The following is a 144179-nucleotide window of genomic DNA, read 5'->3' on the forward strand; positions in this document are numbered from 1 at the left end:
TGGCCTCAACTATATTACTTCCATTGTCTGTGGCAACAAATACAATTTTGAGACCTCTGGGTCAAAGCCATTGCTATTAAAGTCTTCTAAGATGTTTGCAGCAGAATTGGATTTCTCCATGGCAAACATCGCTTCCTTTGCATGAGACTGAATGCCTTTAAATCTTTCTTCAGTGCTGAGACCTGCAGATAGCTGGTGCTAAACCCCACAAAAGAGATCCAGTGTGAGGTGATATACATGTAATCAGTTGCTTGACAAGTAGTTCACATGTCTGTCGACAGATGACAGTGTGAACAGCACTTTGCTGCATAGCTTGGCCATCCAATTGTAGCACATTATGAAGGAGCACTGGAACAGCAACTCTGGCAAAATAGGTCCAGCTGGGAACCTTCCATTTTGGGCAGATGGCCATCACAAATTCTGAAATTCCCACTCCTTCCACAAAAGAAAAAGAGAGGAGGTCCAACACTAACATTTTAGCCAGCTCTCCATTGGACAAACATGCTGTTGGGTGGTTGCTTTCATGGGGCTTCTCCTGCCAAAACATGCCCGTAATAGTAGCCTACATGTTTTTCTTTTGTGGTGCCACTGACACAGGGGACTTCCAAAGAGAGCCAAGAAGTGGAAGACTCAAAGTGCGTCTTAGGGGAATCATTATATCTGGTGGTGTTTTCCCCTGAGTCTTGTGCAATTTGCAGGTTGCTACTGTGGGTGATGCTGGCACACTGCAGTGGAAAGGACCTCAATGTGTAAAGCTGTCATCCTCTTCTTCCTCATTACCTCCTTCTATCACCGTGATCAGAGCTGCTTCTCCTCTCTCATCACTGCCACCACCATCACCACCAGCTACCTTTTTAAGGTGCTTCTCCCACTAGATTGCATGATGTTTTTTCATATGAGATGTTTGTCCTCCAGTACCATAGTGTGAACCTGGCTTACCTCAATGAACACTCATGTGGGAATGGAGCATATTGAAATGTTATTCTCCTGATTACTAATCATAAAGAAGTCCCTAACTGGGGAGGAAAACTTTTTTTGAATACCACTGCTAACGCCTGAAGAACTGGAGGTAGGTGGGTGTGTTGTTTGCCTCTCTGCGGTGCGTACTTTTACTGAGGTAGTAGTGGTTGCATGTCTCAGCAGGGGCCTTACAAATATGCAAGCTGGCAGTTGTGGTGGAACCATTGCCTTATCCCTCTGAGCAGGTTGAATAAGAGAGGTAATTTTGGTAACCCCTGAGCCGCTATCCATACTGACAATCACTGGCTCATCCTCATCACCATAACTTTCCATAATTCTAATGCTTTCAGGAACTTTCCTTTTTCCCGTTTCTCTAGTAGTGGGTCTCTGACTTGGCTGGGGTCCAATATATGTCCAGATCATCAGAAAGGGGGCTTGGAGAAGATGGTGAAGTAACTTTTCTTTTTCTTGTTGGAGGTTGTGAAGTCAATTGTTCAAGAGCTACATCTTACCCAGCAGGAAGTTCAGCCTCCAGTTCTGCTTCTACTTCGGGAAGAACTGTTGCTGACTGCAGCTCCTGTTGTCCATTTTGCTCAATTCTCTGTGATGATTGGGTACCTTGCGGCTGACACAAAGGCAATTCAGACTCATTGCTTGCATGACTGCAGTGGCTGCCTAACTGAGAGACATAGACTGGGACTTATTTTGGGGTGGTACTGTTGATGCAGGACTGTGTAATATGTGGTAATGTTTTTTTAGTTGTGTTTCTTTAAGGAACCTTTGTATGGAATGTTCTGTGGAGTAGTATTCCCTTCCTTAGAATGTTAGTGTGGGCATTATTTGAGAACCTGCTGTGGAGCTGTTAGCAGGTGGTCGTGGGTCTTGTTTATCCAATAAACAAATACTAATCTTTTGGATATTTTGTATTGGATTATTTCATGAAGAACATTCTACATTCTATGGCTACGATTTGGGATTGATTTTGGACCCACCGACAGTGGATTTTGTCGAGACTCTTAACATTTTCCGTGAGGAAACAAGAGAAAATCGGTTGTTTATTCCTGAACGTGAAGATTTGGACTTGCTGGGTAATGTACTTTCCTTAATGTGAAGTTCCACGCATAGCCTAATTTTACCAAGCGCATATTTTGATGTTGCGCTGAAGAGAAAAGGCTTGAGAGCTAGTTCGAGCAGCTGCCCAGCGTGTACGTAAACAATTGTATTTCCGTGTGTCTTCGTTGTCAAACTTGTACTGGCACTCGCATGTGGATATTTCTACTGCTAAGGTATGTACGTACCTTAACTTCACCGTTGTTTCGGCCGCATTGTTCGAGCGGCGTTCTTTCGCCGGCATTGTTTGAAAGTTGCTGCGTGCTCCTGGATATCTCCGTTCTCAAAGGAAGCTTAATCGACGTATGAAGTCACACGCAAGGTCACGCAACGCGACCCACGTGCCTCCATTTTATTGGAATATTTATGTTGGTAACCTAGCAACCGGAATACATTGAAATAACGCGTTTTCACGCATTTAATAGCCTATAAACACATGTTTTTGGGGTTTTTTTTTTCCTTGATAATGCTTTATACAATGGCTACATGAACAATACTGATATATTTGAAGAACTTGTCATTGAAGTATTCATACAAGGTATTACAATTGAAGTGTACATTTGTAAGTCTTACCTTTAAAAGTGTCATGGCTTCTAGTAGCAGTAACAATGTGATGCAACCACCTCCATTTTTAGAATTACCAGGCAAGCCTATTAAACCTTGGCATAAATGGTTTAGAATTTTTGAAAACTATCTTGAAGCAATAGATGCTACCAAATACTCTGCATCACGTAAAAAAGCTTTGTTATTTAACCATTTGGGCAACGCTGGTCAAGAAGTTTTTGATAATTTGCCTATAATTCCTGCACCTTCACAAGAGGAATCTTGGGATGGATTTAAAGAAGCCTTGGCACGAATTGGTAAACAATATGTTGATGAACCGTCGGTTATGGTTGAGAGACATAAATTCTTCAAACGTAAACAATATTCTGAGGAATCCATTGAAGACTATCTGGCAATATTGCATGTTTTAGCCTCTAAATGCGTTTTTGGAGATTATTTAGATACTGCTCTTCGTGATCAGTTGGTTTTCAATTCTTTCTACAAGAAAATTCGGTAACGCATTTTGACTTGCAAAAATCCTTCTCTAGATGAAGTCATGGACATAGCCAGAAGTATTGAACGTTCTGTTGTCTCTTCAAACATTTTATCTGAATCTGCTGCCTACAGACTTGTCTAATGTGGCTGTTGTAGAAATGACATCTGGTGGCAATGAAACAAATGTACACTTTGTCTCACATAAGAATGTTGTTAAAAAAAGCAGTGATAAGAGAGTTGGTGGAACTTGCTATAGATGTGGTTCTAAGTTTCATTTGGGTAACTTTCCTAAATGTCCTGCTCAAGGTAGGCGATGCAACAACTGTAAAAGAATTGGACATTTTTATAATGTTTGTCATGCTAGCAAAACAAAGGTGAAAGTCAGTCAACTTAATGTTGAAAATGATATATTAGCTGAAGGTATTAGTTATTTATTTATTTATTTAAAACATTTATAGAGCGCGGCTGTCACCTGGCAGGTATCTTGGCGCTGGTAGCTTACTCCTGGGTTAGAAGCAACGTATCTCTATCGTCAGTCGAAGTCTATGCATTAGGGAACTCTGAGAAACGTTGCAAAGGTCCCTTGTGTGATGTTAAAATTGGGGTAATTAATTTAGATGTCATGGGTGACTCAGGGTCGCCGATAACAATTCTAGCAGAAAAAACATTTTAAAAATTTTGGTCTGGGAAGTTATTGAAGCCTACTACCATTAACCCTAAGGCCTTTGGGGAATACGATATAATAATGAAGGGTTATTTTGATGATAGTATTTTGTTCAAAGGAAGAAACATTTATACTAAAATTTATGTTGCAGTCAACGGACGCGACATCTTGGGATGGCAAGATCAAGCTTAATTAGGAATTATATTAAGACCAGGACATGATGAACCTGTTACTATCGGGGAAATGCCTATTCTTGCAGTTCAGGACACTATTTTGGATGATAATTTTGCCCATAAGCTACTAGTTAAATTTCCTGAAGTATTTTCAAACAAAGTTGGTTTAATTAAGAATTTTGAACACACTATTAAGTTAAAATGTAATGCTATTCCTGTGATACAGAAGGTTAGACCCGTTCCCCTTTCAGCCAGGGAGGATCTTAAAAAATTACTTAATGATATGTGTTCTCAGGCAATAATTAAGCGAGTAGAATCCTCTGAATGGATTTCTGCAGCCGTTGTCGCACGCAAAAGCTCTGGGGACATCTGCTTATGTGCGGATTTGAGAGTCCTCAATCGAAACATTCTCGTAGATTGCCATCCCCTCCCAAGAATACATGAAATGTTGGCTAGAATAGGCGGAAGTAAGTTCTTTTCTACTATAGATTTACGTTCTGCGTATCATCAGATACCTTTAGCTGAAAGTTCTCAGCATCTCACCACTTTTGTAACACCTTTTGGTGCATACATGTACAAGCGGATGCCTTTTGGATTGGCATCCGCAGCCAGTGTATTCCAACGTTTAATAGATTAATAGATTAATAGATGAAATTTTTGGAGATCTTGGGGGTATACAAACTTTTCAGGATTACATTTTAGTGCACACAGAGAGTTTGGAACATGTTACATTTTTAGAGGATGTTTTAAGGAAACTAAGTTGGCATGGGATGACGGTAAACATTAACAAATGCAAATTTTTAGCACAGGAAGATCATTATTTGGGACATAATATTTCGGCAGAAGGTATAAAACCAAAGGTCTCCTTGTTGAAAGGTATTAATGATGCTTGTGTTCCCAATGACAAAGATTCACTTAGGGCTTTTTTAGGCTTAAGTGAATATTATGCAAGGTTTGTTCAGGGATATGCTGTCATTGTCCAACCTTTGAGAGATCTTTTTTAAAAAAATGCCAAATATGTGTGGTCGGATGAGTGTCAACAAGTTTTTGAATCTGTTAAAAGATTAATTACTTCAGCTCCAGCTATTAAACCATTTACACAAGGAGCTAAGTGCATAATTACAGTGCTAAAGGTTTGGGTGCTGTTCTTAGCCAGATGGTTGGAGGTCAGGAGTGCGCTTTTGCTTCACGCACATTAAATGTGGCAGAAAAGAACTATAGCACAATTGAGCGTGAAGCACTAGCATGTTCTTGGGCATCAGAGAAATTCAAGATGTCCATTTGGGAACAAAATTTGAGCTGCACACCGATCACAAACCTTTAATATATATGTTGTGTGATAGTTGTTCGAATAAGGCCTCTTCAAGACTTATAAGGATTACTGGAGTTCAATTTTGAGATAAAGTACATCTCAGGTGGGAAAAATGTAAGGGCGGATTGTTTATCAAGGTTACCCGTTACTGGTGATGGTGTTGATGATGGTAAAAAAGCGGAATGGGAAGATGTGGAGTATGTATTCACTGTTAACGACATTAATGAACAGTTCAAGATATCAGAAAGAGATTGGTTGGAGTGTTGTGACAAAGATGATTGTATGGTTCAAGTAAAGAAGTTTCTCATAGAGGGTTGGCCAAGTGATAGGTGCATGTCCACAGATTTAATATGTTTTGCTAAGGTGGCATCAGAATTATCTCTAGTTAATGATATCTTGGTAAGACAAGATTTATTTGTTCCTCCTGTTGGCCTCAGAACTAGGATTATCTCATTAGCACATGAGGGACATTTGGGAATTTCTGCCACAGTGAAGAAAATCAAACAGATTTATTGGTGGCCAGGAATTGACGGACAGGTTAAGAGATATGTGGAAACGTGTGCGGAATGTTTATGCTCTGACAAGCATTGGAGAACTTCAACAGTCCCCTTATGTCCTGTTACTTGGCCAAACAATGCATGGGTAAAAATTGGTCATGATTTTTCAGGTCCGTTTAATGTTTTTGGAGGTGACAAAAGGTTTCTAGTTGTTGCCATTGACTACTACTCAAAGTGGTTATATTTTTCTTGTGTACGTTGTGTGGATTCTTCTTCTGTTGTTTTATTTTTGAAACATCTGTTCAACATTGAAGGTAGAGTTAAGGAAGTAGTTACTGATAATGGGTCCCATTTTATTTCTGAGGAATTTACTAATTTTCTTAGTAAACATGATGTTAAACACATTAGGGTACCATTATATAGTCCAGCTTCTAACGGACTTGTGGAAAGGGTCAATAGATTAATTAAAGAGGGGGTTCAAACAGCAGTTGGAAAAAAACTAGATGTTGTGGATTATTTACATTTCAAAGTTTGGAATTACAATATCACGCCACAAAGTACCACCGATGTTGCTCCTTTTGTTTTGTTGAGAGGACGAAAACCTATTTCTGCCATTAGTCCAAATTGGTTATTGGACAAAACTGATCGCTATCATAATATTGATTTACATATTATGAGGGAACATGTCAAAGAGAAACAGAATAGTTATAAATGGAATTATGATACGAGAATGCATGTAAAATAAGGAACATTAAACATTGGAGATTGGATTTTGATTAAAAAACCTAAGAAAGTTTGTAAAGGACAGTCCAAGTTCTCTAAACCTGTAAAGGTTTTGAAGATTAATAAAACAGTTGTTTTGCTACAGGACAGAGGGTGGTGGAATAGTAACGCTTTAGTAAAGGTAACTGAGGAACAAGCTAAAATTATTTTACAAAAAGTTGATTTCTATAAAGGGTGTGAAAGACATGATTGGTTTGACCTAGATACATTAACACATTCTTGTCACAATGTTCTTAGGCAAATTCATGAAAATTGTGATAACTTTGACAGAGGTGATTTTAGCAACGATGCGCAAGTGGTTGTACCACCATCTAGTACTATTCGTGGTAGTGGTGGTGACAATTCAATCACAAGTAGTTCAAGAGTAAGGTCTGCTCCTATTCATTCCAGAGATTACGTGTACTATTGATTGAACATTCTTGATGTAAATATGTTTTTTTAATTGTATTTTTAATTTTATTTTATTTTATTTTTATTAAGGAATGGGGGTGTGTAATATGTGGTAATGTTTTCTTAGTTGTGTTTCTTTAAGGAATCTTTGTATGGAATGTTCTGTGGAGTAGTATTCCCTTTCTTAGAATGTTAGTGTGGGCATTATTTGAGAACCTGCTGTGGAGCTGTTAGCAGGTGGTCGTGGGTCCTGTTTATCCAATAAACAAATACTAATCTTTTGGATACTTTGTATTGGATTATTTCATGAAGAACATGCTACAGACTGGTGCTCCCAGCTTGCTGTCGGGAGGACAGTGCGGCAGGCACATCACGTTTCCAGAAATGGGAGGAGGGTAGCATGCCAGTGATGGTAATCTGCTTCTTCTTCTCCTCTACACTGGCCATTTTTGTGGCAGGAACACCTTTCTGTGGGGCCATCTTCAAGCTCTGTCAGTTGCCACTTACGTAAATGATGCAGATGGAGAGGAAAGAACTAACAAACATTATGGGCCTGCCAACTCGCAAAAAGGAACCATTAAACTCGACTCTGGGGTGTGGGCTACACCATTCTCCCGAAGCTGCCCAGGGAAGGACGTCCTGCACCATTTCTAGTGTGCAGATATTCACTATTCCATCCACCGGATAGAGTGCACCAATGTCAAGAATTAAGTGGCAGTATGCAGCAGTTAAAATTGGAGTTAAAACTGCATCTGCAGCAGTGGAAGACCGGTTTGTTAATGAGTTGGTGTATTGAGGACACCAGAAGGCATATTTTTAGCATTTGAATTTCATTTGATTTTGATAATCACCGCATGTGCTTTGCAAATAACTGATGGAGAGTATTTTTTTGATTACATGTGACCATGCATTCATGTATTGCAGGTAATTGAGATTCATTTCACGGTTTACATTCACATTGGATGCATTTCACCTGATGAGTTTCAATGTATAGTACTGTTTATTTGTACATTTATTATTGCGAAGTTTTGTCACTATGTGCATGGTTTGTTGAAGCATTTAAGCTGTACTGGGAAGGTTTTCAATGTTCACAGGATGCCGTGCATGGCATGCTTCCTGTCTTTTGTTTGCTTTTTCTTATGGGAATGGGCTGGCTGGGGCACCGGATGTTATCTAATTGCACAGGGGATTTAACAACACTGGTGTGCACCTGTTTCCATTTGGAAATATCTACAAGTGGGGCCACTGGTTTGCAGTCAATTTATGGATGGTATAATGCAGGGTGACTTCAACAGTCGGTCTTGGTCCATATAAATGTACGGGCTTGTTTATGAACCACAGGTGAATTTTGTTTAGAATATTTGGCATGTATATTGGGTTATAGTGTTATATGTTTGGTGAGGGGTGTTTTATTTGAAAGCTTGTAATTTTGTTTCTAGTTATCACAGGTTTGACGCATGTTACATATTTATTTTGCAGACATATATGGTGGTATTTCAATTCCTTGAATTTCGCTTTTATCTGTCACTTTTATTTGGGGGAATAATACATGCTATTCTGGGTATTTTAAATGGGGTTTATCACTAAAACAATGCCAGTGTGGGTCACAAATGAGTGATTATGTATAGTGGTTTGGGTTAAAAAAGCTATCTCGCACAATTGTGGGATTAAGCACTCACATTGTCATGCAGATTTCTATTCACTTTAGTTCTCAATGGATGTGCTGATGGGTTTCTTTTCTACTATCTTATATTGTAGTTATCCCTGAAGAAGGGAATTATCCCAAAATGCATTGAATGCAATGTACAGATGATGTTTCCTGAGGATTATTGAACCACCTTGTGCTGCAAAGAAAGTCCCGGATTGTTTTCTTTGAAAACATAGTGATGAAACATTGGTGAAGTATAAAACCTTTGGAATAAAAATAGAGAACTTTTGGGAAAAAAAATAATAACATGAAAAATTGTTTGAAGAAGTTAAATCTCTTGCCATGCCCAAACCTACCATTTTAAAAGATATAATTCACCATAAGGGGGCGTGGTCAAGTAAGATGGCGGAGTAGTCGCACTATTCGCGAGCTCCCGCTGTCTTCGAATCCTGCAAAATTCTGACGGTGCAACCAGACCGTATTGACCAGTATTTATCGAGTCCCCCCTGTCTCTGCCCGGGGCTACATCGTTGGGGCACCAACCTGATGTACCTGAGGCTGCACCGAGACTACGTCTGTGATGCTGGGAGTCGGCCGGCCATCTTGCGGGCCTCCAAGTCCTGAGAGCTGCTCCGGCGTGGAGGCCGCTCTCCCTGACCCGGAGCCCAGGCCGCCAATGGGAGCCCAGAAACGGACTACTGGGTGCTGGTGAAGGGCTCCTGGTGCTAATACCCGGCGGCAGACGGCGCAGGTGATTTGCTTGATGCACCCGGCTCGGCGCGACTGCTCCTGCATCGGGAGGTGTTCCTCCCCTGGCCGCGGTACTGTGTCCTGCAAGGGGCTTTGCCGGGGCCTCTGGGTGACATGAGCTGCATGCGCCTGGTGTTTTTAATTATTTTTATTTATTTAATGCGTTTTTATATAGCGCGGACTTTACCCGAAGGTGTCAGAGCGCTTCACAATGGGAGAAGTAATGATACATAAGGAGAAAAATTACAAGTGAAAATGTTACAAAATCAAACGGTACGTTACATGAGGCAATAGTGACAATTGTGCAAATATCAAGAGCAAACAAAATACAAGAGGTAGCAAACGATACATTACAAAAGGAAAAAGTGACGTGTGCAGGTTAAAAGAGCAGACAAAGTACACGTAGAGGTCAGAAAAGAAAAATTGCAATAAATGGCAGACACTCAACACACTAAAACAAAGGTTACGTTACATGAGGCAGTGGTGGCCGTTGTACATGTATCAAAAGCACACAAAATACAAGAGGTAGCAAACGATACGTTACAAAAGGAAAAAGTGACAAGTGTGCATGTTACAAAAGCGTTCAAAATACAAGTACAAGTATGATACTGCAATAAATGGCAGACACTCAAAACACAAAACCACACTGGGAAGGCACTTCTATAGGCATGGAGAACAGAATTTCCTATAATGGAAGGACTTCCTTCAGAAAATAGAGGGCGTGAATTAAATTTGGAAGTGTCTTTGGAGGAGGAGAGCTTTGAGGTCAGTTTTGAAGGCCTGAGAAGGGCTGGTGGTCCGGAGCTGAGGCGGAAGTGAGTTCCAGATTCTGTTACATCTGCTGTGGCACACCTTCGGAGCTCCGGCAGATGACGGTAACAGATTAAGTGGCGACGTGCTGGCTGGCAAGATGGGGCCTTCTGGGGCTGTCCATGCCGTGTTGTAACGCCCAAGACCTGCGGCCTCCCCCTGTGACTTGCGACGCGGGCCTGTTGACGGAGGGACACTGAGCACTGCACTGCAACGGCAGCTTCCCCGTTGGGGAGGAGTGGTGTGCTATTTGTTTGCTGCAGCAGCCTGGTGCAGGGTGGGGCCTGATGCTCCTGACTACTGCTAAGGCCTTGTCCATCTACCTCCTTGACTACTACTGGGGCCTCAATGTGGACAGGGGATGACAGGATGTTGACCATCTGTGCTGTGCTCTTCTTGTCAACTCCCTGAGTGTACACAGAGCATACATTTGGATACCCCTCCCCGCTGGTGGTGCCTTATAGAGGTGGTCTTTGCTTATCCTGCTTTTTGCAGCCTGCGCCGAGTCATAGTGGTGCTTCTAACAGCCCGATTCACCGGAGGGGTCGGGCCCATCACCGACAACTTCTTCTGCTGCGCCTTTCTGCTGCCTAGGGCTGTCCTAGCCGGCTGGCCACGTGACTACAATGGTCAAAGATTAAGGGAATAAATCGGCCCAAGCAAATAAGATCTACAATTATGTCCAGCCGCTGCCGATAGAGCAGGGGTCCGCTGTGTCGCTGCTGCCTGTGGACCTGGAGGCGCCAGTGCAGAATGCTGATCAACCTCCATACATAGCAGAGGTCCTCACAGCTATCCATGCCACGAGGGATGAATTAAGCACAAAAATCGACTCCGTGGCTATAGATCTGAACCTGTTTAGATGTGATCTGTGATACAAACGGAGGTGCACAAACTCAGGGACATGGTGATCAACATGCAGCAGAAAGTGGTGCGGCTGGATGCACGGGCTGAGTACGCAGAGGGGCTCTCCCGGCGCACAATCTTTGTTTTATTGGCTTTCCTGAGAAGGTGAAAGGCCCATCGCCGGAGCTGTTCCTGGAGGACTGGCTGGTCGTCATTCTGGCGCCAAAGAAACCTTCTCACTTCTTTACGGTGGAAAGAGCGCACCGAGCGCTGGTCCCCCCCCCCCCACGAAATTTGGTGCACCTCCCAGAGCTATGATAGCCCGCTCTCATAATTTTAGGGATCGGGACCTACTGCTACAGTTGTGGTGTGACAAAGGCCAACTGCAATATGAAGGGCACCAAATATCCATCTACCCGGGCTACACGCAGAGAGTGCATGACACCGCCAAAGAAATCTGGACCTCGTACCCAGTATCGGGGATGCCATCACCAAGAACAATCGCTGGACGCGGCTAGGACCCGCAGCCCTGCCAGGATCCGGGTTTGCTCAAATAGCACCCTGCAGGCCTCTGACATTGTGCCAGACTCATGTGCGTCATCACCGGGACACCCGTCCAGCACCAACGTGAGCGATGATATGGATGTCTGAGATGGGACAGTACTGGGGTACCTGAACTGCCGGAAAGCCTATGGCATAAATGTACTACCTACTTGGTACAACTGAACTAATGTGGACAGGGATGGGTACATTCACATATTGTGGAGTTTGTCACTGTTTTGAACATGATGGCGGGGGCCCCCCCTTTTTGTCCTTAGAGGCTGGTGCCTGTTGCTGGAGTTGGAGGCATGTCCACACACCTCGACAGCCGACCATCCACTTATCTCATTGGGGAAGGGTGGGAAGGGATGACATTGACATTTTCTTGGTTCGTATATACGTAAAGTTGTATGGTGGGAAGTTACAAAGGGGAATGAGGTGACTCCTGCATACCTACACCAGGCTACACGTGGCACAGGGGGGGAATGTGGTATTGCCCAGCGGGTGGGGGGACGTTGGGGTTGTAATGTTTGATTATTATCAGTCCGTCCTATGTAGAGCTTCAATATGCATCATTATTGTAGTGAACCAGTGGTGGGTGGGGACCACAGCTCTATGTGACCCCTTACATTGGTCACGATGGGGAGTCAACAGAAAAGTGCTGGAGTAGCCACCATGAGTTAGTGGCTTACATAGAACATGCAGGGTATTGCCACTCTTGAAAAACATAGGCGAATATTTGCTTACTTGAAAAGATATAAAGTGGCGGTGGCATGTCTCCAGGAGACGTTTGTTTGGGGGGATTCTGTGAAATATTTAAAGAAGGGATGGAGCGGCCAAGTTTGCACAACTTCCTACTTTGGCTTTGCTCGGGGGGCCTTATATGGATAGCACCGGGGGTCCTGTTTCAACACTTACACCATGTTATAGACACAGACGGACGGTATGTCATCTTTCATGGGAGGATGGATGTGACCGAGATATGTATAATCAATGTGAATGCTCAAAATGAGGATAATGCTTCTTTTTTGGGGGATCTCCTTGCGATGACCTCCCCCTACTTGGGAGCTCCAATACTTTTGGCTGGAGACATGAACTGTGCATTTGATGGCACCCTAGATAGGGAACTTCCAGTCACACACTAAACCAAAAATGACCACAGCACTTCATGGGATGATACAGGTGTTGCGATTGTGATATGTGTGGAGGGAGCGTCACCCCACTGTTAGTCATTTTTCCTATTATACACCGGCTACGCAAACTTCCCGTCGCCTGGACAACTGGTTCCTGTCTCCAGACTTGGGTTGGACTGTGGGAGGGATAACATATCAGACGAGATACCTATCCGATCATGCCCCAGTTCTGTTAGAGTTAGGGACTAGAAAAGTAAGGCCGGATATACCCCTTTGGCGACTTAGCACTGATGCACTCACGGACCCACCCTTTGTAGACACGATTTCCACACACCTAGGTCACTACTTACAGGAAAATTGGGGTTCAGCCTCAAGCCATGCTATGGAATGGGAGGCCATGAAAGTGGTGATCCGAGGTATCTGCATAAAGACCACATTCGGCATCTGTGCGCAGTTGGAAAGAGATGTTGCTCAGGCAAGTTTAAGCTGGAGAAGCTGGAGGCAGAGATTAGTACAGCCCTACACTAAACGACAGAGTGGATGGAGGCCAAGGAAGCACTTCTGACAGACGTCCGCATGTTACAAAAATACACGTACACAACCTATAGGCAATGGATTGATAGGGAGGGGGATAGAACTGGAACGCTCTTGGGGCGGTTGGTTAAAAAAGAAATGTCAGCTTCACCAATATTACAGCTCAGGGAGGAGGCTGGGGGCTTGGTATACACGAAACAGGCGATTACAGAGGCGTTGGCTACCCATTTGGAATGAGTATATACTAACTGTCCGGACGCAGACTCTGGGGCAATGGAAAGGTACTTGGCTGCGCTAGGGTTCCCCCACCTTACTAGGGATGAGCAAGAGCCTCTGGATGCCCAGGTGACTAAAGAAGAGATACAAATCGCCATTAGTCAGCTTAAGTTGGCCAAAAGCCCGGGCTCCGAAGGCTTACCCGTGGAGATCTACATGTGCTTTTGGCCACTATTGGTGGACAAATTGTTAGAGGTCTACAATGAGGCATTAGGCAGAGCTGTACTGCCGCCTACCTTGAGTGAGGCACTTGTCATCATGATCCTGAAACAGGATAAAGACCATGACCTCCCTAGCTCCTGTAGACTGATATCGGTACTCAACATCAATGTTAAAATATTGAGTGGCATCCTAGTTGAGCACCTTCTCCCACTGATGAAACGCCTGATTCACCATGACCAGTCGGGGTTTATACCGGGACGGAAAACGACTTATAACTTTCGACGGCTTCCACACATATGTCATGCTCCTGTCCTCCTGGAGGTTGACATTGCCTTTGTGTTATTAGATATAGCGCAAGCATTCGACTCGGTGGAGTGGCCGTATATATGACATATTCTGAGAAAGATGGGAGTTGGTGCACAATACCTGCGGTGGAGACAATTACTCTATTCGGCTCCTACGGCCCCAGTGCCGGTAGGCAAAACGGTGTTGAGATCTGTTCTATCAAGGCGAGGAACCCGCCAGGGGTGCCCCTTGTCGCCGCTCCTGTTTGCCGTTTGTATGGAGCCCGTGGCTATACAGTTGCGGACGGTTATGGATCACTGGAGCATACGGTTGGGGACAACTAACCATGTCATATCGCTCTATGGTGATGATACCTTGGTGTATCTGAGGCACCCAGAGCATTCGGTCTCACTCCTTGAGGCAGAAATGACGGCATTCGGCAATGTCTTGGGATTACCGGTCAACCCCGCAAAATCTAAACTGATACCGATGGATAGGTTGGCGATCGCTACCCCGGATTCGAGACCTTCCCTGAATATCCCATGGACAGAAAAAGGGGCGAGATACTTAGGGATTTATCTAGCAGGCTCCGCCAACTCCTTCCACAGACTGAATATCAGCCGGGTGGTGGAGGGTCTGAGAGGCTCCATTCGCTTTTGGGTGGATTTACCGTTCTCATTAATGGGGCGCATAGCGATCACTAAAATGATTGTATTACTGTGCTGCCTCTATACGCTTCATCACTCCTTTTTCATGATTCTGCGATCCTTTTTCAACACTTTGGAAGTTCTTCTGGGCAATTTATTGTGGGGCAAAAAACATAGGCGAGTGAGCTTACGGATATTGCAGAGGAGAAATCCCTCTTAGAGGGGACATATCACAGGCATACACTCGCAGGTCTGTTAATGTTGGGAGGTGCGGTTCCTGAAGGCTACCCATATGTAATACGCCATGTAGCTAATCTCTCGGAGAGAGCTGTTTGCCGAGTAGTCCGCCACGCCCCATACGCGTCAGACATGCCCCTGTGGAAATACGACCCTTCGCCGCAATTGCCGATTCTATGTCGATCAGGTGCTGGAGAGAGGGGGGATGTCTACTTCTGGGAGACCTCTATAGGGACGGCCAATTTATAACACAAGCAGATGCACGGGCCGAGTTTGACCTGCGAACGGGACAGTTCCTGCAATATGCTAACATTTCAACAGTGGCCAGGGAGCTATGGCAGCACTTTCTCTCCGAGCTCCCTCCCACTAACATACTAATGACATTGTTATATATGGCACAGGGGCGACTCCTTATATCTCACCACTACTGAGCGTTACGTGAAGATGTCCAGCTGGAGCCATTGGGACTACAGCAAAAGTGGGACTTAACGTTGCCCTCCCCCCTGATGGCATGGGGAAAGCTCCATGCAGGGATTCATAAGGTAAATGCTAATGCAAGATTTAAATTACTCCATTACAATGTCATACATCAGGTGTATTTGACCCTGTGCACGCTTCATGCGATATACCCACACCGTGCGGACACTTGCCCCAGATGTACCTCTGGGGGAGCGGACTTTTTACACATGATCTGGCAGTGCCCTAGACTCCAACCATACTCGAACAATGTTTTGACAAGTCTGGGGGAGCCGGCGGGGTGGAGTATACCATGAGAGATAAAACAGGGACTTTTAGGCCTACTACTCAAACCAAAGAAAAAGGCACTAAGCAGGAAATGTATAAGTCTGGGATTGATGTTGACCAAGTGATGAGTGCTTATACGGTGGATGCACCCCCGGCCACCATCTCACACTGACTAGATACGAGATATGAAGGAGTGGGCTATGGCTCATCAGAATGAAATTTGTGAGACAAGATGATAGGGCAGAAGAGGATAGGACGGTGTGGAATGCCATGATAATAGACCTCCAGGGGGACCCTAATCAACCCTCCCAACCAGCTGAACGGCGAGATACACCTCAAGAGGCAGTGCACATCGCTAGCCCTGAACTAGGGATACTGTACATTCATAGATAATGTAGGCCACATGGAAGGGCTACCTAACACCAGAAATCATGTTGCTCAAAGGGACTGAATGGACTTACGTGGGGAGGGATATTGTTTAAGTTTAAAGAAGTGTTTACACTTTATGGCATTGCAGCTGATATCTACCACAAATATTTGAAATGCTTTTACTGTTGTTCTGTTTCAATGACTGAATCGTGCTTGGAATATTAGAGACTTTTGTGATATCATACTGTGTGTTCTAACTGAGACTAACATTCCAATAAAGAACACATTTTTAAAAAAAGTCACCATAAGGGTATGCCTTGGACAGCCCAGAAGGCAGAGTGCCATGTATTTAAAAAGTAGGGCATTTACTTATACGTTTTATATGTCCTGGTAGTGGAAAGACCCTTCCATTCATTTTTCACTACAGCAAAGCCAATATCTATAATAGGATAACATTGGGATTATCCTTTTACATTTCATAAGCCTAATTCCCAAATGGAAACATATACCTGGCTCATGTTTGGTGTCTTTGGAATCCTAATTTAAAATCCTAAATCATGGTGAAGTTAGATTTTACATTACAATTCTGAAAAAAGGCCACTTTTAGAAAATTTTAATTTTCTTGCCTTAGCATTTGGTGTCTGCAGTGTCTCTGATCACATGACTTGGTGTATTTGGCAGTTGGGCTTGTGTATTCCACACAATGGGAGCTTGGGTGTGACTGAGTGGGCATTTTTGGACAGGATGGGAGAGAGGAACTGGACCCAGCCTCAGTTACACCTGAATTGGCTGTGTCCTGTCCCCACACAAAGGGCTATCTACCCTCTGTAGTTAGCCTGGAGCCAAGGATGACAGGGCAGGGCATTGGTGCACTTCAAAGGCTTGTCTTTGAAGTCTCCATTATTTTAAAGGCACTATTGGTTAGAAGTACTAAACCTCAGACCTCGTCACTGCAGTACAGTTCTGAACCTGTGGATACTCTCCCAGGAAGAAGGACTGTTGTGCAGCTGACAGGGCTGCTACTCTGCTGGACTGCTACTCTGCTGGACTCCTGCTTTGCTGTGCTGACCTTCTGCCAGTTGCCCTCCTTGCCTGGGTGTGAAGGACGAGACCTGAACCCCTTTAACTCAGAGTGACTCTAAGGGTTAGTTGACTGGCCTCCTGAACTGAAGCCTCCGGGACATAACAGACTTCGAACAACCTTACATCTGGACTTGAACCCTGCCATCTGTGAGTCTACCCTGCCACGTGGTGCCACCCCAGCCCTAGACCCTTAGAAGTGGACCTATGGTGCTTACCAGCAGAATTGCTGCATCTTCTCTACCGAATGGCACATCATCTAGCCGAATTGATGCATTTCCTTGACTGAGAGGTGCATTCTTGAGCAGAATGGACACATTTTTGCAGTGCGTGAATGGTGCCCGCCACAGATGGTCCGCAAGACCCTTGCATTTTCAGAATTAACGCATTGCAGATGGTGCAGCGCATCTCCTACCCAGGACCTCGCATAATTTGTTGATGGCAGCTTGAAGATGACAACGGCTTTCGCATCGCAGCTCCTCAGAACCGATGCATCGCCAGTGCGCACAGCATCCTCAACGCTCAGACTTCTCATCACAAGGCGATTTGCCTCAGATCTAATCCACTCTCTGCAGCCAGGATTTAAGGAACGTCATTAAGCAGACCTAACCTAGACCCTGTAGCTGGCCCTCGTTCCATTGTGATCAGCCTGAACTTCTGACTTTGTCCTGTTACAGCGTGCCCAGGTATCCCTTGTTTCTACTTTGTACTTTATGGCGCTATTACAACCTAAAACTTTGAAATTAAATATCTCTGGTTTCAATTATTGGATTCTTGTCATTTTGCTCTTGTTTTATTTAATACTATCCAGTACATGTTTCTAAAACTGGTTTGGGATCTTTTTTGTGTAGTGTTTTTACTGTTTGAGGTTTTGCACACATATTTTTTGCACATTGCCTTCAATTGAAGCATAACCAAAGGGTGAGCACAGGTTAATTTCGGGTTTGCTTTTGTCTTACCCTGACTAGGATTGTGGTTGCTGCTTGACCAGGGCTCATACTCAAGTCATCCAACAACTCAATTTCTAACCAAAACACATTTTTTATTCTACTTTTTTTTATAGGAAGGAAGTGTCTCAGAAACTCCAACTTCCTCTTCCTGTACAGAAGGCTCCCCCCACTGCTTTATTCATCCCTTGGTCACTATCATTTGGATTTTGAGGGAAAGGACCACTGCAATCCCTGCTGCTTTTATATACCATTGAAGTTTAAGCTTTTTTAGTGATAAATCAAGTTAGTTAAAGAAAGGACATTTGGATAAGTTTGTTGTTTGATGGAAGACATGCACCAGTGTTTTGTTTACCTTCAGCAATTGTTTTCCTAAATGTTTAAATTTGATTGTGGAGTTGTAGTAGGGGCATATTTTGCATCAATTGTTTAGTTTTGTTCTAAGAGAAAAAGTTTGTAAATTTTTGGAAAGGTTGGCGGCCTATTTTAATGTACTTTTTCTCCATTTTCTTGTATGTTGTTTGTGAATTTTGAACTATTTTGCAAATTTTACAGTGGATACCATCAATCTTTTTTTTCTCAATTATTAAATTTTTCCCTGCACTGCCGGCCAGCCTAAGGTGTGTCAGAGGGCATAGGCGGACACCAGTAATAATCTTTTAAAGAATTATTACAATTTCATCTGCAGACCCTGCTTGCCATAGGTGTCTCATAGGCCGCAAGGGCATCACACACCAGAAGTTCCGGATTATTACATTTTCTCCAGTACCCCCTGCCTGCCATAGGTGTCTCATAGGCATCAGAGACACATAAATTAACCTTTCAAATCTGAATTTTATTGAAATCTTATTGTTATGCATGGTTTGTAATGGATACACTGTTAATTATTTGTTACGACCTCAGTAAATGATATTGTCTGTAGACAGAAATTACAAATGCCACATTTCACAGAATGTTTCTCTTCTTTGTTTGCTTTTAGGTGCACAAGAAACATCACACACAGAACTGCAAGACAGAAGGCTGGCAGTAACGCCAACTGAGTCATCCTCTGATTCCGCTTGTGCAGCTAAGTGGCAACTGCCAGAGCTAAGAACTTGAAGATGGCCTCAAAGAAGAGAGTTCAGTGAGGAAGAGAAGAATGAGATTGCCACCACTGTTGTCCACCTTTTTCATAAATGTGGTGTGCGCCCTACAGAGAGGCAAACAAAATACCCACTTACCCCCAGTACTTTAGGCATTGCCAGTGGAGCGCTCAAAAAGTTATCCCCCTCAGTTTGCTGCCATGCAAATGTTCCTCAAGGTAAGCTAAGTTTGCTTTACCTAACTGGTGGCCAAACGTCCCATCTGAAAAAACATCACACATTCCAATGAGAAAAGCAACTTAAAAAGATAGCTGGTGGTGATGAGAGAGGAGAAGCAGCTCAATTCACAGTGATAGAAGAAGAAGGTGGTCATGAGGAAAAAGAGGATGACGGCATTGCACAAAAGAGCGTTTCCCTCTGCCGCATCACCAACCTCCAATTGTCACAAGACTGAGATGCAGACAGCACGGCATACAATGATTCCCACTTCAAGATGCACATTGATTCTAACACCTCCATGCTTTACTTCAGAATTCACCTGTGTCAGTGGCACCACAAAAGATAAAAATCCAAGCTACTACTATGGGCATGTTTAGTCCGGGGAGCCTTACAAGCGCAATCACCCAATGACAGGTTTGTGCAATGGGAAGCTGGCTAAAATGTTAGCACTGGACCTCCTTCCTTTTTTTTCTGGAAGAAGTGAGATTTTTGGAATTTGTGGCAGCCGTATGCCCGAAATGGAATTTTCCCAGCCAGACCTATTTTACCAGAGTTACTTTTTCAGCACTCCATCATGACATGCTTCAATTGGTAGGCCAAGCTACGCAGCAGAGTGCTGTTCAACAATCCACCTGATGACAAACATGTTGACCAGTTAGTATCACTGCAAAGTGGGTATTTTTTGTGGAGGTTAGGCAACAGCTGTCTGCAGGTCTCAAGACAGAAGAAGGTTTTAAGCAGCATGCAACAGTAGTGGTGTTTGCCATGGAGAAATCTCATACAGCTGTAAACATATTCGTAGAGTTTAACAGTACAGTGTTTCAATGGCTTTGATCCAGAGGTCTTAGAATTGGATTTGTTGTGATGGCCAACGGCGGATGGTAGATATTTCAGAGTCCTGTGTTTGCATCAACCTGATTGTGCTGGACTTTCTAAAAAAAGAAGACATAGTCAGCAAGATACTTAACACCTGCAGAAGAATCTGCACTAATTTCTGTAGTTCTTTTAAAGCTCGGAAGCAGTTGAGGATCATTCTGCCTGCTAATAGAGTATCTATTAAAGCCCTCATCCAGGGGGTTGTAACATGTTTGAACTCGACCTACTACATGCTGCAATTTCTGTTTGAGCAGTTCAGACTGATCTCTGACTATCTCCTTCAAAGAGAAGAGGTTGCAGTTGGGAAACGATGACAATAAAGGTGGGCAAATGGGGGCTAGTCAAGTGCCTCACACAAAAACTAATTCATTTTGGAGTTTTTCTCATGGGAAGTCTGCAAGGAGGACAGTACAATGAGCCAAGCAATCATGTTGTTGCATGTACTATAGGTTCAGTTAAAAAAGGTGGTGCAAAGATTCGCCGCTGTGAAAGAAAAAGCATATGTGTTGGTTCAGAGTTTAATCCTTCACTTGGCTATTAATTCAAGGTTGAAAAAGAGATTTTGTCCTCCAAAGAGTACATATGTGCCACAATACTTGATTCAGTGTACAAACAAATGCTGGCCACTTTCCTTCATTTTTCGAAGGTGTTGTTTCACTTTACAACACTTGGATTGTTGATCAAGCAAGAGACCTAGAAGAAAAAAGGCTGGAAGTTAGAGACCCGGCAGAAGTTCTGGCATGCAGCCTTCAGCCTTCATAGAGGGCTGTTCTGCTGTCTCATAGCCAACACAGCATCACCAGCAACATAAGAAAACAACCCAAGAGCTGCAATCACTTGGTTTTAAGTAGTAGGGCTATTGTCAAGTGCAGAGGCGAAGGCAAGAGAGGTCGAGCAAGTGACAGCACCAATGACCATTCAGAAGATGGTCCAAGAGTATTTGGATGGGGGTCATGGCCAGCAAAATGGCCGGATAGCTGCTTCTGTCAGGAGCCCTGGCAGCCCAAACTAAAACCTGCCTTGACTCCTGCCTATTGATTGGCATCCGGCGCTGACAAGTGGTGCCACTTACTCTTAGAACCATGCTGGCTGTGAAAGGATCAATAAGAAATAACCCTGGGCTCAGGGGAGCCCCAAAACTGAACAGGGTGGAGACGAAGCAGCCCCTGCCCCCTGGTTCTGCAGTGCAGGACAAGAAGACCGGTGTTCACCATGGGAGAACCCCCTATTGATCCAGCCAGCTGTTGCCACCGCGGATTGCACTGCGGTGCACCGGAGCAAATGCGCAGGTGAGAGGGGTTGTGCTTTGGCTGGTGTCTCTGGCAATGGTAGCCTTCTTACACTCCTGGGTGGACGTCATAGCCCGGGAGAGAAGGAATGGAGAGAGATCATTTGGCACCAGAGAAAACCCAAAGGGAGACCAGGAGGACAATGAAGTGCATCCAGCTGCAAGAAAATAACAGGGGACGCTGAGACTCTCCTGTAGCCCCCGTCTCTCACACCCTGTCACATTGACCACTGATGCCTCGACTGAGCCCGGTGCACGATGTGGATAGGGAGGGGCACTGCCCCAGGGAGTGCTGTGGAGTTACCGAACTGACGCACAGGTGAGAGGGGCTGTGTGATCGCAGGCGATCCGGGTGGCGGTGGCCTTGCAGTGTTCCCAGAAAACAGCTGCAGCCCAGAAGAGGCCAGCATTGCGAGAGACAAAGAAAGACCCCTGTGGCCTCACTCTGGATGACAAGCTTTGGGGTGAATGAGAAACAAGAAAGCCAGGGGAATCACCAAGTAGGACTGTCGAAGAGTCCCCCTGATGGTGGCCTACTGGTGAGGGGGTGCCATGACAATCCAGAAGTAGAGAGCCAAAAAGGGAAGCATCTAGAGTCACCGGAGGTCCCCGGCAGCCGCCCGCACTCCGCACCTGACTGATTCGGTTGGAGACAATTTGCCTGAAGACTTCTCCAGTCACAGAGAGGGTATTGCATGTGGCTGTGGCAGTGGAGCATTCAACCACCCTCCATCTCACTGCCTTCACCAGGAGTACTGTGGAAGGCAGCCAGAGTGCCTAAAGGGTGTCCCGAGAGCGGACATACAATACAGCCCACTAACTGGCAAAGTCTACCCAAAGGAGGATATCAAGGAGTGAAGGTCCCTTCTTCCTAGTGGTGTGTGAGTTGAATCCTGTTCCGGAGGCCCTGAGGCAAACACTGCCAGCCCCCTTTGTGCTCTTTCACCTACATTAAAAGTGAACTATCAATCAATCAATCAATCAAAGGCATTTATAAAGCGCACTACTCACCCGGAGGGTCTCAAGGCGCTGGGGGGGGGGGGGTCCGCTACTGCTCGAACAGCCAGGTCTTGAGCTTCTTCCTGAAGGAGAGGTGGTCTTGGGTCAGGCGTAGTTCGGTGGGGAGGGCGTTCCAAGTCTTGGCGGCCAGGTGGGAGAAGGATCTACCTCCTGTAGTCGCTCTGTGGATGCGGGGGACGGCTGCGAGGGCGAGACTGGTCGAGCGGAGGTGGCGTTTGGGAGCGTAGAAGTTGAGGCGGCTGTTGAGGTAGGTCGGGCCTTGGTTGTGTAGGGCTTTGTGTGCGTGGGTGAGGAGCCGGAAGGTGATTCTTTTGTTGATCGGGAGCCAGTGCAGGTCTCTCAGGTGTCTGGAGATGTGAGTTCGTCTGGGGACGTCGAGGATGAGTCTCGCCGAGGCGTTCTGGATCCGCTGGAGTCTCTTCTGGAGCTTGGCGGTGGTACCGGCGTAGAGGGCGTTGCCGTAGTCCAGTCGACTGGTGACGAGGGCCTGGGTGACTGTTTTCCTGGTCTCGGTGGGGATCCACCGGAAGATCTTACGTAGCATGCGCAGGATGTTGAAACAGGACGAGGAGACGGCGTTGACTTGTCTGGTCATGGAGAGGGAGGAGTCCAGGATGAAGCCCAGGTTGCGTGCGTGGTCTGTCGGTTTGGGTGCGTTGCCCAGGGCAGGGGGCCACCAGGAGTCGTCCCAGGCGGAGGGTGAGGAGCCCAGGATGAGGACTTCCGTCTTGTCTGTGTTCAGTTTCAGGCGGCTGGTCGTCATCCACTCGGCCACGTTTTTCATCCCTTCGTGTAGGTTGGCTCTGGCGGTGGCGGGGTCGTTGGTCAGGGAGAGGATCAGCTGGGTGTCATCGGCGTAGGAGATGATGTTCAGGTTGTGTTGGCGTGCGATGGCCGCAAGGGGGCTCATGTAGACATTGAAGAGGGTGGGGCTGAGCGAGGAGCCCTGAGGGACGCCGCAGGTGACTTCCGTGGCTTCTGATCTGAACGGGGGCAGGCGGACTCTCTGTGTCCTTCCGGTGAGGAAGGAGATGATCCATTCCAGTGCCTTCTCCTTGATCCCGACGTTGCTGAGGCGCTGCACTAGGGTGCGGTGGCAGACAGTGTCGAATGCCGTGGAGAGGTCCAGGAGGATGAGGGCCGCTGTTTCTCCGTTGTCCAACAGGGTTCGGATGTCGTCTGTGGCAGCGATGAGGGCGGTCTCGGTGCTGTGGTTGGCCCGGAAGCCTGACTGGGAAGGGTCGAGGGAACCAGTCGTCTCGAGGAAGGCTGCCAGTTGCTTGTTGATGGTCTTCTCGATGACTTTGGCTGGAAACGGGAGGAGCGAGATGGGGCGGTAGTTCTTGAGTTCGGTGGGGTCCGCCGTTGGTTTCTTTAGTAGAGCGCTGAGTTCGGCGTGCTTCCAGCTCTCAGGGAAGGTGGCGGTGTTGAGGGAGGTGTTGATGATGTCCCGCAGGTGGGGTGCGATGACAGCGTCGGCCTTGTTGAAGATGTGGTGAGGGCAGGGGTCGGTTGGGGAACCGGAGTGGATGGAGTTCATCGTGCTGATGGTGTCTTCGAGGTTGATCGGTGTCCAGGCGTTGAGGGTGGTGGTGGGGGGGCGTTGGTTTGGTCGTGGGGAGCGTTGGTTGTGTTCTGAAGCTGTTGTGTATGTCAGCGATCTTGTTGTGGAAGTAGGAGGCGAGGGAGTTGCAGAGGTCTTGCGATGGGGTGATGTCGTTGGTTCCGGCGTTGGGGTTGGAGAGCTCTCTGACGATGTTGAAGAGTTCCTTGCTGTTGTGTGCGTTGTTGTCCAACCGGTCCTTGAATGCTGTTTTCTTGGTGGCGTGGATCAGTTGATGGTGCCTTCGGGTGGCGAGCTTGAGGGTAGTCATGTTGTCCGGCGTTGGGTCTCTTCTCCATGCTTTCTCGAGGGCTCGGCAGTTCTTCTTGGAGCTCTTGAGTTCGTCGGTGAACCAAGGGGCCTTCTTGCTTCCGGGTCTGCTGGGTGGGGTCCTCAGAGGGGCGAGCTCGTCCGCGCAGGTGGAGATCCATTTCGTGAGGTTGTCGGCGGCTTGGCTGGGGTTCGGTGAGCTGGCGGGAGGGTGCTGGCTCAGGGATGTGGTGAGTTGTTCGGCTGTGATCTTGTTCCAGCTTCTTCGTGCGGCCGGTTGCTGGTGGTGGTGGACCGTGGTTCTTTTGAAGGTGAAGTGGATGCAGCTGTGGTCCGTCCAGTGGAGTCCAGTGGCGTGGCTGAAGGAGATGTCTTTGCTGGACGAGAAGATGGCGTCGAGTGTGTGTCCGGCGAGGTGGGTGGGGGTGGTCACCAGCTGCTTGAGTCCGAGGGTGGCGAGGTTGTCAAGCAGGGTGGTGGTGTTGCGGTCGTTGTTGTTCTCCAGGTGGAAGTTGATGTCCCCGAGGAGGATGTAGTCGGCCGAGGGGAGGGCGTGCGGGCTGATGAAGTCGGCGATGTCTTCGCTGAATTGAGTGCGTGGTCCCGGGGGTCGGTAGATCAGGGTGCCTCTGAGGGTGGTCTTGGGGTCGGTGTGGATCTGGAAGTGCAGGTGTTCGGCGGATGTCAGGGTGTTGTCGGCGTTGGTCGAGATACGGATGGTGTCTCTGTGGATGATGGCGATGCCTCCTCCAGTCTGGTTGTCGCGGTCTCTCCGGATGATCTTGTAGCCCTCTGGGACGGCGATGGCGATTAGAGTAAATACGAGAGAGGGGGTGAACTCGGTGTGCAGCAATACCCAGCGATACTGACCACACTGAAGCTGCCAAGACCCACCATAACTACTGCCACACCTTGTATCACACCAGTACTCTGAGAGGAGAGGCAACCACAGAGGAGTAGACTTCCTATCGGCCTCACCCTCACAGATACACGATGGCCAGAGACAAAGACCTCAAACCATCAAAGCAGGGGAAGATGGACAGGTACACCAAAGTGTTGCCCCCAGAATCCGAGACCGAGGGGAAATCCACTGCCTTGCCTGATAACGCAACCCTTCTCCAGGCAATACAAGCCTCTAGGTAAGCACTGGAGGGAAAAATGGTGGAAGTGCATTGTGAGGAGACCCTGTTGTGCCAAGACATCCGCAATAATTCAGAGAGAATGACTCAGGTGGAAAACTGCATCTCTGAGGTAGAAGGCATATCCCACAACCTGCGTTAAGAAGTCTCTGGTCTAACCGCCACCCTGACGGAAGTGACTTGGAGGGTGGACCACGCCAAATATGGGGCCCACAGAAATAACCTACACTTCATAGGTTCTCAGAGGGGACGGAGGGAGCGGACCCTGGATTCTTCCTGACCACATGGCTTAGAGACTCTCCCGGCTGCACAGTTCTCACCCTGCTTCATATGAATCATAATTGACACACATCCTATTGGGAATAGAAGGTAGAGGGGGAAAGTAAAAAAGGGATTGAAATGTGGATCAGGTCAGGCAGACCGGCAAGGGGGAAAGAACTTCAGAGGAACCAAAAAGTAAAAGAGGGTCAAACAAACCAGCTGGGGACCAGCTATCACCACAACCAGTATCGTGGTGACTGTACAAGATGAGAGTGGTAGGAGAAACAAAAGGGGGGCCGACTAGAGGTAAGGAAAGTCGGCTGACACAGGGAGTAGTCCAGCAGCAAGAGACTCGGTCAAAGCTGCTGAGATGGTAGATCCCGGTCATCATCTTGCTCCACCATCGGCAGATCATCGGAGAATTTGTTGGAAAGGTGGGGGAGGAAGGAGACACAGCAGAGAGAAGAGGAAACTATGCCCAATCTCCACCTGGGTAGGTGACAGTGGAGGAGGTGATCCACAGCCAATCTCCTCTATAGCTGACCAGGCAGCTCCACTGGGTATTGGCAATGTTACTAGGGCTCCGTGGTCAGTAAAAAATAATCACGGCTCTTCAGAGGTTTCGTGATCAAACGTGGTAGTAGGAGAATCGAAGCACCGCCAACATACGGCCGCCGACCGAGCCCATGAACTCTGATCACTTGATTTCTTAACTTCCAAGACCATGACCTAAAACTCCGGGAGTTGAGGTGAACTGGGGAAACTAAACATGCTAACACCAAGATAATGGTATTTCCTGACTACTCCCATGAGGCGTAAAAGCTACGATGAACATTTGACTTGGTCAAAGCTAAATTAAGAGCCCTCCCAATCCAATATATGCTGCTCTTTCCGGCGAAACTTAAGGTCATGTTTCAAGGTAACTCTCACTTCTTTCAGACGCAGGAGGAGGCATGTACCTGGATTGAAGAGCACCCTCCTCCGAGACGTAGGTTGGATTCAACTGGGAACAAGCACATTGGTACCCCTAAGGAATCGGGCCCCAAGTGACAGATGGAGAAGAAGAGGCACTTACCTACCGAGGCACGCAGGACATGCGTGAGGACACCCCCCACTCTGAGCCCTGCACGGATAAAAGGGTCCAACTTTCAGACTCCAAAGAAGACTTATGATGTGTAAAAGCCAGAAAGAAACAACCCAGAGACTGAGAACGAATCACCTCTGACCTATCAGATAAGGACTACTCAGCAGATGCAGATAGCGATCACCAGCTTCTCTGAAACATTGACCTATGGAAGTATCAAGTCCTGAGGCCACTATCCAGGAGATTCCACAACAACAGCTACTCAAGAGTGGTGAAGAAGGTTGGGATGATGGGGCACGCCAGATGCTGAGCGACAGTAAGACGGCAATAAGGGCCCCTAGTCATTAACATGCTAATCCCAGGTGGGTGACTAGATTGTTATTGAGTTAACATCTTTTTTCTTCACAAAATATTGATTTAGGGGGAGGGAGGGATACAGACCTCCTAGGCTTCACCTATGCCACTGTTGTCAATTTGACCATTTGGGAGATGGGTGTGGGCAATGGGAGAGAGTAGGGAAGGGGAATTTGTTGGAAGATAAGGGACACAATGAAACACATAGGGGATTTTTCTTCTTATATGCAGCTAATTGAAGGGATACTAAGATCATAGACAGGGAGGTGAGCAGCCAGAGTCGACACGAGACTCACCCAAGCCATCACATCGACCGAATATAGAACAAAGCCAAGAGTGGGCTGGTAACCAGGTACTTCAAAAGACTCAAGCCTGACATTATCCTTCTGCAAGAAACACACTTGATAGGCACACGTTGGGAAGGGGGTGCACACCACACTTACTCATGCTGGATTCTCCTCCAGATCTAGAGGTGTCGCCATATGATTAAAAAAAACATCACCCTTTCACGCTAATAAAACCTGGACAGACCCTAATGGAACATTTGTTGCGGTGCAAAGGACTTGGTGTCGGAGAGAACTTACTTTGATCAGCGTCTATGCTCCTCCAAGAATACAAAACTGGATGCTAGATAGAGTAGCTGAGATACTCATGGGGTTCGGCGTCCGGACCTTCAACACACATAGTGGGGAGCGACTTTAAAGACGTGATAGGTCCATGCATAGCTCACACACATACAAGCTCAGAGACAGTCAAACCTACACTCTTGGCTGAGTTTCTGAGCTCACTTGGTCTGACTGATCTCTGGGGCCGGCATCACCCAGTTGACTGCACTTATTCTTTTTTTCGGGCGCCCATAGATTCTTTTCTAGACTGGACTACCTCTTCGCACCAGCAGGGGAGGTGGAGACAGAGGATAATGCAGAATAGCTAGTGAGGAGTATATCTGACCACTGACCCCTTTGGTTGACTGTGGGAGGGGGACCGAAAGGCGTGGAGGCTGAGTACCTGGGACCTAAAAGTAAGGGTGGGCGGAATTTGCGAAATTGACTTTTGCAAATTATCGTGAAATTGCGCAAAATCTCCACGAGCATGAGGAACTTTTGCAAAGATGCGGAGATTGCTTTTCCCGCCCGTCCGCGATGTGTTTTTGCGTGCTCGCTGGGAAATATGTCTCCAAATTGCCCATGCGGATGCTAATGGGCGCGGCCAACTTGCTCGCGATGCTTATTTCCTGTTCGTAATTGCAATGACGTGTTCGCGATCGCAAACTCTCCCGGGATAGCGCGACCGGCTACCAACAATGCAACATACTGTGGCATGCGCGAACAGATAGGAAAACTCGTCGGCGAACGCAGGGACCCGGTAAGTCGCGACCGGGCACGCGAGAACGCATTTTTAAAGCGCGAACAAGTGAAATACTTCCGTTTCGCGGCAGATTGCGAAAGTTTTGACTTTTCTCATTCTCTGCGGAACGTGAAAATGTCAAAATATTGCTAATTCCGTGAGCGGAACGAAATTTACCGCCCAGGCCTACCCAAAAGAGAGGGTGATTGACTTTGAGAGCTGGACAGACTCAGAGCTGTATTTCCATGAAAACAAGGGTTCAGTACTTTCGGCAGTTACTTAATGGGAGGCCTACAGGACAGTGCTACGTGATAGGGAACAAAATATAATAGCCCTGAAGAGGAGGGAAGAGACCCATGAGATAGAGGCCTTGGAAAGTGGGCTTTTGGAACTGGAGGGACACATACATTCCAGTATTGTCACTCATATACTTTGCCAGATCACTATACCATGCAGGGAATATCGGGCACTGGTGGAACAAGAGGTTAAAGCCCAGCTCCGGGCCTCACAGCACCAACTAAATAAAACGGAAGACAGAGCTGGGAAGCTATTGGCTTGGTTGAGTAAGAAGGAGAGGGAAATGAGGTGGGTAGCCTCGATATATGAAAAAGAGGAGATGCACACAACAGCACCAACCATAGCCGGCACCTTCGCCCGCTACAACACAGAGCTCTACAAAGCCAGGTCACTAGCAGATGACTCCCAAATTAATAGCTACCTAAGTGAAATTGATACCTCCACCCTCACCCAAGAAGACCGAACGTCTCTTGAAAAGGACCTCACCCTATCGGAAGTTATGAATGCAATTAGTAGGCAGAAATCAGGAAAAACCCTGGGTCCTAATGATCTCCTGATGGAAAATTTTAAATACAATGCTAGGTTAATAGGCTCACACCTCCTGAATATGTATCTAGCAGCCCAAGGTGAAGGGACACTCCCACAGGCCTCTGTAAAGCCACAGTGGTAGTGATTCATAAGCCAGTGAAACCGGCCACGGATTATGGGTCATATCAACCTATCTCGCTACTTAATGTTGAAACAAAGATCTGGCCTCTATCCTGGCCACATGCCTGCTGCTGGTGATCACATCCCTTATTCACAGTCACCAATCCAGCTTCACGCCTAAATGAGCTACGCGCTTCAATCTCCGTCATCTGGCCAACTGGTTGGATACGGTGAAAAACAGGTCCAGCCCGCATTTATTCCTCACACTAGATGCCGAAAAGGCATTCATGCGACCAGTCCTGTTAAAGTTCAGATTTTATGGCCTGAATAGAGTTATTGTACACAAATTCGAGAGCCAGCGTGCGAGTCAATGGTGTGCTGTTGGCAGACTTTCCAGTGCGTAGAGGTACCTCTATCCCCTTTACTGTTCGCTTTCATATTAGAGCCACTGGAGTGCTCGATTAGGGCACACCCTAAAATGAGCTGGTTTAGAGATGACATGGGGCTCCTCAGGGATGAGCGCCTTTCACTCTATGGTGATGAAATTCTTCTGTATGTCACCAACCCTGACAAGACACATCCCTTCATACTACAACAATTTGAAGAATGCGGCAAGACAGGCGGGGTATAACATAAATTGGGACAAGTCAAGCCTCTACTTGGTGGGGGGACTCGGGACACTCAGGAACTTTCGGGACACCTTCAAATGGGCCAGGAAGGGTTCCGTTACTTTGGTTTACATATCACCATCAATGAAGCGGCGAGCCTTAACCATAACATTTAGCGGGTCCTAGCAGAATTCCGTGAAGATGTGGGAAAGTGGAGACGACTTTCCTTTATGCTACTGGGCAGAGCTGCTATGCATAAAATGATTATAGTCCAGAAACTGCTCCATGTATTACAAAACACGTACTACAGGTTACCAAGGAGGATTGTTTTCAACAGTCAACAAGGAACTACGCACACTTCTGTTGAAAGGGGGGCCACCCGAGAGTGGCAATACAGACACTACAGTGCAGTCAATATAATGGGGGAATTGCCCTGCCTGACATACGAACCTGTAACAGGGCTGCACACCTAGTTGTAATTAATGAATGGGGACACATACTGGGAGATCACCCCACCTATACTCTGGAAAGGCTCCAGTTCTGGAACCACACATATCTTCATTACATTTTCAGGGGCAGGGGAGGCCGTTGACTACTGCCCACCACCCAGAGGATGGTAGAGGCCTGGAAGGGGGCAGAATGACAAATGCAATGGGAAAAAAGATTTACGAGGGATACTCCACTCTGGGAGGGCACGAGACTGCCGGAAATAGGTAAGCTCCAAGGTTTTAGTCACTGGGACACAGTTGGGATTTCCAGGCTGGGTGACATCTTAAAAGTTGGTGCCCTGATCTCCTTTGCCGTGCTCCAAACTAAATACCAACTAAATGACACCCATATATAAATATCTTTCACTGAAATATACTTGGATGGCAGCGAAGATAGATACTACCGACATCTCAGAGTTTGCGCCCTTGGAGGAGAGGCTACTGCAGGGAGAAATATCTAGTAACGCTGTCTTATGGACATACAAAACTTTAATCAATAACATTCCTTATAAGCTGAAATCTCTTAGGTCCAAATGGGAAAACACCACAGGACCATTAGAGGATATTTACTGGGAAGCAGTCTTAATACACCTGAGGGAGGTGGCTATCAAGCTACGACTATGCTTGATACAATTCAAAATCCTGCACAGGGTATATTTTGAGAGGGCACACCTACACACTATGGGGAGAGCGGAGACACCTAACTGCCTACACTGTAAGAGAGAATGTGGCACATATATACATACACTTTGGGAATGGCAACATATTAAAACTTACGGGGCCCTGATACTAAGGGAGCTGAATGAGATACCAGGGGAACAGCTCTGCATGGATGCCAATCACCTTTTGCTGGGTGTTCCCTTTTTTAAATTTTTATTTTTGAATTTTTAGAGAATCAGCATTGGTGATATAACAGTTTCATAATATTAACATTTGTTACATGATCCATAGAAAAGAGACTTTAACCCAAAGAAAGACAGTCGGTCATAGCTGCAAACAGTGGAGATTCAGCATAAAGGATAACACATTTAATCATATCCAGTTCTTAATTGGAACCCATAGTGAGAGTCCAAATTTCTTTTTTTCCCTGCCTTTAAGTTTGTACAAAGCAGTTTCCAGCTTATACAGAGAAAGTAATTTAGTCATCCACATACTAAAAGACGGTGGATCGGGGTTTATCCATTGGGAAGTGATACATAATCAAAGAATTACCATACATAGAAACAGAAATCCTTTCTCAGGAGCAGAGCGGGTTCTAACATTTGCATCAAACTCGACACCAAACAAGACTAGTTGAGGTGACAGATTAACTGAAATGCCAAGACCTATATTCAAGAAATTTTGTATCTCCTTCAGCCAAGGGGAAATAACGGGGCAGTCATATATCATGTGGACCAAATCTGCAGCCCTTAAAGTGCATCTGGGACAGAAGACCCCTCGGTTTGTCCTCCATTTAGCTATCTTAGCTGGAGAATAGTATAGGTCAAAGATAGCCATGAAATGTTGACTCTTATGCCTACCTGAAAATAATAGCCGATCGGCTAAATTAAATACGGTTTGCAGGTCAACCCCTGTTATCCCCAACCTCATCTCCCAGCGGTGCTCATATAAAGCAAGGTCATCCTGTTGACATGCAGTCATAATTTTGACAAGTTGAGAGATCTTACATCTCCCTTTTATACATTCAAGTATCGAGTTCTTTTCCAGGCTAATCTGTCCTTTTAAATCTAACTTGACTAAAAAGCTGCGAATTTGAAGGTATTTAAAGAAGTCTGTATGTGGCAGCCCAAATCTTTCTTGAAGTTCTGCAAATGAGATTAATTGTTTTCCTATATAAAAGTCACCAATGGATCTAACACCCTGAGCACTCCACCTCCTCATTATAGAATCAGAAAAAATTGTAGGAAGTTTGCCTGGTATTCCCACAGGCATATATCGATTATATTCCTTAAAAGTAAAATGTTTACAAATTTTTGACCAGATTGCTACAGCTGCAACTAGGATCTTAAAACGTGTCTTTTTGTAATAACTGGGCTCAAAAAACTTAAAGAACATATAGTTGGCTTCTGGGCCAAAAACAAGTTCATAAATAGATGGGGAATTAGCTGGATCCTTGTAAGACTGTACACCAAAAAACAAAGTTCCCATATGTTGTAACATAGCCATCCAATAATAGTGTTGGAATTGAGGGATATTTAATCCCCCCCTATCCATGGCTGAACTTAGTTTTTTATAGGTTCTCCTTGTTCTTTTATACCCCCATAAAAAGCGGGAGCATATTCTTTCGATTTTCATAAAGATTAAATTAGGGACCAGAAGTGGGATTGTGCGGAATAAATAGAGAAATTTCGGGAAGACTACCATCTTAATAACATTACACCTGCCATATAATGATAGATGCAAGTAATCCAGATTCTCTAGCATTTTATTTGTTGAGATTAGGGTGGGATCAAAATTTAAATTGAATATAGACTGTACATTGGCCGCAATTTTCACCCCAAGGTAAGTCGTCTCTGTAACTATATTAACGCCAGATAAAACATCAGAACCAGTATAAAGAATTTGGGTTTTGTGTAGGTTCAGCTTATAGCCCGACACAGCACCAAATTCTGATGTCAAAAATTCGATACGTCTCATTGCATTGGGGACATCTAGTGTGACAACAGCCACGTCATCCGCATAGGCTAAAACTTTTACCGACTCGGTCACAGGCTGTACTGGAATAATCTGCAGATCATGCTCAATCTTAATCAAAAGGGCTCGATATAAAGAGCAAACAGGAGAGGGGAGCAGGGACACCCCTGCCGAGTACCCCTGTAGATCTTAAACTCCCCAGAGCAATTACCTGAAATACGGATTGTGGCAGCTGGACAGGTGTACATAGCTTGTATAGCCTTAATAAAGGAAGATGGAAACCCTTTCCAATAGAGAGTTGCCCATAAAAATTCCCAGGAGACCCTGTCGAATGCTTTCTCAGCATCCAACAGGGCCACCCCTATTGGAACTTTGGAGACCTGAGACCAGTCCAGAAGAGAGATTATACGCCGGACATGATCCGTAGTGCCTCTACCTGCCACAAACCCATGCTGACGTAATGAGACATGTGATGCAATGATCTTTCCAAGTCTTCCAGCAAGAATCTTGGAAAAGATCTTGCTATCTGAGTTTATTAGTGTGATGGGGCGGTATGAGCCTGGCTCAACCGCATCCTTGCCTTTCTTTTTGAAAACGATTATGGTTGTTTTGGACCATGAGTCGGGTACGAGACCCAAAAAAGCTTGCTGGAAGAGAGATAGTAACACTTCCTGAAGCTCAACCTGGAAAGAGATATAGAACTCCAGAGGGATCGAATCCGGCCCCATTGCTTTCCCCCTTGGCAAGGATTCCATTGCCTGAGTGATTTTCTCCCATGATATAGAAGTAGACAGACTTTCCCTCTCAGCCAGGCTCAGACCCACCGTAGTGATTTCACCTAAATAGCCCCGCGGGTCAAGAGTTTTCCCCATTTTCGTAGAGTTTTTGGTAAAAGTGTTTAAATACCTCCAAGATACCAGGCTCCGAATTTTGCAGGGACCCATCTATGTCCTTTATTTTATCAATTTTGCTTTGAGACTACTTTTGCCTTATTCGATTGGCCAGTGTTTTCCCCATCCGTATTCAAAGCATTTGCTGGGTGTTCCCACTGAAGTGGATCTCGCCCACAGTAAATTCCCATTAAGTAACTTAGGGCGGGTAGTCACGAAAAGGGACGTAGCCCGGCACTGGGGAGCCCTAAATCTCCCCACACTTGCAGAGTCGACACCTAGCATGGACCTATAATTGGTTGCAGAAAGGGGGACATATAGAGCTAGAGGGTTCCCTAAAAAGCTCATTAAGATCTGGACTCCTGGTTGAGCTATTACAGACTCGGAGTGGAGGAGGAAGTACGTGAATCCTGCCCACACGTCTGAGTCTAGAGAGTGAAAGGAGACATGGGTTACTCTTTCTCCCCACGAGCTCACACCATATGGAAGGGCTTCATATTGAATACTGCTTTGTGATTGCTAAATTGGTTGTAACCTACCACCTGTACCACCACTGCCCAGATCTGCTGTTATTTGATCTTACAATGTCATATATTTTATGTGCAATGTGTGTATCACATGCATTACCTGAATCTGTGTTAAGCAAAACAGTTATAAAACATAGACTATCTGGATGACCTAAAAGATGTCTACCTGGAACAAAACCCATTGGTCTATTGTTATGGGAAGATGCAACAATGGCCAGAGCTCAGCAAGCTAGCAATAAAGTATCTGGCTTGCTGGTAGAAAGTGTGTGTTATAAGTGTGTGCTCTTTGAAGATGGTGCAGTTGTCACAATCAGAAGGACCAGTCTCTTGCCTCAAAATGTGGAGAGATTGACCATAACTAAAATAAACAGGCACTTCATTACAAAAGATTACACTCTTCCTGGGGAAAGCGTTGGCCCCTCTCCTAATCTGATTTGCCAACTTCTCTATTCTTGGAGATTTCAATTACCATCTGGAGATTAGCCACAACCCAGCCATCTCATACCGTACTGACACTCCGAATATTCTTGGCCTTAATCAGCTAGTAACTTCTCCCATGCCTTTCACAGGACACACCATAGTTGGGGTCCTCTCTAACAACCCCAACCTGTCAGTAGAAACTTTGTTTCAACAGTCCTCATCAGATCATTACCTGATCCCCTTCCAAATTCTAATTAACCCAGACAATCCCTATGTCCACTACTTCCACAGGGCCTATCCTTCGGTCTTTCCACCTCTGGTCCGATCCCCACAGGAAGTTTAATGGCAGATCTCACTGGTTTTAACATTGGATTTCCAACATAGCCAACAAATTAACTCCCATAGCCTCATGAAACATAAACCCAACTCCTCAGGCCCATGGTTCTCTTCAAAGGATACAGAGCAAAGCTTGCTTTGCAAACAATCAGAACACAAATGTAAGCAAGCATATACCCAAGAGGATCTATTTAAATTTAAGATGGTGCAGAGAACTTATCATGCCCGGATTAAGGTGGAAAAAAAGCATATTTCACGACCCAGATTTAAGAGGAACATTCCGTCACCAAAACCATTTTTAATATCTCCAAATCCTTTTACAACCAAAGTCACTGGCCAGGGACATCCCTTCCTCCCAAATACTATGTGCTCAAATCTATTCCTTCTTTGAAGAAAATTTACAAGCCAATCAACATCGTTTCTCCACTAGTACCCCTCCCCTCAATGGGGATGTCTTGGACACAACCCCAAAAAGCAGAGTCCGCAACCTTGGGATCCTTTCAGAAGAGGGCACTGTCACAGTCATGACAGGTCAACCTAGTCTGTAAATTAGGCTTGTCCAATGATCCATGCCCTCCGGCCATTCTCCATAAGGTGGTCAACACTGTCAACCCTTACATAAATTAAATTCTCAACTCCTCACAAATTACAGCTGAGGTCCCCCAGAATGGAAATTAGCAGTCATGAAACCCCTGCAAACAAAAAATACTTGCAGATTCTTCCACACTGTCCAACCTCCCACCCCTCCAAATGCATGCTTCCTGCTTTCAGCAAAATGCTTAAAAACTGTGATAACTTTTCAAACAAAAAGGGGACCCAAGTAAAGTCAGCCAGGGATCTCGGGAATCCATTATTTTGTGCTACAATGGTCCCTAGGGAGGTAGGGATAGGAAGTAACAAATGAATACAGACCCAATCAGTGCTGTATTGGTTAACTTGTCCAGCCGGACAGAGGTTCAATATTTAATTTATCAGCAAGTTTTTTGGATATAAACAAACACAAATACTGAAAAGTGGGACACAAGCCTGCATCCTACTACACAAACATAAAATAGGGAGAACATTTAAGCGAGGCTCAGGCAATGCTTACGGTTTGTTTTGACAAGTAGTATGAATTTTAAAAAACAAATCGCAAGTAACGTCTCTACACAGTTAATAATGACATCACATTTAGTGCATGAGGCGTTTTAAGGTGTTGACGGCATTTCGATCCAAGTGAGCAATGCGTGGATCATCTTCAGGACATTATATTAGCATGGCTGTATATAAGTGCCTAAGATAATTGGGGAAGTCCGAAGGGCCTGCCATGAGACTGTGGGTGTGACAACACCAGATGCGGGAACGTCCGGGCTCGGTAGGGGCTCCGGCCTTCGCAGATATGCAGTATTGGCAGATCGAGGATTAAGGGGCACTTCAGGGAACACTTCAGGAGGGGCTGCGTGTAATCTGCCTTCGTGATGGCAGCGCGATCAGGCCTATTGCTCATAAAATCTGTACATCATCGAGTAACGTTCTTCTGAGTCCTGATTTGATGTTATTGTAAGCTTAGTTTCTGATATTTTTAATACAGAAAGTCTAGCTCCCCAGATTGCCTGCTATTTGGTTTTTGCTTAACATTTTTGTCATGGTGGTCTGTCTTGTATTATCCTGAATTTTCTTTCGGTCTAGTTACCTGTGATTAATGTACTTTCAGAGAAATCGTACAGTTAGATTTCCCTTCACAAGCATCATTTCTGAACAGGAGGGACCTCATCGCTTTGTGATGTCTTTCCTGTTATTGCTAGTCCACTGCCACCAGCATTAAGAAGGTCATTAAGGAAACCTGCAATAACGTTTGGGAAAATTGAGAGAAGTAGCAGACCTTACTTAATCTATTAAAGTCAGAATTTAAGAACTTAGTGCTGAAGTTGTTCTTTGCGGAAGGAGGATCTGAAGCACTATAAAGTGCATTTTATAATCCTGCAACACGGGAGACTGCTGGACTTTGTTTCTGGTCAGTGTTGGGAGAGAACTCCAAACCTGCATACAGGGTCACTGCTCCTCTGCTATGCATGGGCTATGGCCTGTTCGGTAAAGCAGCAATTTTCACAATGGCCTCATCTAACATATAGGATTGGTGACTTGATAAATGCACGTGGGCAATCACCTGATCAGTGCCGAAATGGTCATGCTTACTTTAAAGTGGCCCTCCTCTGGCATACAGGAGTCACTGTCTTTTCCATGCACACATGCAATGACTCAATAGCAGCTGTCTCCTCACACCTTGCTACAGGGATCTAAATGGCAGATCCCCCACTGGACACTGTTCCTGGAGACACTCTTGTCTCCCCCCAGGCCACACTGGTCTTGGCAAGCAGGCAGGCACTAGTGCTCCAGGCTACAAGGACGTGTGGTCTTAGATTCCGTGGGTGATGTCCCAGCACCCAGCTGGGAGACAAGCAGGCCTTCACCTCCAGTCCTGGCTAGAGGCATAAGTCTTGCAGAGCTTCTCCTCCTCACACAAGCTGATTGGCTGCTTGACAGGTGACGATTTGGGGGGGCCCAACCTCCCCTTTTTATAATCCATTTCCAGTCATCTATTGTGATTTAGAGTCTGAGTATTTGAAGTTTACGTTGGGGGTCTGCTTCCTTGTGAAGGGCCCTTTCCTCTGCCTAGTCCTTCCTCCAGAAAGCAGTCTGTCACAAAATGAGTGACTCTAAATCTGGCCTGGCTGATGACGGCTGATTAGCCAGAAACCGGTCCCAGGGTGCTTGTTTCCGGTCCAGGGAAGACATGCCTTGGCAGTTCGGGCTGGACTGTTCCCATGAGGCACAGGGTCAGACTGATTTGCATATGGCCATGTCTGAACTGGGGTGGCGGAGTGAGCTAAAGAATGATGATGGATTAAACCCAGATCAGTTGACTGGGGGTGAGTGTTTGCAATGTTCAACACTGCGTCCATCATCCCCTTTGTTTTTGCTTTGTTCGCCCTAAATTGGCAGGTTATGCCCAGACGTGGTTCCCTTGCTCATTTTGCCACTGGATTCAAGCTAGCCTGGCTGATGACAGCTGATTAGCCAGAAACCAGTCCCAGGATGCTTGTTTCCGGTCCAGGGAAGACATGGCTTGGCAGTTCGGGCTGGACTGTTCCCATGAGGCACAGTGTCAGACTGATTTGCATATGGCCATGTCTGAACTGGGGTGGCGGAGTGAGCTAAAGAATAATGATGGATTAAACCCAAATTAGTTGACTGGGGGTGAGTGTTTGCAATGTTGAGCACTCCGTCCATCTTCCCCTTTGGTTTTGCTTTGTTCGCCCTAAGTTGGTAGGGTATGCCCAGATGTGGGTCCCTTGCTCACTTTGCCACTGGATTCAAGCTTGCCTGGCTGATGACGGCTGATTAGCCAGAAGCCGATCCCAGGATGCTAGTTTCCAGTCCAGGGAAGACATGGATTGGCAGTTCAGGCTGGACTGTTCTCATGAGGCACCGGGTCAGACTGATTTGCATATGGCCATGTCTGAACTGGGGTGGCGGAGTGGGCTAAAGAATGATGATGGATTAAAACCAGATCAGTTGACTGGGGTGAGTGTTTGCAATGTTCAACACTCCGTCCATCATCCACTTTGGTTTTGCTCTAAATCTGATAGCCCCACAACACAGACTAGATGTTCACATCTTGATATCAGCAACAGTGACATGGTTATCAAAAGGCTTCCTCAGGGCCTCGGCTCTACTCATTACGATTCTCTCTTCAGCCCCTTCCTGAGATGTGCTCAGGCCCCTTTCCAGTGACCTGTCTCTGAATCGGAGAGCACCCTTTGAAGTGTTTTTTCAGTGAATTTCTAAGGTTCTTTAAATTCTATTTCATAACTATAAAGTCCCTGTAACCTTTGTCTTTTCAGTGAATTTCTAAGGTTTAAAAAAAATTCTATTTCCTAACTATAAAGTCCCTATAACTTCTGTTTTTTTAGTGAACTTTTAATGATTTATTAATAATCTTGCCTTAATAAAATGTGCTTTTAACCTTTCTGTTTGTTAAAGATTATGTAAGGTTATTTGATATGATGCTGAAAGTATAAATTACTTGTAAAAATGTTTTTTTTGCAGTAATCTTTTAAGGTTTTTATTGTTTAATACTTTTTGTTAGTGTTAGTATGTATTTTAGTTAGTTTAATAAACTGAAATTCTGTCTAGTCCTTTAACAAGAAATTGCAGATTTTACTTTTGGGGAGTGCTTTATGCAAGATAGGATTTATCTTGGTAACTGATTGGTTAAAGGGAGGTGTATACAAATAATATGTTGACTAAACTATTACTATTTTTTGTTTGGTAAACAATTCAAAGTCAGATAGTGGTTATGTTCAATCTCGTTGGGTATGCAAACCTAATATACTTTAGTAGTACAAAATACATATATAGACAATTTAATGCACAGATTAAGAGAAAAGGTTTACTGAAAAAGTCCTAAAAGTAATATTACTATAGATGTAAAATATTTTTAAAATGATTTTACTAGTTTATGCACTGTCCTGTGAATTGTATTCGGATCCATGAGGGGGTCACTCACCGGCGTAGTTTTAATAGTGTAGAATACCTATATAAATTATTTTAATGGTATATTTAAGGGAATTGGTTCAATAAGAAGATACTAAAACAAATTTAAATGTGCAGTATAATAACTTTAAAGGTGTTTTTACTAATTTTGTTGAAGACGCAACACTTTCACGCATCCTGCCAGCACTTATTTCTGGGTCTGCGTTAGGGACGCGACTGCGGCGTGATTTTTACCAGTATTAAATATGTAGGTTTACAATTTATATGTCTTTTATACAATAAGAGGTTTGCTTAATGTTTTTAATTATTTATTTATTAAGGAATCATAGTTTCACAGATGATTTAATACATTTTGTGGATGCACGATGTGAACGCAACAGGAGTGCAATACCGTCAAGATATCAAGTGACATAAAAATAAAGCATTTGATTTCTTGAAGGGTTTTCGTCTTCAAAGAAGGAGAATCAAACCCTTTTTTCTTCTTTTAGGTGTGTCTCTCGAGCTTGATACCTTTTGTATTGTGTCTATCAATTTGTTTTTCTTTTTGGTGTTTTCATTTCCTTTTTTGGAATTGAAGATGGCGTCTGGAGCACAAGAGAGTGAAGACGAGATGAAAAACATTCAAGAACAGGAAGAGCCAGTAAAGAAAAGTAAAAAGAGTATCGTCTGGACCTTCTTTAGTATCCCTCAAGGTGAAAATAAGCTAAATGCGAGGAGGGTTACTTGTTCTCTTTGCGGAAAAGTACTTTCTAGAGGATCGGAGAGCAAGTATTCATGTGGGACAATTCACGCAACCCATTTTGCAACAGAGCAGTGTGAAAGGGAGAAAAGAGAGAAAACAAGTACTTCATATGGACCAGTACTTACTTCAGAGCAGTCCGTGACATTTCCTGAGTTGGCTGATGCTGGTCAGCATTATCGCAAATGTCAGAGTATTTTGTACGTGGGAGAATCATCAATCTCTGCTATCATTAAGCTGATCAACACTCACAAGTTACTTTTTTTTAGTTTCTGCTTCAATTTTCCTGTTTTACTGCAAGACAACATGTTCAGAAGCTTTTTTCAGAAGGTTTTTAAAAACAAAACCCAAAAAACCCATAAAATTGTAGGAAGATACAAAGAAATCCCAAAACAGTTTAAAAAAAAATAGTACTTCTAGAAACACCTTTTCTGTTTTTTTTGTTATATGTATGTTCGTAATAGTGTGAATATGTTTTGTTCTATGTTTTGATGTGTAAGCAAATGTATATATAATTGAATGTGTATGTTAGAAACTGCATTTCTGATTGAGTGTGTGAGTGGTTGCATGGATGTGTGACAGAATATAAAAAAAATTGTATAGGTGAGTTACTGACTATGCTAGTAAGTTTATAAGTGATTGAGAGGGTGTTTGAGTATATGTATGGGAAGTGAACATATGTTGAATTCCTGTATGAGTGAATGAGTGGGTGTTTCCGTGGATATGTGACTGAGTGACAAGTAAGTAAGTGAGGGTGTGGATAAGTGAATAGTGGATCAATTGTTGCATTTTTGAATACCAGAGTGTGAGTAGGTGCATAAGTGAGTGAGTGAGTGTAAGAGTAATTTAATGAATGAATGAGTGCCTGTGTATGTGATTGTATGAGTCAGTGAGTTGGCACATGTTTGGCTATTTGGATGACTTAGAGAGTGTGTAATTGGTACATGGGAAAAAAGTGAGTGCATGAGTGAGGAAAAGGGTGTATGGATTACTGTATGGGTGGTTAAAAAGATGTGTGAGTGGCTGTAGAGATGAGTAATTGAATGTATGAGTGGTTATATGGATGAATGAGAGGGTACATCTGTGCTTCTATAGATAAGTGAGTGAGTAACTGAACAACTGTGTGAAGGGGTAGATAAATACTTGTATTGGTAAGTACGATAGTTGAATCACTTGGTGTTTGCATGAGCAAGTGGGTGTGTGAGAAACTAAATGTGTGAGTAAGTGGTTGTATGAGTTAACAGGTGTGTTAGTGAATATATGTGTCTGAGTGCTCTCAGAGTAACTGTATGTGAGTGGTGGTTTGAATGATTAATCGGTTATATAATTAGGTGCATGGATGATTGACTGTGTGTATGGTTGGGTGTATGGGTAACTGAGTGGGTGTATTAGTGTCTGTATGGTTGGTTGACTGTGTACGCAAGTGATTGCATGTGAGAGTGAGTATGTGCATTAGGAACTGTATATGTAAGGGGGTACATAGACTGCTTTCAGTGTTTGGCAGTGAGATTGTGTGCATGCAACTGTGTGTACAGAACTGTCTCCAGTAGGCCTCGATACATATGATGTATTAGTATATGCGGATGAATGCTTACGAGCTATTGTAAGTGAATGACTGGGTGTCTTAGTGGGGCATAGAGGTCTATAAGTTTAGTTAGAGGAGAGGAGTGCCACAGCAGCCAGAGCAGCAGACTCCAGCGCATGGGGCTGACAGCTTCATCCCTGGCACTGGTGGCAGCTCAGCATCATATGACTCTGGGCAATAGCTCACTTAATCTCCCTGGTGGCCTCCAGCACCTTGAAGCCCTTAAGGGGGTGATATGTTTGTGCTTCACAAATAGGAATTATTAAGGTGCCGATTCCGATCCGTTAAAAAATTTCCCCGTACGACTCGTATCCGGTATTTTTACCGTACGAATCGTACAAGTAGCGTACAAACTGCCAAGTACGATTTGTATAGGAAAAAGTCCATACGAATCGCATTGGGAATTATTCCCCACACGTCCTCAGGTCGGAAAATGTGTCCGACACGTCCCCGGACGATTTACCGTACAAATGTGAAAAGTTAGGTCCGACCGCGCAAGTATGATCCATCCCGTGCATCCGATGTTACAACCGTATGGAAAAAACACCGTCCGCACCGAACTCCCATAGCAACCATGGAGACATGTGCCCGCATACGCGCCAAACCCCCCAGCCCCCGTATGTACGTGCCGAACCCTCACCCGTGTATGTACACCAGTGTCTGTACGCACCGTACCCCCACCCGTGTATGTACACCAGTGTACGTACGCACCGTACCCCCACCCGTGTATGTACACCCATGTACATACGCCTGTGTATGTACACCAGTGTACGTATGCACCGTACCCCCACCTGTGTATGTACACCAGTGTACGTACGCACCGTACCCCCACCTGTGTATGTACACCAGTGTACGTACGCACCGTACACGGGTATGTACGCACCGTACCCCCACCTGTGTATGTACACCAGTGTACGTACGCACCGTACCCCCACCCGTGTATGTACGGCGCGAACCCCCAGCACGTAGCGGGTGGGGATACGGTGCGTACGTACACTGGTATACATACACAGGTGGGGGTACGGTGCGTACGTACACTGGTGTACATACACAGGTGGGGGTACGGTCCGTACGTACACTGGTGTACATACACAGGTGGGGGTACGGCGCGTACGTACACTGGTGTACATACACGTGTGGGGGTACGTTGCGTACATACACTGGTGTACATACACAGGTGGGGGTACAGTGCGTACGTACACTGGTGTACATACACAGGTGGGGGTACGGTGCGTACATACACGGGCGGGGCTACGGTGCGTACATGCACGGGTGTACATACACGGGTGGGGGTTCGGCACATACATACAGGGGCTGGGGGGGGTTCGGCGCATACCGGGCCCCCTAATCTTGTCGTTTCGTGGCGTACTTCGCTTTCCCGGCACTTTTTGGGTGCCATAAAAATATTGCCGTCCGGACTGCTGTGGGTACGATTCGTACTTCCTGGTTCGTGAAACGCAGGCTGCATGTGTCCCGACGTCACGTCGGCGCTTTCCCGGATCACATTTGTATGTTTAATTTCGTCGGTCGGTGTTTTGTACGATTCGTACGGAAATAGTATTCCCGTACGATTCGTACTTGCATATTTGTAAAGTGTTACAACCGGGTACGAGTCGGACGGAGAAAATGCTCCGTCCGACGGTTCGTACCCGGTTTCTCCAGGATCGGAATCGACACCTAAATGTATTAATAGTATTATCAGTCAGTGAAATTTGAAACCATATCTCTCATTGTTTAAGGAGATAGGTTACTCCCTATGCCCTAGGTACTGTGTACCTTGTAGGTGACATATATCTATTAGAACAGGAGTTTCAGGATCGACAAGCAGTTTTTAGAGTTCATTTGACCTATTATTAAAGTGCAGACACTGGTGTTGGAGAAGCAGTTTCCGGACATGGTTGGAGAAGTAGTTTTCTATTTGGGTGACTACTTAGTGTTAGTGCCTCATTAGTTATCTAATTATTGGGTTGATTCCTATTTGGGTGTTTCTTTGCTTATTTAAGGAGGCATGTTACTAAATGGCTATCACTCTTCTGAACTCTATATCAGTCTAAATGTGTATCTAAGGTGGTGCCAAGACTGCTTTCAGGGTTTTGTAGTGAATATGTGGGTATGCAACTGTGTGTTCAGAACTGCCCCAGTAGGCCTCAATACATATGATGTATCTGTATATGTGAATGAATGCTTAGACGCTAGTGTGAGTGAGTGGCTGGGTGTATTAGTGGTTCTCTCCTTTTGTAGTTAGGTACGTCAGTTGAAATGTGACTGTTGCATTGGGCATATAGCTAGGTACAGAGATCTATAAGAATAGTTGTCGGTCAGTGAAAGTTCAAACCATATCTGGTTTTTTTCAGGAGATAGGTTTCTGCCTATTTCCCAGGTACTGTGTACCTTGGGGGTTACTTATATGTTATAGATGAGGAGTTTCAGGCTAGCCAACCAATTTCTAAAGTGAATTTGGCCTACTATTAAAGTGCAGACACTGGTGTTGCAGAAGCAGGTCTGAAACATGCTTGTAGCTGCAGTTGTCTATATGGTTGCTCCCAGTAAGACTAGATACATATGCTGTATTATTATGCCTCAGTGGATTCTTAGATGCTAATGTAATTGAGTGAGGGTGTGTATTCGTATCTCTCTGTAGGGCTACATGGTTATGAGTCAGCTCTATTTCTCAGCACTGAATCAGTAACACAATCTGTATGTGACTATAGTATAAGTGAGCAAATGGGTGTATTAATGACAATTTTAGTAAATAAGTGATGCTGTGATATATTGTATGAATGAAGTAGAGGGTATCTTAGTGTAAGAATAACTGTATGAATGGGATGTTGTGTGAGTGACTGTAATTGTGCAGTTTAACAGTAAAATGTTTACGCACAAAATATTTGAAAGCAACTCATGAGAAGCTATCACAAGATCACTTTATGTATAAAGCACTCGTAATGGATATCTCCAATTATTTTATCTTTGGTAGAAAACATATTTGAAACATCTTAGAACGTTGTCCTGTGGCCACTATTAAAACAGAAAAGGACAGAAAAAATATATTATTAAGTGATGTTGAAAATTACTGCATTATAACAATACATATTTCTTTTACTATAACACTTGATTACAATGTGAAAAACATATTACTTTCCCTTTTTTACTGTTCTCATATTTTATGCTCCTTCACCATACATAGTAGTCTATATGTAGCATCATCTTTGAAAAGTGGGGATAAAACAATTGCAGAGTATATCATTGTAAATACGTGTTACTATGCTTTGCACTCATTACAAATTGATAATCAGTTATTTTATCTACACTTATTCTACTAATATTAACAAATGTATCTGATAACATTTTCTAATAATATTATACCTGGTACAATATTTGAAATAAATGTATAACATACTTGAATTCTGAAAATCCCTTTGAATATATCACACTAGGTTGCCGAATGTTGTGTAAAACACTGATGATCCCTGCTGATGAAATCCAATACATTTCTTTTTTTGTAGAAATAGCATGTAGAACATAAGTTGATGGAAGAAAACACAGCAATTTCTTATCTCCGAAGGCATATTTGGTTTCAATTGAAGGATGATATAATTCCCTTCTGTATTTCCAGTTTTAAAGTTTAATAAGTGTTATATATTCATGTTATATGAACTTCTTTGCAGAAGAAAACAACAATTGCTGTATTGTAGAATTTTGGTGAAAGAAACAAGAGGTAAGGACTTTGTAGTTAGAAATGCAGTTTAGCTTTGAATTTAAGGTTGCTCTCATTGAAAACCATCCACCCACTATCACTATTTAAGTAGACAGTGTAGTATCCAGATGTTATATTATTAACCTTCATGGAAAATGAAAGCCACTGTTGTATAGGTTCTACCATATATGGATATTTGAACTGCTTTGAAGTTTCCCGTTTAGATCCATCATTGCACCATTAATATGATGTATTTTCCACTTTTTTGTATTTACAACATAGACATAACCTCTGATCTACAATTTGGCTAGGTCATACTTTGGTTTGCTATTTTAATCAATCTGTCAAAAGACACTGTTTTGCAATCTGGTAATGTTAAGTACAGGAATCGGCCAGCATTTATTTCAGTGGTAGATGTAAATGAGCAATCTTCACAGTCATGGTCCCATTTGAAACTTAGACAAAATAAGTCATCAATACTTACTATTTCTTCTACTAAACCTACAAGCATGACCATTATAAATTACTGTGCATCTTGCTGAATGTTGAGACTAAATATTAGTGAAATACTACATGTATCCAGGAGATCTTGAATGCCTAAAGTAAAATGTATTAAACTTCTGTCACTGACTAAACATTGGAGTAAATGATGCAGTGAAGAACTGAACCTTTTTTCACATTTTTGTTCAATTTGATTAACAAGATGTGGTAAATGAAACACTACATTGAGAATCACGTTTGTATAGCAGTTGATAACTGAACAATTTTCAAACTGGTGTCCTACAATTTGTCCATGAGTTTCTGCTTTTTTTCTTTTTAACAACTTCCACATTGTTCTGGTTTCCTTTCTTTCCTTGAACATCACTTGAGACTTTTGCATGTTTCTCTTATGGACATATTATCTGTTTCTCATAAATAGGTTATTGACCTAAATGAGGAGCGCATAGACATCTCAACCGATAGTACTCTGTTACGCAATTTCCATCAGCACACAGAGCCTGATTATGAATTTAGTGGTGTGGGAGCAGGGCGGCACACAACTGCCCTGGTCCCACACCACCAAACTCCACTGCCGACCACTTGCTTGATTACAAGTTGGAGAGCCTTAGAAAGGCAGTGCCGTGGGACAGCCACAGCACGTTACAGCATGGCATGGTTTGTAAAGCCCATGCCATGCTGGAACTGGGGGTCTAGAAAGACAAGGGGGCACACCATGTGTTCCCTGCATGCACCCCTGTGCACTGAAGCACCATGGGGCCCTGTAGTACCCCCTTAGTTTCCTCACTGCCAACCTTTTCATGGTTGGCTCACTGCCACTAAAATGAGATTAGTGAGCAAACTCATAGTATTCTGGGTGGTGCTGAAGCTGCAACACCAATAAATTGTGGCCACAGACTACTGTGTCACTGCCAGGGATCGCAGATCTCTGGTGGTTTCGGTAGTTCTTTGGATGTTCTTCCGCCGTACATATAATACAGCGCTCAGAATGCTGATGTGGCAGTCCCCGACTGCCACCGCACCTCCACCATGAGTTTGGCGGTCCCATGGACCGGCAAGCTCGTAATCAGGCCCTAACTATTTTGTCATCAAATACAAAATGGATAATGTTCTTACTTGAGACAATGCAACATATGGCATTCCTTCTTTGAACACACTAGTACGATGTCCGCAAAAACCTTATCTACGCCTAAACCTTGAGATTTGCGGATAGTTACAGCATATGCTCGGGACAATAGAAACTGTTGTTGTTAGACATACAAGTCCTTTACTAGCAAAAAATAGACAACTCATCGCCCAATCTGCTTTAAGGTATCAATCTGATCAAATTGTATAGCCAAGAATTCTATCTGATCCTTGTTTGAATAATTAGTTAAATTAATAACTTTACCCATAGCACCATTCACTATTCCTTCCTCTATATTTATATCACACCCTAAAATGACTTGACAGTTTTTACACCAACAATAACACTGTTCTAAACCTGCAGTCTTTGATACAGACTTCTCCAAATAATCATTTTTTGCTTGTAGGTTTCCAGTTATTAGTATTGTTACTCCCGGGTGTTCCATTTTATTAATAGCAAGAATTTCCAAAATATGTTGTTTATCTAATTATAGTAGTTCTTCATTAAAGTTAGAGCACTCTTGTAGTGTAGGCATTAAACAAACTATGGATTGTCTTCTGCAATGAAATTATACATTACTTCTAAAGGTTATTTTGAGAGGAAAACTGTTTTTTGAATAGCCGACTTTCCAAAGCACATTTACAGTCCTTAGTCAAAACTCCTTTTCTAATGTCTTTTAGAATATCTCCATGTTCCACATCAGTAGCTTGACACATATTCTTCACTAGTTCCCTGTATTCAAGTTTAACCAAATATTTACATTGCCAATGCTTCCCAAAGAATTCCTTGTTTCATTATGAAGAAGTGTCTTGAAAGCAGGTTGCCCTTTCATAGGGATACATTGCAATAGGTCACGAAGACCGTTAAATGCTTTCCTCCAAACAGCATGTGGTATTCTGTTTTTAAAATCTGTTGCATTCTCAATGTACAAAGGCAAACATTAAATGTGAGACCATACTCAATTAATTGATGATTAAAGGCTTCATTGTCTTCAGTACCCTTGAGACTTCATAATACGCGTCACCAGCTAACTTCTGGTATTCCAGTTTATTATTATGTTCAACACATAGCATGAGTAGCTGATGTGCAGTAATTCCTTTAATGTTGTGTATTGCTAATCCATTTGGTGCTGTTACTACCCAGGGACAATTTTATTGTGTAGTCCTGTGTAGATAACTGGTGAGAACAGATTTTCCTGATCCAGCTTGACCACTGATGTATGACTGAATAGGTTTAAATGATGAGCATTTTCATTGTTTCTGGAGGAATCCATGTTGTATTTTCTCTTTCACTGCTATAAAGATTTATTCCTGTTCAGTGTTTAGTTGTCATTCTAAGAGTTCAAAATCAATAGCGTGTTGTCTCGCTTGTTTCATTGCAGTTTCCACCCCAACCATGGCTACTGCTGCTTATTTTCTGAATAATTGGTTGTCCAAGAGGATATTCACCTAATGGTTCTGAACTTTGGCTACTTTGTGAACTTTTTTTAGCTTTTTCAGCTGCAATGATTTCTTCTAGTTCAATCTTATCATTTAACACATTCAAATAGATAGAAAAGACTGAATACTGAATACTGTCTTTAATAGCATTAAAATTATCTTCATAGCAGTCATAATCTACGAGTAATTCTGTTTCAGCATGCCAAGGTTTGAAGAGTTGCAGAAGTACTAAGTAGAAAACTTTTCTCTTGTCTGGAGTAACACAACTGAATTTTCTATGGTTAAATTGATTTCATTTTTCATGTTTGACCAAATATCTGTCACATCCAACTACTGCATAATTTTCTTATTTCATGTTTTCTGTTACATCCTTTTATACCTGTAGTGTTGAAGTACTTCATAGAGAAACTGGCCACACAAAATTAATAATTCTGCATCTATTTAGATGTGTGTGAAAAACCAATGGGTTTGTAAAAAGAACCCTCACCCACCAACATAGTTGGTTGCATGCTTCATCATAGGGTTTCCACCCAGGATGCCGAGTGCATCCTAGGTGTGCTTTGATGCCTGATTACAACGGAGCTGTTTTTTTTAGACAAGTTGTGACAGTGATAGGTTAAAACTGCCTATGGGGCCCCTTCCTGAGCAGGAATGCTTTGATATTGGGGACCTGTGGTAAGATTAAAAAAAACAGAAAATGCGGATATCTCAGACATTTTAACTGGTCTCTAATATCCTATTAATGGTCTACATGTTTCATCGAAAAGAGGGTTTTGATACATAGGACCAAAAAGGGGTGAAGAGACTGAACAAATTGTTCAGTCTACGAAATGTGAGCACACACACACTAAGGTGTGCTAAGTGTAGGAGATATTCTCTCCTGGTGGAAAGGTAACTTGCAATTTTCACCTAACTTGATGTATCTGAAAGGTAAAAGTAGGAAAAATTATCCATAGATGTGACAGAAACAATTTTGATGCAGTGAGTTACATAGTGCAATGTCATATGTATCATCTGTCTTAGCATTCACCGGTCAGGTTTCTCCGCGCCTACCACATATATCCCACACGTTAGTCTGTGCCTGTTATATTTTTATTACTGCATCAAAATCTGATACTTATTGGATTTCTGGGAAAGACTTCAACACTCTGTTCCATGTACTGGCTAGGCCTAGGCTTACCCAAGCAATTCCTCTTGACAAACTGGCCAAGCTCAACTGATCCGAGAGCTCATAGGATCCTTTCTCTCTATGGAAAAGCATCTTCAAACTGAATTCTTGCTCAGACTCTTTTACGCAGAAACCTCCTCCAGCATCTCTTTCATCTCTTATTTCTCTAATTTTGTAATGTATTATGTGATGTAACAGGCAACATCAATACAATTGTCTGTAATGAAATGTATATCCATGTTCGCATTCCACATTTTCAGAATGACTGGATTATAGTCATTAATATTTTTTGAGGCTTCCGTTCTTTTTTAGGTTGTACATGTTTGTTGGTGATTTCAGAGTAAGTGTATGTCTTACTGCTGACAGAAAGCTGTAATGACAGGTCATGGGAATCCAAAACAACATCTTGTATAAAATGTACCTTTGCATTTGTGTTTTCGACTGCAGTAATTTTCACATCTGTGGCTTTGAAACCATAAAACTTATCTGAAGGTATTTTCACCACCATCTTTTGGGATGGCACATAATAATATACTGCTGAATGAAAGACTGGACTGTCTCATCACTATCTGTCTCAAATGATGGAGCATCCCTTATCCACAATATCATGTGTATTTGAAGAGCACCTCTGGCTTGGTACTCTTTTCGGCAAAAGAAATCAGTTGCTTCTCCAAAATCAGAGTTTCTTTTGTTGCAGATGAAAGACATCATAGCTTCAAACCTGTGGTTAAAATACCTTCAAAAATTCGATAATCTTTATGTTTGACTTCACTTCTCACAGGAACTCAAGCAGGTCATCCCATGCACACTCAGCACAACTGAGTGTTAGAAACCAAGTAGGTGCTCCTAGGTTTCTCAACATGCATTTGGGTTCACTGTGACAACGATACCTGTACTCGGTGCCACGATTGCATGCCATCAAATAAATGTAAGCTATATTCTAAGTTTTCAATTCTTCCATCCACGTTGTCCATGAATTTCCTTGCAGAGAGATTTTGTAGATGAAGTCTGTTCTTTAATATATGGTTAGCAGTATGTGACAGACCAGATAAATCACTTTCAAACAGAAAATAAAATATGTAGGGGATACATTGATAAAATCTTGGATCTTCTGAGTATAATCTTGTTGACCGGTATTCAGATGCAGGTATCTCTACAGGGCGGTCATCAAAGCAGCCACCTTCTCCAGTGGGGAACAGCTTTAGAAAACGTATTTCCCATATACTTGCTTGCTTCATTTGAAATAATCCAATGGCCTCATCGATCACTTCTTTTGAAAGTAGAGAATTGATGCTGTAGTCTTCATAAGTCTCTTCTGATCTGGATCGGTTGACTTTTTCAAACTGTCCGCTTGACGGAAATGTTTAATTCTGTACATATGTATCATCTTCAACTACATTATCATTCTTATGAAAACATTATTTTGTACTATGTATAATGTTAGTTTTTTACATTACTAATCTACTAACTCTTGCCAAATGTTTGTATTCTTTGTAGGCCGACTGTTACTAAAATGACAAGTGGTTCATTCTGTCTACACCAACAGTTGTAATATTCTGTTTGAATTCTAATGGTAAAAACACAACTCTTCCTTTAAGCCCTTTTTGTGGGTCATTTGGTGGCACCTTTCAGTCTTTTGCTCCATTAGAACTATGGCCTGTAATGGGTATACACATTGGTTTGGAATAGACCCATAAACATTTAAATCTGCTAATTGTTTAGGAATAGGTGCCAACTATAAGTTGTTAGGGAAACAACCATTACAATGCAGTCATTACAATGCACTACCTTTACAACGTAGTCATTAGAACGCAACATCCTTTACATCGTATGCCATTACAACGCAGCCATTACAATGCATGTCACTACAACACATGCCATTACAATGCATGCCACTACAACGCATGCCGTTACAATGCATTATAAGGTAAGTAATGGGAAACAGTCATTTTTAACCCCTACACTATCTAACACTTACCCTACTGTTACACTCACTGGAGTGGGAATAGCAATGTTTACCCCTATACTATCCAATACTTACACTCCTGTTGCCCTAAAAGTATTATGCGTTGTAATGGTATGCAATGTAATGGAATGCATAGTTTCTAACAATGCGTTGCGATGGCATGCGTTGTAAAATCATGTGTTGTAATGGATGTTGAGATGTAAAATCCACGTTGTAAAGGCATGCTTTGTTAAAGTTTGTGTTGTAACATGTCTTATTCAAGTTGTTATGTACTACTCTAGCTGGTAGTTTGTTTTCTTCTAACTTGTTGTAACAATACTTACATATAGCAGATTGTTGCCACTTATCAGTGTTTGCTTTTTCACTTTTTAAATGGAAATCAACATTCTGAGTTTGACTTTGTAGTACGTACATGGACAACAAATACAAACGCAGGGGTTGGCGATGGTTGATGGCTGATCTCACCACAGACCACTCCCTCCCACCATGTCAGGACAATGCACGTTCGCTGTAATGGAGGCGGTCAGCTCAGAGAATAGCCGCGGATAACGTTGTGCTCTGCATCAGGCTTTTCCAGAGACCTGAGAGGACCTGAGAGGATTCTTGGCTGTGCATTTTTGAGGCGCTTTAAGGTGTGCTCCCAAAGGGAAGATGAGGGACAGAGGAAGAGAAGAAAAGTGGCGGAAAGCTTTGCGAGAATCAGTTATTCTGCAGTACTGTGTGACCCGTGTTCAGGAGGGGACGCTGAAGGAGTGGAGGCAGAATATTTGTATCAGAGCCCCCTCGTTTTTTGCTCTTTCCCATGGCATCATTCCTTGTTTTGGCCATATGGTGATCTCTCTGGATTTGCAAGGTGTTTTTTTTATCCACTGGTTATTGACTGTGAATGTTAAAAACTTAACAAGACACTTTCCTGCATGTTGGGCTGTCCCCCACCCCCTCCTCCTGACAGTGATTCAGTGGTTTAACGGCAAATAAGAAGGAAGTGGAGCCCTGTTATCATTATAGATCACCAGTTTTCACACCGGGTGTAAGTGCATGCATTCTGTTGTTGGTTCTGGCAACGTGTTTTAGGCGCTACCCAGTAGAGGTTTGCTGGGGAGTCTTAAGGGCAGCTAGTATATGTTACTTGGCTCTTTTGTATTTCTATACTCTGACAACTGCGGCATACAGCATATAATTGTGCATCAGATCTGAGACTGTGACCATCCCTCAATAGGAGGGGAGGGAAGGGAAGATAGAAGGCAAAGTGTAAAAATTATTGGAATCAGTCCCAAAAATGCGAAACTGCTCAAAAGCTGCTGGAGCGGCAACTCACTTAGACTCCCCTGTCTTGGCTCAGAGGGTTAAAAAGCGAGTATGACAGGCTGCAGCCCAGGCTAACCATGCCACCTCCTTGCAGAAAGACCAGGAAATGCCCATAGAATATCCGGAACATGGCATCCCCAGAACTCTCCCAGAACAACTGTCAGGAGGAGGAATCAGCAGATTTGGAAACAAGTCTTAGCCCTGCCACCAGTGAATCAACAAAGGGGGAAACCTCTCCTAATCAGATACCTGTGACAGATTAGATTGGGTCAATTCTGAGCACGAAGCTCAGGTTGTAAAATCTAAGGAATTTAAAGAATACCCTCTATTTTCTAAGGTGAAATACTGTACAAGCTTTGGCATATATAGGTTGGAGAACATTCAGCCTGAGGTATCACAGTCTCTATCTTCTTCAGAAGGTAACTTCTTCTAACGGTGACTGTAATATTCCGCCACAGCCTCCAGCGCGCCCCATGTATATATCGCAGGAACTGTCTGTGCCAGGAATTATAGAGCAGGCAGCTTCAAGAATGGCAAAAGAGCCAGCTGGACAAAAGGAGTCCAGGCTTGATCCATCTCAGGAGGGTTTCTCCCATGCGGCTACCTCATTCACTTTGCAGTGGGATGCTAAGAGTCTGCTGGCATTTGTGAGCTCAAAGCCTCGCAAACTATAAATATAGCAGCTATACATGCCCGGCTCACAAAAATTGAAGATACTATGGCTCAAATACCAGAGAGATTAAGTGAAGCTGAAGCAAGAATATCACAGTTTGAGGACCAGGTTTTTATGATGAAGGAAAAGGTTGCAGATTTCCAGAGCCAAAAGACCTCCATGGAATAAAAGTTGGAGGAGTTGTAGAACCATTCCAGGCATTCAAATCTTCGCATCCTTTGCGTTCCAGAGGGGCTAGAGGGAAATCGCTGGTCCCCTGGCGAAGCTGTGTTTAGTGCTCACCAGGTGAGACCTCTTTTAGATATCAGGCTTATTTTAACTGTGCTTTTTTGTTTTACCTTGGCTACATTTCGATTTTATTTATTGCACCTCTTTTAAAACTGTGATAAAGGAGGGGGGGCTCGAACCGACTGAACACTTGTAAAGCAGGTCAGCGGTCTAGTGTTTAGAAGCGGGGCTATTTAGCCCGCTTGCTGACGCGCAGCGCTGGTCCCCTGGCGAAGCTGTGTTTAGTGCTCGCCAGGTGAGACCTCTTTTAGATATCAGGCTTATTTTAAATGTGCTTTTTTGTTTTACCTTGACTACATTTGGATTTTATTTATTGCACCTCTTTTAAAACTGTGTTAGAGGAGGGGGGGCTCGAACCGGCTGAACACTTGTAAAGCAGGTCAGCGGTCTAGTGTTTAGAAGCAGGGCTATTTAGCCCGCTTGCTGACACGGACGCGCAGCGGTGGTCCCCTGGTGAAGCTGTGTTTAGTGCTCGTCAGGTGAGGCCTCTTTTAGATATCAGGCTTATTTTAACTGTGCTTTTTCATTTTACCTTGGCTACATTTCGATTTTATTTATTGCACCTCTTTTAAAACTGTGATAGAGGAGGGGAGGCTCGAACCGGCTTAACACTTGTAAAGCAGGTCAGCAGTCTAGTGTTTAGAAGCAGGGCTATTTAGCCCGCTTGCTGACGCGGACGCGCAGCGCTGGTCCCCTGGAGAAGCTGTGTTTAGTGCTCGCCAGGTGAGACCTCTTTTAGATATCAGGCTTATTTTAACTGTGCTTTTTCGTTTTACCTTGGCTACATTTTGATTTTATTTATTGCACCTCTTTTAAAACTGTGATAGAGGAGGGGGGGCTCGAGCTGGCTGAACACTTGTAAAGCAGGTCAGCGGTCTAGTGTTTAGAAGGGGGGCTATTTAGCCCACATGCTGACGCGGACGTGTAGCAAGCCCGTCTGCGCCCGTCCGCGCGCCGGCCAGGCATAGGGCCAGCTTCCCTGGCCATTCCGCCCCAAAACGTATTAGGTTTAACAGTTAGGCGCTACATGGCTTAAACCCAGCCAAAGGCAGGTCATGTTGTCCCTCCATTCCTCCAATTGACATTGACAAAGGCATGGAGAGCTTCTCCTGCCTTAGATGCCAACAACAACTACCTTGCATTCTTAACCTACCAGCACATGGTCCTAGTGCTCTGATAGGCAACAAGATGGACCTAATTAGTGGAGGTGCCATAAAATGCATTTTACTTAATGCTAGATCCCTAGTTAAGCACAGCACGGAATGTGCATTATTGTTAGAGGACCTTGAGGTAAAGTTGGCCTTCATCACGGAATCATGGACAGACAGTGCCTCCGGACCAGAATTAGTGAAGGTAACCCCTCCTGGGTTTCACTGCCATACTCTAGATAGGTTTCAATGTAATGGGAAACCCAATCTACCCTTGAAGGCTTGGGCAAAGTTAAATAAACGGGTAAAGGTGCCGTCAAGGGATTTGTTCAAGGTACACAGTAATATACTTTCAAATTATTAATAGGGTATAAGCTTTTGTTAATTACTTATGGATAACTCAATTCTTGGATTTCGTTTAGACAGTATCAATCACAGAAAAAGGAAATTTAAATCAAAAGAGATATACAGACACGAGTGTATATAGAAAAAAATATAGATTGTGTTTTTCAAAGAATTTATATGGGTACTGTGAATATACACATACAATGTAACAAGAGGAAATAGAATAAAATTCAATGGTCCAACAATGTCTCTTTGGATTTAAATTTCCTTTTTCTGTGATTGATACTGTCTAAACGAAATCCAAGAATTGAGTTATCCACAAGCAATTGGCAAAAGCTTATACCCTATTAATAATTTGAAAGTATATTACTGTGTACCTTGAACAAATCCCTTGACAGCACCTTTACACGTTTATTATACTCTAGAGAGGCACATAAAAAAGGGGGAGGGCTTGCCGTCATCTACCACGATTCCCTGGAGCCTAACTTCCTCCCAATTTCCAACACTACATGTGAAGCTTTAGCTTTCAACATTCATTCGGTAAATATTAGAACTTTTAAAGGCCTACTGTTGTATCGCCCACCGGGTCCTAAGACTGGATTTGGAGACAGTGGGCACCTTGCTTGAAGAGGGACTTTGTTTGGAATCCTACACAGTAATGTGTAACTTTAATTATCATTTAGAAAACCACCTGGATACTGATACCAATCGGTTGTAGCAAACGCTTTGGAATACTACCCCCGCCAGTTCTGGCGGTGGGGGTAGCATTCCACCCTTTTAGAGGGAGAGACATGTTCACACTGTTCTAACCCGGTAGAACTTTCTACAGCCCTGGCATCACAAAATGGATGCCTCTGCCACAGACACGGGTCGGGCCTCCTGCTGCTGACCAAAACTCCAGCAGGGAAGGCCTGGACAATAGGTTTCCTGTCCCAGGGAGGTGTAACCACCTCCCCAGACAGGCAGATGTGTATTGGGGCTGGGCAGGAGCACTCTTTGGTGCTTTGAAGTTCTGCACTGGAGGCACACTTGGTGTCCCTGTGCATAGTCCAGTTCAACCCGGTTGCAGGGGCTACCTGCCCCTGCTCTGGTGCTAAACTGGACAAAGGAAATGGGTGTAACCACCCCTCTTTCCAAACCCTCCCATAGGTGGGTCCCTAGAGTATGTCCAACCCCCAAACTTTGTATAAGTAAGGGAACCCAGTCCTTGCGACTTTAGATTACCCTGGACGAAACTCTGCAACATAGATCCTGGACCTTCAACGTTCTACTTTGCTTAGAAGACTGAAGAAATCTTCTTTGGGGTCAAGGAGTGACTCCCCTGCTTGGCAGGCACACAAGAAGCAACTGACCAATCTGCATCACTGAAGCTCCCGCTGGACGCCAAAGTCTTTGCATCACCAGAGATGGATTTCCAGACTTCCCCGTGGCTACCCTGAGTCCACAGGAAAGCTCAGGCATGTGGTTATCGTGGGAGATGTGGAACCCTGACCCCTGGACACCGTGAACTTTTGCAGCAACATCATCTTCCTGGTCTTCCTCGAAGTTGTGCTTTGGTCTCCGAGTAGCCCCAGCCTTGAGCATCTCCTGCACAGAAGATTTGTGGCCTCCACTCCACGAGTGACCCGTGGGCCAGTTTCCAGTGAGACCATTCGAGGCTCCTTTGCGATCGCTAGCCCGTTGGCTAGTAGGTCCCCACGAAGGCAACTCCTCTTCTGATTGGACTTTCCTGATTGCTCCAGATGTGGCCCAACTTACCCTTGCTGGGTAAGTCTCCCAGACCTTGCTGGTCTGAACCGCAGTCCTTTCTCTGATTCCAAGTGACTTGCAAGGCTTGTTGGGTCGAATCTGGTCGCCGACACTGCAGCAATCGACAGAGTTTGAGGGACAGCTCGAATCCAGCTCCTTGTTGTCATCGGCACCTCCTGGACCTCGTGGCTGAAGAGTCAAGACACCCGTCAACTCACCTGAAGCACCCAACATCTGTGGGCATTGGTCCATCCTGCCCTTGGTCACTGGTAAGTGACCCAGACTCTGTCCCCTCTGCTTTCAGGTTCCTTCCATCCTAGATCCATGCTTGGATCACTTCGGACACTTCTCCTCTTCACGGCAGCAGCACTTCTTTGTCAGCTCCCATTGAAATCGACGACCCGACCCGACACCAAAAGACACCTATGCACCCGGCTTCCCTGGGTGAGGTAACACGAGTACTCCGGGGCTCCCTTCTTAAATCCAAAAGGTTTTGGTCCTGACTCACTTCTAAGTGTGCCTAATCTTTAAATTTCCAACCTCGACATTGCCCATAGAAGCTAACGGGAACCCGCGGCTGTGTTCACACACTGCACTCGGCCCCCGTGGGTCCCCTGTGTCACTACTTTGGGTGGTTCCTTGGGGTCCCAGCGATTCTACAGGCTCTAGGACTTGTGTCTAGTTCAGTCGTGGTTCTTATACCACTTTATTGGTATATGGTTTGGTACACCCCTAGGGCCCAAACGTGTATTTGTGCTATTACTGGTGATTGCTAACTTGTAAATGAAGTACTTCGAACTTCAGCCTCATAAAGAGACTAGAGGGGTGTGTTTTATCTTAAATACATATATTTTAAATATATACCTGGTGTGTTTGTACTTTAATTTGATCATTAAAGAGATTATAGACTGGTAAAACAAGCTGCTTTACATTCCTTCAAGACTTAGCCTGAAGGCTGCTCTCCATTGCTACCACTAGGATAGCTTTCAATAAAGGTTGCCTTTGACCTATTCACCATAAGGGGTTGTTTGGACTGATACAGGGTGCCCACTATAACTAGTGGACAGCATATATCAGGCCAACTTCTCACATTGGTGTGCAGCGTGTGGGATTCCAGCTTGCTATTGTTTTACCATATAATCTCAATTGAATTGATCAACTGAAAACCACTAAAGGTACCTTATGTACCTATAATATCAAGTTTAGTATACAGTAAGTTCTACTGAACTTAGAGTTGTGTGTTAAGGGATAGCACACCCTTCCTACAACTCCAGAGAGTTTAGTAGGCCACACTAGTGTAGGTAGTGCAATACACCACACCACATTAGTAATGTCTAATCAGCCAGGAACCAGTGGGTCCCTGCAAGAAGCCAGTGAGCGTCTTCCCTATAATTATAAGAAACTCTCCTTTGCACAACTTAGGGCCTTATGTTCCATTATGAAGCTGAAGACAGACAAAAGCCCAACCACCCAGCATCTCATAAAGATACTTAACCTGGATGATATCTCAGGGCCTAGTGGGCCTGAAGGGGTAGGCAGAGGGGGTAGGGCAGCAGCTGAGGGTGGGTCTAGGTGTAGAAACTCCCCTGACCCCACCTCTACTGTTGACCAGACTGATGACAATGATCAGGATCTGGTGAACCCAGCTCCCCTGGATGATGATGAGGAGGATGACAATAATGCTCCCCTTTTTGTTCCTCCAGGAAGAGTTGAAAGTAGGGCTAGAAGGGATAGGTCTCGCTCAAGGGAACTGTCCAGTCTACCTCATCTGTAGGGACCTCTGTTTCTTCTCACAGAGGAAGGGAAACCTCCCAGGAGAGGAGAGAGAGACTGCTGAAGTATGAGCAAGATAAGTTCAACCTCAGAAAGCAGCAGATGGCCCTAGATAGGGAAGCCCTAGAGCTCTACATAGCTAGTAAAAAGGAGGGACTAGAGTCCCTTGGTGGCAGCAATTTCCTTAGAGATAGGGAGAGGTCTTATGACCATAGAAACCTAAGTAAGATTGTCCCTCCCGACCAGAGTGGGGATGACATCCACAAATGGATAACTGCCTTGGAGAGGGCCTGTAAAGTACAGAAGGTCCCTCAAGGTCAGTGGGCAGCAATCTTATGGCTCTCCTTTGCAGACAAGGGTAGAGATTAGCTCCTCACTGTAAGAGAAGAGGATGCTGATGATTACAAAGTCTTGAAAAGTGCACTGATAGATGGGTTTGGCCTAACCACTGAGCAATACAGGTTAAAGTTCAGAGATACCCAAAAAAGCACAAAATCAAGACTGGGTTGACTTTGTTGATTGCGCTGCCAAGGCTAGTTATTGGTCAGTAAAGTATGTGACTTCATAGGATTGTACAATCTGATAATGAGGGAGCAGATTCTTAATAACTGTCAAAATCAGCTGTTGCACCAGTACCTGGTAGACTCTGATCTGACATCTCCCCAAGAATTGGGAAAGAAGGCAGACAAATGGGTCAGAACCAGAGTGAGGTAGAAGGTACAGAACCAAGGTGGTGACCCAAAGAAGCAGGATTCTAAGAACTCCGACAAGGGTGGGGACAAGGGTAAAGACCAGAAGTCTTCTCAAGGGCCCCAAAAATCTTCTTCTAATAGGGAGTCACAGTCAAACAAGGGGAAAGGCCAAAAGAAACCTTGGTGCAAAATCTGTAAACAGAAAAGTCACTGGACCAGTGACTGCACCAAGTCCAAAGAATCTACTCCAGCCACCACTGCCCCTAAGGCAACTGTTGCCCCTAGTACAGCTACAATAGGTGGTGGCAATGTTCAGAGTAAGGGTGTAATAGGGTTGACCCTGGGTTCTGAGATGGACTCTGGCCTAGTCAGAGTTCCAACTCAGGCTGTGCTTGACTGTGATGGGGGCATGGATATGTCCCACTTTGTAAGTCCCAATAATCTGGGCAAATATAGACAACAGGTTTTGATAAATGGAGTAGAAGCTTGGGCATTCAGGGACAGAGGAGCAAGTATCACAATGGTGACAAAAGATCTTGTGGATCCTGGGCAGATTATACTTGGTGAAATGTACCAAGTGACCAATGCTAGCAATTTCAGAACAGACTATTCTCTGGCAGTTGTTAACTTCTCCTGGGGAGGGGTAACTGGCCTTAAGAAGGGTGTTGTAAGTGCAGACCTACCAGTACAGTGCTTGCTTGGCAATGATCTAGAGACTTCAGATTGGGCTGAAGTGGAACTCAGGACACATGCAGAAATGTTAGGGATCCCTGCTCATGTCTTTGCTGTGACTAGGTCACAGGCCAACATGTCTAAATCTGGACAGGCCCTTGATTCTGGAAAAATGGACCAGGTGCCTCACAAGAGGAGGAGCAGTAGGGTTAAGGCAGAGCCTTCCACCTGACTCAGACTGCTGATCAGTCTCCTCAGGGAAATGATCTTGGGCCTGAAGAAGGAACTGTCCCCGAGGAGTTTGAACCGGACCAGGTTGAGTCCTTGGGGACAGGGGGCCCTTCCAGGTCTGTTCTGAGCCAGGAGCAGAAAACCTGCCCATCTCTTGAACCCCTCAGAAAGCAAGCTGCTGATGAGGCTGCTGAGAATGCTAGTGGCACCCATAAAGTTTATTGGGATGATGGACTCCTTTACTCAGAGAGTAGAGACCACAAGCCAGGTACATCCAGGAGGTTGGTTATACCTCTGAAGTTTAGTGGTTTCCTATTGACACTAGCCCATTAAATTCCCCTAGCAGGACACCTTGGCCAGAACAATACTTGGGACAGAATTGTCCCTCACTTTCACTGGCCCCACATGTCTGAAGACACTAAGGAGTTTTGTCGCTCCTGTGTAACCTGCCAAGCCAGTGGCAAAGCAGGTGGCACTACAAAGGACCCCCTGATACCACTACCTGTGGTGGGGGTTCCCTTTGAGAGGGTTGGGATTGCCATTGTTGGTCCCATGGATCATCAAACAGCATCTGGGCACAGAGTTATACTGGTGGTGGTGGATCATGCCACCAGGTACCCAGAGGCAATTCCCCTAAAGACCACTACAACACCTGTGGTGGCAAGAGCTCTCTTGAGTGTATTCTCAAGAGTAGGCTTTCCTAATGAGGTAGTATCTGACAGGGGTGCAAACTTCATGTCTAGTTTCTTGACTGCTTTGTGGAAGGAGTGTGGAGTGAATTACAAGTTCACCACACCCTACCACCCACAATGCAATGATTTAGTTGAAAGGTTCAACAAAACCTTAAAGGGCATGATTAAAGGACTCCCAGAAAAGCTTAGGCGAAGATGGGACATACTCTTGCCCTGCCTTTTACTTGCATACAGGGAGGTGCCTCAAAAGGGGGTTGGTTACAGCCCTTTTGAACTTTTGTTTGGTCACTCTGTCAGGGGTCCATTGTGTCTGGTTAAGGAAGGATGGGAGTTACCTTTCAAGCCCCCCAAACAGGACATAGTGGAGAATGTTCTTGGTCTCCGTTCCAGGATGGCTGAGTATGTGAAAAATGCAACCAAAAACCTTAAGGCTAGCCAGGAACTAGAAAAACCTGGCATGACCAAAAGGCTGTACTGACTGTTTACCAGCCAGGTCAGAAAGTGTGGGTGTTGGAGCCTGTGGCCCCAGCATTCCTCCAGGACAAATGGAGTGGCCCCCATACAATTGTTGAACAGAAAGGGGAGGTTACCTACTTGGTAGACCTTGGAACCCCTAGGAGTCTCCATAGGGTACTTCATGTCAACAGACTTAAACCATATGTTGACAGGGCAGACATGGGCTTACTCATGGCTACTGATGAAGGACAGGAGGAAGAGAGTGACCCACTCCCTGACCTGCTTTCTCAGAACCCTGATGATGGGTCAGTTGATGGTGTAGCCTTGGTAGGTAGCCTCACTGCCCAGCAGCAAACTGACTGCAGACAACTTCTCAGCCAGTTCAGACATATGTTTTCTCTGACTCCAAGTCAGACCACCTGGTGCACTCATGAAGTGGAAACTGGGGACAGTCTACCTGTGAAGAATAAGATCTACAGGCAACCTGACAATGTCAGGGACTGTATAAGGACAGAAGTCCAAAATATGTTGGATTTTGATGTGATTGAACCCTCAGTTAGCCCTTGGGCTAGTCCAGTAGACCTGGTACCTAAACCTCATACCACAGGTGGCAAGAGAGAAATGAGGTTTTGTGTAGACTACAGGGGTCTCAATGCAGCCACTAGGACTGATGCCCATCCCATCCCCAGGGCAGATGAGCTAATAGATACTTTGGCCTCAGTCTAGTTTCTAAGTACATTTGACCTGACAGCTGGCTACTGGCAGATCAGACTAGCTGATGATGCAAAACCAACAACAGCATTTTCTACCCCTAGTGGGCACTATCAGTTTGTGGTAATGCCCTTTGGTTTGAAGAATGCACCTGCCACTTTCCAAAGGTTGGTGAATCAAGTCCTTACAGGCCTGGAAGACTATAGTGCAGCATATCTAGATGATATTGCTGTCTTTAGTTCCATCTGGGAGGATCACCTGGTCCACCTGAGGAATGTTTTGGAGGCCCTGCAAAAGGCAGGCCTAACTATCAAGGCTACTAAGTGCCAGATAGGGCAGAGCCAGGTTGTGCACCTGGACCACCTTGTAGGTGGAGGCCAGGTTCAACATCTACAGAGCTAAATCCGGACCATAATGGACTGGGTTGCTCCAACTACCCAGACTCAGGTGAGAGCCTTCTTAGGCCTGACTGGGTACTATAGGAAATTTGTCAAGGGGTATGGATCAATAGTGACACCCCTGAATGACTTAACTTCTCAAAAGATGCCCAAAAAGGTTCAGTGGACAGCTAGCTGTCAAAAGCCATTTGATGACCTGAAGCAGGCCATGTGCACTGCTCCCATTCTGCAGAGTCCTGACTACTCCAAGAAGTTTATTGTCCAAACAGATGCATCTGAATTGGGGGTAGGGGCTGTACTGTCACAATTTAATGATGAAGTTCAGGATCAGCCAGTAGCTTACATAAGCAGAAGGCCAACCCCTAGAGAGAAACGTTAGTCAGCCATTGAGAGGGAGGCCTTTGCTGTGGTTTGGGCTCTGAAGAAGTTAAGGCCATACTTGTTTGGTACTCACTTCATTGTTCAGACAGACCATAAGCCCCTCTTATGGCTAAAACAAATGAAGGGTGAAAACACCAAACTGCTTAGGTGGTTCATTTCCCTACAGGGGATGGACTTTACAGTGGAACATAGACCTGGGAGTAACCATGCCAATGCAAATGGACTCTCTAGGTATTTCCACTTAGAACATGAAGACTCAACTGGTCAAGGTTAGTTTAATGTCCCTGCGTTTGGGGGGGGGGGGGTGTGTAGGAGAGTAGGATCTGCTTCACATGGGTACCTTCAATTTTGCTGGTGTTTGACTGTTTTTTGACCTTAGTCTGGCTGTGGCCCTGCTAATCAGGACCCCAGCCTAGCTGCTTCCTCTCTAAAATGGTTTCCATGTACATTAGGCACACATATAATTAGATTCTGGAGTGCCTTATAAGTCCCTAGTATATGGTATACTATGTACCTAGAGCATAGGTACCTCAGAGGCCTACCAGGGGCTGACGCATGTATTATGCCACCCCTGGGAAGCACTCCAAAATGACACCACAGGTTTGCTACTGCAGCCTAGGTAAGGTGGTGCTTGCACCCCTTACTGTGGTATAGGCTACCAATATCACTACCATTGCACACACATATAAAACCTATAAGTCACTCCTATGGCAGGCCTTAACAATCCTGAAGGCAAAGTGCTTGGTTTTTATGTGAGAGGGTGCCCCTGCATGAGCAGAGCCCCTCTGCAGCATTCGGAGTACCTCCTCTGATGCTGTTTGTGGAGCAGCCTGACCATATACTCTTAAGTGCATTATAACCTCGCGGTAAATGCTAACTTTGGGATGGCTGTATGGAAACATGTCGTGTTTGGTGTCAAACACTTTGGAATACTATCCCCCACCAGTTCTGGTGGCAGGGGTAGCATTCCACCCTTCTAGAGAGGGAGAGACATGCTCACACTGGTCTAACCCGGTAGGACTTTCAACAGCCTTGGCATCACAAAATGAATGCCTCTGCCACAGACACGGGTCTGGGTTCCTGCTGCTGCCTGAAACTTTGGTAGGGGAGGCCTGGACAATAGGTTTCCTGTCCCAGGGAGGTGTAACCATCTCCCCAGACAGGCAGATGTGTATTGGGGCTGGGCGGGAGTACTCTCTAGTGCTTTGAAGTTCTGCACTGGGGGCACACTTGGTTTCCCTGTGCATAGTCAAGCTCAAACCAGTTGCAGGGGCTACCTGCCCCTGCTCTGGCACGAAACTGGATGAAGGAAATGGGTGTAACCACCGCTCTTTCCAAACCCTCCCATAGGTGGGTCCCTAGAGTATGTCCAACCCCCAAACTTTGTATAAGTATGGGAACCCAGTCCTTGCGACTTTAGATTACCCTGGATGAAACTCTGCAGCATATATCCTGGACCATCGATGTTCTACTTTGCTTAGAAGACTGAAGAAATCTCCCTTGGGGTCAAGGAGTGACTCCCCTGCTTGGCAGGCACCAAAGAAGCAACTGACTTGTCTGCATCACTGAAGCTCCCGCTGGACGCCAAAGTCTTTGCATCACCAGAGGTGGATTTCCAGACTTCCCCGAGGCTACCCTGATTCCACAGCAAAGCTGAGATACGTGGCTATCGTGGGAGATGTGAAACCGTGACCCCTGGACTCTGTGAACTTTTCCTGCAACATCATCTTCCTGGTCTTCCTCGAAGCTGTGCTTTGGGCTCTGAGTAGCCCCAGCCTTGAACATCTCCTCCACTGAAGATTTCTGGCCTCCATTCCACAAGTGACCCGTGGGCCAGTTTCCAGTGCAACCGCTTAAGGCTCCTTTGCGATTGCTAGCCCGTTGGCTAGTAGGTCCCCACAAAGCCAACTCCTCTTCTGACTGGGCTTTCCTAGTTGCTCCAGATGTGCCCCAACTTACCCTCATGGGGTGAGTCCCCCAGACCTTGCTGGTCGGAACCACAGTCCTTTCTCTGATTCCAAGTGACTTGCCGTTGCCAAGGCTTGTTGGGTCTAATCTGGTTGCCGACATTGCAGCACTCGACAGACTTTATGGGACAGCTCGAATCCAGCTGTTTGTTGTCATCGATGCCTTCTGGATCTCGTGGCTGAAGAGTCAAGACACCCATCAACTCACCTGAAGCACCTGACATCAGTGGGCATTGGTCTATCCTGCCCTTGGTCACTGGTAAGTGACCCAGACTCTGTTCCCTCTGCTTTCAGGTTCCCTCCATCCTAGATCCATGCTTGGTTCGATTCTGACACTTCTCCTCTTCACGGCAGCAGCACTTCTTCGCCAGCTCCCATTGAAATCGACGACGCGACCCGACACCAAAAGACACCTATGTACCTGGCTTGAGGTAACACGAGTACTCCGGGGGTCCCGTGGGTGCTAGCCCTAGAACTTCCTAAGTCCAAAAGGGTTTGGTCCTGACTCATTTCTAAGTGTCCCTAATCTTTAAATTTCCAACCACGACATTGCCCATAGAAGCTAACGGGAACCCGCGGCTGTGTTCACACACTACACACGGCCCCCATGGGTCCCCTGTGTCACTACCTTGGGTGGTTCCTTGGGATCCCAGCGATTCTACAGGCTCTAGGCCTTGTGTCTAGTTCAGTCGTGGTTCTTATACCACTTTATTGGTATATGGTTTGGTATGACCCTAGGGCCCAAACGTGTATTTGTGCTATTACTGTTGATTGCTAACTTGTAAATAGGCTTTCCTGTTTTCAGTTTCTATTATTGGTAAATTCTGGTGGGGTTTTTTCAGTGTTTTCAATACCTTAAAAAAACAGTGGCTATCAGTGGTTACATATTTTCGCGCCATCAAAAACAAGAGAAGCAGTGTTTTTCCAGTGTTTATTGGATGTTTTGCTTTTAATTATTGCTTGTTTTCTGCACTGATAATGCATTTGTATAGACAGCGTGTGTACAGGATATATGAGGTCAAAATACATTTTTACAAATCAAACTGATCGTAGCCCACCATACAATTCTTCTTTAGTGACTCTTTGGTCATGCACGCTTGCTCTTTCCTTCCTATTTAAAATTTTATCTATGAAAAGGCCGAAACAGCCAATACACAATTTGCTAACTCTGGCCAATGACATAGCTTTCTATGCCAATACTGGTGCACCTGAAGATTGTGATTCTCTAGGACATGTTCTGAAACATATGCATTGAATTGGGCACATATGCCCTCAGTTATTGAAGCGGTCAAAAATGAAGCACTACTTTTCAAAGTCTGCAGAAAAATTAAAAGAAGGGATCTAAAACTTGTGCAGAGTACCTCAGTGAGGCTTCATTAACTTCAAATGCCATGGTTGGTGAAGGGACATTTCTATGCATCATTGCAAGCCATTTGCCATAGACTGTAAAATAACATTTCCTGAATTGATCCTCAATATTTCTTTGCTTAACAAGTGGCAAGAATTCCAACATGGAGCAAGTTGCAGTGCTAAAGTCACTAAAAGTGTCGCCCAGCCTACTCTCAAGAAGATGTTTCACGTCTACACAATCACGCTGAACACTTGGAAGACAAGGGTGTTGTCAGACTCTAGTATTTTGATTATGTCCACTACAGCAGTTATGTTTTCCTGTAAAACCTAAGCATGCAGTTGAATGTACTTTGTTCCCATCACTATCGATATGTGACCAAAGATCATCACATTTCTTGCCTTTGGCATCATCACTTAGCAAAAATTCTATAAATGGTCGCCACATGGATGATATAGCATTCAGAGCCTCTAGGACTGAGAACCAATGGCTAAGTGACACAGTTAGGATGACTCTTTCTTTGATGCCACACAAAGCACAAAATAAGAAATATTAGCATTTTAGTTCCTGGGCATACCAAAACAGTGCACCAGAAATGACTACAAACTCAATAGCATTCTTCATTAACTCTGAAGATTGTAAAGATGCTTTCAGCATACCATCTAGCAAGTGACAAGGTTGTCTTACAGGGAAGCACTTAAGCTAAGGTATCGATTTTGACAGGTCATCATACAACTTTTTCATATACGTAGCTGAATTACTGTAAATACAAACAATATCATTCCAGTCTTTATTAAACTTGGTGGGAACTTTTTGCAGCAGCATTCCAAGTGATACTGCATTCCATGTTTAGAAAACGTCTGGAGTCATGTTTTCACCACTATATCAGATGCTTGGTGACAACACTCTTTTCATATATAACTTGCATTGAATGTTTAAAGCCTGGGGTGTTTGGCAATTCACCTACAATCAATAATGACTCGTTAGAAAAGGGAGCTGATGTATCAAAGGATTTCACCCATTCTCTGTCTGTGGTTAAATATGATAGTGCATATTAAGAAAGATTCTTATGAAACCAGCCATTTTACCTATCAGTGAAATCAAATGTAGCCAAGATATAAAATTTGATTTTAATATCTCCTGATTCTTTACAGTTTATAAAATAACTAAATAAGACCTAAAACATGCTTCTAAGCAATGTATCTTTAGACCAAAGACCACAAAACTGAAAAAAGCAGAAGGAAGAAGAAACAATATTTTAGGGACATCCCTAAACAACAAAACTCAAGCAGAATAATGTTAGCCCAGTCTTTCCTGCTGCTGCCTTGTATAACAAAATTACATGTTATTTGCCCCTTCAGGAAGAAATAAAAATGACTCTTTCACTCATCTTTTCCTTTCTTTCAATGGCACTTAGTTTGTGGTAGTGAAGGTGTTTTTTCAGTGTTTATATGTTTACACTGGTGATGGCTATTTTCCTTTCGGTGGGGTTTTATCAGTTATTATAGGTTTAAACCTAAAACCAGAAAGCCTACTTGTAAATTAAGTACTTCGAACTCCATCCTCATAAAGAGACTAGAGGGGTGTGTTTTATCTTAAATACATATGTTTTAAATATATACCTGGTGTGGCTGTCCTTTCATTTGATCATTCAAGAGATTATAGACTTGTAAAACAAGTAGGGGTGGGCGGAATTTGTGAAATTCACTTTCGCAAATTATCGCGAAAATGTTAAAAATCTCCGCAAACACGCGAAAATATCGCGAAGATGCAGAAGTTTTTTTCCCGCCCGTTCGCGGTATTTTCTGCATGGTCGCGGCTCACCAACTTACCCATGTGGTTGCCCGCGGGCGCGGCCATCTTGTTTTCACTTGTCTCGCAGTGCATGATCGCGAGAAGAAAGACGTGATCGCGCGACGCATGACGTTGCTGCGGGCGCGAACTGTCGCGAGACAGCGCAAATGGCTACCAACAATCCAACATCTCGTGGAGAACGTGACCGGATCGGGAAAACTTGTCGGCGAACGCGGGGATTCAGGTAAGGCGATCGCGCGCACACGAGAATGTATTATTTTACAGCGCGAGCAAGAAACAAATTATCGCTAAGCTGCGGAATGCGGAAATTTTGACATTTTCGTGCTATCCGCGGAACGCGAAAATGCCAAATTATCGCAATTTCCACGAACGGAACGGAATTTTGGCCCATGCCTAAAAACAAGCTGGTTTACATTCCTTCAAGACTTAGCCTGAAGGCTCCTCTCCATAGCTACCACTAGGATAGCTTTCAATAAAGGTTGTCTTTGACCTATTCACCATAAGGGGTTGTTTGGACTGATACAGGGTGCCCACTATAACTAGGCCAACTTCTCACAATAGTGGGCACCCTGTATCAGTCCAAACAACCCCTTATTGGTTATAGATTAAAGACAACCTTTATTGAAAGCTATCCTAGTGGTAGCTATGGAGAGCAGCCTTCAGGCTAAGTCTTGAAGGAATGTAAAGCAGCTTGTTTTACCAGTCTATATTCTCTTGAGTTCCTAAATGAAAGATATCCACACCAGGTATATATATAAAATATATGTATTTATTACTAAACACACCCTTCTAGTCTCTTTATGAGACTAGAGGTCAAAACACATAAGTTACACTTCAATAATTACAGTAAAATAGCACAAATACACGTCAGGCCCTAGGGGCGAGCCAAACCATATACTAAAATAGTGGTATAAGAACCACGACTTAACTAGACACAAGGCCTAGAGCCTGTAGAATCGCTGGGACCCCAAGGAACAACCCAAGGTAGTGACACAGGGGACCCACAGGGGCCATGTGCAGTGTGTGAACACAGCCGCGAGCTCCCGTTAGCTTCTATGGGGAAAGTCGCGGTTAGATTTTTAAAGATTAGGGACACTTAGAAATGAGTCAGAACCAAACCCTTTTGGACTTAGGAAGATCTAGGGCTAGCTAGCACCCACGGGAGCACTGGAGTACTCGTGTTACCTCACCCAGGGAAGCCGAGTGCATAGGTGTCTTTTGGTGTCTGGTCGCGTCGTCGATTTCAATGGGAGCTGGCAAAGAAGTGCTGCTACTGTGAAGATGGGAAGTGTCCAAAGAGATCCAAGCCTGGATCGAGGATGAGAAGAGCCTGAAAGCAGAGGGGACAGAGTCTGGGTCACTAGCCAGTGACCAGGAAGGCGATGAGCAGATGCCCACCAATGTCGGGTGATTTCAGGTGAAAGAGATGAAGCTTGACTCTTCAGCCATGAGACCAGGAGGTGTTGAGGATGACCAGGATCTCCATTCGAGCTGTCCCATGAAGGATGTTAAGTGCTGCAGTGTTGGTGCCCAGATTGGACACAACAAGCCTTGGCAACAGCAGCCCACACAGAAACGAGAAAGATGCTTCAGTGCAGACCAGCAAGGTCTGTGGGACTCACCACTTGGATGGGAGTCAAGGTACATCTGGAGCAACCAGGAAAGTCCAAGGAAATACAAATTTACCCCTCAGGGACCCACCAGTCAACAGACCAGGGATCGTGAAGGGACCTCAAGATGAAACACAAAATGGTGGCCCATGGGTCACTCGGAATGACCAAGCTGACAATTTTCAGTGGATTCAGTGCTCGAGGTGGAGGCTACAAGTTATCCAAAGCATGACTTCAAGAGACGTCGAGAAGTCAATGCACTTGCAGAAATACACGGTGCCCAGGAGTTCTGGTGCCACGCTACTCATGAGGGCTGCAAGACTCAGCTGTGCTGGGGACTCGGATCGGCCTCTGAGATGTCTGGAAATCCTCTTCCTGGGCTATGAATACTTCGGAGTCCAGCGGGAGCTTCAGAAATGCAGACCGGCAAATTGCTTTGTTGGTGCCTGCCAAGCAGCGGAGTCACTCCTTGACCCCAAGGGAGATTTCTTCAATCCTCTGGTCTTGAGCAAAGCATCGAAGGTCCAGGATTTGGCTTCAGAGTTTCATCCAGGGTAATCTAAAGTCCTAAGGACTGGGGTCCCATACTTATACTAAGGTAGGGGGTTGGACATGCTCTGGGGACCAACCTATGGGAGGGTTTGGAAAGAGGGGTGGCTACACCTATTTCCTTTGTCCAGTTTCACACCAGAGCAGGGGCTGGAAGACCCTGAACCAGTTTGAGCTGGACTATGCACAGGGACACCAAATGTGCCCCCAGTGCAGGACTTCAAAGCACTCAGAGAGTGCTCCCACCCAGCCCCAATACACATCTGCCTATCTGGGAGGTGGTTACACCCCCCTGTGACAGGAAACCTATTGTCCTGGACTCCCCTGCCAGAGTTTCGGTCAGCAGCAGGAGGCCAGACCCATGTCTATGGCTGCAGCATCCATTTTGTGATGCCAGGGCTCTATTAAGTTTCTACCGGGTATACCAGTGCTGTCATGTCTCTCCCTCTAGAAGGGTGGGATCATACTCCCACACCAGTTACTGGAGTGGGGGTATGATTCCAAGGTATTTGACACCAAACACAACATGTTTCCGTGCAGCCAGTCCAAAGTTAGCATTTACCGTTTGGTTATATTGCACTTAAGAGTATATGGTCAGGCTGCACTACTGACAACCCCGGACAAGAGATTCCGAAGGCTGCACCACCTTACTCAGGCTGCAGTAGCTGACCTGTGGTGTCATTTTGGGTGGCTTTCCAGGGGTGGCATAATACATGCTTCAGCCCCTGGTAGGCCTCTGGGGTACCTATGCCCTGGGTACATTGTATACCATATACTAGGGACTTATAAGGGCACCTCAGATCCAATCTGAACTGTACCTAAGGTTCATGGAATCATATTAGAGAGGAAGCAGCTAGGCGGGGGCCCTGAATAGGAGGGTCCCAGCCAAACTAAAGTCGAATAACAGTGAAACACCAGCAAAAAATGGGAGTAAACATGTGAAGCAGATCCTACTCTCCTACAATCTCTAGCGTCTGTCTGTACCCCTCATGCCTCTTTCTGCAGTCCTCTTCCCCTTGTTGCACCCCTCTTGCCTCTTTTTGCACCTCTGTTGCTTCTTTCTGCACTCCTCTTGCTTCTTTCTGCACTTCTCTTGCTTCTTTCTGCACCACATGTGATTCTTTCTGCACTCTTCTTACGTCTTGTTGCACCCCTCTTGCTTCTTTCTGCACCTCTGTTCCTTCTTTCTACACTTCTATTGTTTCCCTCTGCACCTATCTTGCTACTTTTTGCACCTCTCTTGCCACTTTCTCCACCCCGTTCCCTCTTTCTGCACCTCTGTTGCTTCTTTCTGCAGCCCTCTTTCTGCTCCTCTTTTGCCTCTTTCTGCACTTCTCTTGTCTCTTTCTGCACCACAATTGTTTTTCTGCACTTCTCTTGCCTCTTTCTGCCCATCTGTTGCTCCTTTCTGCACCCCTCTTGCCTCTTTCTGCACCTCTCTTCCCTTTTTCTGCACCTCTCTTGCCTCCTTCTGTACCTCTGTACCCTATGTCTGCACCTCTCTTGCCTGTTTCTGTACCTCTCTTGCCTCTTTCTGCACCTCTCTTGCCTCTTTCTGCACCTCTGCTGGTTCTTTCTGCACTTCTCCTGCCTCTTTCTGCACCCCTCTTGCTTCTTTCTGCAATTCCAGTGGTTCTTTCTGCACTTCTCTTGCTTTTTTCTAAACCTCACTTGCTTATTACTGCACCCCTCTTGCCTCTTTCTGTATCCCTCTTCCCTCTTTCTGCACCTCTCTTGCCTCTTTCTGCACCCTGTTCCCTCTATCTGCAGTTCTCTTGACTCGTTCTGCACCTCTTGTCCTTCTTTCTGCACTTCTCTTGCCTCTTTCTATACTCCTCCTGCCTCATTCTACACCTCTGTTTGTTCTTTCTGTTCTCCTTTTGCTTCTTTTGGCACCATTCGCAAATTTCTGCACCCCTCTTGCATCTTTCTGCACCTCTCTTCCCTATTTCTGCACCTCTCTTTCCTCTGTCTGCACCCCTGTTCCATCATTCTGCATCTTGTTTGCCTGTTTGTGCAACTTTCTTGCCTCTTTCTGCACCCCTCTTGCCTCTTTCTGCATGCCATTTTACTTCTTTTTTCACTTCTCTTGCTTTTTTCTGTATCTCTCATGCATCTTTCTGTACCTATCTTGTATCTTTCTGAACCCACTTGCCTCTTTCTGAACCCATATTCTCTCTTTCTGCACCCCTCTTCCCTCTTTCTGCACCTCTGTTTCTTCTTTCTGCACTACTCTTGCTTGCTTCTGCACCGCCCTTGCTTCTTTCTGCTCCCCTCGTGTGTCTTTCTGCACCCCTCTTCTCTCTTTCTGCACCTCTCTTGCCTCCTTCTGCACCTCTCTTCACTTTTTCTAAAGTTCTCTTGCCTCTTTCTGTACTTCTGTTGCTTCTTTCTGCACTTCTCTTGCCTCTTTCAGCACCCCTCTTGCCTCTGTCTGCACCTCTGTTGGTTCTTTCTGCAGTTCTCTTGCCTATTTCAGCACCTGTCTTGCCCTTTTCTGTGTATCTCATTCCTCTTTCTATACTTCTCATACCTCTTTCTGTACTTCTCTTGCCTCTTTCTGCACTTCTCTTACTTCATTCTGCACTTCTCTTGCCATTTTCAGCACTTCTCTTGCCTCTTACAACATTTCTTTTGCTTGTTTTTGGACTTCTCTTGCCTCTTTCTGCAACCATCTTACCTCTTTCTGCACCTCTGTTGCTTCTTTCTGCCCCTTCCTTGCCTCTTCCTGCACCCGTCGTCCCTCTTTCTGCACCTCTCTTGTCTCTTTGTGCACCTCTGTTGTTTCTTACCAGTACCTCTTTGCCTCTTTCTGTACTTCTCTTACCTCTTTTGCACCTCTGTTGCCTCTTTCTGCACTTCTCTTGCTTCTTTCTGGTCCTCCCTTGCTTCTTTCTGCACTCCTGTTGCCTCTTTCGGCACCCTTCTTCCCTCTTTCTGCAATTCTCTTGTCTATTTGTGCACCTCTGTTGTCTCTTTCTGCACCCATTTTGCTTCTTTCTGCACTTGTCTTGCTTTTTTCTGTACCTCTCCTGCATCTTTCTTTACCTATCTTGCATCTTTATGAACCCCCTTTCCTCTTTCTGAACCCATCTTCTCTCTTTCTGCACCCCTCGTCCCTCTTTCTGCACCTCTCTTGTCTCTTTCTGCACTTTGCTTACCTCTTTCTGCACCTCTGTTTTTTTTTGTCCTCATTTGCCTCTAAAAACACCATTCCATTGCACCTTTGAATGGAGTACTGTGAGAAGTTGGCCTGATATATGCTGTCCACTAGTTATAGTGGGCACCCTGTATCAGTCCAAACAACCCATTATGGTGAATAGGTCAAAGACTACCTTTATTGAAAGCTATCCTAGTGGTAGCTATGTAGAGCAGCCTTCAGGCTAAGTCCTGAAGGGATGTAAAACAGCTTGTTTTACCAGTCTATAATCTCTTGAATGATAAAATGAAAGGACAACCACACCAGGTATATATTTAAAATATATGTATTTAAGATAAAACACACCCCTCTAGTCTCTTTTTGAGGCTGCAGTTCGAAGTACTTAATTTACAAGTTAGCAATCACCAGTAATAGCACAAATACATGTTTGGGCCCTAGGGGCGCACCAAACCATATACCAATAAAGTGGTATAAGAACTACGACTGAACTAGACACAAGGCCTTTAGCCTGTAGAATCGCTGGGAACCCAAGGAACCACCCAAGGTAGTGACACAGGGGACCCACGGGGGCCGTGTGCAGTGTGTGAACACAGCCGCGGGTTCAAGCTAGGTTCTATGGACAATGTTGCAGTTGGAAATTTAAAGATTAGGGACACTTAGAAATGAGTCAGGACCAAACCCTTTTGTACTTAGGAAGTTCTAGGGCTAGCACCCATGGGAGCACCGGAGTACTCGTGTTACCTCACCCATGGAAGTCGGGTGCATAGTTGTCTTTTGGTGTCAGGTCGCGTTATCGATTTCAATGGAAGCTGGCGAAGAAGTGCTGCTGCCGTGAAGAGGAGAAGTGTCCGAAGCGATCCAAGCCTGGATCTAGGATGGAAGGAACCTGAAAGCAGAGGGGACAGAGTCTGGGTCACTTACCAGTGACCAGGGGCAGGATGGACCAATGCCCACAGATGTCGGGTGCTTCAGGTGAGTTGATGTGTGTCTTAACTCTTCAGCCACGAGGTCCAGGAGGTGCCGATGATGACAAGGAGCTGGATTCAAGCTGCACCACAAAGTCTGTTGAGCATGGGTTCCCATACTTATACAAAGTTTGGGGGTTGGACATACTCTAGGGACCCACCTATGGGAGGGTTTGGAAAGAGGGGTGATTACACCCATTTCCTTTGTCCAGTTTCACACCATTGCAGGGGCATGTAGCCCCTGCAACCGGTTTGAAATGGACTGTGAACAGGGACACCAAGTTTGCCCCCAGTGCAGGACTTCAAAGCACCAGAGAGTGCTCCTGCCCAGCCCCAATACACATCTGCCTGTCTGGGGTGGTGGTTACACCTCCCTGGGACAGGAAACCTATTGTCCAGGCTTCCCCTGCTGGAGTTTCGGTCAGCAGCCAGAGGCCAGACCCGTGTCTGTGGCAGAGGCATCCATTTTGTGATGCCAGGGCTGAAGAAAGTCCTACCGGGTTAGACCAGTGTGAACATGTCTCTCCCTCTAGAAGGGTGGAATGCTACCCCTGCCTCCAGAACTGGTGGGGGGGTAGTATTCCAAAGCATTTGACACCAAACACGACATGTTTCCATGCAGCCATCCCAAAGTTAGCATCTATCACGAAGTTATAATGCACTTAAGAGTATATGGTCAGGCTGCACCACAAACAGCATCAGAGGAGGTACTCCGAATGCTAAAGAGGGGCTCTGCACATGCAGGGGCACCCTCTCACATAAAAAGCAAGCACTCTGCCTTCAGGATTGTTAAGGCCTGCCATAGGTTTTATACGTGTATGATCCTACTCTCCTTAGCAATTTAGGTAGAACTTTTAAGTAAGTTTTAAGGGATGGAGTATTTTTTACCTTAAGCTCTGGAGTGCGTTTCTTTAATTATGTCTTTTTATGTTTAGTCTTAGGTTCGGAAGGTGTCAATTTCTTTACCGTAGTATGAAAGGTTCCAGTATCAAGACCCTCATTGCCCTCTCACCCATCTTTCTCCTCCTTCTCCCCCTTTTCTCCTTTTGCCACACATTCCCAGGGGATTAAAGGATCCAATGCCAACCAATTTTTCCCTTTTCCCAGACTCAGGAGCACATACCTTGAAACCCCCTCTACAGGTGCAGTCTCACCCACCACCTTTCTCCTACCTTTGTCAATATCAAAACCGGTGTAATCTGCCTGAAGAAGCACTCCTTTCTTTCCCCTCCAACAGAAGACACAACTCTGGCTGCCTTCTGTTGAAAACCAACTCCTGTCTGACTGCTTCTCTGCTCGAGAAATCCTTCCGGTGGCCGCTTCAGTACTACAGCCTCCATGTCCTCATTTCCCCGGAAGGGAATTCTTGCTGCCGCGACCCTTCTCCTGCGGAGCTCCAGGGCCTCTCTATCCCACGCTCGCTCCGTCGCCATCTTGCTGATTGACCGCACCAGACCCCTCCAAACTGATTCTCACCGCGCCATGAAAAAACGGCCAAAAGAAGGTACGTGAAAAGAAAACTACCAAGCTCACATGCTTCTTGGCAGTAAAAAACACTAAAATCAAAAGAATGTAGGCTCCTTCACTCCTCATTGCTCATGACCGAACACAGACGCTCTGGGGACTCTCCCGCGACCCACTACTCGCCGGCCGCCTAGTTTTCCCATCCCTCCATCAATTATTGTGCGACCAATACCACTTTCTGCACCTCTGTTGCTTCTTTTTGCACCCCTCGTGCCTCTTTCTGTACCTTTTCCCTCTTTCTGCACATTTCTTCCCTCTTTCTGTACTTTTCTTCTTTCTTTCTGCACTTCTCTTCCCTCTTTCTGCACCCCTCTTGCCTCTTTCTGCACCTCACTTGCCTCTTTCTGCACCTCTCCTGCCTCTTTCTGCACCTGTCTTTTCTCTTTCTGCACTTCTCTTCCTTTTTTCTGCACCTTTCTTGTTTCTTTCTGCAACTCTCTTGCTTCTTTCTGTATTCTGTTGCTTCTTCTCACACCCCTCTTACCTCTTTCTCCACCCCTCTTTGCTCTTTCTGTATCTCTCTTGCCTCTTTCTGCACCCATGTTTTCCTCTTTCTGCACCTCTCTTGTCTGTTTATGTACCTCTATTGCCTCTTTCTGCACCTCTCTTGCCTCTTTCTGCACCTGTTGGTTCTTTCTCCACTTCTCTTGCATCTTTCTGTACCCCGCTTGCCTGTTTCTGTATCTTTATTGCCTCTTTCTGCACCTCTCTTGCCTCTTTCTGTACTTTTGGTTGTTTTTCTGCACTTCTCTTGCTTCTTTCTACACCTCACTTGCTTTTTTCTGCTCCCCTCTTGCTTCTTTCTGCACCCCTCTTTTGCCTTTCTGCACCTTTCTTGCCTCTTTCTACATCCCTGTTCCCTCTTTCTACAGTTCTCTTGCCTCTTTCTGCACCTCTGTTGCTTCTTTTTGCATTTTTTGCACTCCTCTTGCCTCTTTCTGCACTCCTCTTGCCTCTTTCTACACATCTGTTGGTTTTTTTTGCACTCCTCCTGGCACATCTTTTGCAAGTTTCTGCATCCTTCTTGCCTCTTTCTGCACCCCTCTTTCCTATTTCTGCAAATCCCTTGCCTCTGTATACACTCCAGTTCCATCTTTCTGCACCTTGTTTGCCTGTTTGTGCAACTTTCTTTTCTCTTTCTACAGTTCTCTTGCCTCATTCTGCACCCATAATGCTTCTTTCTGCACTTCTCTTGCTTCTTTCTGTACCTCTCTTGCTTCTTTCTGTACCACTATTCTCTGTTTCTGCATCCCTCTTTCTGCACCTCTCTTGTCTCTTTCTGTACATCTCTTGCTTCTTTCTGCACCGCTGTTGCTTCTTTCTGCACACCTCTGCATCTTTCTGTACCCCATTCCCTCTTTCTGCATGTCTCTTCCCTCTTTCAGCACCCCTCTTGCATCTTTCTGCACCTATCCTTCCTCTTTCTGCACCTGTCATGCTTCTTTCTGCACTTCTCTTTCTTTTTTCTGCACATTTCTTGTATCTTTCTGCAACTTTCTTGTCTGTTTCATCACTTCTCTTGCTACCTTCTGCACCTATGTTGCTTCTTTCAGCACTTCTCATGCCTCTTTCTGCACTTCTTTTGGATGTTTCTGCAGCTCATTTGTCTCTTTCATCACTTCTCTTACTTCTTTCTACACCCCTCTTCACTCTTTCTGCACCTCTCTTGCCTCTTGCTGCACCCCTTTTCCTTCTTTCTGCACCTCTCTTGCCTCTTTCTCCACCTCTGTTGGTTCTTTCTGCACTTCTGCACTTCTCATGCCTCTTTCTGCACCCCTCTTATCTCTTTTTGTACCTCTCTTGCTTCTTTCTGCTTCCTTCTACATCTCTTGTGATTCTTCCTGTACCCTCGTGCCTCTTTCAGCACCCCTGTTCCTTCTTTCTGCAGTTATCTTGCCTCTTTCTGTACCTCTGTTTCTTTTTTCTGCACTTCTCGTGCCTTTTCTGCACTCCTCTTGCCTCTTTCTGCACCTCTGTTGGTTCTTCGATCACACCTCTTGCCTTTTTGTGCACCCCTGTTGCCAATTTTGGCACCTCTCTTGCCTCTGTCTACACCCGCGTTCCATCTTGCTCAACCTTGTTTGCCTGTTTGTGCAACTTCTTGCCTCTTTCTGCAGTTCTCTTGCCTCCTTCTGTACCTTTGTTGCTTCTTTGTGCACTTTATGGTCTCTTTCTGCATCCCTCTTGTCTCTTTCTGCATCCATTTTGCTTCTCTCTGTACTTCCCTTGCTTCTTTCTGTACCTCTCTTGCTTCATCCTGCACCCCTGTTGCCTCTTCATGTACTACTCTTCCTTCTTTCTGCACCCCTCCTTCTACTTTCTGCACCTCTCTTGCCTCTTTCTGCACTTCGCTTTCCTCTTTCTACATTTCTGTTGCTTGTTTCTGGACTTTTCTTGCCTCTTTCGGTACCTCTCTTGCTTTTTTCTGCATCCCTCTTGTATCTTTCTGCAACCCTCTTCCCTCTTTCTGCATCTCTCTTGCCTCCTTATGCACCTCTCTTACCTCCTTTTATAGTTCTATTGCCTCTTTCTGCACCACTGTTGTTCTTTCTGCACTTCTCTAGTGCCTCTTTGAGCACCCCTCTCGCCTCTCCCTACACCAATGTTGGTACTTTCTGCAGTTCTCTTGCCTCTTGCTGCACCTTTCTTGCCTTTTTCTGCGCATCATTTGTCTCCTCCTGCTCTTCTTTTGCCACTTACTGCACTTCTCTTGCTTCTTTCTGCACTTCTCTGGCCTCTTTCTTCACTTCTATTGCCTCTTTCTGCACCTCTGTTGCTTTTTTCTGCACCCCTCCTTCTTCTTTCTGCACCTCTCTTGCCTCTTTCTGCACTTCTTTTGCCTCTTTTACATTTCTGTTGTTTGTTTCTGGACTTCTCTTGCCTCTTCCTGCACCTCTCTTGCTTTTTTCTGTATCACTCTTGCATCTTTCTGCACCCTCTTTCCTCTTTTTGCACCACTCTTGCCTCCTTATGCACCTCTCTTGCCTCCTTCTATAGTTCTCTTGCCTCTTTCTGTACCTCTTTTGCTTCTTTCTGCACTTCTTTTGCCTTTCTCAGCACCCCTCTTGTATCTGTCTGCACCTCTGTTGGGTCTTTCTGCAGTTCTCTTGCCTATTTCTGCACCTGTCTTGCCCTTTTCTGTGCATCTCTTTCCTCTTTCTGCACTTCTCATGCCTCTTTCTTTACTTCTCTTGCCTCTTTCTGCACTTCTCTTACTTCATTCTGCACTTCTCTTGCCCTTTTCAGCACCTCTCTTGCCTCTTTCAACATTTCTTTTGCTTGATTTTAGACTTCTCTTGCCTCTTTCTGCAACCATATTACCTCTTTCTGCACCTCTGTTGCTTCTTTCTGCACTTCTCTTGCTTCTTTCTGCTCCTCCCTTGTTTCTTTCTGCACCCCTGTTGTCTCTTTCTGCACCCGGCTTCCCTCTTTGTGCACCTCTGTTGTCTTTTTCTGTACCTCTTTGCCTCTTTTTGCACTTCTCATACCTCCTCTGCACTTCTCTTACTTCTTTCTGATCCTCCCTTGCTTCTTTCTGCATCCCTGTTGCCTCTTTCTGCACCTGTCTTACCACTTTCTGCAGCTCTCTAGTCTCTTTCTGCATCCATTTTGCTTCTTTCTGCACTTCTCTTGCTTTTTTCTGTACCTCTACTGCATCTTTCTGTACCTATCTTGCATCTTTATGAACTCCCTTGCCTCTTTCTGAACAAATCTTCTCTCGTTCTGCACCCCTCTCCCCTCTTTTTGCACCTCTTGTGTCTCGTTCTGTAGTTTTCTTACCTCTTTCTGCACCTCTGTTGCTTCTTTTTGTACCCCTTCCCTCTTTCTGTACATCTCTTCCCTCTTTCTGTACTTTTCTTCCTTCTTCCTTCTTTTTGTACTTCTCTTCCCTCTTTCTGCACCCCTCTTGCCTCTTTCTGTACCTCACTTGCCTCTTTCTGCACCTCTCCTGCCTCTTTCTTCACCTGTCTTGACTCTTTCAGCACTTCTCTTTCTTTTTTCCGCACCATTCTTGTTTCTTTCTGCAACTCTCTTGTCTGTTTTATCACTTCTCTTGCTTCTTTCTGCACCTCTTTTGCTTCATTCAGCACTTCTCTTGCCTCTTTCTACACTTCTCTTCCCTCTTTCTACACTTCTCTTCCCTCTTTCTACACCCCTATTGCCTCTGTCTGCACCTCACTTGCCTTTTTCTGCACCTCTCATGCCTCTTTCTGCACCTGTCTTGCCTCTTTCTGCACTTCCCTTCCTTTTTTCTGTACCTTTCTTATTTCTTTCTGCAGCTCTCTTGTCTGTTTCATCAATTCTCTTGCTTCTTTCTTCACCTCTGTTGCTTCTTTCAGCACTTCTCTTGCTTCTTTCTGCACTTCTGTTGCTTCTTTTCGTACTCCTCTTACCTCTTTCTACACCCCTCTTCGCTCTTTCTCCACCTCTCTTGCCTTTTTCTGCACACCTGTTTTCCTCTTTCTGCACCTCTCTTGCCTGTTTCTGTACCTCTATTGCCTTTTACTGCACCTCTTTTGCCTCCTTCTGCACCTCTGTTGGTTCTTTCTGCACTTCTCTTGCCTCTTTCTGCACCCTGCTTGCTTCTTTCTGTACCTTTCTCGCCTCTTTCTGCACCTCTCTTGCCTCTTTCTGCACCTCTGATGGTTCTTTCTGCACTTCTCTTGCTTCTTTCTACACCTCACTTGCTTTTTTCTGTACCCCTCTTGCCTCTTTCTGCACCCCTCTTCCCTCTTTCTGCACCTTTCTTGCCTCTTTCTACAGTTCTCTTGCCTCTTTCTGCACCTCTCCTTCCTCTTTCTGTACCTGTCATGCCTCTTTCTGCACTTCTCTTCCTTTTTTCTGCACAATTCTTGTATCTTTCTGCAACTCTCTTGTCTGTTTCATCACTTCTCTTGCGTCCTTCAGCACCTCTGTTGCTTCTTTCAGCACTTCTCTACACCACTTTTGCTCCTTTCTGTACCCCTCTTGCCTCTTTCTGCACCTTTCTTGCCTCTTTTTACACCCCTGTTCCCTCTTTCAACAGTTCTCTTGCATCTTTCTGCACCTCTCCTTCCTCTTTCAGTATCTGTCATGCCTCTTTCTGCACTTCTCTTCCTTTTTTCTGCACCTTTCTTGTATCTTTCTGCAACTCTCTTGTCTGTTTTATCACTTCTCTTGCTTCCTTCAGCACCTCTGTTGCTTCTTTCAGCACTTCGCTACACCACTTTTTCTTCTTTTTGCACTTCTATTGCCTCTTTCTGCACCCCTCTTGCCTCTTTTGGCACATCTTTTGCAAGTTTCTGCACCCTTCTTGCCTCTTTCTGCCCCCCTATTTGTTATTTCTGCACCTCTCTTGCCTCTGTATACACACCTGTTCCATCTTTCTGCACCTTGTTTGCCTGTTTTTGCAACTTTCTTGCCGCTTTCTACAGTTCTCCTGCCTCATTCGCACCTCTGTTACTTCTTTGTGCAATTCTCTTGCCTCTTTTGGTACCTCTCTTGCTTCTTTCTGTACCTCTTTTGCTTCTTTCTGTACCCCTCTTCCTTCTTTCTGTACCCCATTCTCTCTTTCTGCACCCCTTGTCCCTCTTTCTGCACCCCTCTTGCCTCTGTCTGCACCTCTCCTTCCTCTTTCTGTACCTGTCATGCCTCTTTCTGCACTTCACTTCCTTTTTTCTGCACCTTTCTTGTATCTTTCTACAACTCTCTTGTCTGTTTCATCACTTCTCTTGCTTCCTTCAGCACCTCTGTTGCTTCTTTCAGCACTTCTCTACACCACTTTTGCTCATTCTGCAACTCTGTTACTTGTTTGTGCAATTGTCTTGCCTCTTTTGGTACCTCTCTTGCTTCTTTCTGTACCTCTTTTGCTTCTTTCTGTACCCCTCTTCCTTCTTTCTGTACCCCATTCTCTCTTTCTGCACCCCTTGTCCCTCTTTCTGCACCCCTCTTGCCTCTTTCTGTACCTCTCTTTCTTCTTTCGGCACCCCTGTTCCCTCTTTCTTCAGTTATATTGCCTCTTTCTGTACCTCCGTTTCTGCTTTCTGCACTTCTCTTGTCTTTTCTGCACTCCTCTTGCCTCTTTCTGCACCTATGTTGGTTCTTCCATCACCCCTCATGCCTTTTTCTGCACCCCTGTTCCCAATTTCGGCACCTCTCTTGCCTCTGCCTGCACCCGTGTTCCATCTTGCTGAACCTTGTTTGCCAGTGTGTGCAACTTTCTTGCCTCTTTCTGCATTTCTCTTGCCTCCTTCTGCACCTTTGTTGCTTCTTTGTACACTTTTTTGCCTCTTTCTGCACCTCTCTTTCCTCTTTCTGCACTTCTTTTGCCTCTTTTACATTTCTGTTGTTTGTTTCTGGACTTCTCTTGCCTCTTCCTGCACCTCTCTTGCTTTTTTCTGTATCACTCTTGCATCTTTCTGCACCCTCTTTCCTCTTTTTGCACCACTCTTGCCTCCTTATGCACCTCTCTTGCCTCCTTCTATAGTTCTCTTGCCTCTTTCTGTACCTCTTTTGCTTCTTTCTGCACTTCTTTTGCCTTTCTCAGCACCCCTCTTGTATCTGTCTGCACCTCTGTTGGGTCTTTCTGCAGTTCTCTTGCCTATTTCTGCACCTGTCTTGCCCTTTTCTGTGCATCTCTTTCCTCTTTCTGCACTTCTCATGCCTCTTTCTTTACTTCTCTTGCCTCTTTCTGCACTTCTCTTACTTCATTCTGCACTTCTCTTGCCCTTTTCAGCACCTCTCTTGCCTCTTTCAACATTTCTTTTGCTTGATTTTAGACTTCTCTTGCCTCTTTCTGCAACCATATTACCTCTTTCTGCACCTCTGTTGCTTCTTTCTGCACTTCTCTTGCTTCTTTCTGCTCCTCCCTTGTTTCTTTCTGCACCCCTGTTGTCTCTTTCTGCACCCGGCTTCCCTCTTTGTGCACCTCTGTTGTCTTTTTCTGTACCTCTTTGCCTCTTTTTGCACTTCTCATACCTCCTCTGCACTTCTCTTACTTCTTTCTGATCCTCCCTTGCTTCTTTCTGCATCCCTGTTGCCTCTTTCTGCACCTGTCTTACCACTTTCTGCAGCTCTCTAGTCTCTTTCTGCATCCATTTTGCTTCTTTCTGCACTTCTCTTGCTTTTTTCTGTACCTCTACTGCATCTTTCTGTACCTATCTTGCATCTTTATGAACTCCCTTGCCTCTTTCTGAACAAATCTTCTCTCGTTCTGCACCCCTCTCCCCTCTTTTTGCACCTCTTGTGTCTCGTTCTGTAGTTTTCTTACCTCTTTCTGCACCTCTGTTGCTTCTTTTTGTACCCCTTCCCTCTTTCTGTACATCTCTTCCCTCTTTCTGTACTTTTCTTCCTTCTTCCTTCTTTTTGTACTTCTCTTCCCTCTTTCTGCACCCCTCTTGCCTCTTTCTGTACCTCACTTGCCTCTTTCTGCACCTCTCCTGCCTCTTTCTTCACCTGTCTTGCCTCTTTCAGCACTCTCTTTCTTTTTTCCGCACCATTCTTGTTTCTTTCTGCAACTCTCTTGTCTGTTTTATCACTTCTCTTGCTTCTTTCTGCACCTCTTTTGCTTCATTCAGCACTTCTCTTGCCTCTTTCTACACTTCTCTTCCCTCTTTCTACACTTCTCTTCCCTCTTTCTACACCCCTATTGCCTCTGTCTGCACCTCACTTGCCTTTTTCTGCACCTCTCATGCCTCTTTCTGCACCTGTCTTGCCTCTTTCTGCACTTCCCTTCCTTTTTTCTGTACCTTTCTTATTTCTTTCTGCAGCTCTCTTGTCTGTTTCATCAATTCTCTTGCTTCTTTCTTCACCTCTGTTGCTTCTTTCAGCACTTCTCTTGCTTCTTTCTGCACTTCTGTTGCTTCTTTTCGTACCCCTCTTACCTCTTTCTACACCCCTCTTCGCTCTTTCTCCACCTCTCTTGCCTTTTTCTGCACACCTGTTTTCCTCTTTCTGCACCTCTCTTGCCTGTTTCTGTACCTCTATTGCCTTTTACTGCACCTCTTTTGCCTCCTTCTGCACCTCTGTTGGTTCTTTCTGCACTTCTCTTGCCTCTTTCTGCACCCTGCTTGCTTCTTTCTGTACCTTTCTCGCCTCTTTCTGCACCTCTCTTGCCTCTTTCTGCACCTCTGATGGTTCTTTCTGCACTTCTCTTGCTTCTTTCTACACCTCACTTGCTTTTTTCTGTACCCCTCTTGCCTCTTTCTGCACCCCTCTTCCCTCTTTCTGCACCTTTCTTGCCTCTTTCTACACCCCTGTTCCCTCTTTCTACAGTTCTCTTGCCTCTTTCTGCACCTCTCCTTCCTCTTTCTGTACCTGTCATGCCTCTTTCTGCACTTCTCTTCCTTTTTTCTGCACAATTCTTGTATCTTTCTGCAACTCTCTTGTCTGTTTCATCACTTCTCTTGCTTCCTTCAGCACCTCTGTTGCTTCTTTCAGCACTTCTCTACACCACTTTTGCTCCTTTCTGTACCCCTCTTGCCTCTTTCTGCACCTTTCTTGCCTCTTTTTACACCCCTGTTCCCTCTTTCAACAGTTCTCTTGCATCTTTCTGCACCTCTCCTTCCTCTTTCAGTATCTGTCATGCCTCTTTCTGCACTTCTCTTCCTTTTTTCTGCACCTTTCTTGTATCTTTCTGCAACTCTCTTGTCTGTTTTATCACTCCTCTTGCTTCCTTCAGCACCTCTGTTGCTTCTTTCAGCACTTCGCTACACCACTTTTTCTTCTTTTTGCACTTCTATTGCCTCTTTCTGCACCCCTCTTGCCTCTTTTGGCACATCTTTTGCAAGTTTCTGCACCCTTCTTGCCTCTTTCTGCCCCCCTATTTGTTATTTCTGCACCTCTCTTGCCTCTGTATACACACCTGTTCCATCTTTCTGCACCTTGTTTGCCTGTTTTTGCAACTTTCTTGCCGCTTTCTACAGTTCTCCTGCCTCATTCGCACCTCTGTTACTTCTTTGTGCAATTCTCTTGCCTCTTTTGGTACCTCTCTTGCTTCTTTCTGTACCTCTTTTGCTTCTTTCTGTACCCCTCTTCCTTCTTTCTGTACCCCATTCTCTCTTTCTGCACCCCTTGTCCCACTTTCTGCACCCCTCTTGCCTCTGTCTGCACCTCTCCTTCCTCTTTCTGTACCTGTCATGCCTCTTTCTGCACTTCACTTCCTTTTTTCTGCACCTTTCTTGTATCTTTCTGCAACTCTCTTGTCTGTTTCATCACTTCTCTTGCTTCCTTCAGCACCTCTGTTGCTTCTTTCAGCACTTCTCTACACCACTTTTGCTCATTCTGCAACTCTGTTACTTGTTTGTGCAATTGTCTTGCCTCTTTTGGTACCTCTCTTGCTTCTTTCTGTACCTCTTTTGCTTCTTTCTGTACCCCTCTTCCTTCTTTCTGTACCCCATTCTCTCTCTCTTTCTGCACCCCTTGTCCCTCTTTCTGCACCCCTCTTGCCTCTTTCTGTACCTCTCTTTCTTCTTTCGGCACCCCTGTTCCCTCTTTCTTCAGTTATATTGCCTCTTTCTGTACCTCCGTTTCTGCTTTCTGCACTTCTCTTGTCTTTTCTGCACTCCTCTTGCCTCTTTCTGCACCTATGTTGGTTCTTCCATCACCCCTCATGCCTTTTTCTGCACCCCTGTTCCCAATTTCGGCACCTCTCTTGCCTCTGCCTGCACCCGTGTTCCATCTTGCTGAACCTTGTTTGCCAGTGTGTGCAACTTTCTTGCCTCTTTCTGCATTTCTCTTGCCTCCTTCTGCACCTTTGTTGCTTCTTTGTACACTTTTTTGCCTCTTTCTGCACCCCTCTTGCCTCTTCCTGTACCCATTTTGCTTCTTTCTGTACTTTTCTTGCTTCTTTCTGTACCTCTCTTGCTTCTTTCAGCTCCCCTGTTGCCTCTTTCTGCACCCTCTTCCTTCTTTCCACACCCCTCTGTTTTCTTTCTGTAACTCTCTTGCCTCTTTCTACATTTCTGTTGCTTGTTTCTGGACTTCTCTTGCCTCTTTCTGCACCTCTCTTGCTTCTTTCTGTACCCCTCGTGTCTTTCTGTACACCTATCTTGCTTTTATCTGCATCCCTCTTACATCTTTCTGCAACCCTCTTCCCTCGTTCTGCACCTCTCTTTGCTCATTATGCACCTCTCTTACCTCCTGCTATAGTTCTCTTGCCTCTTTCTGCACCTCTGTTGTTCTTTCTGCACTTCTCTCTTGCCTCTTTCAGCACCCCTCTCGCCTTTCTCTGTACCAATGTTGGTACTTTCTGCAGTTCTCTGTACTTTTCTTGCCTTTTTCTGCGCATCTTTTGCATTGTCCTACTCTTCTTATGCCACTTACTGCACTTCTCTTGCTTCTTTATGCACTTTTCCGGCCTCTTTCTGCACTTCTATTGCATCTTTCTGTACCTCTCTTGCTTCTTTCTGTACCCCTCGTGTCTTTCTGCACCCCTCTTCCCTCTTTCTGTACCTCTCTTGCCTCTTTCTGCACCTCTCCACTTTTTCTGAAGTTCTCTTGTCTCTTCCTGTACCTCTGTTGCTTCTTTCTGCACTTCTCCTGCCTCTTTCAGCACCCCTCTTGCCTCTGTCTGCACCCCAGTTGGTTCTTTCTGTAGTTCTCTTTCTGCACCTGTCTTGCCCTTTTCTGTGCATCTCTTTCCTCTTTCTGTACTTCTCATGCCTCATTCTGCACTTCTCTTATTTCTTTTGCGCCTCTGTTGCTTCTTTCTGCACTTCTCTTCTTCTCTTCCCTCTTTCTGCATTTCTAACCCTTCTTTCAGCACTTCTCTTGCAGTTGGTAGCTTTTCTTATAGGTGGTCTGTTCTGCTCTGTCATTCGGTTGCACCGGGAGACATGTGTTATGCATATAGCTGTTGTAGAGCCCCTCAAATGTACTATTGAATATGCATATGCCCTGTATTCAGAGTAGAAAGAAATACATGCACCTTCTTGTACACAAATTTACACATGTAGGTTGAAACACGGATATTCAAGAATTTTGTGTTTTTTTAGGTAACATGTCACCAGGTAAAAGCAGAGACACACGCATGCATACCTTCACAAACTTGGTCAGACTTACAACAGTGATATGGTTAGGATTACTGTTTTATATCTGGTAGGGCTAACATTCTGAACAGTCGATGAATACAGAAAACAGAAAGAAATCGAAAGCAGCCGGGTCATAGAAGACCAGAACTAGTCACTAGCAATATGCAAAATTGCCCACCTCAAGAGATCTGCTGCTTGTAGAGCACAAATGTACTCCTAACAATTGGTTTGAATGAGAGGCAATATAAAAGAAAATGTAATCAAATATAGAGTAATATATCAACAAAAAACATTTCACATGTCAGTGTTTTCTGTTCTTTTATTTTCTGTTGCACTTCATTTCAAATCAGCCAGCCAACGCGTTTCGCCCAAACATGGGCTTGTTCAGGGCAAGAAAATGTAAAAACACAGCGTGTCTTCTGGCGTGTATGTCAGAGGACGACTGAAAGAGAAATCTAATGCACAATGATGTAGCTCAAGGTAGAGCAAAAGTCAGCAGGTATGTATACTGATGGTTTTATTTGATAACGGTATTAGCCACATTGCAAGAAATTGGAGCCGTGTCCGTAGTCGACGTCCTAGGGCCAGCACGATAAGCGAGGGATAAATAGAGAACCTTCAAGTGAAAAGTGAGGTTTAAGACATCTTGGAAGAAGGATTAGTGATTAGGCTACATTGTATGAGTCTGTGGAAAGGTACAGTCAAAGTAGGCCTCTATCTGCACCTCTATTGCTTGTTTCTGCACTTCTCTTGCTTCTTTTTGCACCTTTCTTCTTCTTTCTGTGCCTTTCTTCCTCTTTCTGCACATGTCCAACCTATGTAGGCATATTTAGAAATTAGCATTTAAAGAAACCTTAGAAATTCACTGAAAAAAACTGAGGTTCCAGGATGGTATAGTTAGGAATTAGCAGTTAAAAAAACCTTTAAAATTCACTGAAAAAAACATATGTTTCAGGGACGTTATAGTTAGAAATTAGCATTTAAAAAACCTTCGTAAATCACTGAAAAAAACACAGGTTTCAGGGACGTTATAGTTAGTTGGACATTTCACTCGTACAAAACCAGAGAAATTAATCCGTTATAGTTTGTTGACCTAACTATAGCTCAGGCCCCCGCAATGCACTGCTGATGACGTTGCATATTACATCACTCATGACATGTTCAGTGACATCACTGATGACATCACTCATGACATCTCTAATGACATCACTGATGACATCATCCAGTGACTGTGTGTTTCTGAAAAGTTTAAGTATGTCTATATATATATATATATATATATATATATATATATATATATATATATATATATATATGTGAGAACAAAGAAAAACAAAACAGAGATTCAATATCACTCATTAATGACGAAGTTAAAAAACAACTCCGATCTAGTTATCCGCCATTCAGATAAAGGAGGAAAGTGCTACATCCAAGCGCCCCAAGTTGGGCACTTACTGTTTCAGAATAGGATATATAGACAATGATGGTTAAAGATAGATTTGATTGGGACACAAACAATTTAAAAAACAAACAGCGGTTTTGAATTATGAGTAAGCATTTATTGTGCTAGCCGTTTTATATGCAATATTATTGTGCATTGAATTTGCGTTTGTTCTTGAATTTAGAATTTACTTTGTATTTGCCATACATTTTCTTTCCTTGGATTGTAAAGCTTTATTGAGTGCAAGTATAATGCTTTTTGACCGTTCCAAGATGGCCGCCATGCTTTTTGTAAGGAGTATATGCAAACTACTGTCCCTTTTCTCTGTTTAGCTGTGTAAAATTTGAACGTAGCTCCGATGTTCTTTTCAATGCATTTAATCTGTTGAGTTTTAACAGAAAGTTACCCGTGACCAAGACGATATGTTCGTCGAAACGCGTTGGGTACTTATTTGTCTAAAAATGCAAATGAATTAAATCCCTTTTGATTAATTTAAGATGCTGTTTTTTTCTTCTTTGGGGAAGGAGTGCATACGTGTATGTTATACACTTGGTGAAACTTTAATTAATACAGAACTTCCTCGGACCTGCATTGCACCGCCGCTTTTGTGTCCCGGTATCTGAGGTTGTGGAAGCTTATATATATATATATATATATATATATATATATATATATATATATATATATATATATATATATATATATATAATCTCCTGGCGGTCGCCAGTAGATAGTTATAGTTAGGACCTATTTTCCATAGGAAATCCGCAACATTCTATTGGGAATATCTTTAGCGCCGGTTGATGTATCTTCGCGAAATTTTACAAAACTTTTGGCCAGCTCCGCTCCTACCCTGAAAGTTTTGTGGTGATTCGTGAAGCGGGGGCCCAGAAAAAAGGGGGGTCCCAAAGCACGTTTTCCCCATGCATTTTCCCATAGGACCTGTTGTCGCAGCTACAGCCCGAACTGCTGAACGGAATTACACCAAATTTGGCAAGGAGGTAGTCCTCAGTTCAGACTCGTGCCTTTTGCTTCAATGGTGTAAATCCGTTCAGTAGTTCCTGAGAAAATTAGAGTTAAGAGTTAGTGATATGTATGGCCAGGGAGGATCCGCGGATCCTCCCCGCACCCTCCCTGAACCCTCCCGAGCACGAGCTGAATGCTAATTGGCTGCCAACACTCTGAATCAGGAGGTGTTGGCAGCCATCTTGAACCGAGGCACAAGAGAGCACAAACAAAGGTGCAAAACGCGACAAGGGGGCAGGGTAGAAACACCCTGAGCCCCTAGGCATGATCAATGGGTCCCACAAGGACCCCCAGGGTCAAAAAAATTGGCGAGATTCACTCACCCAGCGCGAATCTCGGTCGAAAATTTAAAAAAAAGAAGCGCGGCGGGCCAAATCCCAGGGGAAGAAATAAAAAAGTGTGGGGGGGTCCCAATCCCTCCCACACTGCCCCGGGGACCGCCATCCCCCAGCCTTGGGGACCACCACCCCCGGGGCTTATAGAAAATGGGTGGGGGGGCTCTCAGGCCCCCCCAGCCACGGGGACCGCCACCCCTGGGGCAACTTGTCCGTGTGGGAGAGGGGCCACGTGGCCCCCCTCCTGGAGCCAATGATGGCCCTGGGGAATGCCACACCCCAGGGCCGGCTCCTGCAGTGTCCTCGCGGCTCCCACTCTGTCATTGCAAACTGCTTTGCTTCATTGAAGCGAGAGCAGGGAAACCTGCTCTGGCTTCAATGAAGCAAAGCTGATTGCTTTTCCACATGGGGAGCAGCATGTTAGCTGCTCCCCATGTCGAAAAGCAATGCCGGCAGAAAAGATCGGGATGGGGCCGGAGGCCACGCCCCCTCCTTACACCACTCGGCAAACGCGCCCCCTGGCGCGTTTGCAGAGGGGGAACTAATTCCCCTTGAATACTGGGGGTCCCTGGGGGCCAACTAGCCCACCAGGAACCTTCAGTATGTGCCAGGGTGCTGCGTTGCAGAGAGGTGTAATGAGGCCACACCCCTTTTTACACCTCTCTGCAAGGGAGCTCCGTGGCGTTTACTGGAGGTACCTGGTGGCCTAGTTGGCCGCTAGGGGACCTCAGGATTCAAGGGGACTTAATCCCCCAACTTCAAACGCGCCATGGGGCGCATTTGCACAGTGGTGAAGGTAGGGGGCGGGGCCTGAGGTGATATTGTTCAAACACGTTCTGTGGCGCGTTTTAAGTTGGGGAATTCATTCCTCTTCAATCGAGAGGTCCCCTAGGGGTCAACTAGCCCACCAGGTACCTCCAGTAAACGCCACGGAGCTGCGTTGCAGAGTGTTGTAAAAAGGGGCATGGCCTCTGAACACCTCTTTGCAATGCAGCTCCCTGGAGCATACTGGAGGTACCTGGTGGGCAAGTTGGCCGCCAGGGGACCTCAGGATTCAAGGGGACTTAATCCCCCAACTTGAAACACGCCACAGGCGCGTTTGCACAGTGGTGAAGGTAGGGGGCGGGGCCTGAGGTGATAAGTGTGCAAACACGCCCTGTGGCGCGTTTTAATTTAGGGAATTAATTCCTCTTCAATCCAGAGGTCCCCCAGGGGCCAACTAGCCCACCAGGTACCTCCAGGAAGCTCCACGGAGCTGCATTGCAGAGTGTTGTAAAAAGGGGCGTGGCCTCCGAACACCGCTCTGCAACGCAGCTCCCTGACGCATACTGGAGGTACCTGGTGGGCTACTTGGCCCCCAGGGGACCGCAGGATTGAATAGGAATTAATTTCCCAACTTAAAACGCGCCACAGGGCGTGTTTGCACACTTCATCTCAGGCCCCGCCCCCTTCCTTTACCATTGTACAAATATTTCTCTAAAATAAGCCGAACTACGAATTCCGATTTACTCACCTGTTATCAGGAGAGAACCCAGAGCTGCATCTTTGAGCCCAGCACTGACCCTGAAAAATATTTCTAAGCGTACTTACCAGTAACTTGTATTTCCTTCCATAGGAATCCATTGTGTGGTTTTCAGCAGAAAATGTTCTAAGTGTCCATTTTTGAAACGTACAAATATTACTCTAAAATCAGCCGAACTACGAATTCCGATTTACTCACCTGTAATCAGGAGAGAACCCAGTGCTGCATCTTTTAGCCCAGCACTGACACTGAAAAGTAATTCTAAGCGTACTTATCAGTAACTTGTATTTCCTTCCATAGGAATCCATTGTGTGGTTTTCAGCAAAAAAATTTCTAAGTGTCAATTTTGAAACGTACAAATATTTCTCTAAAATCAGCCGAACTACGAATTCCGATCTACTCACCTGTTTTGAGGAGAGAACCCAGGGCTGCATCTTTTAGCCCAGCACTGACCCTGAAGAGTAATTCTAAGCGTACTTACCAGTAACTTGTTTTTCCTTCCATAGGAATCCATTGTGTGGTTTTCACCAGAAAATTTTCAAAGTGTCCATTTTTAAAACGTACAAATATTCCTTTAAAATCAGCCGAACTACGAATTCCGATTTACTCACCTGTTATCAGGAGAGAACCCAGGGCTGCATCTGTTAGCCCAGCACTTACCCTGAAAAGTAATTCTAAGCGTACTTACCAGTAACTTGTATTTCCTTCCATAGGAATCCATTGTGTGGTTTTCACCAGAAAATTTTCAGTGTCCATTTTTGAAATGTACAAATATTCCTCTAAAATCAGCCAGACTACGAATTCCGATTTACTCACCTGTTATCAGGAGAGAACCCAGGGCTGCATCTTTTAGCCCAGCACTGACCCGGAAGAGTAATTCTAAGCGTACTTACCAGTAACTTGTATTTACTTCCATAGGAATCCATTGTGTGGTTTTCACCAGAAAAGTTTCTAAGTGTCTCTTTTCACAAACTAAAAATATTCCTAAAAAATCGTCTGTATGACTTAAACACATTTTTTCAACTGTTTACAGGAGGTTGGCCAGTGGTGGATCCTGGATCCAGCACTGGCCATCCTCCTGTAAGAAAAAGTAATGATAACACTACTTACCTGCTAAGTGTATTTTCTGCCATAGGATCACATTGGTGATTCTATGTGAAAAAATTTCCAAGTGTAGACTTTTAAAATACAATAATATTCCTTAAAAATAACTACTGTAACCAAAGCGTTTTTACTGAACTGTTTACAGGAGATGTCCAAGGACTGAATCTAGGATCCAGTCCTGTGGTTAGAAAAGTATTCCATAAAGTAACTAATTGCATTTCACTAGAAATTCACATTGAGCACTGATGACATCACTGATGACATCTGAAATGACATCACTGATGACATCACTGATGACGTCATCCAGCGAGTGTGTGTTTCTGTAAATTTTAAATATGTTTAATATATATAGGGAAAAACCTATGGAAGAATGAGTGGGTGTATAAGTGTGTGAATTGATGATTTAGTAGGTGCGTGACTGACTCTAAGTGAGTCATTAAACGTATCTTACTCCAGACTAGTGACTAAACTGTGTGAATGTCTGTATCTGTCTGTCTGTTGGTGTATAAGCGGCTGCATGGTTTTGTGAATAGCTATATGAGAGTTTCTATGGGTTATTGATAGGTTGTCTGAGTATCTGTTTGGGTGCCTGAGTGGTTGTGTGGGTGGGGTGTGTGTGACTCTGTGCATACATGTGTGAGTGGGTGATTCTATGGGTGCATGGTTTTAAGAGTGCATCTGTGATGGAGTGTATGGTTGAGTGAGTGTATGTATGGGTGTGTTTGTGATTGAAGGTATATCTCAGTGGTATATATGTGAGTAACTACATATGTTAAAGGCAGTATATATGTGTGCAAGAGTATATAAGTGGGTATATGTGAGAGTGTGTGATTGTTAGAGTGGCTGTATGGATGAGTGTGTGCTTGTATCAGTGATTGTATAAGAGCGTAAGAATGTGGTACTATTTTTATGAGTAAGTGAACTTGTGTGTGTATAACTGCATAGGTGATTAAATGGGAGTGTGATTAATTATTTGCATGACTGACTATGTGTGAGAGTACCTCTATGGATGATTGGTGGTGTGTGAGTGTCTATGTAGGTGTATAAATGCATTTGATAGTCCTGTACTGAGTGACTGTAAGTATGAGTGACTGTACAGGTGAGTGAGTGGATGTGTGTGTAGGTCTAAGAGTCAATGAGTGGGTATGTAGTTATTGGTATTGGAGTGTCTATGGTTTTGAGAATGGACGTCTGAAATTTTGATTGAGTATATCAAAGGGTGTGAGAAGATGCACTAATTTATCACATGGATGACGTCATCAGTGATGTCATCAGTTATGTCATCAGTGATGTCACTGACCATGTCATGAGTGATGTAATATGTGATGTCATCAGCAGTGCATTGCGGGGGCGTGAGTTATAGTTAGCTGAACTGACTACAACGGTGGAATTTCTAGGGTTTTGTACGAGGGAAATGTCCAGCTAACTATATCCCCCCTGAAACCTATGATTTTTTCAGTGAATATATATATATATATATATATATTACAAGGTGTATTGAAGAATGAGTGGGTGTTTGAGTGTCTGAATGAATGATTTAGTAGGTGCGTGACTGACTGTATAAGGAAGTGATTAAATGTGTTTTACTGAATGTATGGTTTAGTGACTAATCTGTGTGACTGGGTGATTTACTGGGTGTATAGGTTCAAGGGTGCAACTGTGAGGGGCTGTATGGGTGGGTGAGTGTGTGTATGACTGTGTTGGTGAGTGAATGGATGTCTCAGTAGTACTTGTGTGAGTAAATACATGTGTGAAAGGCAGTATATGTGAGTTTTGGAGTATATAAGTGACTATTTTTGAGAGTGAGTGATTGTGAGAGTGGCTGTATAGATGAGTGTATGCTTGTGTCAGTGATTGTATAAGAGAGCAAGCATGTGTTAGCATCTGTATGAATAAGCGAGGTGGTGTGGGCATAGTTGTATAGGTGAGTAAATGCGAGTACGATTGGCTCTTTGCATGACTGACTAGGTGTGTGAGTAACTCTATGGGTGAATGGCTGTGTTTGAGTATCTGTATGAGGCATGAGTGCATATGATAATGGCTATATTTATGAGTGACTGCATGTATGAGTGACTGTATGGGTGAGTGAGTGGATGTGTGTGCAGATCTAGGAATCAGTGAGTGGGTTTGTACTAACTGGAATTGGTGTGTCTATCGTTTCGAGAATGATAGTCTATATTTTACAGTAGGTTTATCAAAGGTTATGTTAGGATGTGAGGAGGTGCATTAGATGATCACGTGGATGATGTAATTTGAGAAGTCATCAATGATGTCATCAATGATGTCACTGACCAGTGTGTTGCAGGGGCGCAAGTTATAGTTAGCTCAACTAACTAATAGCGGCTGATTTTCTTTGGTTTTGTACGAGTGAAATGTCCAACTAACTGCAACGTCCCTGAAACCTGTGTTTTTTTCAGTGAATTTTGAAGGTTTTTATAATGCTAATTTCTAACTATAACGTCCCCGAAACCTATGTTTTTTTCAGTGAATTTCAAAGGTTTTTTAACTATTAATTCCTATCTAGAACGTCCCAGAAAACTCTGGTTAATTCAGTGAATATATATATTGAGGAAAGCCAATGAAGGCTGAAATGTGTTTGCCCAAGCGTTTCATGGACTGCCAGCACTACACAAGGTAACATCATTAAAGCTTCTTTTTTAAAGACCCCGGAGTTGTGTCGTGCCTTTCCTACCTGGGATCAGGCGTTGGTTCTATGTGTTGTCAGCATCTTGGCAGTTTGTAGTTGGACTGCAATACGCGGAGCCTCCCGAGAGCGTTTATCCACCATTGTGGTTTTATTTTGCTGCACAAGGGGAGAGAGGAGGCAATATGTATTGACTGAGTAAGGGGTCCAACGAAAAGACTTTTTTGCATTCTGCCAGGCACCTGAGCTGGCTTGTGGCCTGTGACCAATGATTTCTGACATCACTAGGTGTTTGGCGTGACCCTATCATTGTATAGACACCCACTCGGACCACAATGACCAGCATGCACCTGCTCGGGAGGGTGAATGCGTAATGACAGTGCACCTTTAATTGAAGAAGAGGGGTGTGACACCATCTGACTAGGGGCGGTTATAACATCACCTGCATCCTGTCTAAACCCCCTGAGAGAGCATGGAGCCCATGGAACCGGCACTGAGGAAAGCCAATGAAGGCTGACACGCGTTTGCCCAAGCATTTCATGGACTGCCACCACTACGCGGGATAACATCATTAAAGCTTCTTTTTTAAAGACCCCGGAGTTGTGTCGTGCCTTTCCTACCTGGGATCAGACGTTGGTTCTTTCTCTCTCTATATATATATATAAGTTGTAATAAACTCTTGAGCTTCCTTCTCATCTCCATCCCAAACAATAAAGACATCGTCTATGTAACGCAGCAACTTCCGCACATGATGCACATTGTGAACACTTTTCAGGACCTGTTCCTCCCACCAGCCAACATGTAAACAAGCATAGCTGGGGAGAAACAAGATCCCATCGCTACACCTCTAACCTGTTTTAGGGTTTCTTTTCCAAACAAAAAATAGTTATTGTACAAACACCATGAAATCAAGTCCAATAACATTTTGTTGTGCCCATAATATTCAACAGGTCTCTTGTCTAAAAAGAATTTGACAGCATTGAGTCCAGTTTCATGGTTGATGCTTGTATAAAGCGACTCAATGTCTAACGTGATTAAAATGAGACCTTCTTCCCACTTAGTGTCATTTATTTTGTTCAAGAAATATCCTGTATCTTTAACATAACTCGGTAATTTCTTCACAAAATACTGCAAATAGTAGTCTACATATTGCGAGATGTGTTCACTGACACTGTTGATGGCAGAAATGATGGGTCTCCCTGGTGTTGGCGAGACCATTTTGTGCACTTTAGGGATTGAATACATGATGGGAATAACCGGGCAGTCAATGTGCAAGAAATTAAATTCGGTGGATGAAACCAATCCCTCTCGTTTGTATTGTAATAGTTGTTTTTTGAGGCTCTCTTTCGCCTTGCTGTATTCCTTCATGTTAGTCCTCATATAACATTTTTCATAATTTAATTGTCTCATGGCTTCTGCAATGTATTCTTCTTTAGGCCATTGGACAATATTTCCCCCCTTGTCTGACTTGTTGATGATTATTTCTTGATTGTCCCCTAGTTTTTTCATTAATTTAGCATATTGCATATCCCTGTAGTTTTTCTTAAAATAATTTTTCTTTTTTGTGGCATGACATAATCGTTTCAGATCTTCTGTCACACATTCATGAAAAATGTCTATTGCGTCTTTCGGCATCATAGGAATAAAGGTGCTTTTTGATTTGAATGGGCTTTCACCTGCACCCTTTTGTGCAATATCAATTGCCTGTAGCCTTGATTGAGTACTCAAATCAGTTGTCTCATTTGGTTGCTGAGTGTCATCTCCAGGTGTATTTAGTTCATGAAGGGTGAGAAGGGTCGAGGCATCTGATGCTAATAAAGTTTGTACATTATCATTGCTGGTTTCGGGAGTTGTTATTGTAGCTTGAACTCCTGCTTTGATAGTAAAGAATTTTTTTAATTTTAATTTTCTTATGAAACAAAAAATATCAATTTGCGTGCTAGCGAAGTTAAATGTACTTTCAGAACAATAATTGAGTCCTAAGTAAGAGCTGCTTCTCTGCTTCTGTGAGTGTGACCTCTGATAGATTTATGATGGTTTGATCGTTTAACGCTGTTTCTTGAACCATTGTTGTTTTTTCTTTGGCTGTTTGCTTTTGCTTTTTGCGCCTAGCTCTTCTCCTTGCGTTTCTCTTTTTTCTTGTTGTATGTTCCGATTCCTCGGACGGAGAGTCTGTCGTCGCTCCTCCACTAAAAAATCGATCTCTTCACCCAGACTTAATACGAGTTTAGTGTTTTGACCTCCCAAGTTGCTGTATTCGGAGCCTGATGTACTTATGAGTGACTCTGTGTCTCCATCGGATATTTCCTCTACATGGCTTTGCTGTTGAGGTACAACAGGGTTTCTATTTGTTCACTTGTCATTATATTTCAATTTCTTTACGTGGTCAAACTTTCGCGAAAAGGTACATATTTGCCCCTGTTCATAATCATCCTGATCTCTGGCAAACTTATGTGCTTTACGTATTTTTATTCTATCTTCATGTTTGCGTAATATTTCAATCATTTCTTTGCGGGATTTTGGAATAAACTCTTTCAACTCCGATTTATCTAGCTCTTCATTCATTTTTTCTATTTCAATTAGTAATTTTTGACGATCTATCGCTGCATATTTTATTAAAATCTTTACCAGGTTCATGGAGGCTGTCAGATTACTTTCTCCCCATTCTTTAAGCATTTCGGGGTTAGGCTCCTCAAAACTAGGAGCCAACATGATCCTGAGACCCCGAGGCCCTCTCCCCACTTCTTCATATTTGGTGAGCGATCGATGTTCCCACCATTTGGTGATTTCATTTTTGGACTTCTTTTCTAAAATCTTTAATAGCTGTTTGACATCTTGATTCACGATGCCTTGACTTCCTTGTGAGCCTTCTGCACTCGGAATAACTTTAGGCGGGTTGCTAAACAATTAATCCACTGCCGCCTCTCGTTCTCTTACTGTGTCAGCAGACATTCTCTCAGAGCAAGTAAAGTCTTTTCCACGGAAACCGGCGTCCGCCGATCTCCTACTCCTGCCCTTACGCTGTTGCCTCCCCTCCTACACAGCACACCGTATTAGTCACCGCCGGGTAACGCCTTCAACGGGTCCTCCGACCCTGCTGTTGTCGATCACCGGCTGGCTCCGAAATATCCAGCTTTTGTAGGGGGCAAACCGCAAAATACTCCTCTCCGGAATCCAACTTAATTCGGGTTTGCACGTGGTTGCCTGCTTATGGGGAGGGGGTCCCGTCACCGGAAAGCAACCAAGTTTCATGTAAACCTTCTTCCAGACTCCTCGTACTTCCTTTCGGCAAACAGAGAGAGACGGACCCAAACAGGTAAGGCAGTAAATGTTATTTTATTGTCTCCCTCTGCGACGCGTTTCGAGCACCCTGTACCCTTGACAAAATTATTTTTTTTTCGAAAAATCTCAGGGTACGCGCACCGTGCGCGCACGGCACGCACAACGCATCGTGGGTGCTCGGTGCACGAAGCGCACCGAGCCTCACAGCGCGCGCACGGTGCGCGCATGGTGAAAAACCTGAAAAAAAAAAATATTAATAAATACATAACTTAGCATTTAAAAAAACGTACAAATTCACTTAAAAAACCATGGGTTTCACACACGTTATAGTTAGGAATTAGCATTTAAAAAACCTTGCAAATTCACTTAAAAAACCATAGGTTTCACACATGTTATAGTTAGCTGGACATTTCCCTCGTAAAAAAACAATGAAATTCCCCCGTTATAGTTAGTGCAGGCAACTATAACTCACGCGACCGCAATCCTCTGCTGATGACATCAGATATTACATCACTGATTACATATGTGTCTTTCTGAAAAATAAATATTTGTAATATATGTATAGCTAAAGATTAATGGAAGAAGACATGGGTAAATAGGTGTCTAAATACAGTGATGTAATATCTGACGTCATCAGCAGAGGATTGCGGTCGCGTGAGTTATAGTTGCCTGCACTAACTATAACGGGGGAATTTCATTGGTTTTTTACGAGGGAAATGTCCAGCTAACTATAACATGTGCGAAACACCCGCCTTGTTCACTGCATCCAGTTCTCTGTCAATAGTACATGGTTATATACAAATTATCTCTTCACTCTCTTAGGGTTGTCACAGCAACCCACAGAAAAAAAGTAATAGACATAGAAGGGTCATGTTGTAGTCAGTTGTTATAGCAACAGGAAAACAGACCCAGCTGGATAAAGATACAGTTAATAAATACAAACAAAAACTAACATTTAAAGCAAAATTATGCTACGGTTATATTAGCAGTTGAAAAAGTAAAAGTAAAATTACAACATGTAAAGTGAAAATGTGTTTATGTTCCTATTTGTTAGGTGTGTATATCTATAGTGAAACGTACCCAATGAAAAATAAAAAACACAAATAGAGGAAATGATGACCTTCCTAATGTCATGAATTTCAAGGGCTCGGTGAGTTGTGAATAGACGCACCAAATGCAAATGTTAGTGTGGAACACTTGCTATTATCACTGGTTAATCCCATGTGTGAGAAAAATGCTCACAGTAAGGGAATAGTGTCTAGGGTGAGAGACAGATAATAGGTGATGTGAAGTTGCAAGGTGTGCCTACAGACATCGAAAGTATAGTGGCGATGTATGTGGATTGGTGAAAAAAGGTCTCTAGGGACTGCACGCTTATTCCTGCCCAAGTGGGCACTTTAATAAGCTGTCCACCCCAATGTTAAGCCCTATAATAAAAATAAATCAATATTGATATGGCTGTGATTATCAAAAAATTGTCCTGGGTACGTCAACCACAAAAAAAGGGAAAGTGAAAAATAAAGAGAATAAAAAATTAAATTATAACGTATGGGAACTAAACGCTATGAGGAGTGGATCAGATGAGCGGTTAATTATTAAAGATGGACACTAAGCGCTTCGTCGGCATTCATCCCGTGTGGGATTTTGGAGTTAAGGAGAATAATGTATCTTGACTCTAGTCTCCTTAGCGCCAATTGCCTGTTGCCTCCCCTTGGGTTTTTCGGAATATTGTCGATGACAAAATAGGATAGATCCTGGGATCTTCCGGCATGATGTGAGTTTATGTGTCTCACAACTGGATATGTTTGATCATTATGCATGATAGCTCTTAGATGTTGCAGGATTCGGATATGTACAGGGTGAATGGTACTCCCTACATAGTGTTTACCACAGGTGCATTGTAGGACATATACAGCAAAGTCTGTATTGCAATTGAAGCTACCCCTTATTTCATATAGTCTTTTTCTGAAAGGCATGTGTACTGTTATATACGTGTATATATATATTCACTGAAAAAACCATAGGTTTCACACATGTTATAGTTAGCGGAAATTTTACTGATAAAAAACCAGTGAAATTGCCCCGTTATAGTTAGTGCTGGCAACTATAACTCACGCGACCGCAATCCTCTGCTGATGCTAATACTGTATTTAGACACTTATTTGCCCATGTCTTCTTCCATACATTTTTAGCTATACATATATTACAAATATTTTTTTTTCATAAAGACACATATGTCATCAGCAGAAGATTGCGGTCGCGTGAGTTATAGTTGCCAGCACTAACTATAACGGGGCAATTTCACTGGTTTTTTATCAGTAAAATTTCCGCTAACTATAACATGTGTGAAACCTATGGTTTTTTCAGTGAATTTGCAAGGTTTTTTAAATGCTAATTCCTAACTATAACGTGTGTGAAACCTATGGTTTTTTCAGTGAATTTGTACGGTTTTTTAAATGCTAAGTTACTTTACGCCATTCGAGGCGTGCGCGCCCACTTAACGCAGTTCGTTCCGTGCACGGTTTTTATCAACTTTAATAAGCCCTGTACATTTGGTGGCCTTCGGCCACCAAAAGCACAGGGGGTGGGGTCAATGTGGATAGTGTTTTTTTTATTTCGATTTTATAATTTCATGTTGCCAAAATTTAGTTTTTTTTACCTATTGATAAGCCCTGTACATTTGGTGGCCTACGGCCACCAAAAGCACAGGGGGTGGGGTAAGTGTGGATAGTGTTTTTTTTTTTTTTTTTTTTTTACCGTACGCTTACGGTAAGCGTACGGTAAGCGTACTCGGCGAAATTGCCGAAAAAAAAATAAAACCGTTTTTGCTCTTGGGGGATGTTTGGGGACTCCCTCAACATGACTATGTGGGAGGGAGTTGTCAAAACAGCCCCGTAACATGTTTTTGGCCATCTTGTTTGATAAACAACACTCAGTGCGAGAGACAAAATGGCGGCCGCCGCTTCCTGGTTTCGGCCGATTCGAATGTTTACTAAGATCTAAGAGCCAATCAGAATCGCGCTCGCGCACGCCACCGTACGCTTACGGTAAGCGTACCGTAAGCGTACCGTAAGCGGGCTCAGATATATATATTGATTTAAAGGCTATTTTCTCAGAATCTACTGAACAGATTTACACCAAACCTACAAAAGGCACTTCCTTGACCTAGGGACTACCTCTCTGCCAAATTTCTAGTAATTCTGTTCAGCCGTTCGGGCTGTAGCTCGTTCTAAAGGTCCTATGGAAAAATGCATGGGAAAAACGCGTTTTGGGACCCCCCTTTTATCTCAGCCCCCGCTTAACGAATCCCCCCGAGACTTTCAGGGTAGGAGCGGAGCGTAGCGCCCCACCTATTTTGAGAAATTCGCGAGGATTCATCGACCGGCGCCAAAGTTATTCAAAATAGAATGTTGAGGTTTTCCTATGGAAAAGGGGTCCTAACTATAACTACCTACTGGCGACCGCCAGTAGGTAATGTGTGTATATATATATATATATGTGTATATATATATATTTATATATATATATATATATATATATGTATATATTACCTACTGGCGGTCGCCAGTAGGTAGTTATAGTTAGGACCACGTTTCCATAGGAAATCCGCAACATTCTATTTTGAATAACTTTGGCGCCGGTTGACGAATCCTCGTGAATTTTTCAAAATAGGTGGGGCGCTACACCCCGCTCCTCCCCTGAAAGTCTCGGGGGGATTCGTCAAGCGGGGGCTGAGATAAAAGGGGGGTCCCAAAACGCGTTTTTCCCATGCATTTTTCCATAGGACCTTTAGACACAGCTACAGCCCGAACGGCTGAACAGAATTACTAGAAGTTTGGCAGAGAGGTAGTCCTCAGGTCAAGGAAGTGCCTTTTGTAGGTTTGGTGTAAATCTGTTCAGTATATTCTGAGAAAATAGCCTTTAAATCAATATATATATCTGAGCCAGCTTACGGTGCGCTTACGGTGCGCTTACCGTACGCGTACGGTGACGTGCGCGAGCGCGATTCTGATTGGCTGTTAGATCTTAGTAAACATTCGAATCGGTCGAAACCAGGAAGCGGCGGCCGCCATTTTCTCTCTCGCACTCAGAGTGTGGATTACAAAACAAAGGGCAAAAACATGTAAAGGAGCTGTTTAGCCAGCTCCAAAGCACCTAGCCATGTCGAGGGAGTCCCCAAAGATCCCCCAAGGCCAAAAACGCAATTTTAATTTTTTCGTTAATTTCGCCGATTACGCTTACCGTACGTGTACGGTAAAAAAATATATAAAAAAAAAAATTATCCACACTCTCCCCACCCCGTGTGCAAATGGTGCGCGAAGGGCACCATTTGTGCATGGCTTATCAACCCTTAAAAAAATAAAATGTAACCTTTCACAACGAAGCGCATCATATGTCAACGGAACGAACTGCGTTAAGTGGGCGCGCACGCCACGAATGGCGTAAAGTAACTTAGCATTTAAAAAACCGTACAAATTCAATGAAAAAACCATAGGTTTCACACACGTTATAGTTAGGAATTAGCATTTAAAAAACCTTGCAAATTCACTGAAAAAACCATAGGTTTCACACATGTTATATTTAGCGGAAATTTTACTGATAAAAAACCAATGAAATTCCCCTGTTATAGTTAGTGCAGGAAACTATAACTCACGCGACCGCAATCTTCTGCTGATGACATATGTGTCTTTATGAAAAAAAAATATTTGTAATATATGTATAGCTAAAAATGTATGGAAGAAGACATGGGCAAATAAGTGTCTAAATACAGTATTAGCATCAGCAGAGGATTGCGGTCGCGTGAGTTATAGTTTCCTGCACTAACTATAACAGGGGAATTTCATTGGTTTTTTATCAGTAAAATTTCCGCTAAATATAACATGTGTGAAACCTATGGTTTTTTCAGTGAATATATATATATATATATATATATATATATATATATATATATATATATATATATATATATATATATATATATATATATATATATATATATTACCTACTGGCGGTCGCCAGTAGGTAGATATAGTTAGGACCCTGTTTCCATAGGAAATCCGCAACATTCTATTTGGAATAACTTTGGCGCCGGTCGACGAATCCTCGCGAAATTTTCAAAATAGGTGGGGCGCTACGCTCCGCTCCTACCCTGAAAGTCTCGGGGGGATTCGTCAAGCAGGGGCCGAGAAAAAAGGGGGGTCCCAAAACGCGTTTTCCCCATGCATTTTTCCATAGGACCTTTAGACACAGCTACAGCCCGAACGGCTGAACAGAATTACCTGAAATTTGGCAGAGAGGTAGCCATAAGGTCAAGGAAGTGCCTTTTGCAGGTCTGGTGTACATCTGTTCAGTATTTCCTGAGAAAATAGCATTTAAAAGCATATATATATGTGGGCGGAGCCTAACCACACATCTCATCCTGAGATCTGATTGGCTGTCAGCACTTCATCCAAGAAGTGTTGGCAGCCATCTTGGGACCAATATACATGATAGCACCTCATTAAAAAGCATTGCAGTTAATAGAAGGTTTTAAGACTTTAGTTACATTATAAATCATTTGTTGATGGTACCATACTCATTTTAGGAATTGTGGTATGTTCTAAGGTGATTTCACCATGTGAAAAAGCCTTCTGCTGGGATATCATGATTGAGAGAAAAATATTTTCTCATGCTTTTACCACAGAGGTTTGGAAGGTGATCTATAGGCTAAACTGAGAGCTTATTTTCTGTAAATTCACATTATCTTTCTCAGTCATGTGAGAATGAAGTCTGACATTCTCAGTAAAACATGTACATCCAACAAGGGCAGAGACTGTCAGTTGATTCCTTTGTGTTCTACTGCAGCTTCCCAGAGTGTTCCAAAGAACTACTAGAGCGCTAACAGTCCTACTTATGATAAACGTATGGCACACCTTAAGCCATCTTGCTTGGATTAAAGTGGTAACTCTTAAAACATTTAATTTAAAAAGGAACAAAATGAGGGGGTTCATTTTTCCATAAAAAGTATGATTAGTGCTGCAGAAAGAAAAATTAGGGCACATTTTGAGTGACTTCTCAAATCCTCTTCTATTTCATTAAAATATTCTGACATGCAGACTGAAACATGCACTTTCAATACCAGCAGCAGTTTTCCCTGGTGAGCAGTAGCTTTACTACAGTGATCTAATGAGCAAAAAGAGTGCTAACATTCTGAATTTATGGCAAATGTGTGACACATCTGAATGCCTTCTTGATGGAATCAAAGTAAAAAACTGAAAGTATTTCCTACTGAGGAGACTGCAGTAAATGAGGAAATTAGGAAACTTCATAACAAATAAGTCTCCCAAGATGGCCACCAGAGACAAAAGAGCCCAAATGTAGCCCAAATATCACCCAGATGTAGCCCAAGTATAGCCCAATGACAGAATGTCCCAGAATGTTCTTAAAAACAACTAGAGCGCTTACTGTCTTCATTATGACAAAAGTAAGGCACACCTGAAGCCATCTTGATTGGAATAAACTGGTAACACTTAAAACATTTAATTTAAAAAGGAACACAATGAGGAGGTTCATTTTGCCATAGAAATTATGATTAATGCTGAAGAAAGAAAATGAGGGCACATTTTGAGTGACTTCTCAAATCCTCTTCTATTTCATTAAAAACTTCTGACATGCAGACTGAAACATGCACTTTTAATACCAGGAGCAGACTTCCATGGTGCAGTAGTTTTACTACAGTGATCTAATGAGCAACTAGAGTGCTAACATTCAGAATTTATGGCAAATGTGTGACATATCTGAATACCTTCATGATGGAATCAAAGTAAAAAACTGAAAGCATTTCCTACTGAGGAGACTGCAGTACATGAGGAAATTAGGAAACTTCATAACAAATAAATCTCCCAAGATGGCCACCGGAGACAAAAGAGCCCAAATGTAGCCCAAAATCACCCAGATGTAGCCCAAATATAGCCCAATGACAGAAGTGTGCAAAACACTTATTATTTTGTGTTTTTGCAGTGTTATATAGTGCAGACTTGTCAGGTATTGGAGTGCTTTACATGAGCATTGGTTACATCACACAAGAACAAATTCATTTTGGTTGTAGACATGGGGAGACTAAGTGATTTGACCAGAATCACAGAATGTCGAGCTGAAGCAGAAACTTCAACCTGGTTCCCCAGTTGCAAAGTCTGCAGTTCTGGAAGTAACACCACATCCTCTCCCCTAAGTGCAACATTTAATCAAGTGGTCAACTGGATAAAAAAACATAAAGATAACAAATAATTTAAAAGTGCTTTGTCGCTATTTGAAAACTCAGAAAATATGTCCTTATTTTAGTCTTTTAGAGCACTAACCATAATTTTGATGCCAATAAGACCCTCTCATATATGTAATTTCTAAAGGAAATGCTCTAGGTATTACAGTTTTGATTACATCAAGATGATGTCAGGCGTTCCACACTTTTGTAATAAATATAGAATGTTAGCAATCTAGTTGTTCATTAGGATACTGTTGAGAGGCAGAGGCCAGGGGCACGGACTCTGAAAATTGAAGGCAGGTAGGAGGGTGCAAAGGCAACAATTTAACCACACTGAGCAGGCAGGAAGGGCCGTGGAAGCACAACAGACTATGGAGGGCAGTGGAAAGGGGGGCAGGGGCAACAAACCAACAATACAGGACTTGCAAGAGAGGCTGTTGGAGGGAAGATCTATTACGGGTCAAGGAAGCTAGGGGCGGTCCCCAGATCCCCGGGAGCCACCACAGAACTGAGCAGGAGAGTGAGTCAGGGACAAAAGGGGCACCTTAATTTGAGCCGGGGTACCTAGGAACGCTTGCTCCAAAAATGAAGAAAACAGACATATGAGACATGGAATTGGAGGCAGAATACAATGGCAGTTTAATGAGAAGATGCAACTTCAAAGAAACCGCAGAATAGAGACATAAAGTACAAAATACAGAATCCAGATAATCATACAGCTGTCATAATATTCTCTGTATCTCAATTAATGTACTGACAGAGAGAGAGAGAAAACACATCTATAAATGCATCATGAGAAACAAGTTACACCAAGGAAAATGTTACCTAGGAACACTCACGTTTACTCTTAGAGCAAGCATTCCTGCAATTACAATACAAAATCTTTTAAATGCAAAAGTAAAGAGAACAATGGTTAAACATAACATGACATTTCATAGAGGTAAAATAGAATAAGATACTTCAAGCAAAGCAGAGCAAGACATTTTAAGCAAAGGAAGACAAGAGCTCCCAGCTCTTGGGGAAAACCTGCACTGCCTGTTAACCTACATACAGACGGCGAGGTAGTCCGTCGATATCTGTGGGTGCTCCCTTTTTATATCATTTTGTGGGCTCCTTTGCACGCTACATCTACCTACGTATGCTACCCAAAAGCTTCGTCTGCAGATTTTACCAGACATTTCGTCATTTACCCACTTAATGCTGACAATGGACTGGGTGAAAAGGTCAGTCTCTCAGGCCAATCGCTTATCGTAAGTTCCATAGAGCAAGCAGAAAATAATGGGTATTGTACGGGAATTCAATATATTCATGTATAAAATCTCCTCAGTTCTCCTAACTTGACGCTCTGCGGTTGCCACTTCCTTAAAAGCGGGAAACCTGCCCAGGAAGCAAGTACCAGTCCAGGATGCAGCCTACTGTATGTCGACAGCTTCAGGGGGATGTTGAACTTTGATACCGAGCACGGAGCACTCGGGTAGGGTGGGGGCTACTAGTTTGGATCAGAAGGCCTCGCAGACCTGCCTTCAGACTGCTATACACTAAAATTGCAGAGCTATGGTCAATTTAACAAAGAGGCCTACATATTGAACAGAAGGGCCTACACAGGGGTTTTATGCTGGCTGAGTGGTAAGGATGTCTCAGGATAATTATATAGCAACACAGGACCCGCTGGTCAATTAAAACGGCCTACAAATGCAGCTGGCAGGGCAAGGACAAGGGTCTCATACTTCAGGTGTGGACAGAACGGGCCAGGGGCCCCCTGTGATACAAAATCTACCCTCCTTCAAGGCTGTGGCAATGTAATAGACCATTGTGGGCAGAAGGAAGAGGCAATGGTAGTACAACCATACATGCCAACAGACCCGATTCAGCCAGGAAACGTCCAATGTTTTTAAGCTCAAATGGGCTTTATTTGATCTGTCTCCTGTCTACAATATCCTCTTTTTCAATGTAACTCAAAGGGGAAAATCAATACCCCAGTTTTTTTTCAAAATCTCCCTCTTACCAAGTTCAAAATGTTCGCAAGTATGGTACATTGGATCATGGAAGGAAATGGGATAGGGACATGGACTTGGATAACAGAGGACAGGAGGGACATGGAGAGGTGCACCAAACTGACCCTGCAGGGCAGGCATCAGGGTTTGCAGCAGCACAATACACCACACAGGGCATGCAGGACGGGAGTGCAGCACAACAATCCATAGAAAGCAAGAGGGAGGGGACAGGACCATGCACATGGACAACAGAGAACAGAGGGGCAAGAGGCAATGGTAGCTAGCTGACCATAATGGACAGACAGGAGAGAAAGCTGCAGTATAACAGACCATAAAGGGCAGGAGGGACGGATCAGGGGCATTACAATGGAACAGACAAGCCAGGAGGGAGGGAGTAGGGCTGGGGGCAAGGGGGCAGGGCAGAATGGCACTAGAAGCAAGACACACCATGAAGAGCAACAGTGAGACTGTGATGGCATACACACAGACCATGGAGGGAAGGTGGGAGGGGGTCAGGGGCAGCTAACTGACCACACAGGGAAGGTGGGAGGGGCCATGGCAGCACAGAAGACCATGCATGGCAAGTGGGAGGGTTAGTGGCAGCACAATGGCTATGATGGGCAAGAAGGAGGGTGGAGGGGCATGCACAAAGGACGATGGAGGATAGAAGGAAGGGTCAGGACCTGTGCACAGACAAGAAAGTTCAGGGGAAGGGACCTCACAACAGACCACACGGGGCAGGCAGGAGGAGCAGTTGCAGCACAACAGACCAGGGAGGGCAGAAGGGTGTGGCAGTACAATGGACCATGTAGGACAGGAGGAAGAGGATAGGGGCATGGCATGTGGACAGGCAGGGTGGAGGTGGCAGGGACAGGTTACAGTCATCTGACAATGCTAGGCAGGTGGGAGGGGAGTGGCAGCTCAACAGAACACTCAGAGTAGATAGGAGTGGCAGGTCCATGGGACATGGTGGGCAAAAAGGATGGAGCAGGGGCATGCACAAAGACATCGGAGGGCAGGGGGAAGGAGAATAGGGGCAGCAAGCTAAGCACAGAGTTTAAGCAGGAGGTCAATGATGGGGCATAGAATTGGGCAATGGAGGGCAGGAGGAGTGGACTGGTACATCATACTAAATTGAGGGCAGTGGCAGCACATCAGACCATGCATGGCAGGAGGGAGGAGGCTAGTCCATGGATTCACACAACAGAGGATAGGGAGGAAGGGGATGGGGCAGCAAGCTAACTGTTCAGAGAAGGCGGGTATTAGGAACTTTATTGTTTTTAAAACATTGTGTCTGTGGCGAACTACTTAAAATATGAACAAGTATGCAGCATAATCTCACTTTTATTCAGGAAGAAGAGGACGTTTGTGACTGTGACTCCGGGCTCACTTGGCAGAAACACCCCCTGACCCTCCACCCCCTATCGCAAAATGTAATGCCCGTGAAAAGGGTAGGTGAACACAGTGTTATATAGAACATAGTCCTGAGAGCACGATTGAAAATGAAAACTAGATATAGTGTATGGTATAAACTATGCACCAAAAAGTGTGATATAAGATGAACCGGGCGTGAAATATAATATGCAATACATTGTGCGCAATGACAGATTCATGGGAGAGCGGGAGATAGCACAGGCACTAGCGCGTGCTATGCGATATGCGCCTTGGAGTGTAATATGCACAGGGCAGTGTTGTGTAACCTAACTAGTCTCTAAAGTTGTAATATAAAATATGTGCTGGGGAGTGTAACGTTGCATATGCACTGTGACAAAGATTTGGATCCCAGATTGTAATATGTATGGCATAGCACTGTGCGTTATAACATAGGCATCGAGAAAGGCACGTTAGATGGGGCAATATAACCCGTGCGAAGACAAGTGTGGCATGACATATTCACGGGGTGGTGTTACAGTGCACATGGGCTAGAGAGTGTCATAGCATATGCACTAGCTAGTGGAATACAACACAGAGGTGTGTGGCACTCGGCAGGCAATGGTGGGTGTAACACAGCATTGGGCTCTGTCAGGAGCACGTTGTGACTCTCAAGTGATGTTCGTCCCCATTCCAGAGAGTAAAATAAAAAGTATTACACATCCGGCAGTGGATGTGTGTTTTATTAACCGTGAGGGGGGTTTCTTGCATAGTTTTGGTCGAATTTTTGTCGAATCCCCTTTGAATGGCTTGGTGTGCATGTGTATTAAATGTGCCCGTCAATAGCTACCCATGTTTGTATAAATAAACGACAAGGGTGTCTACCAGGATTAGGCACGGTAGGGCATCAGACATGTCAGAGCTTCACTAGTGGTGTAAATACATTCCACGTGGATTCATTGCATGCATAGTCGCCTTTTAATGAATATCACGCAAATCGTCATGGTGATAGGTACGTACGGTTTGTCCAGCATGTCCTAGGTGTGTCTATAAATATATATTTTTTTAAAATAATAAAAAACAGTGGCCGGCCCTGGGGATTGGGGTAAAAAAAATATAATTAGGAGACTGGCCCTGGGGGATGGGGTCATCAGGGCCAATAAATTAGAATAAGAAGGGGAACCAAACAGCCCCCCTTCTTAAAAAACTAAAATAAATAAAAGACTGGCATCGTGCCGGAGGCCATGCCCCCTCCGTGCAGCACTCTGCAAACGCGCCCCCAACAGGCATCTCCAGTATGCGCCAGGGAGCTGCGCTGCAGCCAGGTGTTCTGAGGCCTAGCCCCTTTTTATACCTCTCTGCAACGCAGCTCTGTGGCGCTTACTGGAGGTACCTAGTGGTCTAGTTTGACCCTAGGGACCCTTAGGATTCAGGGGGACTTAATCTCTCAACTTAGAACAGCCACAGGGCCCGTTTACACAGTGGTGAAGGGAGGGGACGGGGCCTGAGGTGACGTGTGCAAACACGCACTATGGCACGTTTTAAATTGGGGATATAATTTCCCTTCAATACTGAGGGCCCCTGGGGGCTAACTAGCCCACCAAGTGCTTCCAGTAAGCGCCACTGAGCTGCATTGCAGAGAGGTGGTCCAGGCCGTGCCACTTTTTACACCTCTCTGCAACGCAGCTCTGTGGCACTTACTGGAGGTACCTAGTGGGCTAGTTGGACCCTAGGGACCCTCAGGATTCAAATGAACTTAATCTCCCAACTAAAAATGGACACAGGGCGTGTTTACACAGTGGTGAAGGGAGGGGACGAGGCCTGAGTTAACGTGTGCAAAAACGCCCTGTGGCCTGTTTTAAGAGGTAGTTTTAATCCCCATGCCCTATTATACACTAGGGGCTTACAGAGGAGGTCATGCTAATCACAGAGGGACCCCAACGCATAATGTTCCCTAGTGTATGTAGGTGTTTTCACTGTATTTTAAGTGTCTTTTAACATAGCACTGGCTCTAGGACTGGTTAGTCAGACTCAGTTACCACCAGTATCCGTCTGAAAAAGTTGAGGGTAAAGGATGATTTTGCAACAAGGCTTCTTTCTGCTCTTCTTTTTGTTCTTTCTGCACGTTATCCTTCTTCCTGCACTTATCTTCGTATTTGAGGACTTCTGTTGCTTCTTTCTGCACTTCTTTTGTTTCTTTCTGTGCATTTTTTCTTCTTTCTTCACATGTCCTATCTCTGTAGGCATAGTTAGAAATTAGCATTTAAAAAACCTTTGAAATTAACAGAAAAAACCATAGGTTTCAGGCACGTTATAGTTAGGAATTAGCATTTAAAAAACCTCAGAAATTCACTGAAAAAACCATAGGTTTCAGGGGTGTTATAGTTAGCTGGACTTTTCACTTGTACAAAACCATTGAAATTCCCCCGTTATAGTTAGTTCAGCTAACTATAACTCGCGCGCCCGCAATGCACTGCTGATGACGTCACATATTACATCACTCATGACATGGTCAGTGACATCACTCATGACATCACTGATGACATCTCAAATGACATCACTGATGACATCACTGATGACATCATCCTTGTGATAGAGTGGCAGACCTCCTCTTCCCCTAATATAACCTTTGATACACACATTCAAAAATAGAAATTAAAATTTTAAAAACAATGGACATACCAATACCAGTTACAACAACCTATACAGTAATTCTAAGATCCACATACACATCCACTCATTCACCAACAGTCCTATACAGTCACTCATACATGTACTCACTCATCATATGTACTCATACACCTATACATCCTGTTACACAATGCCACTCATCCATAGAGGTACTCACACACATAGTCACTCATGCTAATAAAGAATCAAACATACATTTACTTGCATATACAGTTATACACACACCACCACACTTACTTATTCATATAGGAACTCTTTCAATCTCTCACTGTCACATATACTCGCTTATATACACCAATAGTCACATATACTAGTTTAAAACATATGTAGTTACTCATAAAGACACTATTGAGACAGTCATTCACTCACTAACACACCCATACACTCACTCATCCACCCATAGAGTCCTGCACACATGCTGTCTTCAACACATACAAAGAGTGAGTCATTCATTCATGCACCTATGCACTACGTAATACCCCCACCGAACCATGCAGACACTCAGACTGATACTCATAAAACCAACTAATAACCTATATAAACACCCATGTAGCTACTCACCAACCCATGCAGCCACTTATACACAAAGTGAGAGACTGATACAGATATTTACATATTTAAACATTACTCACTAAGCCATGTATTCACTATGAAACACTTAATCAGTCAGTTACACAATCAATTTTTCAAAAACAAATCATCCATTTAGACACTTATATACCCATTTATTCTTCCATCGACCTTGAGATATACATATATAAAACATATTTAATTTTCAGAAACACACACATTCACTGGATGTGTTCAGATCAATAATATACCAAGTTAATTCAAGTCTGTATCTAGAAACTGATTATATGTATATATATATCTATATATATATATATATATATATATATATATATATATCTATATATATATATATATATATATCTATATATATATATATATATATATATATAGTCACTGAAAAAAACATAGGCTTTACAGATGTTATAGTTAGAAATTAGCATTTAAAAAACCTTTGAAATTCACTGAAAAAACCATAGGTTTCAGGGATGTTATAGTTAGTTGGACATTTCACTCATACAATACCAGAGAAATGCCACCGTTACAGTTAGTTCAGCTGCCCCCGCAATGCACTGCTGATGATGTCACATATTACATCATTCATGACATGGTCAGTGACATCACTGATGACATCTCAAATTACATCACTGATGACATCATCCACTGACTGTGTGTTTCTGTAAAGTTTAAATTTGTTTTATATATATATGCCAAGCTGTATTGAAGAATGAGTGGTTGTATAAGTGTCTGTATGGAGGATTTACTAGGTACGTGACTGACTGTATAAGTGAGTGATTAAATGTGTCTTACTGAATGCATGGGTTAGTGACTAAACTGTGTGAAAATCTGTATCAGTTTGTTTTTTGTGTAAGCTGCTGCATGGGTTGGTGAGTAGCTGCATGAGTGTCTATATGAGTTATTGATTGCTTGCCTGAGTATTTGCATGGCTGCCTGAGTGTGTATGTGTGTGGGTGGGAGGTATGTGACTCTCCGCATAGATGTGTGAGTGGTTGATTAACTGGGTGTATAGGTTCAAGAGTGCATGTGGAAACAGCTGTATGGATGAGTGAGTGTGTGTATGGGTGTGTTGGTGAGTGAATGGATGTTTCAGTGGTACATGTGCAAGTAACTACATATGTAAAAGGCAGTATATGTGAGTGATGGTGTATATAAATAACTACATGTGAGAGTCAGTAATTGTGAGAGTGGCTGCATGGATGAGTGTGTATTTGTATCAGTGATTCTATAACAGAGTAATTATGTGTTAGTATCTTATGAATACGTGAGCTGGTGTCTGTATAACTGTATAGGTTAGTAAATGGAAGTATGATTGATTATTTGCATGACTGACTTGCTGTGTGAGTAACTCTGGATATGTGGCAGTGTGTCAGTGTCTGTATAGGTGTATGAGTGCATATGATAGTGTTGTATTGATGAGTGACTACATTTATGAGTGACTGTATGGGTGAATGAGTGGATGTGTGTGTAGACCTAAGAACCAGTCAGTGCGTATTTAGTAACTGGTGTCTATTTTTTGGAAAATGGTAATCTGTATTTTAGAGTGGGTGTATCAAAGGTAATATTCAAGTGTGAGGAGGTGCATCAGATTTTCACACGGATGATGTCATCAATGATGTCATTTGAGATGTCATCAGTGATGTCATCAGTGATGTCACCGACCATGTCATGAATGATGTAATATGTGACGTCATCAGCAGTGCATTGCGGGGGCGAGAGTTATAGTTAGCTAAACTATCTATAACAGTGGATTTTCTCTGGTTTTGTATGAGTGAAATGTCCAACTAACTAAAACATCCCTGCAACCTATGGTTTTTTCAGTGAATTTCAAAGGTTTTTAAAATGCTAATTTCTAACTATAACGTCTGTAAAACATATGTTTTTTCCAGTGAATTTCAAAGGTTTTTAAATGCTAATTTCTAACTATAACTTCCCTGAAACCTATGGTTTTTTCAGTGAATATACATATATATATATATATTATCTACTGGCAGTCGCCAGTAGATAGTTATAGTTAGGATCGTGTTTCCATAGGAAATCCGCAACATTCTATTTTGAATAACTTTGGCGCCGATTGACGAATCCTCGCGAAATTTTCAAAATAGGTGGGGCGCTCCGCTCCGCTCCTTCCCTGAAAGTCTCGGGGGGATTCGTCAAGCGGGGGCTGATAAAAAGGGGGGGTCCCAAAACACGTTTTCCCCATGCATTTTTCCATAGGACCTTTAGTCCAAGGTGCAGCCCGAACGGCTGAACAGAATTACTTGAAATTTGCCAGAGAGGTAGTCCTCGGGTCAGGGATGTGCATTTTGCAGGTCTGGTGTAAATCTGTTCAGTATTTCCTGAGAAAATAGCATTTAAATCAATATATATATCTATGGGCGCGCTCCGAGCACGTACCGTAAGCTTACCGTACGCGCACGCCGCCGTGCACGAGCGCGATTCTGATTGGTTGTTAGATCTCAGTAAACATTCGAATCGGTCGAAACCAGGAAGTGTCGGCCGCCATTTTGTCTCTCGCAGTCTGAGGGGGTGAAAAACAAAGGTGGATAACGTGAAAAGGGGGGGCAGGCTGGACAGTTCCTGACCCCCTAGCCTTTATCAGGGGGTCCCAGAAGGACCCCCAACGGCAAAAATTAATTAAAAAAATTTTTCAAAAAATCGCCGAATGCGCGTAGCGTACGCGCACGGTGTAAACGGAAAATTCTGCGAACTTCGCGTAGCGATTACGCGTACCGTGCGCGCACGGCAAAAAGAAAAATGTGAAAAAGAAAGCTTAAAAAAAAATAAAAAAAATTGTGAGGTAAGGTTGGCTCTTAAAAGAGCCATTGAGTTAATACAGGGATGGAGGAAAGAAAGAATGGGAATATTATGAGCGTCTACAAACGTGCTGGTCTATCTTATTGTTAATAAGGGAAACACTGGTCTCCCCAAAAACAATAAGACCACAACACGTTGTACACTTCATTGCAACCCTCCCAAATCGAGGGTTAATGTCCAGAGGAGCAGAAGAAGGTGATGCTCCCACCTCAGAGGAAGGGCTCAGCTGAGCTGCCGATGATGTACTCGGCTGAGCTTCTGAGGTTGGGCTCCGGTGACTTACTGAAGAGTTTTCTCCAGTATGTCGAGCAAAGGTCCTGGGATGTCTATCCATAAGGTGTCTCTTCATAGAGTGATTTCCAAAGGAATACTTCTTCCTTGGATCTCCTCTAGATAAAACACGGTCACAAAGTGTGCAAGTGACCAATGGAGCATTGACCTTTTTCTGCCCCTCTGGAAAAGTAAAATACTCCCACACAAAAGAATTCTTTTGTTTCCTCCTTCTCTGGATGATGGTGGTGCTGCTAGCCTCACTCTCAGAAGAGGTCTGCTGTTCTGCCATTGTATCTCAATGTCAATTCAGCTCCTTCTCCTAGGGGATCTCAAGCAGTAATGAGGGGAATGGGTGTGGTGTGGGAAGTTTCTGGAACTGAAAGCAGTTTCAACCAATGAAAAGTGTTCTTTGTGGATCACATGACCTACCGTGCGCGCTCCGTAAGCTTACGGTACGCGCTCGTTAACAAGTACGCATGCGCAAACGTGACGCTTACGGAGCGCTTACGGAGCGCGTACGTAAGACGCTCTCGCGCATGCGCATTACACACCCCTGCGTAACCGCGACGTTGCTTCTGCGCAACGCGCATGCGTGTACGCGTACGTCACGCACGTATCACGTAAGCGCACTGTACTTATGACGTACGGAGCGCGTAGCGTCAGCTTACCGTACGCGCATCGTATCACGTAAGCGCACCGTACTTATGACGTACGGAGCGCGTAGCGTCAGCTTACCGTACGCGCACGGAAAAAAATGCATAAAAAAAAATTAACCATTCCATAATGCAGGATATAGTACATATATTATTTTATACATAGGTTTACCAAATATCTCAAAAAAAAATTGCATTTAAAAAACCGTACAAATTCACTGAAAAAACCATAGGTTTCACACACGTTATAGTTAGGAATTAGCATTTAAAAAACCTTGCAAATTCACTGAAAAAACCATAGGTTTCACACATGTTATAGTTAGCTGGACATTTCACTCGTAAAAAAACAATGAAATTCCCCCGTTATAGTTAGTGCAGGCAACTATAACTCACGCGACCGCAATCCTCTGTTGATGCTAGTACTGTATCTTTAGCTATACATATATTACAAATATTTATTTTTCATAAAGACACATATGTCATCAGTGATGTAATATCTGACATCATCAGCAGAGGATTGCGGTCGCGTGAGTTATAGTTGCCTGCACTAACTATAACGGGGGAATTTCATTGGTTTTTTACGAGTGAAATGTCCAGCTAACTATAACATGTGTGAAACCTATGGTTTTTTCAGTGAATATATATATATATATATATATATATATATATATATATATACAACAAAGTTCCCCAAAGGGTGGAGGCACACACAGGGGATCGCTCGCTTCCTCATGGGCAGCCTTTGATGCAATGATTAATAGCAAACAGAAGACTACCAGAACCAGAATGCTTTGAATTACCCAATTGGGCGTAATTGAAATAAAAGAAAGACACAAACTGGTGGTTTGTTTGCCATTAATCATTGCATCAAAGGCTGCCCATGAGGAAGGGCGATTTGGCCTGAAACGCGTCGGCAGCATGATGGAAGGGGCTCTGTTCTGGTGAGAAGTGAGCGATCCCCTGTGTGTGCCTCCACCTTTTGGGGAACTTTGTTGTATATCGTAGTGACTGCCCCGGTCACGGATGGCACCGCCGCATGGGCTTTAATGGCGGCACCCCATTTGGGAATGATTTTATAAAGACTACCAGTACCAAAATGCTTTGAATTACGTAATTGGGCATAATTGAAATAAAAGAAGTACACAAACTGGTGGTTTGTTTGCCATTAATCATTGCATCAAAGGCTGCCTATGAGGAAGGACGGTTTGGCCAGAAACGCTTCGGCAGCATGATGGAAGGGGCTCTGTTCTGGTGAGAAGCGAGCGATCCCCTGTGTGTGCCTCCACCCTTTTCTTGATCTTTGTTGTATTTTTATATATATATATGTGTCAAAAATTGGGCTGCAGCTGAAAGGATATATATATATATATATATATATACATTTTTCTTATCCAATCCTGGCGGCTGCGAACAGACAGGCACAGACTCCGTGTAATCATGGCAAAAAGGTATTTAATCCAACAAAGGCTAGACGCATTTCGGCAGCGTACCTCCTTGGTCACTACATCTAGTAAACACTGTATTGACACATATATATATATATCACGCTCCACCTCCACTTTCACCTCTTGCGGAGCACTCGCGGACGGGTGCAGTTTGCGGTAGTGGACACCGCTAAATATCCAAGCTCCAATTTCCCTTGTTTGTCAAAGAAATAACGCACTCCGGGGGGACCATCACAGTTGTTGTTTATTCAACGGTAACTGCAAACAAAACAAACGCGTTTCGGCGTAGGCCTTCTTCTGTGTTCATTACACTTTCGAGGAGGCATGTTTAAAAAGGTTTACTTAGTGCTTCAAAAATAAAGAAAGGACAAACACTTTATAACCAAATGACAGTGCCATATTGTAATGGTTACGTTCATTGTTTCCCGCCGTGTATCGGCTTACAGAAAATCAACACTAAAGCAATTCAAAGTGTCATTACATATTCAAAGTGAATACACCATCAATTATACATTTTAACCATTCCATGGCACTTACATTAATAATCTTGCCGTGTATCGGCATACGTCCTTTCATGAAGCGCTATTGTCAACAAGCTATAAGTATTACGAATCAATTGTAAATTCACAATCTTAGCCGTGTATCGGCTATAATATTGATATCAGCACTCATTATTTTGTTACTTTCTGCATATTTGACAGTATACAAGTCAAATTCAAAATTTAGAGAGAGGTAAGGTACCATGAGAACACTTTACCGAATAACTGTAGAAGAAACAGTAACAAACAGAACCCCAATTCATGGATATTCAGACCAGAAAAAATTTATTTATTGACCTAAGTGAACCACTAATTCCTCCCCACTATTTAATCCTCGTGGGTACTTGGTCTGTAGATCTATAATAAATCTCGACTCAAGTTTTCTCAACTTGCGTGTTCTGTTTCCTCCTCTTACATTTGCTGGAACAGAATCCAGGCCAAAATATTGTAACAGATTCCTGTTACTTTGATGACAGTCTGCAAAATGACGTGCAACTGGATATGCTGCATCTGATTTATCTATGGCTCGTAGATGTTCTAGGATCCTAATTTTAAGTTGGTGTATAGTGCTGCCTATATAGCGCAGTCCGCATGGACACACCAAGCAGTAAACTGCAAAAGGAGTACTACAAGTTAAAAATTTATTGATAGGTCTTGTTATTGTGGTATCTGGTATGTTGTAGGACAGGACTTTTTTACTGGTGGAGCAGGCTTTGCAACGTTTGCATGGAAAAAACCCCTTCATTTCTTTCAAGGTGTGACTGCGTTCTGGAATTTTTTCAAGATGACTTTTCACAAGCATGTCTCTTAGGGACCTAGCCTTTCTAAAGGTTTACTAAGGGAGAGTTTGGAATATCATTGCTAATTATGCTGTCTGTTTTCAAAATATGCCAGTTTTTTTTTAGAAAATGTTTCAAATAGTTGGCTTCAGAGGAATAAGTTGTAATCATCCGAAATTTATCTTTTCCAACATTCTCAAGTTGTTGTGGTTTCTCTGACAGTAATTTTTCCCTTGGGATCTGCTGCTGAGATGCGAGATTTTTCACCGAAGAAAGAAATAAACTGGTGAGACGCGCTCTATTCCTTGTTTACTTTCTATGAATGTACAGCAGTTCAAAAAACGGTAGGACGTATGCGGGGGACATCACAAGTCAATTACACGGTAACGAGGCAGCTTTGAAGGAGGCATGTTTTCTGAATCAGCACGCCGCGAAGCGGCAAAAGACATTTTCAAAAGACATGGAGGGGCGGCACATGAACATACACCCGATCTCGGGAGTCCGCAGAGTGGATTACATGATATACTGTGGAAACTGGAGAAACTGTACGAGCGAGAAACCCGAAAATGGTGGGAAGCCACCAGCCTCCAAAGTTATATAGACGAAAATCGAGTACCAAGGGGACTAAGAGTTTACACAGTCCCGTCCTATTAAAATCCGGATCCACAACTTCTTACAGACTGGGCAGAACATACAGCACGTTATTGCCAAGGAACCTTGGAACTCCTGGTAAAAAATGCCTGGAGTGATAGGCAAAAAATGCTTGAAGAAATTAAATCATTGGAAGAAACTCTGGCCGAAGAAAGTGAGAAGGATTAAGTGGAGGAACTGAAACTTCAAATGAAAACCAGACTACTAAAATACGAACAAAAAATTAAAGCCAGGAAACAAGAGAAATTCATCCGAGATGAGAACGATTACAGGCTAGGATGGATTTTAACTTTTGCCCGTAAATTTGATGCCCCCAGAAAAGAATTTAACCTACGATCAAAGCAACCTACAGTACAGCGAGTGGAAACCTCCGAATCTGAGATAACGGAAAATGAATCCAGTGATGAGCAATCAGGGAGATCAACAGCAGGGAGAGCAACTATCCCAACCCCTTTTCACGACGAATTTCAGATAATTCGGCAGTCATGGCTCCGTGGCGGCAAGAACAAGCCACCGGAAGAAAACGAAGAAGGACGAGACGATCGCAGGGGGGCTGGAAGAGGAAAACCAAGGGCATGGAGAGGCCGACCCAAGAAATCGGGCAAAAGACAGTAGAGGCAACCAACTTAACAGTGGTGAATTTGACCAATAAGAGCCTGACAAATGATGAAAAGGAAGTACTAAGCCTGGGTCTGACTTTCTGTCCTAGTAGCTATCTTGAATACACTTAGACAAGAATAGATCGCTTTATTCGTAAGCTGAAACTACATAAATATTTTAAAATGAGATCGAATACTAGAGACCCGAAAATTGGAGCAAGACTTACAATCACGGACATACTTACGGGGAAAGATTTACCAGCAATTGAACTTCTGGAAAACTTGAGAAGAGAAGAACCATCTAATTTGGATATCAACAAAAGCATGGCAGAAAGAGCAATAGAAATGGGTATTGAGCAAGAAAGGGAGGAAAGTCCATTTAAACCTACCTCCTCATTTAATCCCCAGATGCCATTCGATGCGATTGATGTTTTTTCAGAGGCTATGGTAAAAGACCTTTTGGAATTCAGATCAAGTAAAAACAAACATCAAAACAGAAATAACATTTCAATTGGACAAAAGAAGGCGTTACAAGACTTAATGAAGGATACATCAATCATAATCACATCCTCCGACAAAGGAGGTAATGTGGTTCTGCAGACAAGGGATAACTATAGAAAAGAGGCACTACGACAGCTGTCAGATCATAAATATTATGAAAGAACAAGAAATGAGGCATACCAACAGAGTATTATGAAATATGACAAACTCATCAAAAAATGGTATGACAAGTCAATGCTAGGAACAGAAGAGCATATGTTCCTTCGCAGTAATAATCCGACAACACCTACTTTCTATCACATCCCTAAACTGCATAAGGACAGAGTAACCCCTCCTGGTAGACCTATCGTGTCCTCTTTGAACAGCTTAACGGAACATTTATCTATGTTCATCAATCACTTCTTGTTCTTCTTCATAACGCAATTAAAGTCATATGTGAAAGACAAAAAGGACTTTCTAAATAAAGTATCAGATATGAAGTGGGACCCATCCTATTTACTGATGGTATTGGACATCACACGTCTATACACGAGTATAGAGCATGAACATGGTATAAATGCTATAAAATGTTACCTTGAAAAACGACAACTTCGCTTTGCGGAGCACAATCAAATGTTAACTAAATTTTTGGAGTTCTGCTTACAAAATAACATTTTCTTATTTGAAGATCAATACTACAGGCAAACATCTGGTACAGATATGGGCACCTGCTTTGCTCCCAGCTATGCAAATTTATTCGTAGGCTGGTGGGAGGAGCAGGTGCCCAGGGTGTACACTGGAGTGGATGGGGGCAGAGTTGTGGAAGGGCATTGATACATCGATGACCTGTTCATAGTATGGCAGGGGTCAATTGAGTCAGCCCATGGGTACATAGATGTCCTTAATAGTAACCATCTAAATTTACACTTCTCTGGTACAGTGAGTCCGGTGGCAGCGGACTATCTGGACCTACGGGTGTTCATTGAGGATGGAAAGATTCAGACAGCTTTATTTCGCAAAGCGACAGCTGGTAATTCTACCCTCTATGCTACCAGCAACCATCCGCCAAGACTAATTCAAAGTATTCCATATGGTGAGCTCCTAAGATTGAAGAGAAATAGCACCATGGAAAAAGATTTTGAGGCGGCAGTATTAGAATGCATAGATAGGTTTACTGTGAGGGGGTATAATCCTCAGATTCTGGAAACTGCCTTAAATAGGGTTAGAAAGATCCCAAGGGAAAAATTACTGTCAGAGAAACCACAACAACTTGAGAATGTTGGAAAAGATAAATTTCGGATGATTACTACTTATTCCTCCAAAGCCAACTATTTGAAACATTTGCTAAAAAAAAACTGGCATATTTTGAAAACAGACAGCATAATTAGCAATGATATTCCAAACTCTCCCTTAGTAACCTTTAGAAAGGCTAGGTCCCTAAGAGACATGCTTGTGAAAAGTCATCTTGAAAAAATTCCAGAACGCAGTCACACCTTGAAAGAAATGAAGGGGTTTTTTCCATGCAAACGTTGCAAAGCCTGCTCCACCAGTAAAAAAGTCCTGTCCTACAACATACCGGATACCACAATAACAAGACCTATCAATACATTTTTAACTTGTAGTACTCCTTTTGCAGTTTACTGCTTGGTGTGTCCATGCGGACTGCGCTATATAGGCAGCACTATACACCAACTTAAAATTAGGATCCTAGAACATCTACGAGCCATAGATAAATCAGATGCAGCATATCCAGTTGCACGTCATTTTGCAGACTGTCATCAAAGTAACAGGAATCTGTTACAATATTTTGGCCTGGATTCTGTTCCAGCAAATGTAAGAGGAGGAAACAGAACACGCAAGTTGAGAAAACTTGAGTCGAGATTTATTATAGATCTACAGACCAAGTACCCACGAGGATTAAATAGTGGGGAGGAATGAGTGGTTCACTTAGGTCAATAAATACATTTTTTCTGGTCTGAATATCCATGAATCGGGGTTCTGTTTGTTACTGTTTCTTCTACAGTTATTCGGTAAAGTGTTCTCATGGTACCTTACCTCTCTCTAAATTTTGAATTTGACTTGTATACTGTCAAATATGCAGAAAGTAACAAAATAATGAGTGCTGATATCAATATTATAGCCGATACACGGCTAAGATTGTGAATTTACAATTGATTCGTAATACTTATAGCTTGTTGACAATAGCGCTTCATGAAAGGACGTATGCCGATACACGGCAAGATTATTAATGTAAGTGCCATGGAATGGTTAAAATGTATAATTGATGGTGTATTCACTTTGAATATGTAATGACACTTTGAATTGCTTTAGTGTTGATTTTCTGTAAGCCGATACACGGCGGGAAACAATGAACGTAACCATTACAATATGGCACTGTCATTTGGTTATAAAGTGTTTGTCCTTTCTTTATTTTTGAAGCACTAAGTAAACCTTTTTAAACATGCCTCCTCGAAAGTGTAATGAACACAGAAGAAGGCCTACGCCGAAACGCGTTTGTTTTGTTTGGAGTTACCGTTGAATAAACAACAACTGTGATGGTCCCCCCGGAGTGCGTTATTTCTTTGACAAACAAGGGAAATTGGAGCTTGGATATATATATATATATATATATATATATATATATATATTATCTACTGGCGGTCGCCAGTAGATAGTTATAGTTAGGACCGTGTTTCCATAGGAAATCTGCAACATTCTATTTGGAATTACTTTGGCGCCGATTGACGAATCCTCGCGAAATTCTCAAAATAGGTGGGGTCTCGGGGGGATTCGTCAAGCGGGGGCTGAGAAAAAGGGGGGGTCCCAAAACGCGTTTTCCCCATGCATTTTTCCATAGGACCTTTAGTCCGAGCTACAGCCCGAACGGCTGAACAGAATTACTTGAAATTTGGCAGAGAGGTAGCCCTCAGGTCAGGGATGTGCCTTTTGAAGGTCTTGTGTAAATCTGTTCAGTATTTCCTGAGGAAATAGCATTTAAATCAATATATATATCTATAGGCGCGCTCCGAGCGCGCACCGTAAGCTTACCGTACGCGCACGACGCCTTGCACGAGCGCGATTCTGATTGGTTGTTAGATCTTAGTAAACATTCGAATCGGTCGAAACCAGGAAGTGTCGGCCGCCATTTTGTCTCTCGCAGTCTGAGGGGGTGAAAAAACAAAGGTGGAAAACGTGAAAAGGGGGCAGGGGGGACAGTTCCTGACCCCCTAGCCTTTGTCAGGGGGTCCCAGAAGGGCCCCCAAGGGCAAAAATTAATTTAAATTTTTTTCCGAAAAATCGCGGAATGCGCGTAGCGTACGCGCACGGCGTAAACAGAAAATTCCGCGAACGGCAAAAACATTTTTTTAAAAAGGAGAGATGAAAAAAAAAAAAAAATTGTGAGGTAAGGAACGCACGGTGCGCGAAGCGCACCGTGTGCGCACCGTGTGCGCATGGTGAAAAACCTTAAGAAAAAAAATAAATAATAAATACATTACTTAGCATTTAAAAAACCGTACTAATTCACTGAAAAAACCATAGGTTTCACACACGTTATAGTTAGGAATTAGCATTTAAAAAACCTTGCAAATTCACTTAAAAAACCATAGGTTTCACACATGTTATAGTTAGCTGGGCATTTCACTCATGAAAAACCATTGAAATTCCCACGTTATAGTTAGTGCAGGCAACTATAACTCTCGTGACCGCAATCCTCTGCGTGTGAAACCTATGGTTTTTTAAGTGAATATATATATATATATATATATATATATATATATATATATATATATTATCTACTGGCGGTCGCCAGTAGATAGTTATAGTTAGGACCCTGTTTCCATAGGAAATCCTCAACATTCTATTTGGAATAACTTTGGCGCCGGTCGATGAATCCTCGCGAAATTTTCAAAATAGGTGGGGCGCTACGCTCCGCTCCTACCCTGAAAGTCTCGGGGGGATTCGTCAAGCGGGGGCTGAGAAAAAAGGGGGGTCCCAAAACGCGTTTTTCCCATGCATTTTTCCATAGGACCTTTAGACACAGCTACAGCCCGAACGGCTGAACAGAGTTACTTGAAATTTGGCAGAGAGGTAGTCCTCAGGTCAAGGAAGTGCCTTTTGTAGGTCTGGTGTAAATCTGTTCAGTAGTTCCTGAGAAAATAGCATTTAAATCAATATATATATGTGGGCGGAGCCTAACCACACATCTCATCCTGAGATCTGATTGGCTGTCAGCACTTCATCCAAGAAGTGTTGGCAGCCATCTTGGGACCAATATACATGATAGCACCTCATTAAAAAGCATTGCAGTTAATAGAAGATTTTAAGACTTTAGTTACATTATAAATCATTTGTTGATGGTACCATACTCATTTTAGGAATTGTGGTATGTTCTAAGGTGATTTCACCATGTGAAAAAGCCTTCTGCTGGGATATCATGATTGAGAGAAAAATATTTTCTCATGCTTTTACCACAGAGGTTTGGAAGGTGATCTATAAGCTAAACTGAGAGCTTATTTTCTGTAAATTCACATTATCTTTCTCAGTCATGTGAGAATGAAGTCTGACATTCTCAGTAAAACATGTACATCCAACAAGGGCAGAGACTGTCAGTTGATTCCTTTGTGTTCTACTGCAGCTTTCCAGAGTGTTCCAAAGATCTACTAGAGCGCTAACCGTCCTACTTATGATAAATGTATGGCACACCTGAAGCCATCTTGCTTGGATTAAAGTGGTAACTCTTAAAACATTTAATTTAAAAAGGAACAAAATGAGGTGGTTCATTTTTCCATAAAAAGTATGATTAGTGCTGCATAAAGAAAAATTAGGGCACATTTTGAGTGACTTCTCAAATCCTGGCATGCAGACTGAAACATGCACTTTCAATACCAGCAGCAGTTTTCCCTGGTGAGCAGTAGCTTTACTACAGTGATCTAATGAGCAAAAAGAGTGCTAACATTCTGATTTTATGGCAAATGTGTGACACATTTGAATGCCTTCTTGATGGAATCAAAGTAAAAAACTGAAAGTATTTCCTACTGAGGAGACTGCAGTAAATGAGGAAATTAGGAAACTTCATAACAAATAAGTCTCCCAAGATGGCCACCAGAGACAAAAGAGCCCAAATGTAGCCCAAATATCACCCAGATGTAGCCCAAGTATAGCCCAATGACAGAATGTCCAAGAATGTTCTTAAAAACAACTAGAGCACTTACTGTCTTCATTATGACAAAAGTATGGCACACCTGAAGCCATCTTGATTGGAATAAACTGGTAACACTTAAAACATTTAATTTAAAAAGGAACACAATGAGGGGGTTCATTTTGCCATAGAAATTATGATTAATGCTGAAGAAAGAAAATGAGGGCACATTTTGAGTGACTTCTCAAATCCTCTTCTATTTCATTAAAAAATTCTGACATGCAGACTGAAACATGCACTTTTAATACCAGGAGCAGACTTCCATGGTGAGCAGTAGTTTTACTACAGTGATCTAATGAGCAACTAGAGTGCTAACATTCAGAATTCATGGCAAATGTGTGACATATCTGAATACCTTCATGATGGAATCAAAGTAAAAAACTGAAAGCATTTCCGACTGAGGAGACTGCAGTACATGAGGAAATTAGGAAACTTCATAACAAATAAATCTTCCAAGATGGCCACCGGAGACAAAAGAGCCCAAATGTAGCCCAAAATCACCCAGATATAGCCCAAATATAGCCCAATGACAGAAGTGTGCAAATCACTTATTATTTTGTGTTTTTGCAGTGTTATATAGTGCAGACTTGTCAGGTATTGGAGTGCTTTACATGAGCATTGGTTACATCACACAAGAACAAATTCATTTTGGTTGTAGACATGGGGAGACTAAGTGATTTGACCAGAATCACAGAATGTCGAGCTGAAGCAGAAACTTCAACCTGGTTCCCCAGTCGCAAAGTCTGCAGTTCTGGAAGTAACACCACATCCTCTCCCCTATGTGCAACATTTAATCAAGTTGTCAACTAGATAAAAAAACATAAAGATAACAAATAATTTAAAAGTGCTTTGTCGCTATTTGAAAACTCAGAAAATATGTCCTTATTTTAGTCTTTTAGAGCACTAACCATAATTTTGATGCCAATAAGACCCTCTCATATATGTATTTCTAAAGGAATGCTCTAGGTATTACAGTTTTGATTACATCAAGATGATGTCAGGCGCTCCACACTTTTGTAATAAATATAGAATGTTAGCAATCTAGTTGTTCATTAGGATACTGTTGAGAGGCAGAGGCCAGGGGCACGGACTCTGAAAATTGAAGGCAGGTAGGAGGGTGCAAAGGCAACAATTTAACCACACTGAGCAGGCAGGAAGGGCCGTGGAAGCACAACAGACTATGGAGGGCAGTGGAAAGGGGGGCAGGGGCAACAAACCAACAATACAGGACTTGCAAGAGAGGCTGTTGGAGGGAAGATCTATTACGGGTCAAGGAAGCTAGGGGCGGTCCCCAGAGCCCCGGGAGCCACCACAGAACTGAGCAGGAGAGTGAGTCAGGGACAAAAGGGGCACCTTAATTTGAGCCGGGGTGCCTAGGAACGCTTGCTCCAAAAATGAAGAAAACAGACATATGAGACATGGAATTGGAGGCAGAATACAATGGCAGTTTAATGAGAAGATGCAACTTCAAAGAAACCGCAGAATAGAGACCTAAAGTACAAAATACAGAATCCAGATAATCATACAGCTGTCATGATATTCTCTGTATCTCAATTAATGGACTGACAGAGAGAGAGAGAAAACACATCTATAAATGCATCATGAGAAACAAGTTACACCAAGGAAAATGTTACCTAGGGACACTCACATTTACTCTTAGAGCAAGCATTCCTGCAATTACAATACAACATCTTTTAAATGCAAAAGTAAAGAGAACAATGGTTAAACATAACATGACATTTCATATAGGTAAAATAGATTAAGATACTTCAAGCAAAGCCGAGCAAGACATTTTAAGCAAAGGAAGACAAGAGCTCCCAGTTCTTGGGGAAAACCTGCACAGCCTGTTAACCTACATACAGATGGCGAGGTTGTCCGTCGATATCTGTGGGTGCTCCCTTTTTATATCATTTTGTGGGCTCCTTTGCACGCTACATCTACCTACGTATGCTATCCAAAAGCTTCGTCTGCAGATTTTACCAGACATTTCGTCATTTACCCACTTAATGCTGACAATGGACTGGGTGAAAAGGTCAGTCTCTCAGGCCAATCGCTTATCGTAAGTTCCATAGAGCAAGCAGAAAATAATGGGTATTGTACAGGAATTCAATATATTCATGTATAAAATCTCCTCAGTTCTCCTAACTTGACGCTCTGCGGTTGCCACTTCCTTAAAAGCGGGAAACCTGCCCAGGAAGCAAGTACCAGTCCAGGATGCAGCCTACTGTATGTCGACAGCTTCAGGGGGTTGTTGAACTTTGATACCGAGCACGGAGCACTCGGGTAGGGTGGGGGCTACTAGTTTGGAGCAGAAGGCCTCGCAGACCTGCCTTCAGACTGCTATACACTAAAATTGCAGAGCTATGGTCAATTTAACAAAGAGGCCTACATATTGAACAGAAGGGCCTACACAGGGGTTTTATGCTGGCTGAGTGGTAAGGATGTCTCAGGATAATTATATAGCAACACAGGACCCGCTGGTCAATTTAATACGGCCTACAAATGCGGCTGGCAGGGCAAGGACAAGGGTCTCATACTTCAGGTGTGGACAGAACGGGCCAGGGGCCCCCTGTGATACAAAATCTACCCTCCTTCAAGGCTGTGGCAATGTAATAGACCATTGTGGGCAGAAGGAAGAGGCAATGGTAGTACAACCATACATGCCAACAGACCCGATTCAGCCAGGAAACGTCCAATGTTTTTAAGCTCAAATGGGCTTTATTTGATCTGTCTCCTGTCTACAATCTCCTCTTTTTCAATGTAACTCAAAGGGGAAAATCAATACCCCAGTTTTTTTTCAAAATCTCCCTCTTACCAAGTTCAAAATGTTCGCAAGTATGGTACATTGGATCATGGAAGGAAATGGGATAGGGACATGGACTTGGATAACAGAGGACAGGAGAGACATGGAGAGGTGCACCAAACTGACCCTGCAGGGCAGGCATCAGGGTTTGCAGCAGCACAATACACCACACAGGGCATGCAGGACGGGAGTGCAGCACAACAATCCATAGAAAGCAAGAGGGAGGGGACAGGACCATGCACATGGACAACAGAGAACAGAGGGGCAAGAGGCAATGGTAGCTAGCTGACCATAATGGACAGACAGGAGAGAAGGCTGCAGCATAACAGACCATAAAGGGCAGGAGGGACGGATCAGGGGCATTACAATGGAACAGACAAGCCAGGAGGGAGGGAGTAGGGGTCTGCACATGTAAACAGAGGGCTGGGGGCAAGGGGGCAGGGCAGGAGCAGCAAGATGGCCATGGAGGTCAGGCAGGATGGGCACTAGAAGCAAGACACAACATGAAGAGCAACAGTGAGACTGTGATGGCATACACACAGACCATGGAGGGAAGGTGGGAGGGGGTCAGGGGCAGCTAACTGACCACACAGGGAAGGTGGGAGGGGCCATGGCAGCACAGAAGACCATGCATGGCAAGTGGGAGGGTTAGTGGCAGCACAATGGCTATGATGGGCAAGAAGGAGGGTGCAGGGGCATGCACAAAGGACGATGGAGGATAGAAGGGAGGGTCAGGACCTGTGCACAGACAAGAAAGTTCAGGGGAAGGGGCCTCACAACAGACCACACGGGGCAGGCAGGAGGAGCAGTTGCAGCACAACAGACCAGGGAGGGCAGAAGGGTGTGGCAGTACAATGGACCATGTAGGACAGGAGGAAGAGGATAGAGGCATGGCATGTGGACAGGCAGGGTGGAGGTGGCAGGGACAGGTTACAGTCATCTGACAATGCTAGGCAGGTGGGAGGGCAGTGGCAGCTCAACAGAACACTCAGAGTAGATAGGAGTGGCAGGTCCATGGGACATGGTGGGCAAAAAGGATGGAGCAGGGGCATGCACAAAGACATCGGAGGGCAGGGGGAAGGAGAATAGGGGCAGCAAGCTAAGCACAGAGTTTAAGCAGGAGGTCAATGATGGGGCATAGAATTGGGCAATGGAGGGCAGGAGGAGTGGACTGGTACATCATACTAAATTGAGGGCAGTGGCAGCACATCAGACCATGCATGGCAGGTGGGAGGAGGCTAGTCCATGGATTCACACAACAGAGGATAGGGAGGAGGGGGATGGGGCAGCAAGCTAACTGTTCAGAGAAGGCGGGTATTAGAAACTTTATTGTTTTTAAAACATTTTGTCTGTGCAAACTACTTAAAATATGAACAAGTATGCAGCATAATCTCACTTTTATTCAGGAAGAAGAAGACGTTAGTGACTGTGACTCCGGGCTCACTTGGCAAAAACACCCCCTGACCCTCCACCCCCTATCGCAAAATGTAATGCCCGTGAAAAGGGTAGGTGAACACAGTGTTATATAGAACATAGTCCTGAGAGCACGATTGAAAATGAAAACTAGATATAGTGTATGGTATAAACTATGCACCAAAAAGTGTGATATAAGATGAACCAGGCGTGAAATATAATATGCAATACATTGTGCGCAATGACAGATTCATTGGAGAGCGCGAGATAGCACAGGCACTAGCGTGTACTATGCGATATGCGCCTTGGAGTGTAATATGCACAGGGCAGTGTTGTGTAACCTAACTAGTCTCTAAAGTTGTAATATAAAATATGTGCTGGGGAGTGTAACGTTGCATATGCACTGTGACAAAGATATGGATCCCAAATTGTAATATGTATGGCATAGCACTGTGCGTTATAACATAGGCATCGAGGAAGGCACGTTAGATGGGGCAATATAACCCGTGCGAAGACAAGTGTGGCATGACATTTTCACGGGGTGGTGTTACAGTGCACATGGGCTAGAGAGTGTCATAGCATATGCACTAGCTAGTGGAATACAATACAGAGGTGTGTGGCACTCGGCAGGCAATGGTGGGTGTAACACAGCATTGGGCTCTGTCAGGAGCGCGCTGTGACTCGCAAGTGATGTTCGTCCCCTTTCCAGAGAGTAAAATAAAAAGTATTACACATCCGGCAGTGGATGTGTGTTTTATTAACTGTGAGGGGGGTTTCTTGCATAGTTTTGGTCGAATTTTTGTCGAATCCCCTTTGAATGGCTTGGTGTGCATGTGTATTAAATGTGCCCGTCAATAGCTACCCATGTTTGTATAAATAAACGACAAGGGTGTCTACCGGGATTAGGCACGGTAGAGCATCAGACATGTCAGAGCTTCACTAGTGGTGTAAATACATTCCACGTGGATTAATTGCATGCATAGTCGCCTTTTAATGAATATCACGCAAATCGTCATGGTGATAGGTACGTACGGTTTGTCCAGCATGTCCTAGGTGTGTCTATAAATATATATTTTTTAAAAATAATAAAAAACAGTGGCCGGCCCTGGGGATTGGGGTCAAAAAAATATAATTAGGAGACAGGCCCTGGGGGATGGGGTCATCAGGGCCAATAAATTAGAATAAGAAGGGGAACCACACAGCCCCCCTTCTTAAAAAAATAAAATAAATAAAAGACTGGCATCGTGCCGGAGGCCATGCCCCCTCCATGCAGCACTCTGCAAACGCGCCCCCAACAGGCATCTCCAGTATGCGCCAGGGAGCTGCGCTGCAGACAGGTGTTCTGAGGCCAAGCCCCTTTTTACACCTCTCTGAAACGCAGCTCTGTGGCGCTTACTGGAGGTACCTAGTGGTCTAGTGTGACCCTAGGGACCCTTAGGATTCAAGGGGACTTAATCTCTCAACTTAGAACAGCCACAGGGCGCGTTTACACAGTGGTGAAGGGAGGGGACGGGGCCTGAGGTGACGTGTGCAAACACGCACCATGGCACGTTTTAAATTGGGGATATAATTTCCCTTCAATACTGAGGGCCCCTGGGGGCTAACTAGCCCACCAAGTGCTTCCAGTAAGCGCCACTGAGCTGCATTGCAGAGAGGTGGTCCAGGCCGTGCCACTTTTTACACCTCTCTGCAACGCAGCTCTGTGGCACTTACTGGAGGTACCTAGTGGGCTAGTTGGACCCTAGGGACCCTCAGGACTCAAATGAACTTAATCTCCCAACTAAAAACGGACACAGGGCGTGTTTACACAATGGTGAAAGGAGGGGACGGGGCCTGAGTTAACGTGTGCAAAAACGCCCTGTGGCCTGTTTTAAGAGGTAGTTTTAATCCCCATGCCCTATTATATACTAGGGGCTTATAGAGGAGGTAAGGCTAATCACAGGGGGACCCCAACGCATAATGTTCCCTAGTGTATGTAGGTGTTTTCACTGTATTCTAAGTGTCTTTTAACATAGCACTGGCTCTAGGACTGGTTAGTCAGACTCAGTTACCACCAGTATCCGTCTGAAAAAGTTGAGGGTACAGGATGATTTTGCAACAAGGCTTCTTTCTGCTCTTCTTTTTGTTCTTTCTGCACGTTATCCTTCTTCCTGCACTTATCTTCGTATTTGAGGACTTCTGTTGCTTCTTTCTGCACTTCTTTTGTTTCTTTCTGTGCATTTTTTCTTCTTTCTTCACATGTCCTATCTCTGTAGGCATAGTTAGAAATTAGCATTTAAAAAACCTTTGAAATTAACAGAAAAAACCATAGGTTTCAGGCACGTTATAGTTAGGAATTAGCATTTAAAAAACCTCAGAAATTCACTGAAAAAACCATAGGTTTCAGGGGTGTTATAGTTAGCTGGACTTTTCACTTGTACAAAACCATTGAAATTCCCCCGTTATAGTTAGTTCAGCTAACTATAACTCACGCGCCCGCAATGCACTGCTGATGACGTCACATATTACATCACTCATGACATGGTCAGTGACATCACTCATGACATCACTGATGACATCTCAAATGACATCACTGATGACATCACTGATGACATCATCCTTGTGATAGAGTGGCAGACCTCCTCTCACCCTAATATAACCTTTGATACACACTTTCAAAAATAGAGACTAAAATTTTCAAAACAATGGACATACCAATACCAGTTACAACAACCTCTTCAGTAATTCTAAGATCCACATACACATCCACTCATTCACCAACAGTCCAATACAGTCACTCATACATGTACTCACTCATCATATGTACTCATACACCTATACATCCTGTTACACAATGCCACTCATCCATAGTTACTCACACACATAGTCACTCATGCTAATAAAGAATCAAACATACATTTACTTGCATATACAGTTATACACACACCACCACACTTACTTCTACGGAAACTTACACATACTTAGTCTTTTAAACAATCACTTATAGAAACACATACTTATTCATACAGGAACTCTTTCAATCTCTCACTCTCACATATACTCACATATATACACCAATAGTCACATATACTAGTTTAAAACATATGTAGTTACTCATAAAGACACTATTGAGACAGTCATTCACTCACTAACACACCCATACACACACTCATCCACCCATACAGTCCTGCACACATACTGTGTTCAACACATACAAACAGTGAGTCACTCATTCATGCACCTATGCACTACGTAATACCCCCACCGAACCATGCAGACACTCAGACTGATACTCAAAAAACCAACTAATAACCTATATAGACACCCATGTAGCTACTCACCAACCCATGCAGCCACTTATACACAAAGTGAGAGACTGATACAGATATTTACATATTTAAACATTACTCACTAAGCCATGTATTCACTATGATACACTTAATCAGTCAGTTACACAATCAATTTTTCAAAAACAAATCATCCATTTAGACACTTATATACCCATTTATTCTTCCATCGACCTTGAGATATACATATATAAAACATATTTAATTTTCAGAATAACACACATTCACTGGATGATGTCATCAGTGATGTCATCAGTGATGTCATTTGAGATGTCATCAGTGATGTCATGAGTGATGTCACTGACCATGTCATGAGTGATGTAATATGTGACGTCATCAGCAGTGCATTGCGGGCGCGTGAGTTATAGTTAGCTGAACTAACTATAACGGGGGAATTTCAATGGTTTTGTACAAGTGAAAAGTCCAGCTAACTATAACACCCCTGAAACCTATGGTTTTTTCAGTGAATATATATATATATATATATATATATTTATACACATACATATACATATAAACACGCACGCATATATATATACATTTAAATTTTGCAACGCGAGGAGAATCCAAATCAAAAAGTCGCCACTGATCAGTTTTCAAAAGTATGTTAATTTTGAGGTAGAGAAAGATGCTTTTCACCACGTCCATGATCTTGGTCACATGACCTCTCACCAGGTTCTATATTACTTAAAGGTACACAGTATGTGTGTGAACATCACTTGTGCAGTCATAGACATAAAACAAATTGATAAAGATAAATATTTACAATGTGACATAATCAGTTACAGGATGCATTTATCAGATTACCATAACAAATAACTTGTTTGAAATACATCTCACTTGTTCCCTTATTGCCCATATTGCAGTGAGAACAGTTTATACATTGGTTCATGTAGAATTGTCTTAGTTATGTTATGTGTTGGTGTGATTTGGTTACCCCACCTCCCACCCAATTGCTACAAGGGTGTGGACTCTTTAACCCATGGATAGTGGAGGGTTTGGATCTAAGGGTGCCTGGTATTGTACCCTTTTAGAGCTGCCTCGTGCTGACTGATACTGTAGCGGTGCCTAGGGTTCCTGTCATAGGCAATGGCTGGACAGGACCTACGAGGGGTTGGCAGAGATTCCGGTATAGTACCTAAATAAAGTATCAACTCTATGGGATGTAGTTGCCCCATGAGACTGCCTGACGTGTCTGCCCATTATCAATGCAGATAACTCCATATTGTCCTAATAAAAAGGTCAATAGTAGACTGCTTGTGATAACTATGGTGACTAGGAGTAGGGAGGATTGTGAGGAACATCTGTCCACTCCGGTGCACATAACGTTAATGAAGGTGAGTCAATCTGTGTTGTGTCTCTGCCTCATGTGCCTGTAAGGATAAAATGGAACACAACAATTAAGAGCAGTAAGGAAACCCCTATCACAACATATGCAACCATCACATAATGTACATAATTGCAGATATAATGTCAAAAGGCAAAATAAGTTATTGGTATGCATCCTATATTTACAACTCTCTATGTGCAAGTTAAAAACGAAAAAGTATAAACAGGAAAGAGGTGGGGTGTGAGTGTTCTGCCATGTGATGTTAATATATCAGCTAATCTGAATTATAGATGGGAATATATTTCCTCATCCAAATTGAGTCCATCTGGGAATTTGCTGCCGGCTTGTAGGATGATGCGCAATTTCATCCTACCAAGGGCCGCCTGTCGGTTGCCTCCTCTGGGATTGAGGCTTACTGAGTCCAGACCGAAATATCTGGCTTTTGTCCAGTCACCCTCATGTTTATCGAAACAATGTCTACATGTGCAACAGCTGTGGTCTTTATTGGTGATAGCCCTGCAGTGCTCTAAAATTCACTTTTTCACCTGAAATGTCATGGAGCCAATATACCAGAGGTCACATGGGCACACAATTGTGTACACCACATGATCCGTACGGCAGGTGATTAGTTTGGGAATCCTCCATCGGGTTTTTATTCTGTCTAAGCTGACTTCAGACACATTACTGCTATGCCTGCAGGCTTTACAGTTACTGCATCTGCGGAAACCCTTTGTTTTTTAAGCCAATTGGTCTCTTTGGTCTGGAGGTGACTATGTACGAGAAGGTCTTTGAGTGAGGCACTTCTCATGTAGGTCATCGATGGATTGATACCTACTTTGTTTCTAAGGATTGGATCCTGCCTGAGAATTCCCCATCTTTTTTTCAATATTTTTCGTAACTGGTCCGCCTGGCTTCTGAATTTCTGAATGAACCGCATATGTTCTTGGGTAACTTCTCTGGGGATTCTTTCAGAGGTAGATTTGGATAGGATTTCACTCCAGGATTGTAGCCTCTTTCTCTAAACATTTCCCTCATGTCATACTTGGTTTGTTCATAGGCAGTGATAGTGCTGCAGTTTTGTTTGGTCCTTAAAACCTTGCTGTATGGAATGCCCCATCTAAAGCTCGGTGGGTGGCAACTGGAGACGTGTAATATTGAGTTACCAGTGGGCTTCTTCCTAAAGAGGTTGGTACTGATCATGCCTTTATCAACTGTGAGCTTGAGGTCTAGGAAATCAATTGATTCTTTGCTGTAGTGTTTAGTGAATTTCAGGCTTGCAGAATTATCATTCAATGTGTCCATACATTTGTTAAGGTCTGCTTCCGTCCCCTCCCAGACAAAGAAAATATTGTCACTGTACATTAGCCATTTGGTTGCATTAAAGATCCAATGTTCTGTTTTGTCGTTCCAGAGCACCTGCTTCTCCAACCAGCCCACCATGAGATTGGCGTAGCTAGGGGCGAAGCAGGTGCCCATGGAAGTTCCTTGTAGCTGCTTAAAATGCTCTTTCTCAAAAATAAAACATTTTCCCTCAGACAAATCTCAATCATTTCTAAGAGCATGAGAGTATGTTCCAAATATTGTATATTGTATGTTTTAAAAAAGTATTTACATGCCTTGAGACCATCCGAGTGTCTAATGCTTGTATACAAGGCCTCAACATCTAGACATACTAACGAATGGTTTTCATTCATGACCACATCATTTACTTTCTGCAAAAAGTCTGTAGTGTCTCTAATATGTGATTTGAGATCCCTGACAAAAGGAAAGAGAAGTGGTCAACAAAGGTGGAAGTGTTTTTCAGGAGACTGTTTTTGGAAGAAACGATAGGTCTACCTGGTGGTTCTAGGGCGTTCTTGTGGATCTTGGGCAAGAAGTAGAAGGTGGGTGTAGTCGGGGTCTCATTTCTGAGGAATTGCTTTACATCCCATGTAAGTAGCTCCCTTTCGTGCCAGTCCTGTATCTTATTCAAGTGCCTATGTTGTAAATCAACCAGGTACTTCCTGTCTACCCTGCCATAGCAGGTCACATCATTCAGTTGAGGATATGCCTCTTTGGTGTACATAGCTCTTGTCATCAGGACTTCGTTGCACCCCTTGTCAGACGGTTGAATAATGAGGTTACGGTTGCTCTATAAGTTTTTTCACAGCCTCCCACTGTGTTTTAGTCATGTTTATTTGATGTGAGATGTGTTTACTAGTTTGAGAAGATCCTGTGCTCCCAGATCGCTAAAGATATCTATGTTATCCTTCGCAATTGTGGGTACGTATTTGGATCTGGCCTTAAAGTCGGTGGAGGTTGCCCCTCCTATAGGAATCCCAAACAGTTGTGTGATGTAGCCTGCGTGAATGGGGTCAAATGGATCAATGTGTTCACTTACTTGTTGGGCGAGGTCACTCATTATTTGTAATGAGGAAATATCCTCAACTGTCAATCTCGTGTCATCATTGGGTGCTGCTGGTCGTCTTCCTACAGTCCCCCCTGTGCTACTTCGTAAGGCATGCATTTTACATAATTTCAATTTCCGTTCAAACTTGTATAAGTCGATGCTTGTCTGAGCATAGTCAAAACCTGTCTTGGGACAAAAAGACAGGCCTAGTCTCAGTACATTTTCCTCGTCATCTGTTAGAACCCTATTGGTCATGTTCATTACCGTTAATTTCATGTCAGAGCCCACCATTATATTCTCTTGTATGTCTGGCCTTGTGTTCCCATACCAATGGTTCTTAAGCTTCCTTCGTCTGATCTTCCATTTTTGATTTTGTCTTTGTTTCCTCGTCCTCTTCCTTTTGGCCTCCCTCTGTTCGATTGTTCTTTCGTTTTTTGTAAGAGGCGAAGTTCCTCGCAAAAAGACTGCTGCTCAAGGGTCCCTGATGATATGCTATCTATTGACTCTTGATCTGAGCTGAGATCTGTTGTTGACCCCTTTTTGTTGGCTTACATTATTCCCAGTGCTTCATCCTTTGACAGTTCTGATCTTGCTTTGTTGAATTTTTGAGCAAATGTCAGAATCTGACCAGTGGCGTAGTCTCTTTCATCTCTTTGAAATTTCCATTGTTTTCTAGCCACAACCTCTTTTTCATAGGCTTTGATTCTGTCATCCACTAGTTTCAACACCTTGTTTGTCTTCATTTGATCTGCCTCACTTTTGAACTTTTTCATCAGTTCCTGTAGGCGTGTCATTAATCATTTGTGTTCATCCCATGCATTGGTAATGAGAATCTCCAACATCCTCCTTGAGCAAGCGGTTGTGTTCTCCATCCAATCCTTGAGGACTTGTGGTTTGGGTATCGCTATGGTTGGGGTAATAAAGATTCTGAGACCCCTCGGTATGCGAATAACTTCAACGTAATTCTGTAGGGAGGGAGCCTCTCACAACAGGCTGATTTCCATACGCCTCAGGCATTCCAGGATGTTGCCTCTCTGTTTGATTCCCACTGGGGCTTTGTCCAACACTGCACTCCCAGATACCAGTGTCTGTGTTTTACTTTTGCTGAAAATTGCTTTGGCAGAGGTCTCACACCCCTTTAGGAACTTGTCTGCCATTGTTGATGTGAATCACAAAATACTTTTAAAGGCGAAGTAACACTCCTTGCTTGACACTCAATCATGCGTCTTCAGCTCTGATAGCTGATGCGAACTCTGGCTAGCCGTAATGTGGCGGCAGGGTTGTTGCTCGGTAAATGCAGGTTTGAAGCAAAGCCATGGCTAACTTCAATGCAAGATTTGAGTCTCACGAACGGGAAACACAGTAGGATGAAAGTCGCACACCGGAGGTGCGTGGCCGCCTACCTGCTTCCGTTGCTGTTTTCCCCAGGTGCCAAAGGCGTCCTTAGTGTTCACAGCCACATGAGCTTGCTGGTAGCCGGCAGGTGTTCTCGACAACAGAGAATCCAGATGGGTGTTTGACGGAAAGGAACACCCTTCCTGACAAGTTGGGGCTTCACTGGCAGGTCCTGCCACAGGAATATCGCAAAGCGAGAAGAATCCAAAGCAAAAAGTCTCCACAAGCCCGCTGATTGTTTTTTTAAAGTATTTTAATTTTGTGGCAGAGAAAGACGCGTTTTGACCATGTCCGTGGTCTTGGTCACATGACCTCTCCCCAGGTTCTACATTACTTAAAGGTACACAGTATGTGTGTGAACATCACGTGTGCAGTGATATACATAGAAAAAATTGATATTAGATAACTATTTACAATGTGACATATTCAGTTACAGGATGCATTTATTGGATTGCCATAACAAGTAACTTGTTTGAAATACATCGCACTTGTTCCCTTATTGCCTATATTGCAGTAAAAACTGTTCATACATTGGTTCATGTGGAATTGTCTTAATTATGTTATGTGTTGGTGTAATTTGGTGACCCCATCTCCCACCCAATTGCTACAAGGGTGTGGACTCTTTAACCCATGGATAGTGGGGGGTTTGAATCTAAGGGTGCCGGGTATAGTACCCTTTTGAAGCTGCTTCGTGTTGGCTGATGCTGTAGCTGTGCCTAAGGTTCCTGTTATAGCCAATGGCTGGACAGAACCTACGAGGGGGTGGCAGAGATTCCAATATAGTACCAATATTTATATATATATTCACTGAAAGACCAAAGGTTATGGGGATGTTGTAGTTAGGCTGAAATTTCACTCATATAAAACCAGAGACATTAAGCATTTATTGTAGGCTGAGCTAATTATAATTCAAGCCCTCGCAATGCACTGCCTATGACCTAATATATTACATCACTCATGACATGGTCAGTGACATCACTCATGACATCACTGATGACATCATCCTGTGACTGTGAGTGTTTTACAAACAATTATGAGTGTTAAATATATATACCAGGGTTTATTGGTGAATCAGTGAGTGTGTGAGTGACTGTGTGGATGATTTAGTGTGTGCATGACTGACTGAGGAGGTGTGGCACAGCAGACAGCATGGCTGACTCCTGAGCGCAGGCTCAAGGTTTGATCTCCTGCGCCGGTCGTAGATCATCTCAGTATCATGTGAGTCTGGGCAATAGCTCACTTAATGTCTGTGACGGCCTCCAGCACCTTGAGACCCTTACGGGTGATTAGTTCATGCTTTACCAACACCAGGTTACTGTATCAGTGAGTGATTAGGTTTTTTAGTGAATGTATAGCTGAGTGACTAGGTTATGCTAATGTCTATATCAGTCTGTGACTTGGCATCTAAGTGGCTGTGTGGCTTTGTAAGTGGGTATGTTAGTGGCTGTATGGGTGATTGATTGTTTGTCTGCGTACTTGTATGGGTGTCTGATTGCCTGTGTGGGTGGGTGAGGGTGTGTGTGATAGCCTGCGTGGATGAGTAAGTGGGTGAGTCAGTGGCTGTATGGGTTAGTGAGGGCATCTGTGAGAGGCTGTATGTGTGACTAAATGTGTACAGCTATGTCAGTGGTATATGGGTGAGTAACTGCATACGTGAAAGGCAATATAGGTGAGTGCTGGAGCATATGAGTGACTGTATATGTGAGTGAGTAATTGTGAGAGTGGCTGTATGTGTGAGTGTGAGCTTGTGCAAGTGAATGTATAGGTGAGAGCGTATGTGTTAGTATCTGTATGAATAAGTGAGTGGGTATGTGTATAACTGTATAGGTGAGTAAGTGGAAGTGTGATTGACTCTATGGGTGAGTGAGTAGGTGTGTGAGTAGGCTTATGGTTACTGGTAGTATGTGAGTGGCTGTATGGGTGTATGAGTGGATATATCAATGGCTGTATTAGTGATTGAGTTGGATTATGACTAGTTGTATGAGTGACTGAGTAGAAGTGTGTGTAGACCTATGAATCAGTGAGTGGGTGTGTAAGTACTTGGAAGGGGTGTGTCAATAGTTTTGAGAATGGTAGTGTGGACATTGTAGTGAGTGTATGAAAGGTGATATTGGGGTGTGAGTGGGTGCATCAGAGATTCTGCGGATGACGTCAGTGATATCATCAGTGTTTTCACTGACCATGTCATGAGTGAAGTAATATGTGAGGTGATTGTGGGGGCATGAGTCATAGTCAGCTCAGCTAGCTATAACTGCTGCATTTCTCTGGTATGGAGTGAAATGTCTGTCTAACAATAACTTCCTTGTAACCATTGTTTTTTTCAGCGAATTTCTAGGGTATTTTTAATTCTATTTCCTAACTGTAACATCCCTGTAACCTTTGTTTTTTTCAGTGAATTTCTAAGGTTTTTTTAAAATGCTAATTCCTAAGTATAATGTTCCTGTAACCTTCGGTTTTGAAGTGAATTTCTATGTTTTTTAACTAGTAGTCCTGTTTGCAGAGTGGTGGAGAAGGGAGCCTGGGCCTCTGACCAGCTCTCAGGAACCCTGCTGTGTAGGACTTACAGGAGGTACCAGGAGGGCTTCTTGGCCCCCAAGGTCGCTCAGGAGTAAAGTGGACTTCATCTTCCAACCAGTAATACACCATGAGCCATGTTTGCAGAGTGGTGGAGAAAGGGAGCATGGCCTCCGAAGCCCTCTTAGCAATCCCACTGTGTGGGAATTATTGGAGATGAAAGGAGCGGTTGTTGGCTCCAAGGATGGCCTTGGGAACCTACTATCTCTCCTGTTCCCTACAGTAAGTCCCACACAGCAGGATTGCTGAGACCTGATTGGAGTCCACACCCCCTTTCTCTACCACTATGCAGACATGCCTCCTGGTGAGCTAATAGTAGGGGGAGGAAGATCCCTTGGCTCCAGAAGGTCTTGGGGGCCAACTACCCCTATTGTTACCTCCGGCAAGTCCCACACAGTGGGTTTGCTGTAAAGTTTTTGGTGGTCACGCCCCTTTTCTCTACCACTCTGCAAGCGCGTCTCATGGTGCCCTACTAGTTGGGGGATGAAATCCCCTTGGCTCTTGAGTGTTCTTAGGAGCCAATTAGCCCTCCTGCTAACTCCAGTAAGACCTATGCAGCTGGATTGGTGATTTGTAATCAGAATCCACGTCCCCTTTCTCCACCCCTCTGCAAACATGCCTCCTTGCTCACTGCTGCTTGGGGTATGAAGTCTACTTTAGTCCTGAAGCACTCAGGCGGCAAAGAGGCTTCATCCCCCTCCAGCAGTGTACAGAGAGACACATTTGCAGAGGGTTATTTAAAAGAAAGTGCTTGCTTTTTAAAAAAAACTTTTTTCACACAAATTTACAAATATTGCAATTTTGCACCAACATAAAAAAATGCTTTTGCGCCATTGCGGCCTCACAGGGGGGCCCCAAGACCATGGTTTGAATGTGAGGGCATTCCTACCATGCCCCCTTTTCTTCATTCTCACTTTAGTTTTGGGACTGTCCCAAGATGGCTGCCAACACTTCCTGGTTAAAGTGTTGGCAGCCAATCAGAGCTGTACATTTCCCTGCACAAGCTCCTATTATTTCGCAAGTCTCTGCGGCCAGAGATATCACTATAATTTTCTTCTTAAAGTTCTCAACAACTACTGTTTCGATTTAAACCAAATAAGCAAAAGGCACTTCCTTGAACGAACATCTACCTCACTGCCAAATTTGGTGTATGTCCGTTCAGTGGTTTAAACTGTAGGTGTGGCTAAAAGTTCCAATAGGATTTAACATTACAAATGCACCCCTATTTTGCCCTCCTATTTCTTGGTCCCCACTGCATGGATCCCTCGGAAACTTTCCATGATGCAAAGAACCTACCTTGACCCTTTTTAAAGCCAATTTCATGAAGATTAGTCAAACAACAGCAATATTATAGCCAAGTCAAAAAATGCTTTTCCTATGGAAACATGATCCTAACTATAACTACCTACTGGCGATTATATATAATACACTATTAATCTCCTCATTATTAACATATTAACATACCTGTTAATTTTCTTTAGTGATCCTTAAATATTAGCAATTTTTCACTTCAAATTTCTACTCACAGACAATTATTACTACTACACTCTGTAAGAAAGAACCAGAAATGGCAAATTGCCCCTCTCTTTATCCACAGATAATCATATACTTAGCAAATAAAAATGCTTCCTTCATTTTTTCATATTCTTTTACTGGTTCTCATTAGTCACTTTCTTTTAACCCTTTATTAGCCTCCTGATAAAAAGCCCAATCTAGTAGTGTCTGTGGGTGGAGTTTCGATGCCCAACTTGGCCCCTGTGTAAATCTGTGATGGACTTGCGACTCCATTCCCGAGTCCGTTACAGCATTTATGATAATATTAGTATTCTTTTTCAGTTACATATTCGATCTAATCACAGTAGTGAATTGGAAAATGCATATTTTAAACTATATGGTATTTCTAAAGTTATAATATATTCCCTAGTTAGGCCCATGTAGCAAGGCAGCTTATTCCTCACATTGTCCTAGAAAATAAAATTTCAGAGATGACCTTTTGCACACGTTTGCATGCATGACAATGTTGGATTAGTTTCTCTGAAACTACTTTGTTTATACATCCATCTTTGCACAACGTTATCACGATGCCCTGAACATCATGTACTAGGTCTTTCTAAGAACTAGGTACAAAAGTTGTCCTAACTTCATCCATGGGGCAACAGCGCTATCTACATATCCATAACATCACTAATCTAGCGTGCACATCACAAAGACTGCTTTTTATTATAAATAACAGGAATCCCCATAGATTGGTAGAGGAGGCACTTCTGCTGACACCAAACGTCCCTGCATGCTGAGAAATCACCATGCACCGGTCTGACATTCTGTGAGGCGGGTCCAACTTGATACCCAGACAGGGTCCTTCACTCTCTCCCATCAGGTAATAGGGTTGGATCTTCCCTAGGGGGGATTCTTGGCTCTGCACCCATACACACTCTAGGTACACACAGAGTAGGGTCCGCCTCATATGAGTACGTTAGATTACCATTTTGCATATATGCCTACATATATTTATTGTTTCAGCATCATGGTAGAAATACATCTGTTAGTGTTTACTCTCTTGATGCTAGCAATCGCCTTCATTTGCTTCTATCTCCCAATCCTTGCAGTACAAGTATTTTATGCAAGAATAATGTTCATTCAATACATATCATTGAAAACTTCCCACTGTGTATTCTCTATATATTTCTCTGAGAACAGGTGAGCACAAGTGACTGAGCAAAAGATTCTGTACTGT

Source organism: Triturus cristatus, chromosome 1_2, assembly GCF_964204655.1.
Source record: "Triturus cristatus chromosome 1_2, aTriCri1.1, whole genome shotgun sequence".
NCBI lineage: Eukaryota > Metazoa > Chordata > Amphibia > Caudata > Salamandridae > Triturus > Triturus cristatus.